The sequence below is a fragment of the Salvelinus namaycush genome, chromosome 34 (assembly GCF_016432855.1).
Source record: "Salvelinus namaycush isolate Seneca chromosome 34, SaNama_1.0, whole genome shotgun sequence".
NCBI classification, from domain to species: domain Eukaryota; kingdom Metazoa; phylum Chordata; class Actinopteri; order Salmoniformes; family Salmonidae; genus Salvelinus; species Salvelinus namaycush.
Genome location: NC_052340.1, coordinates 31,625,937 through 31,755,910, shown reverse-complemented (window position 1 = coordinate 31,755,910; position 129,974 = coordinate 31,625,937). Strand labels below are relative to the sequence as shown.

The window sequence follows — 129,974 nt, the reverse complement described above, 5'->3', positions numbered from 1 at the left end:
TCTTATAGGGGAAAGAGAATCAGTCATTAGTACCGTCAGCTGTGCTTAATTGTCTCTGGTTACCTTGTCTCACATGCCTTGTTGAGCTACTATCCGTGAGCCCAGCCTGCCCTCTGGTGGTCCTTCCACATAACCTTATCTTTGAATAATCCAAATAAATCTTTATAAATGCTGTTTCTCAGGGAGGTGTAGTCACAGGGGGTGTACTGGACAGCAGTCGCCACCAGGGGTTCAAGGGGGATATCAATAAGGACAGCACCTCCCCACTATTCTCCCCCCATCCCTACCTCCATGTGGAGGCTGCCCGCCTCGCTACCACGGCAACCCTTACTCTGCTCGGAGACCTCCGAGACAGTGTGCCTTACACTACCTTCCTCGGGTGGGTTTATGTAGCGTTCATTATGATGTTAAATGCACTTTTTTTAAATACAATTTGATATGATTACATTTGAATTTGATCTATAGACAATCCAATATACATTTGTGCTGATATACTGAACATGGTACAAATACAGTACTTATCACATAATGTGTTGAATCCACTCGTGTCACAATGTTTCCTTCTGTTGGCTGTACTATCCTGAGGGCAGACTGTTTCCTTCCGTTGGCTGTACTATCCTGAGGGCAGACTGTTTCCTTCCGTTGGCTGTACTCTCCTGAGGGCAGACTGTTTCCTTCCGTTGGCTGTACTCTCCTGAGGGCAGACTGTTTCCTTCTGTTGGCTGTACTCTCCTGAGGGCAGACTGTTTCCTTCTGTTGGCTGTACTATCCTGAGGGCAGACTGTTTCCTTCTGTTGGCTGTGCTCTCCTGAGGGCAGACTGTTTCCTTCTGTTGGCTGTACTCTCCTGAGGGCAGACTGTTTCCTTCTGTTGGCTGTACTCTCCTGAGGGCAGACTGTTTCCTTCTGTTGGCTGTACTCTCCTGAGGGCAGACTGTTCAGTGTGAAGCAGCCTCCAGCGCTGGTGTTTGTTATGGACTCCACAGGCAGCATGTTTGAGGAGATCACCACTGCCCGCCTCCGTGCCCACTTCATCATCCAGACCCGCGCCAACACCCCCGAGCAGTCTGGCACCTTCCTGCTGGTGCCCTTCTATGACCCAGGTGAGGGGAGAGGGAGAGGGCATGACCGGGTTAGGGGTCAGGGTTAGGGGTCAGGGCCAAGCCCCTGTGCCGAAAGTGTGTTACAGGCTAAACTCCTTTCTTCAGTTTATTTAATGTACACATACTAATCACCTTGCCCATCCCTCTATATGTCATCATTTCCTGTGTAGTATCCCTGATATCACATCCTGTCCCCTTCTCCCCCAGGATCCTGACATGTCTCCCCCATCTTGTTCCACCATGCGAGTAGAGCACACCTGCCCAGGCCAGATGGACTGTCTCTCTGGCTGTCTCTCGAGCCTGGCTTCCCTCCAGCTCTCCGGGGTCAGGGCATTCTCACCCTGCTCCGCAGCCCCACAGACCCCCCCAGGGGACAGCCTAGAGGAGAACCAGCCCACCCCCAACCACAACCAGAGAGACAGGGAGCAGACAAGCCTAGCACAGGGGGAGAATGGCCATGCTGAACTGAGACCCAGGCTGGTACAAGGTAACCCTCCTCTGAATGTGGCCCAATGGACAGGTGGATTGCCCTGTGGGTGAGGTACACCTCCCCCTGCTGCGAGACAGGGCTGGCAATGTGAGGCGCTGCCATCTGACATCCAGCCAGCAGAGGGGTATGTGGGAGAGGAGTGGAGTGTTAAACAGGGCTGTAGAGAAGCCACTGCAAAGTTACTTCCTGTTTCCATTGTTGTTGAGTTTGATTTGGACTGTAGGTTGATGTGGGAATATTTCTCTATGTCAAATAAGCTTAAAGATAATCTGTAACCAAAAGGCTTCTGTTTTTATGGGCCACTTGAAGAATACTTTAGACTTCAATTCCTCACTTGAAAACACACTGTAACTGGAAACCCGACACTGGAAAGCAGACAATGATTAATTAAGTTGTATTTTTTTTTACTTGTATTTAAATAAATGCTGTGTTTTTTTAACTAGAATTTTCCATGAATGTAGTTCCTCCAGTACGAACCATGTAAAAATCAAATCACAATGTATTTAAAGTGCATTTAACAGTCCCAACACACTTCACAGAAAGAAAAGACAGTTGAAATTGAACTCCTCCTCCATGGAGTTTCTTCCTGATGTTAACCACTCCTTCAATGATATACTCAAACGTTTATTTGTTGTTTAGATTACATCTTGCAACTCGTAAAATAACAACAGGACAAAGATATTTTTTTGGTAACAACATCAACCACAACAAAAGCAGCAATTTTAACATTTTGTAAATTACTTTAAGGTTGTATAGAGAGCATCAACAACAAAAGCAGCAAGTCTAACATTTTGTAAATTACTTTAGGGTTGTATAGAGCATCAAATGCATACAGACTTTTCTCATTCATCGTTGGTCATCCTCTTACTCTGGGTTTTGTGCTGAATCAACAGGAAAGGGAAACATCTTTAAAATGTGTCTGAGGGGTCATTAAGCTCTTGTTTACTTTACTCTGATTAGAAATAACACCTAGTGCAGCAAGAGTTAAGATGTACTCTTACCTACTGCTCTCCTCCATAGTAAATATGTGAATAGGACAGTGAGTATCAAGACTACAGATACAATGATGACTGTAGCCATGAGCACATTGGGCAGGTTCTTCTTTGGAGCTGGAAAAAGAATATCATACATATGAACATATTACATGCTGTAGTACATCTCCAGCTGATTCAATTGTAAATTATATTGGGAAATGTACCGGTACCTTACCCCAGGTTACTGTGATGTTCTCAGCCTTACTGCTGTGGAGCACCAGGCAGCTGTAGCTCTGGGTGTCCTGGGCTTCCTGTGGGACAGTCAGGCTCTTCCTCAGCTGGTACGAACCGTCTCCGTTGGGCAGCACCTCCCCACTGCTCACCCCGTCTACCATGGGAAGCCCCTCTGCCCCCAGCCATTCCACCTGCACCGCCCGAGGGTAGAACCCTGTCACATGACATGTGACCTCCACCTCGGAGTTGCCATGAGGCGATCTCTCAAACAGACTCACCGCAGGGACTTAAGAGGAACATTTTTGATGAACACATTTGGTCTTCCTTTCCAATGCAAGGGACATCTTGACATTACAGACATGTGCTGTTTGTTTACTAGACTAGAGGAATTCTGTCTGCAAAATGTCACATCTCGAAGAACATATACAGTGCCTTCGGAAAGTTTTCAGACCCCTTGACTTTTTGCACATTTTGTTATGTTACAACCTTATTCTAAAATGTATTCAAAAATGTTTTCCCCTCATCAAACCTACGCACAATACCCCATAATGACAAAGCAAAAGCAGGTTTTTAGAATTTTTTGCTAATTAAAAAAACAACAAAAAAACTGATATAACATTTACATAAGTATTCCGACCCTTTACTCAGTAATTTGTTGAAGCACCTTTGGCAGCAATTACAGCCTCGAGTCTTCTTGGGTATGACGCTACAAGCTTGGTATGACGCTACAAGCTTGGCACACCTGTATTTGGGGAGTTTCTACCATACCTTCTCTGCAGATCTTCTCAAGCTCTGTCAGGTTGGATGGGGACTGTTGCTGCACAGCTATTTTCAGGTCTCTCCAGAGATCTGGGTTCTGGCTGGGTCACTCAAGAACATTGAAAGACTTCAATGAAGCCACTCCTGCATTGTCTTGGCTGTGTGCTTAGGGTTGTTGTCCTGTTGGAAGATGAACCTTTGCCCCAGTCTGAGAACCTGCTACAGAGCGCTCAATTTTGAGTCTCATAGCAAAGGGTCTGAATACTTATATAAATAAGTTATTTCTGTTTTATTTTTTAAAATAAAAAAGCAATTTCTTAAAACCTGTTTTCGCATTGTCATTGTGGGGTATTGTGTGTAGATTGCTGAGGATTTATTTTTTATTCATCCATTTTAGTATAAGGCTGTAACGTAAACAAAGTGTGGAAAAAGTCAAGGGGTCTGAATACTTTCCGAAGGCACTGTATAGCTTGTGTTCTGGGTCAATGATTTTGTTTCATCGAAAGGAGAACATAGGTATGGTAAGTGCAGCACCTTGTTGAGGTTTTACAAAATGTACCGGTTAATAAAGTATCTGGTGTGTTGTTACCTTTGGGTTCTCGAAATGTAACGCTAAACTGTAACAGTTTCTTCAGCCAACGGATGCATCCAGATTCGTAATGAATGACCAGCCTAACAAGATCTTCTAAATCTGTTTCCCTTTTTCTTTTGTAAAATACAGCATGGGAAACTGCAGCTGTCCATGTTCTGGTCGATACATCGAAGCTGACAAAGTCCTTGCCGTCATATGCATGGCTCATAAAGGCCTCAGTGGTTCCGTCTGACTTCCATCCACAGCGTCCATGAGCTTGGTAAAAGTGATCTGTATGACACATAAAAGGACCATAATAAATCCGCACCATTTACTTCAAATATAGACTACTGGTTAAAAGTATCAGCTCACAAAGGTAGGCTAATGGCTGCAACTAAGAAAATATGTTTTTGTGGTTATTGAACCTCTGTATAGCCATGCAATTCTCCTTTAGGCCTTCAGCTCTGTTGCACAGTCTCGGCACACATATTTTGTCTTACCATGTGAATGATTGTAATGTTCACTTGTTACTCTCACAGCCGTATCCATTACATATCGATTAAATTTCAGATTTCGATGAACCTCCTGCCAGAATTCAATTCCCTCAGGGTGGTTCAACCATTCTGGCACTACGGCCTCTTGTTCAGCACTGCTGTTGTAGTAATAGACAATGACATCATCTATCATTACCAACTGGATATTTTTCGGATACAAGGTCCCTTGGGTTGCGATGCAATGGCGATGAAGAGAATGAGGGGCTGGAAGACAACACTTCAAGTTATCGTTTCTGTAGCCTATTTCAATAGACAACGTGAAGACAATATTGTGTAGCGGTTGTGTTTGCTGGGTTTAGCCTATTGAAGCCTTTAAAAAATGTATACAAAGGAAAACTGCATTCAGTTTGTTATACTATGATACAACTTGGTGAGACAAGCCAAAAACACAACTCAAATAATGAACTCACCTACGATGGAAAACTGCATGAATGAAATTAAAATTGTTGTTATCATATTTGCAATAACATGTTCTCGTTGGTGTATTCATGAACACGGAAGTGAAAGTGAAATAACGTGTTCTTCTTCTTCTGTGGATTTTATTTGGCGGTTGGCAACCAACTTTAAGGTGTATTACCGCCACCAACTGGACTGGAGTGTGGACCAGAGACAGGGGAAGGTCTAAATCCTACCCAATAATCTCTTCTCCCTAAGGAAACGATATACATAATTAAATATTACATCTCCTGAAAATTTCCCCAAAAGTTCACTTAATCCTGGCTCTTCAACCCCATTACTCCTCAAATCTAACAACAATTGCTCCCTTTCTCTCACATATTTCTGGCACTGAAATACAACATGTTCCACTGTCTCCATCTGCTCCTGACAATGATCACACCTCCCAGTCGGATGTTTCCCCACCACTTTCAATGTACTATTAAGCCTTGTGTGTCCCAGTCTCAGTCTTGTGACTACACTTTCCTCCCTTCTCTCTCGGCCTGAGGACCTCCCTGCCCCCACCTTTTCTTGGATCTTATGCAGGTGTCTTCCCTTACTCTCCCTGTTCCACAACTCTTGCCACTTATTTTTACCCACTGCTCTTATTAACCCCTTGGCTTCTGCTCCTGCCTGGAAATAATATCCACTTCCTCGTTCCCCTCTACTCCCACATGAGCTGGTACCCAGAGGAACATCACAAATACCCCCATATCTTTCACCCTATACAAACACTGCTAAACCTCATACAATACATCCTGTCTGCTCTGAGACACACATGAATTTAAGCTCATCAGTGCTGTACAGGAGTCAGAGCAGATGACTACCCTGTCTGGCCTTACCACCTCCACCTACTCTGCAGCCAATAGTATGGCCAACAACTCCATTGTGTAAACAGATAAATGATCCATTGCTCTTTTTGTCACTGCCACCTTAAACTCAGGAACACTAAAAGCTGCTCCTCTCCTCCCTGGTTTAGGGTCCTTAGATCCATCTGTTGATATAGTCAAGAAAGCATAGTATTGTGTTTTTAAACGTTCACTTACAACTGAATCTACTCCTTCCTCAACAGCTCTTACCCTCTCAAGCAACCATAGATCTATCCCTGGCTGAGGGAGAAACCAAGATGGGATGGCAGGAAGAACCACAGAGGGGCTAAACTCCCTCCCAAACAACCCCATCTCTCTCGCCATGCAATTGCCTATCCACCCAAAGCTTGTATTCAGATTTTGTTCATGTTCCCAGCACTCAAGGAGTACCTTTTTTGTAGGATGTGTAATCTTATGTGCTTGTAGATTTACCCAATATGTCATGGCTAGCTGTTGTCTTCTTAACTTCTTAACGGCATCTCTCCCAACTCTACCTGCATTGCTGCCACCGGAGAGGTCCTAAGTGTACCACAACATATTCTTAGGGCTTGGGCCTGGATAACATCCAGCTTTTTTAAAGATGTCTGAGCGGCTGATCCATATGCTATACTTCCATAATCCATTGCTGACCTTAACAGCGCAATATATAGCATTTTCACCGCCATTCTATCTGCCCCCTCCCCCCCCCACTCCATTCCTGACAGGCAACGCATCACATTCAATATTTTCTTTCTGTTGACAACTACTCTCTTAATATGCTTCACCCATGTCATTTGAGTGTCAAACCAGAACCCCAGGAATCTAAACACTCCCACACTCTCCAGATTCCTTCCATACAACTTCAAGTGTATTTCCTTCCCAACCTTCCTTCTAGAAAAAAACAGTCTGTGTTTCCTCAACTGAAAACTTGAAGCTCCACCTGAGGGACCACCGCTCTACTTCACGAATCACTTCTTGAACTCTTCTGGCTGTCTGGGTAATATTTCTCCCTCTCTTCCACAGAGCCCCATCATCCGCAAAACAATGACCTCCCAATATCAGCTGTCACTTGAGAGAATACATTGTCAATCATAATGGAGAACAACAAAGGACCAATGACACTTCCCTGGGGGGTACCATTATCCACATCATAGCTTTCTGATATAGAGTTCCCCACCCTCACTTGTATTGATTGCTCAAAAAGAAAATCCTTTATCCAGTTAAACACCCTTCCTCCAACTCTCATGTTAGCCAGCTTTATAAGTAGGCCTTCCTTCCACATCATATCATAAGCCTTCTCTACATCAAAGAAAAACGGCTACCACCACCTCCTTATTTGCCTGTGTCTTCCGTATGACTGACTCAAGGCACAGTGCAGGATCCATCGTTCCTCTGCCTTTCCTGAACCCACTTTGATCTGGTGACATTAGTCCTCTACTCTCCAGGAAGTAAGTCAGCCTTTCCGTTATCATCCTTTCCATAAGTTTACATACATGAGATGTTAACGCTATCGGCCTATAGCTTGAAGGACTGGTAGGGTCTTTCCCTGGTTACCATATTGGCACCACTGCCGCCTGCTTCCAACTTCCAGGTAGTTTCTCTTCCTGCCACACCTTATTATAAAGGCCCAATACTTTCCAAATTGCAGTGTCACTGAGAGGAGCCATCATGATGTATGTGTTGACAAGTTTGTGTCAGTGGCTATGGGAGGGGAGCGGAGTGTCAAAAAAGGCTGGAGCATAGAATTAGTTAGAGGACTCATCTTGGTATCATCTTTGTGTTTGAAAAATAGATAAAGCTAATATTGATGATTTACTGCCACTTGCAGGGATGGAGTCCTGAACCAAATCTTGTGTAATTTGTTTATTGTGGCCACAAGATGGAGGTGATATAGCAGAAGCATCCATGCAAATCAAATCAAATGTTATTGGTCACATACACATGGTTAGCAGATGTTAATGTGAGTGTAGCGAAATGCTTGTGCTTATAGTTCCGACTATGCAGTAAAATCTAACAAGTAATCTAACAAATTCACAACAACTACCTTATACAGACAAAGATAAAGGGAAATAATACATAACAAAAACAAATAACTGCATAGTTTTCTAAGGACCTGAAGCGAGGCAACCATCTCTGTTGGCGCCATCATGGAGGACACAGCATCTGCCCCGAGAGGTATGGGGAGATGAACACACACAGCTAAATTAATATAGCTGCAAGCAGCAATGCCGGGGTTCAGCTTTTGGCCCACTGTGCCACTATCAGGACTAATTAGACACATTGCCCCATGCAATGAGAAACTACACAAATTAAAACATTACATTTTATTTGTCACATGCTTTGTAAACAACAGGTGTAGACTTACAGTGAAATGCTTACTTACTGTACTGTTTACCACACTGCCAAATATCAGAAGTCAAAATCAAACTGGTAGAAGCCCTCAATGGCAATGCAAAAAACTGGTTATATCCATAATGAGCCCTCTAACTAACTCTATGGGCTGGAGAGACTAGGCTGCCAAGCTACATCCGGTTTTTGTTATTGCAGAGTTTGATTTGAACTGTTCCACTGTAGGTCAGTGTGAGGGGTGTACGGACACAACTTAAGTTCGGGGGTCTGAACCTCGCTCTGTGCAACAGGGTCCTGGACTTCCTGACGGCCGCTCCCAGGTGGCGAAGGTAGGAAACAACACCTCCACTTCGCTGATCTTCAACACAGGGGCCACACAAAGGTGCATGCTCAGCCACCTCCTGTACTCCCTGTTCACCCATGACCGCGTGGCCACGCATGCCTCCAACTCAATTATCAAGTTTGCAAACTATACAACAGTAGTAGGCCTGATTACCAACAATGACGAGAAAGCCTACAGGGAGGAGGGGAGGGCCCTGGCGGAGTGGTGCCAGGAAAATAACCTCTCCCTCAACGTCAACAAAATGAAGGAGCTGATCGTGGACTTCAGGAAACAGTAGAGGGAGCACGCCCCTATCCACATCGACAGGACCAGTGGAGAAGGTGAAAAACTTTAAGTTCCTCTGCGTACACATCACTGGCAATCTGAAATGGTCCACCCACACAGACATTGTGGTGAAGAAGGCGCAACAGCGCCTCTTCAACCCCAGGAGGCAGAAGAAATTTGGCTAAGACCCTCACAAACTTTTACAGATGCACAATTGAGAGCATCCTGTTGGGCTGTATCACTGCCTGGCATGGCAACTGCACCGCCTGCAACCGCAAGGCTCTCCAGAGGGTGGTGAGGTCTGCCCAATGCATCACCGGGGGCAAACTGCCTGCCCTCCAGGACACCTACAGCACCCGATGTCACAGGAAGGCCAAAAAGATCATCAAAGACATCAACCACCCAAGCCACAGCCTGTTCACCCAGCTACCATCCAGAAGGTGAGGTCAGTACAGGTGTATCAAAGCTGGGACAGAGAGACTGAAAAACATCTATCTCAAGGCCATCAGACTGTTAAATAGCCATCACTACCCGGCTACCACCTGGTTACTTAACCCTGCACCTTAGAGGCTGCAGCACTGTATACATAGACATGGAATCACTGGTCACTTTAATAATGGAACACTAGTCACTTGAATAATGTTTACATACGGCTTTACTCATTTCATATGTATATACTGTATTCTATTCTACTGTATTTTAGTCAATGCCACTCTGACATTGCTCGTCCTAATATTTATATATTTCTTAGTTCCATTCTTTTAGATTTGTGTGTATTGTTGTGAATTGTTAGACATTACTGCACTGTTGGAGCTAGGAACACAAGCATTTTGCTACACTCGCAATAACATCTGCTAAATATGTGTATGTGGCCAATAACATTTGATTTGGTACCAGTAAAAGACATCAAACTCAAGCAACCACTGGAAATGGAACCACTGGAAACCACTCAACCTAGCACTGGACATGCCTTTTACAAGACACACAAGACAGACGATTGTGGCCACGTGCAGGTTAAAAGAGATGGGAAACTCCATTGGAATCGTATTAATGCCCATTGTGTACGACGCCCATGATAAATCAATGGGCCGCGCGGTGCATTTTGGGCGATTCTGGGATAAGGAGAGTTCTCCTTCAAGGGGTGAATGGGATTTAATTAGACTCAAGCTCAAAAACCCAACATTAGCATGAATTTCATCAACAAGAAGTACAACATTACAAATCTTTTCTGATATGTGAAATAATTATGTAAAGTTTGGGAATCGTTACATTAAGTACTTTAGAGGATTCTCGCCTCATACAATGACGTTGAGCAGGGATTGCGTGAAGATTAGCTTAGCAACTGCTTGACGCAGCATGACAACGTGAGCGTGATTAGTCGACAGTCTGCTGGGTTGGGCATTATACGGTCCTCTATTCATTGCCCAATGGGATTCCTAAATAAAACTTAAAAAACTCCTTTCTCTATCTCTGGAGCAGCCCAAGCTGAGCCATTGCTATGGATACACAGACTCAAAGCCATCATGAACAGAGTGTGAGCAGAGTGTATGCAGAGCTAGCTGAGGGACAGACAGAGAGTAGCAGCTAATAGATTTACTTATGGAGGAAGTTATTTCTGATTTCGGGTAGGCCCTGAACGTGCCTGCATGGGTAGGGCTCGGGCTTAAAATTCATGCCCATGCAGGGCATTAGGCCTGGCTCGCAGTCGGCATTCCAATTCATCCCAAAGGTGTTCGATGGGGTTGAGGTCAGGGCCCTGCAGTTCTTCCACACCGATGTCGACAAACCATTTCTGTATAGACCTCGCTTTGTGCTGAAGCAGGAAAGGGCCTTCCCCAAACTGTTGCGACAAATTTGGAAACACAGAATTGTATAGAATGTCAGTCTATTCTGTAGCATTCCAGTGAAGATAAATCTTAAACTTATCCTCTGCTGGAGAGGATAAGTTAAGACTCATCTTCACTGCAACTAAGGGGCCAGCCCCACACCATTATTCCTTCTCCACCAAACTGTACAGTTGGCACTATGCATTGGGGCAGGTAAAGTTCTACTGCCATCCGCCAAACCCAGATTCATCCTTCATACTGCCACATGGTGAAGCGTGATTCATCACTCCAGAGAACACGTTTCCACTGCTCCAGAGTCCAATGGCCTGCAAAACACCAGTCTCAACGTCAACAGTGAAGAGGCGATTCTGGGATGCTGGCCTTCTAGGCAGAGTTGCAAAGAAAAAGCCGTATCTCAGACTGGCCAATAAAAAAAAAAGATTAAGATGGGCAAAAGAACACAGAGGAACTCTGCCTAAAAGGTCTGCATCCTGGAGTCGCCTCTCCACTGTTGAAGCTGGCGTTTGCGGGTACTATTTAATGAAACTGCCAGTTCAGGACTTGTGAGGCATCTGTTTCTCAAACTAGACACTCAAATGTACTTGACATCTTGCTCAGATGTGCACCGGGGCCTCCCACTCCTCTTTCTATTCTAGTTAGAGCCTGTTTGTGCTGTTCTGTGAAGGGAGTAGTACACAGCATTGTACGAGATCTTCCGTTTCTTGGCACTTTCTCATATGGAATAGCCTTAATTTCTCAGAACAAAAATAGACTGACGAGTTTCAGAAGGAAGTTATTTGTTTCTGGCCATTTTGAGCCTGTAATCAAACCCACAAATGCTGATGCTCTAGATCACAGGTGTCAAACTCATTCCACGGGGGCCGAGTGTCTGCGGGTTTTCGCTCCTCCCTTGTACTTGATTGATGAATTAACATCACTAATTAGTTAGGAACTCCCCACACCTGGTTGTCTAGGGCTTTATTGAAAGGAAAAACCAAAAACCTGCAGACACTAGGCCCTCCGTGGAATGAGTTTGACACCCCTGCTCTAGATACTCAACTAGTCTTAAGGCCAGTTGTATTGCTTCTTAAAATCAGCACAACAGTTTTCAGCTGTGCTAACATAATTGCAAAAGGGTTTTCCAATGATCAATTAGCCTTTTAAAATTATAAACTTGGATTAGCTAACTGTGGCAGACCAGGGGGTTTGGTCAAGACGTTTACCCAGATCAGACACGGACAGAGAAGGATTAGCTCAGTTTCAAGGGTGTTTATTTAAATTGTTGAAAAAATAAAGGTCTCCCCCATGAGAGCCTCTCCGGGATACCTTCTTCTGGGCTCCGGGTCTTGCTGTATCCTGTTTGGCACACAAACTCAAATTCCCTCGTTTCCGCACAGGCACCGTCTCCAACTACATGGAAGTCACCTTACTTCCCCCCAGTCCCCCCCCTGTGTGCTGCCCTTCTGGCAGCTTCATGGGCCTTGCACAGCTGGTGAGCAAGCGGCCCTTGATTACTCACCAGCTCCCAATCAGCCCCAATTAGTCATGGCTGGGTTGCCCGTCGAGACCTGGCACGTCCAGCAGATAGAGCCATCGCCTCGTGATGAACACTCCATCTGCTACCAGGCCTCGACGAGTCTCCCCCTGGTGGCTGACCTGCTGTACGCCACATAACACAATGTGCCATTGGAACACAGGAGTGATGGTTGCTGATAATGGGCCTCTGTGTGCCTTTGTACTGTAGATATTCCATTAAAAATCAGCCATTTCCAGCAACAATATTAATTGACAACATTAACAATGTCTACACTGTATTTCTGATCAATTTGATGTTATGGACAAAAAATGTGCTTTGACCCCAAACTTTTGAACGGTAGTGTAAACTCAACAAAAAAAAGACTTCCCTTTTTCAGGACCATGTCTTTCAAAGGTAATTCATAAAAATCCAAATAACTTCACAGATCTTCATTGTAAAGGGTTTAAACACTGCTTCCCATGCTTGTTCAATGAATCATAAACAATTCATGAACATGCACCTGTGGAACGGTCGTTAAGACACTAACAGCTTACAGATGGTAGGCAATTAAGGTCACAGTTATGAAAACTTAGGACACTAAAGAGGCCTTTCTACCGACTCTGAAAAACACTAAAAGAAAGATGCCCAGGGTCCCTGCTCATCTGCATGAACGTGCCTTAGGCATGCTGCAAAGAGGGATGAGGACTGCAGGCTTGTAGGCCTGTAGGCAGGTCCTCACCAGACATCACCGGCAACAACGTCGCCTATGGGCACAAACCCACTGTCGCTGGACCAGACAGGACTGGCAAAAAGTGCTCTTCACTGACAAGTCGAGGTTTTGTCTCATCAGGAGTGATTGTCTTATTCACGTTTATCGTCAAAGGAATGAGTGTTACACCGAGGCCTGTACTCTGGAGCTGGATCGATTTGGAGGTGGAGGGTCCGTCATGGTCTGGGGCGGTGTGTCACAGCGTCCTTGGACTGAGTTTGTTGTCATTGCAGGCAATTTCAACGCTGTGCATTACAGGGAAGACATCCTCCTCCCTCCTGTGGTACCCTTCCTGCAGGTTCATCCTGACATGACCCTCCAGCATGACAATGCCAACAGCCATACTGCTCGTTCTGTGCATGATTTCCTGCAAGACAGGAATGACATGGTCAGCGAGGAGCCCGGATCTCAATCCCATTGAGCATGTCTGGGATCTGTTGGATCGGAGGGTGAGGGCTAGGGCCATTCCTCCCCCCCAGAAATGTCCGGGAAATTGCAGGTGCCTTGGTGGAAGAGTGAGGTAACATCTCACAGCAAGAACTGGCAAATCTGGTGCAGTCCATAAGGAGGAGATGCACTGCAGTACTTAATGCAGCTGTGGCCACACCAGATACTGACTGTTACTTTTCCACCCCCTTTGTTCTTGTTCAGGGACACATTATTCCATTTCTGTGGAACTTGTTGAGTTTATGTCTCAGTTGTTGAATCTTGTTATGTTCATACAAATATTTACACATGTTAAGTTTGCTGAAAATAAACACAGTTGACAGTGAGAGGATGTTAATTTTTTGCTGAGTTTATACACATAAATATAAATTAATTTATATATATACAGTGGCAAGAAAAATTATGTGAACCCTTTGTAGTTACCTGCTTTTCTGCATAAATTGGTCATACAATTTGATCTGATCTTCATCTAAGTCACAACAATAGACAAACAGTCTGCTTAAACTAATAACACACAAACAATTATACATTTTCATGTCTTTATTGAACACACCTTGTAAACATTCACAGTGTAGGGTAGTAAAAATATGCAAACCCTGGCATTTAATAACTGGTTGACCCTCCTTTGGCAGCACTAAACTCAACCAAATGTTGTCTGTAGTTGCGGATCAGACCTTCACAACGGCCAGGAGGTATTTTAGACCATTCATCTTTACAAAACTGTTTCAGTTCAACAATATTCTTAGGATGTCTGGTGTGAACCGCTCTCTAGGTCATGCCGCAGCATTTTAAATCGGGTTGAGGTCAGGACTCTGACTGGGCCACTCCAGAAGGTGTATTTTCTTCTGTTGTTGATTTACTTCTGTGTTTTGTATCGTTGTCCTGTTGCATCACCCAACTTCTGTTGAGCTTCAATTGGCAGACAGATAGCCTTACATTCTCCTGCAAAATGTCTTGATAAACACGGGAATACATTTTTCCGTCATTGATCGCAAGCTGTCCAGGCCCTGAGGCAGCAAAGCAGCCCCAAACCATGATGCTCCCTCCACCATACTTTACAGTTGGGATGAGGTTTTGATGTTGGTGTGCTGTGCTGTGCCTTTTGTTCTCCACACATAGTGTTGTGTGTTCCTTCCTTCCAAACAACTCAACTTTAGTTTCATCTGTCCACAGAATATTTTGACAGAAGCACTTTGGAACATCCAGGTGCTCTTTTGCGAACCTCAGACATGCAGCAATCTTTTTTTTGTACAGCAGTGGCTTCTTCCATGGTGTCCTCCCATGAACACCATTCTTGTTTAGTATTTTACGTATCGTAGACTCGTCAACAAAGATGTTAGCATGTTCCAGAGATTTCTGTCTTTAGCTGACACTCTATGATTCTTCTTAAGAACAAGTTTATCTTCAATTCTATGTAAAACATGTATTTTTCATCAAAGTTTATGATGAGTATTTCTGTTATTTGATGTGGCTCTGCAATTTCTCCGGATATTTTGGAGGCATTTCTGAACATGGTGCCAATGTAAACTGAGGTTTATGGATATAAATATGAACTTTATCGAACAAAACATATATGTATTGTGTAACATGAAGTCCTATGAGTGTCATCTGATGAAGATCATCAAAGGTTAGTGATTAATTTTATCTCTATTTCTGCTTTTTGTGACTCCTGTCTTTGGCTGGAAAAATGGCTGTGTTTTTCTGTGATTTGGTGGTGACCTAACATAGTCGTTTGTGGTGCTTTTGCTGTAAAGCATTTTTGAAATCGGACACTGTGGTGGGATTAACAAGAAGTATATCTTTAAAATGGTGTGAAATACTTGTATGCTTGAGGAATTTTAATTATGAGATATCTGTTGTTTTGAACTTGGCGCCCTGCACTTTCACTGGCTGTTGTCATATCGATCCCGTTAACGGGATTGCAGCCCTAAGAAGTTTTAATGCAACCGCTGTGTCAGATTTCAAAAAAGCTTTACGACAAAAGCACAATATTCAATAATCTGAGAACAGCGTTCAGCCACAAAAGCAAGCCATACAGTTACCCGCCAAATTGTGGAGTCAACAAAAGTCATAAATAGCATTATAAATCTTCACTTACCTTTGCTGATCTTCGTCGGAATGCACTCCCAGGACTCCCACTTCCACAAGACATGTTCGTTTTGTTCGGTAATGTCCATCATTTATGTCCTAGTAGCTACTTTTGTTAGCGCGTTTGGTAAACAAATCCAAAGTCACGAAGCGCGTTCACTAAAAGTAGACGAAATGTCAAAAAGTTCCGTAACAGTCAGTAGAAACATGTCAAACGATTTATTGAATCAATCTTTAGGATGTTTTTAACATAAATCTTCAATAATGTTCCAACCGGAGAATTCCTTTGTCTTCAGAAGTGCGATGGAACAGAGCTCGCTCTCACATGAACGCGCATGGTCAGGTCATGATAGACCTTACTCAATCCCCTCTCATTCGGCCCCACTTCACAGTAGAAGCATCAGACAAGGTTCTAAAGACTGTTGACATCTAGTGGAAGCCGTAGGAAGTGCAAAATGACTCATATCCCACTGTGTATTCGATAGGCGATGAGTTGAAAACCTACAAACCTCAGATTGCCCACTTCCTGGTTGGATTTTTTTCTCAGGTTTTTGCCTGCCATATGAGTTCTGTTATACTCACAGACATCATTCAAACAGTTTTAGAAACTTTAGAGTGGTTTCCATCCAATACTACTAATACTATGCATATATTAGCAACTGAGACTGAGGAGCAGGCAGTTTACTCTGAGCACCTTTCATCCAAGCTACTCAATACTGCCCCTGCAGCCATAAGAAGTTAACAAGAATTTAAGCTTTTAACCGATATAAGACAATTGTATGTACATAAACGTTTAATATCCATAATTTCTATTATTATTTATTTGAATTGCGCCCCCTCCAGTTTCACTGGAAATTGTTCTGCTAGCTGGACGCCTAGCCCTTTAATCTAACTGCACTGTCCGATTTACAGTAGGCTTTACAGCGAAAGCATGCCATGCGATTGTTTGAGGACGGCGTCCCAAATCAAAATATGTTTCTACCGGCACAGGTTTGATAAATTCACAAATAGCGATTAAATATTCACTACTTTTTGAAAATCTTCCTCTGATTTGTCATCCAAAGGGTCCCAGCTACAACATGTAGTGTCATTTTGTAAGATACAATCCTTCTTTATATCCCCAAAAGTCTGTTTAGTTGGCACCATCGATTTGAGTAATCCACTCGTTCAACAGCAGAGAAAGGAATCCAAAAAGCTACCGCTAAACTTTGTTAAAACAAGTCAAAATACATTTCTGTTTAATCCTCAGATACCCTGATATGTAATGAAACAATAATATTTCATACGAAATAAGTATGTTCAATAGGGAAACGTGAGAGTGGTAAAACGTATTATTCTTCCTCGTTTTGGAAGAAACAGGCCTGAAAACTTGAACAAAGAGTACTGACACAGAGTGGAAGCCAGAGGAATTGCATACTGGGAGCTAGATTAAATTTTTTCACTATATGTTCCATTGGAAGAGCATGGGCTCTCAAATGAAATTAATTCTGGTTGGTTTTTCTTTGGATTTTCTCCTACCATATCTATTGTTATAGTCTCCTCCATTATTCTAACATTTCTACAAACTTCAGAGTGTTTTCTATCCAATTTCCTTTCCAATGGTACCAATTATATGCATATTCTGGCTTCAAGGCCTGAGCAACAGGCAGTTTACCTTGGGCACGTCAGTCAGGCGGAAATTGAGAAAAAAGGACCCTAGATCAAACAAGTCAACCTCATTGAGCATTCTGCTCTGTACTCTTGCAGTCATCTTTGCAGGACCCCCACTCATAGGGAGAGTAGCAACAGTGCTGAACTTTCTCCATTTATAGGCAATTTGTCTTACTGCGGACTGATGAACATCAAGGCTTTTAGAGGTACTTTTTAACCCTTTCAAGCTTTTTGCAAGTCAAGCTTTTTTGCAAGTTAGGTCTTCTGAGATCTCTTTTGTTCGAGACATGGTTCACATCAGGCAATGCTTCTTATGATTGGAAAACAAAAATTTTGTGAATGTTTTTTATAGGGTAGTGCAGCTCGAACCAACATCTCCCATCTTGTCTCATTGATTGGACTCCAGGTTAGCTGACCCCTGACTCCAATTAGCTTTTGGAAAAGTCCTTAGCCTAGGGGTTCAAATACTTTTTCCAACCTACACTGAATGTTTAAAATATGTATTCAATATAGACAAGAAGAATACAATAATTTGTGTGTTATTCAAATTAAATCAAATCAAATATTATTAGTCACATGCGCCGAATACAACAGTGAAATGCTTAATTATGAGCCCCTAACCAACAATGCAGTTTCAAAAAAATACAAATAAGAATAAGAGATAAAAGTAACAAGTAATTAAAGAGCAGCAGTGAAATAACAACAGCGAGCCTATATACAGGGGGTACCGGTACAGAGTCAATGTGCAGGGGCACCGGTTATTTGAGGTAGTAGGTACATTTTGGTAGAGGTATTAGATTAACTATGCATAGATGACAACCAAGAGTAGCAGTGGTGCAAAGAAGGGGTGAGAGGGGGCACTGCAAATTGCCTGGGTAGCCATTTGACTAGATATTCAGAAGTCTTATGGCTTGGGGGTAGAAGCTGTTTAGAAGCCTCTTGGACCTAGACTTGGCACTACGGTACCGCTTGCCATGCGGTAGCAGAGAGAACAGTCTATGACTAAGGTGGCTGGAGTCTTTGACAATTTTCAGGGCCTTCCTCTGACACCGCCTGATATAGAGGTCCTGGATGGCTGGAAGCTTGGCCCCAGTGATGTACTGGGCCGTTCGCATGACCCTCTGTAGTGCCTTGCGGTCGGAGGCCGAGCAGTTGCCATAGTGATGCAACCAGTCAGGATGCTCTCGATGGTGCAGCTGTAGAACCTTTTGAGGATCTGAGGACCCATGACAAATCTTTTCAGTCTCCTGAGGGGGAATAGGTTTTGTTGTGCCCTCTTCACGACTATCTTGGTGTGCTTGGACTATATTAGTTTGTTGGTGATGTGGACACCAAGGAACTTGAAGCTCTCAACCTGCTCCACTGCAGCCCCGTCGATGAGAATGGGGGCGTGCTCGGTACTCTTTTTCCTGTAGTCCACAATCATCTCCTTTGTCTTGATCACGTTGAGGGAGAGGTTGTTGTCCTGGCACCACATGGCCAGGTCTCTGACCTCTTCCCTATAGGCTGTCTTGTTGTTGTCGGTGATCAGGCCTACCACTGTTGTCATCGGTAAACTTGATGGTGTTGGAGTCGTGTCTGGCCATGCAGTTATGAGTGAACTGGGAGTACAGGAGGGAACTGAGCACGCACCCCTGAGGGGCCCCTGTGTTGAGGATCAGCGTGGCGGATGTGTTGTTACATACCCTTACCACCTGGGGGCGGCCCGTCAGGAAGTCCAGGATCCAGTTGCACAGGGAAGTGTTTAGTCCCAGGAACCTTAGCTTATTGATGAGCTTTGAGGGCACTATGGTGTTGAACGCTGAGTTGTAGTCAATGAATAGCATTCTCACATAGGTGTTCCTTTTGTCCAGGTGGGAAAGGGCAGTGTGGAGTGCAATAGAGAGCCCAGACGTGAGTGCTACGGGTCAGTAGTCATTTAGGCAGGTTACCTTAGTGTTTTTGGGCACAGGGACTATGGTGGTCTGCTTAACACATGTTGGTATTACAGACTCGGACAGGGAGAGGTTGAACATGTCAGTGAAGACATTGATGAAGCCAATGACTGATGTGGTGTACTCCTCAATGCCATCGGAGGAATCCCGGAACATATTCCAGTCTGTGCTAGCAAAACAGTTCTGTAGCGTAGCGTCTGCTTCCTTTGACCACTTTTTTATTGATCTAGTCACTGGTGCTTCCTGCTTTATTAGTTATTAGTTTAAGCACACTGTGTTAGTCTATTGTTGTGACTAAGATGAAGATCAGATCAAATTTTATGACAAATTTGTGCAGAAATCTAGGTAATTCCAAAGGGTTCACATACTTTTTCCTGCCACTGTATATATATATATATAGATAGATAGATAGATAGATAGATAGATAGATAGATAGATAGATAGATAGATAGATAGATTTACAAACAAATATATTGGGGATGGAAATTATGCATTGATACATTGATGGAAGCTACAATCTATCTGCAATACTAAAGCTGATCTACCCCCTAAAAATGTTTCAATAATATACTTTTTTAAACCCAGTTGCTTCCAGAAGCAGTTTGGAACTCGGTAGTGAGTGTTGCAACCGAGGACAGACGATTTAGCACTCAGCAGTCCTGTTCTGTGAGCTTGTGTGGCCTATCAAATCAAATCAAATGTATTTATAAAGCCCTTCTTACATCAGCTGATATCTCAAAGTGTTGTACAGAAACCCAGCCTAAAACCCCAAACAGCAAGCAATGCAGGTGTAGAAGCACGATACCACTTGGTGGCTCAGCTGTTGATTGCATGGTGATGGGCTTGATATACACTTGTCAGCAACGGGTGTGGCTGAAATAGCCAAATCCACTCATTTGAAGGGGTGTCCATATAGTGTATCTTAAGATGAATGCACTTACTGGATAAGAGCATCTGCTAAATGACTAAAATGTAAAAGTTTTACATACAGATCTTGTATTATGGTATTGAATTATTTATTAATTATAATAATATTGATGTCACAATTATAGAATTGTGCAATTCTTTATTAAACATTTAATTATTTATTACATTTGACTGTGTAAAACCTACTAGTGATACTTATTTCTCTGAGAGTGAGGTGGATGTATAGCATTTTGCACAAAAAAACATGATTATTTGTCTCTGAAATGAAACCATCAAATTATAGATTTGAAACAAATACTTTTCTGTCATAGAGGCCCACAGTGGAGGTGTCTTAATACCCATAAAACTTAGAGGTCAAACAGGGAAATGGTTCCAATCGTTTTTACCACCATTCATTTTTAGAAACACTTCAAATAAGGGGTGTGTTTCGTGTAGACTTACCCTGGCGTGACATTGCCATGTAAATCTCTCTCGGACAAGGTGACTTTAATCAATATATTCGGCTCTATTTACTCTTAGATTCGAAAATGCTAATTAGCATCGAAGTAGATATCATGCAAGACTACAAATCCTTCCAAGCTCCTGCACGTCATCTCTAGCTGCCACCTTTGCTAACAGGTATTGTGTCAATTTAAAAGGTGTACAAGACAGTACACAGAATTGTCCATTTAAAGAAATGTTGCCAATTTATTAATTGCTACATTTAGCTAACATTAGATACATTTTCCTCGATTCGGCAGTCTCGTCATCATGGCATTTGTAGTTCTTTACAATAGCCACATTAACAGCTAGTTAGCATTTTTTTAGGGGTGGGGGGGGTAAATAGAAGGTGAATATATTGATAAAAGTCACTTTGTCTTAGAGAGATTTACATGGTTATCAAAACATCACGCCAGGGTAAGTCTACACAAAACACTGCCCTTATTTTAAGGGTTTCTAAAAATCCCCCATGGGAAAAATGAATGGTAGAAAAACGATTGGAACTATTTCCCTGTTTAATCGCTAAGTTTTATGGGTATTATGACTCATACTGTGGTACTTTATTGAACAACCCCATGCCATGATTAGATACTGAAAAAACATCTGAATCTCTTTCATAATTTCTTTACCAACATTTCTGAAAATGGATATATAGCATTTTGGAATTAAAATCTTTAACTTATTCTTTGCATGTGTAACGCTAATGTTTAAAATGATCTTCTCCTCATGAACCATATGTCAGATTCACTCCAGATTTTGTACATAACGGAAGATAGTTACTATATGATAGAGCGCTTGCTTTGTTATCCAACTGATGTTGTGTCCTTTCTGTCATCCTGTGAACCCCGTTCATTTAGATCCTGCTTTGTTTTCAGCTATTTATTTAATTGGTTCTGTGGTGTGTGTGTGTGTGTGTGTGTGTGTGTGTGTGTGTGTGTGTGTGTGTGTGTGTGTGTGTGTGTGTGTGTTCACACACACCACAGCCTGAATTGCTCCTGTGTGTGTTGGCCATGCTCAGTGTCTCCAGAGTGATGTTGAGGACCCCCTGCTTGGTGATAAACTGGTGTGTGTAGGAGTCCAAGGACAGGGTTAACACACGGGTCCAGATGTTGGGGAGGAAATCTCTGCAGCCTGGTAGAGCCAGTACCACACACAGCAGAACATACAACCCCCTCATCTGAACCCCTGACCCACTGTGACCCCTACTCGGTGACGTCATCACTTCCGGGGGGAAAGGGTGGGGAGAAAAAGCCATTACACCTGAAACATACAATTATTTCCAGTAGACTTTGGTCTTAGGTACCGGTAGACTTGCAAGGTTTGTAATCGTTTAATCTTTACATGAAAGGCAAACCAGTGTGTTACGTGTGTTACGTGTGTTACGTGCCCTTGTGTGTTGTGTTAGTTGTGAGAACAGGAGGATGTGTTTTTTGAACCTTGTGGCCACATAAACGTTTGTTTGTGGTGACAAAGATTTTCCATGTAGAGTAAAATAGGCCATGACCTTTTTGTATTTTGCCACCATGTTTATGGAGCATTGATCATTGAAGTCCCTTAAATTCCACACACCAAAGGTCAAACCTCTCACTGAACAGTGTTCCGGAATCTCTGAAGCCTTCTAGCACATTCTCTGTTGAGCATACTCACCACAGTTTGACTATCAGTTTCATGTCTCTAACCTCAACCACATATGCTGCTTGTCCTATCACAAGCTTTGTTTCCAAAAACATTATTTTTTCTCTCTCTCTCCGCTAATCTAGCTAGTGTATGCTGGATGAATTTGTTGAAATGTTTAGTACAGTGGAGCCTAACTGAACTTTGAAGAAAATGACATGGTGAAGAGTCACATTTGTACACAGTACTGAAATAAGGATGCTTACCTGACATAGGCATGTCTTGATGACTAGATTAACTGGATTGTGGGTGCTACCCATCATAGGAACTTTATTTCACCTTTATTTAACCAGGTAGGCCAGGTGAAAACAAGTTCCCATTTACAACTGCGACCTGGCCAAGATAAAGCAAAGCAGTGCGACACAAACAACAACACAGAGTTACACATGGAATAAACAAATGCACAGTCAATAACACAATAGAAAAAAAAATGATATACAGTGTGTGCAAATCAAGTAAGATTAGGGAGGTAAGGCAATAAATAGGCTGTAGTGGTGAAGTAATTACAATTTAGCAATTAAACACTGGAGTGATAGATGTGCAGAAGATGAATGTGCAAGTACAAATACTGGGGTGCAAAGGAGCAATTAAAAAAAAATATATATATAAATAACAACATGGGGATGAGGTAGTTGGATGGGCTGTTTACAGATGGGCTATGTACAGATGCAGTGATCTGTGAGCTGCTCTGACAGCTGATGCTTAAAGTTAGTGAGGGAGATATGAGTCTCCAGCTTCAGTGATTTTTGCAATTCGTTCCAGTCATTGGCAGCAGAGAACTGGAAGGAAATGCGGCCAAAGGAGGAATAGGCTTTGGGGGTGACCAGTGAAATATACCTGCTGGAGCGCGTGCTACGGGTGGGTGCTGCTATGGTGACCAGTGAGATGAGATAAGGCGGGGCTTATAGATGACCTGGAGCCAGTGGGTTTGGCGACGAATATGAAGCGAGGGCCAGCCAACGAGAGCATACAGGTCGCAGTGGTGGGTAGTATATGGGGCTTTGGTGACAAAACGGATGGCACTGTGATAGACTGCATCCAATTTCCTGAGTAGTGTTGGAGGCTATTTTGTAAATGACATCGCCGAAGTCAAGGATTGGTAGGATAGTCAGTTTTACGAGGGTATGTTTGGCAGCATGAGTGAAGGATGCTTTGTTGCGAAATAGGAAGCCGATTCTAGATTTAATTTTGGATTGGAGATGCTTAATGTGAGTCTGGAAGGAGAGTTTACAGTCTATCCAGACACCTAGTTATTTGTAATTGTCAGAGGTGGGACCAAGTCATTGTTTTACAAGTAAGTCTCAAGTCTTAGCACTCAAGTCCCAAGTCAAGTCCCAAGTCAAGACAGGCAAGTCCGAGTCAAGTCTCAAGTCAAGACCGTCAAGTATCAAGTCAAGTCTCAAGTCCTAAACTTTGAGTTTCGAGTCCTAAACAAGTCATAACGTGCTCTTCACCAAATGTAATACCATTTCATATTTTTAACAAGAGCAATAGTTAGTATATTACATTTACGCAAATCATGAATGCTTTTAAAAATATATATTTATTACTTTCCAAATAAACGTTATATTTCCATGGAAATACATGGGTAACCATGAGAAAGACCCCCCCCCCCTCTCTCTGTGACAGCGGGAGAGGCTTGGTAGGCTGGGTCGGGTCGTGTGGGGTGGTTGCTCTCCTGTAGATGAATTAAGCAGCAGAGTATCTGCTGGCCTTCCAACATGGCAATTCACATAGAAATACATCACCTACAACAGCCTTTGCCGTGTAGAATAGAGAATCGAGTACAGATCTATATATTGCATTTCTATCTCGAAAACTGTATCTGAATGCGGTGCCTCAGATGAAATAAGCCGCCATTCTTCATTCATTATCAATGGAGAAAGCAGAGAGGGGGATGGTGGGATTTGAGTGAAGCATAAACACAATCAGGGGTCCAAGCACTCGCAGTAATCAGCAGGATAGGAAGAGTACACAACCATTCTAGGAGGCACTCTGCCACAAATGTGCTCATTTGATCTTTTCCAGCTCCAAACAGCGTGATGGCGAGTCAATCTGCAAATCTGATCTAGGGAAGTAGTGAGGAGCGCACATAACAATACAGGCTACAGACATCACACGCCAAGGAAAAAAGAAACCCATGAAACAAACAAGTTACACACACTCATAAAGACACAACCTCATGTGATGGATAGCTGTCGGCTATATTAGCCACGACTTACCGTTCTTTGTGCAGCTTCAAACGTCGAACAAAGTTGGAAATTGTTGCGCCTCCATCTGTAATTTTCTTCCCGCATGTTTTGCAAGTTGCAATCCGTTTTTTGTTGATACAGCGTCGTCTTTATATCCGAAAATAATAATTTTGGGAATCATCTTTCCAAGGGCTCCAACTGAATTCACCTGCCGACGTTCCTCTACACTGCCATGCACAATTGTAATTTAACTGTAATCCGTTAAATGAAGAGTTGATGCGCTGCACACTTTTTTAATAGCATCATATTTAATATCTGGGCTTGGGGTGGGTATCAAGTCAGGTCGAGTCATAAGGCTCAAGTCCAAGTCAAGTCACGAGTTATTGGTGTTAAAGTCAAAGTCGAGTTGCAAGTCATCATATTTGTGACTTGAGTCTGACTCGAGTCCAAGTCATGTGACTCGAGTCCACACCTCTGGTAATTGTCCACATTTTCTAAGTCAGAACCATCCAGAGTAGTGATGCTGGACGGGCAGGCAGGTGCGGGCAGCGATCGGTTGAAGAGCATGCATTTAGTTTTACTTGCATTTAAGAGCAGTTGGAGGCCACGGAAGGAGAGTTGTATGGCATTGAAGCTCGTCTGGAGGTTAGTTAACACAGTGTCAAAAGAAGGGCCAGAAGTATACAGAATGGTGTAGTCTGCGTAGAGGTGGATCAGAGAATCACCAGCAGCAAGAGCGACATCATTGATGTATACAGAGAAAAGAGTCGGTCCGAGAATTGAACCCTGTGTCACCCCATAGAGACTGCCAGAGGCCCGGACCACAGGCCCTCCGATTTGACACACTGAACTCTATCAGAGAAGTAGTTGGTGAACCAGGCGAGGCAGTCATTTGAGAAACCAAGGCTTTTGAGTCTGCTGATAAGAATGTGGTGATTGACAGAGTCGAAAGCCTTGGCCAGGTTGTTGAATATGGCTGCACAGTATTGTCTTTTATCGATGGCAGTTATGATATCGTTTAGGACCTTGAGCGTGGCTGAGGTGCACCCATGACCAGCTCGGAAACCAGATTGCATAGATGTAGAACCCTAATTAAAGTTAACTAATAATGTGTATAATCATCGCCATAGTAATAAAGTTATCAAAGTTGTATATACAGTATATGTATTTCAGTAATATTATAACTTGTGAGGTGCTTCCTTATTTAAATTGTGTTAGATAAACAATTTTAGTGCCATGTGTTGGATTGCAACCATGGATTTCAGGAATTGATATATGCACCTACAATGTTTTATATGAATACCATTAAATACCATTAAATGTCATAAACAGTTGTTACTTATAATTTCTATAGTTACTATAATGTCTTAGTGTATATCAGATGAGGAAAGCCCTCATCTTCAACTTGATTATATAAGTTTTCCAAATAAATGTACTTTGAACGTATTGCTGTACGTAGGTATGTGTCGACAGTTATTTTTTCACCTTAGTTCATGACCTGTCTTGGTTCCTGTTCCTTCTACTTCCTGCTTGATAAGTCAGACACTATTGTCGTATGTGTCAGACATGCTGTGTGCTAGGTGTCTGTAGAGGAAATCTACATGCGAGTTCTGCTGAGCCTTCAACCACAGTCTGTAAACAGAGAAAAGTTGTTGAGGATATCACACCATTATTGAGTCTACATAAATATGTCATGGATGGGATGTGCACCGCAGTTGCAGCTTGCATGAGAGCTTGGTTGAAACAGAGTCTTTCTTAAGGGGTAAACGGAAGGCTGAAGGCATCCTCCTGTCCCCTTCCATTAATACACGGTGCATTGACTCTCCACAATAAGGCTGCATATACTACCAGCCATGGTGTTCAACTGAAGGCCTCCTCCCTCTTCTCTCAATCCCTAACTCCCTCTCTTTTCTCCTAGGAAGAAAAATGGTGGGGCGGCCTCTGATGAAAAACAACCTCTTCACACCCTCTCCCACCTAGCAGATCCTTTCTTATGAGGTGTGGGGGTCAGATGCTAACCAACGATAGACTCAGCATTGCACTTTAGCTCAGCAATGCACTTCAGGGTCTGACCCCCAGAGGAAGCTGAGCTAGACTCTATAACTTAAACCCGTATGTTTCCACAGGAGAAGGGAATTGGGACTTTGACTGAGAAGTGTGTGAGCTTGAGAGGGGGATGTCAGAGAAAAAACGGGAAATTATTTACTATTGTTTATTTGCATGCATCAATATAAATATGAAAATGAGAGACATGGGAGTAGATGAGGTTAGAGAATTAGAGAGTTTGGGTGAATGACTTAACAGACGATTAATAATGATTCAGAAAAATGGAACCGGAGGAGATGGCTGCAGTTTTACGGTCTCCTAACCAATTGTGCTATTGTGTGTATTTTTTCGTGTTATTTGTAACTTATTTTGTACCTAATGTTTCTCCCACTGTCTCTTATGACCCGAAAAGAGCTCATAGATATCAGGACAGCAATTGCTCACCTCGTACTGGATGACAGTAGATGCAACATCTGCACTTAGCTAAAGGGTAGAGCTGCCGCTTTCAAGGAGCGGGACTCTAACCCAGAAGCTTATAAGAAATCCCGCTATGTCCTCTGACGAACCATCAAACAGGCAAAGTGTCAATACAGGACTAAGATTGAATCGTACTACACCGGCTCCGATGCTCGTCAGATGTGGAAGGGCTTGCAAACTATTACAGACGACAAAGGGAAGCACAGCCGAGAGCTGCCCAATGACACGAGCCTACCAGATGACTTAAATAACTTTTATTTATATTTATTATGAATCCCCATTAGCTGCTGACAGGGCAGCAGCTACTCTTCCTGGGGTCCAGCAAAATTAAGAGATACAATTTTAAAAACATTACAATACATTCACAGACTGTGTGCCCTCAGGCCTCTACTCCACCACTACCACATATATACAGTACAGTACAAAATCCATGCGTACATGTGTGTGTGTGTGTGTGTGTGTGTGTGTGTGTGTGTGTGTGTGTGTGTGTGTGTGTGTGTGTGTGTGTGTGTGTGTGTGTGTGTGTGTGTGTGTGTGTGTGTGTGTGTGTGTGTGTGTGTGTGTGTGTATGCATGTAACGACTGTTGTCGGGAGAAGGAGAGGAGGACCAAAGTGCAGCGTGGTACGTATTCATAATACGTTATTTTAATAAATATGAACACTCTAACAAAACAACAAAACGACCAACGAACAGTTCTGACAGGTGCAACAAACACTAACCAGAAAATAATCACCCACAACTCAAAGTGGGAAAACAGGGTACCTAAATATGGTTCTCAATCAGAGACAACGATAGACAGCTGCCTCTGATTGAGAACCACACACGGCCAAACACAAAGAAATAGACAACATAGAACACCAGACATAGAATGCCCACCCAAACTCACGTCCTGACCAACCAAAATAGAGACATAAAAAGGATCTCTACGGTCAGGGCGTGACAATGCATGTGTCTGTGCCTATGTTTGTCATGCTTCACAGTCTCCGCTGTTCCATTAAGTGTTTTTTTATCTGTTTTTTAAATCAAATTTTACTGCTTGCATGAGTTACTTGATGTGGAATAGAGTTCCATGACCTGCCTTGTTGACAGTGCTGTCAAGAAGGATGAGCAGTGCCTTATCATGGACAGACCTCTCTCCAGCTTCGCTGCTGTTGTATCAATATGTTTTGACCATGACAGTTTACAATCCAGGGTAACTCCGAGCAGTTTAGTAACCTCAACTTGCTCAATTTCCACATTTATTTATTACAATATTTAGTTGAGGTTTAGGGTTTGGTGAGTAATTTGTCCCAAATACAATGCTTTTAGCTTTAGAAATATTTAGGACTACCTTATTCCTTGCCACCCTCTTTGAAACTAACTGCAACTCTTTGTTAAGTGTTGCAGTCATTTCAGTCGCTGTAGTAGCTGACATGTATAGTGTTGAGTCGTCCGCATACATAGACACTCTGGCTTTCCTCAAAGCCAGTGGCAATTCATTAGTAAAGATTGAAATAAGTAATGGGCCTAGACAGCGACCTTGGGAAATTTTGGATTCTACCTGGATTATGTTGGAGAGGCTTCCAATAAAGAACACCCTCTGTGTTCTATTAGATAGGTAACTCTTTATCCACAATATAGCAGGGGGTGCTCGCTTCGAGGCAAGTAACACTGAAACACGCATGAGAGCATCAGCTGTTGCGGACGACTGTGTGATCACACTCTCCGCAGCCGATGTGTGTAAGATCTTTAAACAGGTATGGTGGAGAAATTACAAGATTATGTTATAATACTGTCATTGCATCAAATGGCTGTTTTATGCAACAGAATAGAGGGTTCTTATAACTCTATTGTGTCTGTGTGACCTGAAATATTAAAGTTGACTTGTTTTGAAGAAATGTAAGTCTCTCCTTTTGGTTACAATAATTCCACGACACAGGTCAACATTCACAAGGCCGCAGGGCCAGACGGATTACAAGGACGTGTACTCCGAGCATGCGCTGACCAACTGGCAAGTTTCTTCACTGACATTTTCAACCTCTCCCTGTCTGAGTCTGTAAAACCAACATGTTTCATGCAGATCACCATAGTCCCTGTGCCCAAGAACACTAAGGAAACCTGCCTAAATGACTACCGACCCGTACCACTCACGTCTGTAGCCATGAAATGCCTTGAAAGGCTGGTCATGGCTCACATCAACACCATTATCACAGAAAACCTAGACCAAGTCCAATTTGCGTACCGCCGCAACAGATCCACAGATGATGCAATTTCTATTGCACTCCACACTGCCCTTTCACACCTGGAGAAAAGGAGTACCTATGTGAGAATGCTGTTCATTGACTGCAGCTCAGCGTTCAACACCATAGTGCCCTCAAAGCTCATCACTAAGCTAAGGACCCTGGGACTAAACACCTCCCTCTGCATCTGGATCCTGGACTTCCTGACGGGCCACCCCCAGGTGGTAAGGGTATGTAACAACACATCCGCCACGCTGATCCTCAACACAGGGGCCCCTCAGGGGTGCGTGCTCAGTCCCCTCCTGTACACTCATGACTGCACAACCCGGCACGACTCCAACACAATCATTAAGTTTGCAGATGACACAACAGTGGTAGGCCTGATCACCGACAACAACGAGACAGCCTATGGGGAGGAGGTCATAGACCTGACCATGTGGTGCCAGGGACAACAACCTGTCCCTCAACATGATCAAGACAAAGGTGATGATTGTGTTCTACAGAAAAGGAGTACATAGCACGCTCCCATTCTCATCGACGGGGCTATAGTTCCTTGGCGTCTACATCACCAACAAACTAACATGGTCCAAACACACCAAGACAGTCGTGAAGAGGGAACGACAAAGCCTATTCCCCCTCAGGAGACTGAAATGATTTGGCATGGGTCCTCAGATCCTCAAAAGGATCTACAGCTGCACCATCGAGAGCATTCTGACTGGTTTCATCACTGCCTGGTTTGGCAACTGCTCGGCCACCGACCGCAAGGCACTACAGAGGGTAGTGCGTACGGCCCAGTACATTGCTGGGGCCAATCTTCCTGCCACCCAGAACACCAGGCGATGTCAAAGGAAGGCCCAAAAAATTGTCAAAGACTCCAGTCACCCAAGTCATAGACTGTTCTCTCTCTCTTTTTATTATCTATGCATAGTCATTTTAACAGCTTAATTATTTCTTAAGACTTATTTTTTTAAGCAACAGTGAGCGTGAATTAATGAGAGAGAGAGAGAGAGAGAGAGAGAGAGAGAGAGAGAGAGAGAGAGAGAGAGAGAGAGAGAGAGAGAGAGAGAGAGAGAGAGAGAGAGAGAGAGAGAGAGAGAGAGAGAGAGAGAGAGAGAGAGAGAGAGAGAGAGAGAGAGAGAGAGAGAGAGAGAGAGAGAGAGAGAGACAGAGAGACAGAGAGAGAGAGAATATTGTGAAACTCATAACCATGCACAGTCCACCCTAGCTGCACCATATCCAGTGTGCCTTTATAAACCAGGAAGAAGTAGTGTAGTCTGATGCATATTCATTCTAAACTAAAGTAAACACTTGGTATTGTTTTTATCATCTGGACCAGAAAAGCAGTTTTTGAAAACCATCACAGATTTTAAGGTATGTTACACACATGTCTTGTTTGGGATGATTACTTTGTTAACGCATCCAGGTTTTCTACATTTTGAATTACATTTACTATGTTTATTATTGTTGGCCCAAAATGGTTATAAATAGACTTTGAACCATCCAAATCGATAGGATCCACATATCACAACATCCTGTTTTATGGCGGTTTGCTTTAGCTTGCTAGAATAGATGCACAACAAGCAACCTGTGACAACTTCTCAGGGTCTGTTCAAGAGTGCGCAACGTTACAAAACGTTCAGCATGTATCATGTTTATTGAACAGACATTAATTACAGAGGTGTAACAATGAATGCTTGTTACAAATGGGCAGGTTTCCACTAAATTCACCAACTTAGTGTTTCACTTCTTCTCAGCTGCATACAGTAACAACTGTCACAAAGGTTGTGATCTCTCATGGAAGCGTTGGGTGTCTGAGAGATTATAGCCAATGGTCAATAGGCTCTAATTATTTAGCTTTGAATGTGAACTGTTAAAACTATATCTCTACTCAGTGTTGTTGCTAGCACTTGCCCCCAAAATAAAGTGTACCATCTGGGTTAACTTGTTTGAGCTGGTAAAAACAGATCAGTAACTCAACCTCACTGACTGGGATCTAATATGGGTGGCATCCCAGATGTGGAAAAATACATTATTTCAAAGCATAGTACATGTCATGTTTCCCTAAGTAGATTATAATGTACTTACTAGATGTTACACAGGATTTAGCTGTCACGCCCTGACCGTAGAGAGCTTTTTATGTCTCTATTTTGGTTTGGTCAGGGTGTGATTTGGGTGGGCATTCTATGTTCATTTTTCTATGATTTGTATTTCTGTGTGTTTGGCCGGGTGTGGTTCTCAATCAGAGGCAGCTGTCTATCGTTGTCTCTGATTGAGAACCATACTTAGGTTGCCTTTTCCCACCTGTATTGGTGGGTAGTTGTCTATGTGTAGTTGCCTGTCAGCACTCATTTTTGTATAGCGTCACGGTTCGTTTGTTATTTTGTTAGTTTGTTTAGTGTTCGTTCTTTGTAATAAAGAAGAATGTACGCATCCCACGCTGCTCCTTGGTCTCCTCCCTTTGACGGCCATGACATTAGCCCATTAAAAATAAGTGTATGTTGAGGCATACTTACTTAATTGAGTGATAATGCCCTCGAAGCCGGTGTTTGGAGGATATATTGACACGGTTGTGCCAGATATGAAGTCGAGGGCCGGCAAACCGTGTCAATATATCCTCCAAACACCAGCTTTGAGGGCATTGTCACTTTTATACAACGGGTTACCAACATATTCAAATAATGATTTACATATTTTAATTAAAAATATTATTTTGATGAATTTATTCATACTATTTCTATTCCACAAGATATAGTCGGACACAAATCCAGGGCTGCTACCCAAGCTGGCTGGTAATTCTTTCTATCGGTTGGGTTGGTAGAGATGCGACCCAGTCATTAAGTATTTTTGTTCTGTATCTATGGACGCGACCCAGTCGTTTATTCTAAATGTTCCTTTGCCATACTGGCTGGCAACGTTCTTATCTCTTGCTTGCTAGCTAGCCATACTATTGCAAACTTACAGTCACGTCAAAAAGTGCAGCCAGAATAACAGCAAACTAGGCACATTTGCATTTGTTTAAGTAGTTTCTAGTGACATTTATTTGGATACATCTATAACAATGAGCTAATGAGGAGCGATTTCACCTGGCATTCAAAATGTGCACACTCATCAGGACACTGTTGTTCAGAGGAGCTAGCCAACAACACAGCTAGCTTACACAATCACTTCAAACTGAAGCTGGAAAGACTGCAAACTACCTGACATTTCTTTGTACATATCCATAAAAATTATGCCAGCTGTTTCATGATTTCAACTGGCTGAGAAATGCTGCCTCCCTGCCTGTCTGTCTCATCCCAACACATGTATTACTATGGGACAGCTGGAGACCGAATTTGAATATTGAAATAATGTTGAAAATGTCAGAGAGACAGACAGCAAGGTTTATACAAATCTCCACCTTTGCAAACTAAACGTTAGTATTTAAGAAATGTGAGATAATGTCTAGATGCTTTTTATAGTGGAGATCAAGTTTATAAATTGCTTGGCTGGGCTGATGAGACAGTGGATTGCGCAGTCAGATGGAACAGAGTAAATATTCATGTTAATGTCATAGATTTCGCCGGTGGTAACTTGTGGAATGGACACAAGGCTGGAATGTGGTTTTAACCAATCAGCATTCAAGATTAGACCCACCTGTTGTATAATTATAATTAATGTGTACTTATACAGTAAATTACCCATCCTGACAACCTGGCCCTCATTTTAAAGGTGCAATATGCAGAAATCGTCCGCCATTTCCTGGTTGCTAAAATTCTAATAGTTCGCCTGATTTCAGTTTATGTGACAAAACAGGCCATGTATAAAGTAGAGAATAATCGTACCATCTAAACTGCTGTGAAATATCTTTATTTTCTGTTTGAATCTTGTGTACAAAACCGAAAGTAAAAGACTAAAAAATAAAACTTAAGAACGGGAAGTATAGAAATAGGGAACATAGAAGATATCTTCTGCTTCTTAGACTTGCTTTCAATGAGAATGACAGATTAATAACTCACATTAACTCAAACGTGAATTTGGTAGGGTTGCCCAAAAAGTTACATATTGTAGCTTTAAAGCTTCTGGAAGTTTCACTTTATTTCACAATAAGGTACAGAAATTAAGTAAAACTTACAGAAGCTTTAAAATGAGGGGCCAGGTTGTCAGGATGGGTAATGTACTGTATAAGTACACATTCATTACAAGTAAGTACCCCTCAAGATACACATGATTCTAACTAGCTAAATCCTGTGTAACACCTAGTAATTACATTGTACTTATGCAGATATTAAATGTACTCTGTGGTGTTTATCCTCTCACGTGGATTGCGTATCCAGAACCTTTAAAATGAGGGCCAGGTTGTCAGGATGGGTTGTGTACTGTATAAGTACACATTAATTATAACTAAGTACCCCTCAGGAAACACTTTATTTTAACTAGCTAAATCCTGTGTAACAACTAGTAATTACATTGTACTTAAACAAATATTTAATGTACTATTGTCACGCTCTGACCTTAGTTATCTATGTTTTCGTTATTATTTTGGTTAGGTCAGGGTGTGACGAGGGTGGGTATGCTTGTTTTGTATTGTCTAGGTTTTTTTGTATGTCTAGAGGTGTTGGTAAGTCTAGGTATATGTATGTCTATGGTGGCCTGAATTGGTTCCCAATCAGAGGCAGCTGTTTATCGTTGTCATTTTCCCTTTTGGTTTTGTGGGTTCTTATTCTATGTTTAGTTGCCTGTCTGCACTAGCCATATTAGCTTCACGGTTCGTTTTGTTATTTTGTTCGTTTTGTTGAGTGTTCATTCTTTAAATAAAGAAGTATGTACGCTTATCACGCTGAGCCTTGGTCTCCTCCCTACGACGGCCGTGACAACTATGCTTTGAAGTAGTGTGTTTTTTCCGAATCTGGAATGACCAAATTAACCCAGATGGTACACTTTATTTTGGTTGCAAGTGCTAACAATAACGTTGAGTGGAGATATATTTTAAACAGTGCACATTCATGGGTAAGTAATCGCGCATAATCGTGCAGATACCCAGTGCAATCACGAGGGGTCTCAGACTTTTTGACTGTTGTTACTAAATCGAATGCAGCTGAGAAGAAACAAAACACTAAGTTGGTGAATTTAGTGGAAACCTGCCCATTTGTAACAAGCGTGGTAACAAGCATTCATTGTTACACCTTTGTAATTACAGACGGCAATGACTACCAGTTACATCTTGTTATTACAGTGTAACTATTGGTTGCTACAGGGAACTGCAATACTTGTTACAGTGTAATTACACATGTAATTAGATTTTAATAAGGACCCCTTAAAATGAAGTGTTACCTTATTTAAAAAAAATCTGCTGTGGTTATTGATTATTCTACCACAGGCCAGGCTGTGTCGCAACTGGCCCTGACCGGGAGACCCATGAGGTGGCACACAATTGGCCCAGCGTCGTCCGGGTTAGGGGAGGGTTTGATCGGGATGTTCTTGTCCCATCGTGCTCTAGCGACTCCTTGTGGCGGGACGGGAGCATGCACGCTGACTCATGTCGCCAGTTGTACGGTTTTTCCTCTCACACATAGTTTTTTCCTCTGACACATTGGTGCTGCTGGCTTCCGGGTTAAGCGGGCAGGTGTTAAGGAGCGCGGTTTGGCGGGTCATGTTTCAGAGGACGCATGACTCAACCTTCGCCTCTCCCGAGCCCGTTGGGGAGTTGCAGAGATGAGACAAGATCATAAGTGGTTTGCAATTGTATAACATGAAATTGGGGAGAAAAAGGGGGTAAAAAAATTAATATTTTGAATATTCTACAGCTGGTATGATGGGATAAAGTAACCTAAATCCATGTGTGTGTTTGTCCTGAGACGCTTTTTGCTAAACGTTATTCTAACCCAGATTGTCAGACAAGTGTGAAATGTTTACTTGCCTCTATATATCAATTTGTGCCATCCTAAAACTCTGAAATGATGAAATACCTGACCAACACCATCAAGGTGGCAGGTAAGCTTACCTCCTGACTTAAAATCATCCACTATTGACTATTGCATTTCATTCTTTTGCAGTAGTCCGAAAGGATTAGGAATTAGAATCATTGAATAGGATCTCTATGACTAGTTCAACCAGAGGTTACACAGGATGGACACTGGACAGAGATTGACATTATTGCGTCAAGCTGCTGTGATCATTTCATTGTTTATTGTTCACAAGAACTCCAAGCTCTGTAATTTCCCTTTTTGCTCAAAGGCCCTTTCGTTTCTCTATTTTCTTTCTCTCTGTATTGTTTGCAAAGGGCCCATATGTAAGCATTTCACTGATAGTCTACACCTGTTGTTTCAACGTGGTCTCAGAACATTTCGTATTATTCTGTAAGTAAATCTTAGGCATTCCATTTAGTGTGATGTTACTTTTCTTTTGTTAATTTGTGGATGTCCATCATACATTTCTTAGAATATGTTACGAATTACAATTTGTATGTTATGCTACAAATTGCAATTCTATATGTTACGAATTAGTAATTAGCACAATATGTTATGAATTTTTTAAATGTATGATATGTTACGAATTTTAAATTGTTGTGGCTAACGTCAGCTGGGTGGCTAGGTGGCTAACACTAGCTAGGCTAGGGGTTAGGGGTTAAGGTTATAGTTAGGAGGTAGGTTAAATGGTTAAGGTTAGGGTTATGTGGAAGGGTTAGCTAACACGCTAAGCAATCGTAAAGTAGCTAAAAAGTAGTAAGTAGTTGAAAAGCTGCTAATTAGCTAAAATCCTAAAGTTGTCTGTGATGAGATTCGAACATTCAACCTTTGGATTGCTTGATGTTCATGTTACACGCCTTCACATCCACTCCGACCAACAACCCTACTTTAATTTTTACCTTAACCTATCTTATGCAACCATACCAAACATAACTTATCATACTAATTTGAGTGTCTCGGATTTACATGTAGTATGTTACGTCTAGTCTATGAGACCACTGGTTGTTTATTTATCATGTGACGAATTCATTTGATTTGATTTGATTTGTATGAGGAAATACAGTACTGTATGTTCCCTCTCCTAAGAAGACCAGTGTTGTATGATTGCCAGGGTTTTATCAATATTGATACAGTACAAATCAATATTCCAACAGTGCCTGTTTTCCAGTAAGAGGACAATAATATGACACCTAACTTCCCCATTCAGGTGCCAAAATGGTGAACTGCTGTGGATTGATAACTGTCAAGAATAAACCAGGTACTGTTTGAAAACAGAAATTATTGTTTACTTCCCATGTCTGTGTGTATTTTCCTTCTCCCAGACATGAGCTCTCATCAGTATCTTGTTTATCCTCTCTCCATCCATCCCTCCCTCTCTCAGTGCCTCTGAAGAGTATTGCTGTGGAAGTGAGTGTCCAGGGGCATGTGGCCACTGTGAGCTCCACTCTGCAGTATGAGAACCTGGAGGAGAGCCCTCTGGAGGCCATCTTTGTTTTCCCTCTACCAGGAGAGGCTGCTGTCTGCAGGTTCAGCGCCAAGATAGGACAGACTGAGGTGGTGGCTGAGGTTCAGGAGAAACAGAAGGTGAGGGGAAATGACAAGTCAACAATGAGACAAAAGCAACAATTTTTTTCAGGATTCATTTCATGTTTATAACAATCAATAACATGTTAGTACAAATGTTGTTACTAGTGTAGTTACATAGTTACTACACTAGTTACATAGTTACTAGTTACTAGCTACACTAGTTACTAGTTACATAGTTACTACACAGGTTTAAGAACAACTTGGTGTAAAGTCTTACTGGGCAACTATATCCAATTGGTTAACCAAGCAGTCTATGACTTGCGGAGCTTCAAGAATCAGTATTATCCTTTTGACCGCTCTCATATCACTATTGTCTCAGGCTGATGATGCATCCTTGTGTTCCTCTGTCCCCCTCTCAGGCGCGGGAGCAGTATGATGATTCATTGAGCTCGGGCCAGCAGGCCTTCCTATTGGAGGAGAGTGATGAGAGCCCGGATGTGTTCAAGCTGAGTGTAGGTAGTCTGCCTCCAGGGGAGAAGGCCTCTGTCAGCCTGGACTATGTGACAGAGCTGGCTGTACAGGCTGACGATGGCCTGAGGCTCTGCCTGCCCGCCGTGCTCAACCCCCGCTATCAACCCCAGGGTAAGAACATGTGCCCCTGCATGGAGAGACACAAACCACTAATACATCATAGTGCAGTGTAAAACCTTGTGGGCAGCAGTGTGACTAGGAATCAGCAACTGGTCACATAGGGTGGTGGACTTCAGTCCTGCTCTTGGAGACCCACAGGAAGTGGTGCAGGCTTTAGGTCCAGTCCAATCACCCACAAATTAGCATGTTTCTGTTCATCTCTTTCCTCTCTGGCCTTCTGTCTTCTCTCTGTCTCTCTACCTCCTCCTCCCTCCCTGACCCCATCTCTCTCTAAGGGTCAGACAGTGGTAGTGGTGGCAGTGCCCTGGTGTCCTCGGTGCCTGCTGCTTCTGTGCCCTACAGTCTGTCCCTCAGTGCCCGTGTGTCGTCCCCTCATCCCATCTGTAGAGTAGAGTCCAACTGTCCCCTGGACCCACTCAACTACCTCAACACAGAGAAAACCCAAGCCACGGTACCTTGTGTGTGTCTGTGTGTGTGAGTGTGTGTGTGTGTTCATATGCATGTTTAAGTGTGTTTATTTTATACACAGTCAAATCAAATTGTATTGGTCACATACACATGGTTAGCAGCTGTTAATGTGAGTGTACCGAAATGCTTGTGCTTCTAGTTCCGGCAGTGCAGTAATTATATAACAAGTAATCTAACAATTCCCCAACAACTACCTAATACACACAAATCTAAAGGGGTGAATGAGAATATGTACAGTTGAAGTCGGAAGTTTACATACACCTTAGCCAAATACATTTAAACTCAGTTTTTCACCTGACATTTAATCCTAGTAAAAATGCCCTGTCTTAGGTCAGTTAGGATCACCACTTTATTTTAAGAATGTGAAATATCAGAATAATAGTAGAGTGATTTATTTCAGCTTTTATTTCTTTCATCACTTTCCCAGTGGGTCAGAAGTTTACATACACTCAATTAGTATTTGGTAGCATTGCCTTTAAATTGTTTAACTTGGGTCAAACATTTCGGGTAGCCTTCCACAAGCTTCCCACAATAAGTTGGGTGAATTTTGGCCCATTCCTCCTGACAGAGCTGGTGTAACTTGAGTCAGGTTTGTAGGCCTCCTTGCTCGCACATGCTTTTTCAGTTCTGCCCACACATTTTCTATAGGATTGAGGTCAGGGCTTTGTGATGGCCACTCCAATACCTTGACTTTGTTGTCCTTAAGCCATTTTGCCACAAGTTTGGAAGTATGCTTGGGGTCATTGTCCATTTGGAAGACCCATTTGCGACCAAGCTTTAACTTCCTGACTGATGTCTTGACATGTTGCTTCAATATATCCACATAATTTTCCTCCCTCATGATGCCATCTATTTTGTGAAGTGCACCAGTCCCTCTTGCAGCAACGCACCCTCACAACATGATGCTGCCACCCCCGTGCTTCACGGTTGGGATGGTGTTCTTTGGCTTGCAAGCATCCCCCTTTTTCCTCCAAACATAACTATGGTCATTATGGCTAAACAGTTCTATTTTTGTTTCATCAGACCAGAGGACATTTCTCCAAAAAGTACAATCTTTGTCCCCATGTGCAGTTGCAAACCGTAGTCTGGCTTTTTTATGTCGGCTTTGGAGCAGTGGCTTCTTCCTTGCTGAGCGGCCTTTCAGGTTATGTCGATATAGGACTCGTTTTACTGTGGATATAGATACTTTTGTACCTGTTTCCTCCAGCATCTTCACAAGGTCCTTTGCTTTTGTTCTGGGATTGATTTGCACTTTTCACACCAAAGCACGTTCATCTCTATGAGACAGAACGTGTCTCCTTCCTGAGCGGTATGACGGCTGCGTGGTCCCATGGTGTTTATACTTGCGTATAAACGCAATGTATGTAAACTTCTGACCCACTGGAATTGTGATAAAGTTAATTATAAGTGAAATAATCTGTCTGCAAACAATTTTGGGAAAAATTACTTGTCACGCACAAAGTAGATGTCCTAACCGACTTACCAAAACTATAGTTTGTTAACAATAAATATGTGGAGTGTGTGACGCTCATCGTCTTCGTCGGATGAGGAAAAGGAAGGATCGGACCAAAACGCAGCATGGTAAGTGTCCATGTTAATTTTAATAAATAAATCAACTGAACACTGAATGACAAAAACAACAAAGAGAGTGAACGACACGAAACAGTCCTGTAAGGTGAAAAAACACATAACACAAAACAACTACCCACAAACACAGGTGGGGACAGGCTACCTAAGTATGGTTCTCAATCAGAGACAACGATTGACAGCTGCCTCTGATTGGGAACCATACCAGGCCAAACACATAGAAAAGGACAACATAGAACAAAACATAGAATGCCCACCCCAACTCACGCCCTGACCAACCAAAATAGAGACATAAAAATTATCTCTAAGGTCAGGGCGTGACAGAAAACGAGTTTTAATGACGTCAACCTAAGTGTATGTACTTCAACTGTGCATATAAGTATATGGATGAGTGATGGCCAAGCGGCATAGGCAAGGTGCAGTAGATGGTATGGAATCATGTAGTAACCAAAAAAAAAGTTTACCAAATCAAAATATATTTGAGATTCTTCAAAGTAGCCACCCTTTGCCTTGATGACAGCTTTGCACACTCTTGGCATTCTCTCAACCAGCTTCATGAGGTAGTCACCTGGAATGCATTTCAATTATCAAATGTTCCTTGTTAAAAGTTCATTTGAGCCTCCCGGGTGGCGCAGTGGTCTAGGGCACTGCATCGCAGTGCTAACTGCGCCACCAGAGTCTCTGGGTTCGCGCCCAGGCTCTGTCGCAGCCGGCCGCGACCGGGAGGTCCGTGGGGCGACGCACAATTGGCATAGCGTCGTCCGGGTTAGGGAGGGTTTGGCCGGTAGGGATATCCTTGTCTCATCGCGCTCCAGCGACTCCTGTGGCGGGCCGGGCGCAGTGCGCGCTAACCAAGGGGGCCAGGTACACGGTGTTTCCTCTGACACATTGGTGCGGCTGGCTTCCGGGTTGGAGGCGCGCTGTGTTAAGAAGCAGTGCGGCGTGGTTGGGTTGTGCTTCGGAGGACGCATGGCTTTCGACCTTCGTCTCTCCCGAGCCCGTACGGGAGTTGTAGCGATGAGACAAGATAGTAATTACTAGCGATTGGATACCACGAAAATTGGGGAGAAAATGGGATAAAAAAATAAAAAAAATAATAATAATATATATATATCATTTGTGGAATTTCTTTTCTGCGTTTTAGACAATCAGTTGTGTTGTGACAAGGTAGGGGTGGTATACAGAAGAAATCCATATTTGGTAAAATATCAAGTCCATATTATGTCAAGAACAGCTCAAATAAGCAAAGAGAAACAATAGTCCATTACTTTAAGTCAATCTGGAACTTTGAAAGTTTCTTCAAGTGCAGTTGCAAAAGCGCTATGATGAAACTGGCTCTCATGAGGACCGCCACAGGAAAGGAAGACCCAGAGTTACCTCTGCTGCAGAGGATAAGTTCATTAGATAACCCAGCCTCAGAAATTGCAGCCCAAATAAATGCTTCAGAGTTCAAGTAACAGACACATCTCAACATCAACTGTTGAGAGGAGACTGCGTGAATCAGGCCTTCATGGTCGAATTGCTGCAAAGAAACCACTACTAAGGACACCAACAAGAAGAGACTTGCTTGGGCCAAGAAACACGAGCAATGGACATTAGACAGGTGGAAGTCTGTCCTTTGGTCTGATGAGTCCAAAATCTAGATTTTTGGTTCCAACCGCTGTGTCTTTATGAGACGCAAAATAGGATGATCTCCGCATGCATGTGTGGTTCCCACTGTGAAGCATGGAGGAGGTGTGATGGTGTGGGGGTGCTTTGCTGCGATATCCCATCTGGTTTGCACTTAGTGGAACTATTATTTGTTTATCAAAAGGACAACACCTCCAGGCTGTGTAAGGGCAATTTGACCAAGAAGGAGAGTGATTGAGTGCTGCATCAGATGACCTGGCCTCCACAATCACCCGACCTTAACCCATTTTAGATGGTTTGGAATGAGTTGGACCGCAGAGTGAAGGAAAAGCAGCCAACAAGTGCTCAGCATCTGTGGGATCTCCTTCAAGACTGTTGGAAAAGCATTCCAGGTGAAGATGGTTGAGAGAATTCCAAGAGTGTTAAAAGCTGTCATTAAGGCAAAGGGTGGCAACTTTGAAGAATGTATAATATAAAATATATTTTGATTTGTTTAACACTTTTAATACATGATTCCATATGTGTTATTTCATACTTTTGATGTCTTCACTATTATTCTACAATGTAAAAATTAAGAAAAACCCCTTGAATGAGTAGGTGTGTCCAAACTTTTGACTGGTACTGTACGTACGTATGAATGTCTGGGTGTACAGTATGTCTGTGTGCGTGCACTCTCACTAGCACCATGAACCATCCGAATCCTTCATAGTTGTTAAATTCCCTCTCAGACTGCTCTGTCTTCATGTGAATGTTGTTCTAACTGCAGGTCAGTCTGGCTGCAGGTCATCAGTTTGACCGGGACGTTGAGCTGTTGTTGTATTACCAAGACACCCATCAGCCTACTGCTATAGTAGAGGCAGCACAGGCTTCTGCCAAGCCAGGTGAGGTTTACTCTGTTGTAGATGTGTGGAGATGAGATCAATGAGTAGTCTAGTCTACTACCTTAATCCATGTTTACATAGAGGAACATGGTGAGACAGAAGATACAGTAGATGTAGTGTAGAGATGGAGAAAGAGGACAAAGGCTGTTGAACACTTCTGTCTCTCTCTCTCTTTATCGCTCCCAGGCTCTCTGATGGGCGACCCAGTGGTCATGCTGAGCCTGTACCCAGAGTTCCCCAACGATGTGATGTCATCGATGACCTCACTCGGGGAATTCCTTTTTGTTGTGGATCGCTCTGGCAGCATGTCATTCTCCATGCACAATGGGTCTGGGGCTCAGGACCGCATTGGCAGTGCCAGGGTATACACACACACACACACACACACACACACACACACACACACACACACACACACACACACACACACACACACACACACAACCCTGCGCTAGTAAATTAACATCTCAATCTGCACAGGATTCACCAAGAGATAGTTTAGAGTGAAATCCAGTACACAGTGGTTACTCTGTAGTCTTCCATTCTTTAAGCATGTCCTATATGGTTTATTGAATAGTAAGAACACTTGAATTTCTCTCTTGCAGGATACTCTGCTGCTCTTGCTGAAAAGCCTACCAATGGGCTGCTACTTCAACATCATCGGCTTTGGGTCCGGTTATGAGTCCTTCTTTCCGTGAGTGTTCTCTGCTTTCAACCCTCGTCTCAATCAGTTCAAGTCAGTGTCTGAGGACTTACGTTTTTTACAAACACATTTAGCTGTGTCATTCTAGGGTTTTATCATGTATGTTGTACCAGGTAGTCCAAATCCAAAGATAATCAGTGACAATGTTTGACAGTTAATGTTTACATCTTTTTTTTAAATTTGACCTTTATTTAACTAGGCAAGTCAGTTAAGAACAAATTCTTATTTTTAATGACTGCCTAGGAACAGTGGGTTAACTGCCTTGTTAAGGGGCAGAACGATGAGCTAATCATTTGCAGCAGGTAGGGGTAGAGCCCTCACGGTGACTGTATTACCGCCACACCACCTGTCACGAGTCATGAAGGCAGTCAAATTTCACATGACCGTTTAGTCACGGTAATTAGGCTTCTCCAAGCTCTGATGCTGCTGATGGTCATTAGTAGCCCACCAAACTTTCTAACTGCCTGGTACTCAGCACTCTATTGTCCCTCTAATCATTCTGACATCAATGCAAATGTCATCAAACACTTCATGAGAGCCCATGAGTTTTGATGGCCTCTATAGGCTAGGCCTACTATATTTATTCATCTTTATTCATCAACTTTCCTAATATTAAGCACATTGATTTGTTTTACAACGGGGGTATAGCCTACCTGGCTGTCATGAATATGAACCATGGCAAAAGTGTCCTCCATTTGCTATTGAAGTGCTATTTTCTCATGCCCCTGTTCTGAGACAGGTGCATGATAATGGTCCATTCTAAGTCAAAATAAATATCACTCATTTATTAAATGTAAAGACAACATTCAATTAAGAATAGTCTGATGGGTGACAACGTTAGAATATCACTTATGATTCTTTTTAAAATCTATTTTAATTTCACCTTTATTTAACCAGGTAGGCCAGTTGGAACAAGTTTTCATTTACAACTGCGACCTGGCCAAGATAAAGCAAAGCAGTGCGACAAATTACAACGCAGTTCCACATGGAATAAACAAACGTACAGTCAATAACACAATAGAAAAAAATGTGTGTGCAAATGAAGTAAGGAGGTAAGGCAATAAAAAGGCCATAGTGGCGAAGTAATTACAATGTAGCATTAACACTGGAGTGATAGATGTGCAGATGATGATGTGCAAGTAGATTGATGTTTTATCAGTGGCGATTTTAGCATGTAAATCTTGGTGGGTCAAACAACAACAACAAATGTTGATGCATGCCAGCAAAGCCACTACAGAACATTAAACAATACATTCATTGCACTATAACGGTGACAAATGGTGCCCACAAACTGTTAGGGCCTACATAAAGCTGTCCCAAAAGCAGAGCTTTCTTTTCAGCACCATGGAGTGAATCCTTACCACCGCTACACCTGGTTATCAGCGAGCCTTGTCTGGCAGGGAAACAGTTCATTCAGCCTCATTACTGCCTTTAAAAAAAAACAAAGCTGATATGGCTGACTTGCTTAAACAAATGTGGTTTATACTAACAATTGAGATGTACAAACTATGGCATAAGGGAACGACGAGCGGATAAGAGGCAATCCAAGATAGGTCAGACGTAGTCAATATAACTATTTGTTCAGCGCTTTTGAAATGTACAGCAGCAGAATTCAGAACATGGGCCGTTCTTACAGTATTCTCCCTGTACACCAAGTCAGAACCGTAGGTTAAATAAAGGGGGCTTATAAGCAGACAATGAAAGCTCTTACAATATTCAATGATTACATTTCTTGAAAACAGGCTATAGGCTACATGAGGGGGGAAAGTGACCAAATTATTAGAGTGAGGCACATGGTCTACTAACTGCTTACTACACAACATACACTTAGTATTACTTTCTTGGCTACAGTATATATATCTCCCTGGCATATTACATCATTTATGTAGCAGCATACAAGACATTTTTGGACTCCCCTTATTGTGCTGTGCTCACTTGAACATGAAGGTGGCGCAGCAGTCCTTCTTGTGGGCTCTAGAAAGAGGCCCGAGTTCCCGACTTGGAATAACCGTTCAGTTATTTTCCCAGTCGCAGATAGTTTTTTCCCCCAGAGTTCCCAGTTGTCGTGAACGCGGCAGAAGTCAGGCTGGATTGACCGCATGGCCAATGTATAACATTTTTACCAATTGGATATCACACAAAATTGGTGAGAAAAGGGGGTATTTAATTTAAGGATAAACATTCACACGCAATGCCATGGGCCAGAAGTTACGATCTTGTCTCATTGCTGCAACTCCCCTATGGACTCGGCGAAGGTCGAGAGCCTCACTGCTTCTTGACACACTGCTCGCTTAACCCGGAAGCCAGCTGCACCAATGTGTCAGGGGAAACACTGTTGAACTGACGACTGCAGTCAGCTTGCAGGCGCCCGGCACAAGGAGTCGCTAGAGCACAATGAGACAAGGAAATCCCGGCCAGCCAAACCCTTCCCTAATCCGGACAACACTGGGCCAATTATTCGACCCGTCCCATGGGTCTCCCGGTCACGGCCGGCTGTGACACAGCCTGGGGTCGAACCTGAGGCTGTAGTTGCGCCTCAGCCCTCATTGTTGAATTTGCAATTTCCAACTTGGTGTGTAATGTGTGTCCGATGAGCACCGATATGTTTTATCTATAATTTCTCATATGACAAGTGTCGTGATGTAGCTATAAGTAATATGATGACATGCTATTTATTGAATAATTAACTGTGTAATTATTACGTGATTTAAATTAATCATGTAACAATTACCTCATTAGTAACCTGGGGCACCACAGGAAAAGTTTGTTTAACGAGTTACCGTTTCCCAAATTAACTCAAGAAAATCAGAATCTCCATATCATAGCATTTCCTCATATCAGTCTCATTCTGAACATTCCATAATCCGTTAAATCTGCAGGAACGCTAGTCTACATGGTGACTCAGCAATACATAAATTGGCTTAATTATTTATTTACTGACTAAATAATCACACAGAATTACATAAACACACACACACAGGATAGATTATACATTGATTACCAACTAAATGTAATAAAAAGTCCCTCGTGGACTAACCCGATATGACGGCTTGTTACACAATGAAAAAGGGTGGGGAAAGAAAGAGCGGGAGAAGGGGAGACAAAGGAATTCAACTATCGTACATGCAGTTGAATAATACGCTCATGTAAATATGGACGTTTAGCACCCTAACAACCACTCATTCGGATTTAGAAATGCAATGTACATATTTACGCTTGTATGTCTTTGTCGTCTCTCTCTGTTGAAATTGCCCGATCAGCCTGTGGAGAGTAGTTCATCAGAAAGTCTCTGGATGTGTAAGTCTCTTGTTGTCCACCAGAGGTCACCATGTCCGCAGTAGCAATCTTCTTCTTTGTTCTGGAAGTGTCCGTTCAAATGGATACATCAGAGTACCACACGGTGGTGGGAGGGAAATGTTCCTCCCTTCTCATCCCTGTTAGACTGGATCCTTCAAAAGGTACACACGTAGTGGCCCTCGGCCGAGTTTACTAGACTAAAGTACTTAAACAGCTGCAGACTGAATGTTCCGATGTAGTCTTTATCTTCTTAACTCAAAGTGAGTCTTACCATTTTCTGGTCTGGTAGAGTCTAACCATTCCTGATGTCCGGCTCAACACCGTCCGTATACTGGTCTCAATGTTTGATTATTCAGAGTACAGTTAGAACCATTTTTACACGCCAGTAGCAACCTGGCAATGTACTGGTCTCTTGAGATGTTGTTCTTCTCTGTTGAACGTTTCAGAGTTTCTAACCATCTCGTGTCGATCATGCTAGTCTAGTAATTCTTTAGGGGAAAAAGGGGCATTCCCTCCTTTGGCATAATGTTTGTGCTCACGTGGGCGTGGTTACTGACTTGGCAAAAGTCTCTATGAAAAAATGTTACCTCAGTTAGAAGGCTAAAATCACATTTAATCTTCTCACAAATAGTTTCAAATTTAATCATATACGTTTTACAATATTTAGATGTAAACTTGACCCCTTGAATGTGTACACTTTCAGAGATAAAGGTATTTAGTTATACCGTCCTTAACGATATCACATAACAACAACTGATTTTATATGATTATTGTTTAAGTCCCACCAACTATTTCAAACATGATTTACATTAGAAATATAGTTTCAATATCCAAACTTTTGATGTTACAGTACTGCAAAATCAATCTCTCTTTTGTAACAAAGGGATTTTTAACTTCCATTTCTGCATAGTGGAAGAGAGAGTTGAACTGGCCAGAGGGGGGGGGGGGGGGGGGGGGGTCTTGTCTTGAAACCTTTGGTTAGCCGGCACCTTTGATCTCCATCCAGGAGGGCAAGTCATAACACAAGGATTGAAAAGGATTTGCCAGTAGATTGGCGACTTGATTCATGATGATCAATGACTGCTTGTCTAGCTTTCTACCTAAGATTTTTTTAAGTATCAAAGTCCAATCAAAGCTATGTAATTTGACATAATTTTGTCTGTGGCCAATGACCTAATGTAAGTCTATGGCATCACCCAAGGGGCTTGAATTTTCGAGCTTTACCCGTAGATTTTGCGGTGACGTAGTGTCCGCATGAGTGAACACTGAGCCAATCACAGAACAACTAGAGAACATTACCAACCCCTACACTCCGTATTTTCCACTGGCTGCCCCACCACCACAGAAAGCACTGAGCTAGGCTGAAACACCTGTATTTTGGAGCTGCCTTACTCTTTAAGCTTAACAGGTGGGGCTCAAAACCCTGCCCTAAATGACTCGTCGCCGCTGTGTACTATCACTAATGCCCAGCTTGTGCATTAAGGCCAGAAACCTCGCATACCTTTTTTTTTTCTTTTTTTCGCAACTTTCAAATCATAGTCGCACACCTCATGTATCCTAGCCCATAGGCCTATATGTTTTGATAAGGTTTGTATTAGAGGTCGACCAATTATGATTTTTCAACGCCGATACCGATTATTGGAGGACCAAAAAAGCCGATACCGATTAACCGGCCTGTTTATTTTTAAATGTTTTATTTATCTTACATATATCCTAATGTTTGTATCACAACTAAAGTTGCATAAATTTCTCGAAATTAAGCATATAGGAGGACCAGTTTCTTTGTTAACCGCTCAACACAGAACAGCTGCATGTGCGCACTTCTTTTGAAATCGTTTGGAGAAAATATCCTTTCTATTTTATTAAGATTTGTTCAATTGTATTCTTCATACTATAAAACATAATGCCATGGAATTTCAAACACATCTTGTCTGCTAAATTATCTAGTGTAGCCCACAGCCATATGGCATAGCCTCAGAGAGCTATTCTGTTCTTCTGAAATAGACTACATTTTCTTCATATCGTGTTTCTTTAGACCTGTCAAAAATAAGTAATGGATATATTGTGATGGTGGCTTGTTTAGGCTATGCTTGGAAGCCAGGAGATGCTACACATGCTTATACTAATAGCGGTCAATTACCATGAGACCAGCAGTTATTTGGTGACAATTACTTGGCTGACAAAATTTCATGACTGCCACAGCCCTAGGTAGGGGAAATATTAAAATGTCCATGTCCTATAATATGTTGTGGTGATGACCCTTTGACCTTCTGTGTTTGTGTCTATCTGGACATCAGTAAGAGTGTGGAGTACAGCCAGAAGACCATGGATGAGGCTCTGCAGAAGGTGAAGGCAATGAGGGCTGATCTCGGAGGTACAGAGATCCTCCAGCCTTTAAAACATATCTACAGCCAGCACTGCCTCCCTGACCAGCCCAGACAGGTAACTTACACACCTTACATAAACAAACACCCCATTAGATAAATGTGTCTGCACTTTCTGAAACGATCGTTCCATTGAGAAGCTCAGGCATTACTTTACTGTGGGTTATACAGTGATATTAGGGATGATCTTTACTGTGGGTTATACACTGACATTAGGGATGATCTTTACAGTGGGTTATACAGTGACATTAGGGATGATCTTTACTGTGGGTTATACAGTGACCGTAGGGATGATCTTTACAGTGGGTTATACAGTGACATTAGGGATGATCTTTACTGTGGGTTATACAGTGACCGTAGGGAGGATCTTTACTGTGGGTAATAGTGACAGTAGGGATGATCTTTACTGTGGGTTATACAGTGACAGTAGGGATGATCTTTACTGTGTGTTATACAGTGACAGTAGGGATGATCTTTACTGTGGGTTATACAGTGACCGTAGGGATGATCTTTACTGTGGGTTATACAGTGACATTAGGGATGATCTTTACTGTTGGTTATACAGTGACAGTAGGGATGATCTTTACTGTGGGTTATACAGTGACATTAGGGATGATCCTTTTTCATCAGCTGTCCAGCTACAGTGAAAATAATTTCTACTGAACACAAATATAAATGCAACATATAACAATTTCTAAGGTTTACAGTTCACAGTGGTGTAAAGTACTTAAGTAGTTTTTTTGGGTAACTTTACTTTACTATTTATATTTTTGACTACTTTTTCTTCACTATATTCCTAACACACACATTGTAATTTTTACTCCATACATTTTCCCTGACAACCCAAAGTACTCATTACATGTTGAATGCTTAGCAGGACAGGAAAATTGTGAAATTCACGCACTTATCAACACGCATGCATCTTTTGTAAATAATTTTGGCGTGTGCCCCTGGATATCCATACATTTTAAAAACAAGAAACTGGTGCTTTGCATAATAAGTGGCTTCTACTTTTGATACTTAAGTATATTTTAGCAATTACATTTACATTTCATAATTAAGTATATTTAAAACCAAATACTTTTACTCAAGTAATATTTTACAGGATAACATTCACTTTTACTTTAATAGAAAGTTACTCAAGTCTCTATACTTTTACTCATGTATGACAATTGGGTACCTTTCCCACCACTGACAGTTCATAAAAGGAAATCAGTCAATTGAAATACATTGATAAGGCCCTAATCTTAGGTTTCACATGACTGGGTAGGGGTGCAGCCATAGGTCCACCCATTTTGGAGCCAAGCCCACCCACTGGGGATCCAAGCCCAGCCAATCAGATTGAGTTTCTCCCCACAAAAGGGCATTATTACTGACAGAAATACCCCTCAGTTTCATCAGCTGTCCAGGTGGCTGGTCTCAGATGATCCTGACGGTGAAGAAGGCGGATGTGGAGGTCCTGGGCTGGCGTGGTTACACGTGGTCTGCGGTTGTGAGGCCGGTTGGACATACTGCCAAATTCTCTAAAAGAACATTGAAGGTGGTTTATGGTAGAGATATTAAATTCTCTGGAAACAGCTCTGGTGGACATTCCTTCAGTCAGCACGCCAATTGCGCGCTCCCTCAAAGACATCTATGGAATTGTGGTGTTTGACAAAACTGCACATTTTAATGTGGCCTTTTGTTGACCCCAGCACTTGTGTAATGATCATGCTGTTTAATCAGCTTCTTGGTATGCCACACCTGTCAGGTGGATGGATTATCTTGGCAAAGGAGAAATGCTCACTAACAGGGGAAGTAAAGAAATTTGGCCACAATTTGAGACCAATAAGCTTTTTGTGCAAATGGAACATTTCTGGGATCTATTATTTCAGCTCATGAAACATGGGACCAACACTTTACATGTTATATTTTTGTTCAGTATAAATGCCTCTGCCAAAGCCTGCCACCTTATCCTCCAACGGAGTCATTTCTTTATAAATGCCTGCATGTCCTTTCTATTGACTGTATTTAGTTTGGTTTATGCATACATGACGTAATGTATATTATAAACTAGGTGGTTCGAGACCTGAATGATTGGCTGACAGCCGTGGTATCAGACTGTATATCACGGGTATGATAACATGTATTTGTAATAGCAATAAGGCACCTTTGTGATATATGGCCAATATACCACTCCGCGTGCGTCATTAGTTGTGGTATATTTGCCATATACCACACCACCTCGGGCCTTATTGTTTAAATAACTGTTACCAATAATGTAGTTGATGTAATGTATTATAGATGACGCCAAAGGAACCATTGTACCACGTTTGACTAAGTTTGTTTCCTAGTATCTAAACTTTGAGTGGTCCACAATGTAGTTTTTAAAAATATGTCAATTATTGTATCATTGTGGAGACTTAAAAAAAAAAAATCCAATCACCTCACTCTTTGGTCTTTTAAATGCCTTACACACAATGTGATTCATACAGTTTCCTCCTGAAACACCTTTAACTCCTCCCACCTTTCCATATGTAACACCTGGCATATGAACCCGGGTCTCCCACGAGAGCAACCAATGTCTTCGACCATGAAGAAATTCCCTCTTCCCTCGTGACCATGACCTAATGTCTGCTACATTCACCCCCTCCCCCACAAGAGACCGTACCACGTGAGGTAGCTGCCTCCCAATATGGTGACCAGAGTATGGGCGAGTGGGTGTGTCTAAAGGAAAGTAGTGGGCGTGTGGAAAGGAACGGGTGTGTCAAACTCTACTAGAGGTTGGACGGTTTTTATTGAGCTGTGTTTTGTCTTTTGTTTCTTAACATACAAATATTGTACATTGAGCTACAATACCATGAGAGTTTGGACTTCTGTTTTGAAGCCAGAGGATGAGTCTGAGTCCTATTTCCATGTTAGTTTTACACAAATAACTGTACATTTCCAGTTATAAAACTGAGGGTAGGTATATACTATACTTGAGTATAGCTGCGGGGCTTACGCAAGTCCGAATTTCTTATAGCCTAATTTTCTAGACCTCAATGTACAGCAACATTTTTAGACAACACTGCAGAACACCTCCCATATGCACACATACTCCGCCGTGGGGCTTACCAGACACACATTTTACATCATTTTCAAGACAATGTAGCAGAACAAATATCACAATAAAATAAATCAATGTAGGCTTCCAAAGTGGTGCAGCGGTCTAAGGCATTGCAGACACCCTGGTTCGAATCCAGGCTGTATTACAACCGGCCGTGATTGGGAGTCCCATAGGGCGGCGCACAATTGGCCCAGCGTCATCCGGGTTTGTCCGGTGTAGGCCGTCATTGTAAATAAGAATTTGTTCTTAACTGACTTGCCTAGTTAAATAAATAAAAATACTGCAGAACACACACATGGGAATATATAGGCCTCCTGCCTGTGGTAATATGAAGCACATATTCACATTACAAACTTGTTCTATGCTGTGAAGGTGAAGGGAAAAAAAATGTCCTACCTTGAGTTTTCAAGACCTCTCACAATGACTCTACCCATGTCAAGTCCATTTAACTCCTGAGAGTCAACTTCTTGCTCGAAGCCATGAGCGGGCATGTGGCTGTGATACTTAACCTTCTAAGGCTGTTCTGAAGACTCTGGCTGTAGTGTCTATTTAATTTTTTTACATTTTGAGTGTTAACCTAGGTGTCCTCTTTAGCCTTGTCTACAAGGCTTGCTGCCACCAAATGCGCCTTGGTTCTGGCATGTTCAAAAACCTTCTTTCTGAGGGCTCTTGTTTTTTTTACGTCTGTAGCAGTTAATTTACTGTACATGCCACACACTCTTTTTCTAGTTTAATCCCTCCAGTCATTTCTAGACCGAGGCTCCTTACCTTTTTGCATGTTGTACAGGCCAACTTTGAATTCTGCATGACAAGCTGGGGTTATCCGTTTGCTTGTTGTTGAATTGCACCTGTGCCGAGCACTTCTTCAGTTGATGCACTGCCCCCCTCCCCCCCAGCTCCCCGTCTCCCTCTCCCGCTGAGTCTGACTTTCTAGTAGGCCTACTGGCCAGTGGAGGTGCCGGTGGTGATGCTGAACTGTTAGCATCATCATCCGGAACAGTTTGGCCCTCAATCCTCTCCTCCGGCACTGACAGTTCTCTGGCCCGTTCTGGGTTCAATTCACCATCTTTCTCTGTTTTTTTGGACTTAAGAAAAGGCAATCGAATTTGACATTTTTCATATTTTTTAAATTTGGTTTTCCCACGATTCAAATTTATTAGGGAGACGACTAGGCTACGTGATGTGATTTACATAGGGACCCCTTCACTAGCTGACCACCACTACCAAGACCTGTGTCAAGATCAGTTACTTACCCCACTGGTCCTCCCCATAACCTCTATGTACAATGAAAGAGAGCAGGTCTGGAATCAGTGTGGCAGGATAGGATGATTACATAGAAAGATCACCGTGCTTTTCCATGATGGTCTTTCTGGGGGGCGGGAGAAATAACGAGGAGACAACTTGATTTAATGCTGATCGCTTTTATTAGAATGTCTACAGTGTGAACAGTGAAATAATGAATAAATAATGCGTGAGAGGTACCGGAGTTGGGCAAATAGGTGCCGGAACCAACAAAGTAAAATCTTCAGAGTAGCCACCCTTTGCCTTGATGACTGCTTTGCACACTCTTGGCATTTTCTCAAACAGCATCATGAGGTAGTCACATGGAATGCATTTCAATTAACAGGTATGCCTTGTTAATTTGTGGAATTTCTTTCCTTCTTAATGTGTTTGAAACAATCAGTTGTTGTGACAAGGTAGGGGTGGTATACAGAAGAAAGCCCTATTTGGTAAAAGACCAAGTCCATATTATGGCAAGAACAGCTCAAATAAACAAAGAGAAACGGCAGTCCATCATTACTTTAAGACATGAAGGTCAGTCAATCCAGAAAATCTCAAGAACTTTGAAAGTTTCTTCAAGTACAGTCGCAAAACCCATCAAGCGCTATGATGAAACTGGCTCTCATGAGGACCACCACAGGAAAGGAAGACCCAGAGTTACCTCTGCTGCAGAGGATAAATTCATTAGAGTTAACTGCTCCTCAGATTGCAGCCCAAATAAATGCTTCACAGAGTTCAAGTAACAGAAACATCTCAACATCACCTGTTCAGAGGAGACTGCGTGAATCAGGCCTTCATGGTCAAATTTCTGCAAAGAAACCACTACTAATGGACACCAATAAGAAATACTTTCTTGGGCCAAGAAACACGAGCAATGGACATTAGACCAGTGGAAATCAAATAATTGTATTAGTCACATGCGCAGAATACATCTGGTGAAATACTTAATTACAAGCCCCTAACCAACAATGCAGTTAAAAAAATACGAATAAGAAATAAAAGAAACAAGTAATTAAAGAGCAGCAGTAAAATAACAATAGCAAGACTATATACAGGGGGCCCCGATACAGAGTCAATGTGCGGGGGCACCGGTTAGTCGAGATAATTGAGGTAACATGTACATGTAGCTAGAGTTATTAAAGTGACTCTGCATAGATAATAAGAGAGTAGGAGCAGCGTAAAAGAGGGGGTGGGCAATGCAAATAGTCTGGGTAGCCATTTGATTAGATGTTCAGGTGTCTTAAGGCTTGGGGGTAGAAGCTGTTTAGAACCCTCTTGGACCTAGACTTGGCGCCCCGGTACCGCTTGCCATGCAGGTCCCGTGTGGCTCAGTTGGTAGAGCATGGCGCTTGCAACGCCAGGGTTGTGGGTTCAATTCCCACAGGGGGACCAGGGTTCAATTCCCACGGGGGGACCAGGATGAATATGTATGAACTTTCCAATTTGTAAGTCGCTCTGGATAAGAGCGTCTGCTAAATGACTTAAATGTAAATGTAAATGCAGTAGCAGAGAGAACAGTCTATGACTAGGGTGGCTGGAGTCTTTGACAATTTTTAGTGCCTTCCTCTGACACCGCCTGGTATAGAGATCCTGGATGGCAGGAAGCTTGGCCCCAGTGATGTACAGGGCCATACACACTACCCTCTGTAGTGCCTTGCGGTCGCAGGCAGTGATGCAACCAGTCAGGATGCTCTCGATGGTGCAGCTGTAGAACCTTTTGAGGATCTGAGAACCCATGCCAAATCTTTTCAGTCTCCTTGGGAATAGGTTCTGTCATGCCCTCTTCACGACTATCTTGGTGTGCTTGGACCATGTTAGTTTGTTGATGTGGACACCAAGGAACTTGAAGCTCTCAACCTGCTCCACTGCAGCCCCATCGATGAGAATGAGGGCGTGTTCGGTCCTCCTTTTCCTGTAGTCCACAATCATCTCCTTTGACTTGATCACATTGAGGGAGAGGTTGTGGTCCTGGCACCACACGGCCAGGTCTCTGATCTCCCTATAGGCTGTCTCGTCATTGTCAGTGATCAGGCCTACCACTGTTGTGTTGGAGTCGTGCCTGGCCGTGCAGTCATGAGTGAACAGGGAGTACAGGAGGGGACTGAGTACACACCCCTGAGGGACCCCTGTGTTGAGGATCAGCGTGGCGGATGTGTTATTACCTACCCTTACCACCTGTGGGCGGCCTGTCAGGAAGTTCAGGATCCAGTTGCAGAGGGAGTTGTTTAGTCCCAGGGTCTTTAGCTTATTGATGAGCTTTGAGTGTTGAACGCTGAGCTGTAGTCAATGAATAGCATTCTCACATAGGTGTTCCTTTTGACTATGTGGGAAAGGGAAGTGTGGAGTGCAATAGAGATTGCATCATCTGTGGATCTGATAGGGCAGTATCCAAATTGGAGTGGGTCTAGGGTTTCTGGGATAATGGTGTTTATGTGAGCCATGACCAGCTTTCAAAACGCTTCATGGCTACAGAGGTGAGTGCTACGGGTCGGTAGTCATTTAGGCATGTTACCTTAGTGTTCTTGGGCACAGGGACTATGGTGGCCTGGACAGGGAGAGGTTGAAAATGTCAGTGAAGACGTATGCATGCATGTCTGCATGTGTGTATGGTCACTGTGGGGGGGGGGGGGCATCATCGATGCACTTATTGATGAAGCCATTGACTGATGTGGTATACTCCTCAATGCCATCGGAAGAATCCTGGAACATATTCCAGTCTGTGCTAGCAAAACAGTCCTGTAGCTTTGCATCTGCTTCATCTGACCACTTTTTTATTGACTGAGTCACTGGTGCTTCCTGCTTAAATTTGAGCTTTTAAGCAGGAATCAGGAGGATAGAATGATGGTCAGATTTGCCAAATGGAGGGCGAGGGAGAGCTTTGTTACGCTTCTCTGTGTGTGGAGGAAAGGTGGTCTGGAGTTTTTTTCCCCCTCTGGTTGCACATTTAACATGCTGATAGAAATTTGGTAAAATGGATTTAAGTTTCCCTGCAATAAAGTCCTAGGCCACTAGGAATGCCGCCTCTGGATTAGCGGTTTCCTTTTTGCTTATGGCGGAATACAGCTCATTGAGTGCAGTCTTAGTGCCAGCATCGGTCTGTGGTGGTATGTAGACAGCTACGAAAAATACAGATAACCCTCTAGGTAGATAGTGTGGTCTACAGCTTATCATTAGATACTCCACCTCATGTGAGCAAAACCTGTCCTTTAGTCTGAGTCCAAATTTGAGATTTTGGGTTCCAACTGCCGTGTCTTTGTGAGATGCAGAGTAGATGAACGGATGATCTCTGCATGTGTGGTTCCCACCGTGAAGCATGCAGGTGTGGGGGTGCTTTGCTGGTGACACTGTCAGTGATTTTATTTAGAGTTCAAGGCACACTTAACCAGGACAATGACCCAACACACCTCCAGGCTGTGTAAGGGATATTTGATCAAGAAGGAGAGTGATGGAGTGCTGCATCAGATGACCTGGCCTCCACAATCACCCGACCTCAACCCAATTGAGATGGTTTGGGATGAGTCAGCCTGCAGAGTGAAGGAAAAGCAGCCAACAAGTGCTCAGCATATGTGGGAACCCCTTCAAGACTGTTGGAAAAACATTCCAGGTGAAGCTGGTTGAGAGAATGCCAAGAGTGTGCAAAGCTGTCAATAAGGCAAAGGGTGGCTACTTTGAAGAATCTAAAATATAAAACATTACAGGATTCCATGTGTTTTTTTCATAGTTTTGATGTCTTCACTATTATTCTACAATGTAGAAAATAGTAAAAACTAAGAAAAACCCTTGAATGAGTAAGTGTTCTAAAACTTTTGACCGGAAGTGTAAATGGTTATCAATATTAGTTATTTATTGTGTAGGCTGCTTTTCTTACTTTAAATAAAATAATGTAAGCAAAACAAAATGGCCACGTAGCTACTGCCAGCCACACAATCGTGATACACAACAGGAATCACTTCAAGTCGGCAGGCACAACACAGGAGCACTAATCGCAGGCTTACTATCGACTCGTAGCCCAATCAGCCACGCAAAACTATCTCAAGTGGAAGCAAATATGTCCAATTAACTGATTCGGTTTCCATAAACCCTCTCTCGAAACACCCACTCGCCCATACTCTGGTTGTCATATTGGGCTGCAGCTACCCATACTTGCCTCACGTTGGGCACCAATGTAACACGTGTCTCCCACGGGGGCAACCAAGGTCTTAAACCAAGAGTGAGCACACACAGGTTTTATTTTTAAAGTTTGCAGGCGGGGCTACCTCATCACATGACAATGACTGACTCATGTCCGCTACACTCCACTACAATGACATGTTTAGTTACATCCAACCAAACAGTATCTTTTGAGTGTGTGGTATTTACAGTACCATGCATTTCTTACTGGGACAGCAAATAGACTTGTGTTTTTGGTTACTGAGGAAACATTCTCTGTATACTTCAAGGCTGCATGTACATTATTTAACATTAACACATGATGAACATACCCTCTCTGTCGTCCTCAGCTCTTCTTGTTCACTGACGGTGAGGTGGGGAACACCAAGGAAGTCCTGGATCTGGTGAAGGCAAATGCTGGCTCTCACAGGTGGGCCCACAAGCACTGTTTCCCCTATCATTACCTAGCTATGGGAGCCCTGCTTTAACTAACTTTGTTACCTCCCACCTGAAAGGTAAGGGACAGTTCTAAAATTACTGTTATGGGGGAGTTGTCCACAATAGGGGAGGGTTGTGGTGTTTTTATTTATGGGGGAGTTGTCCACAATAGGGGAGGGTTGTGGTGTTTTTATTGGGCGCAGGGGAGGGTAGTGGTGTTTTTATTGGGCGCAGGGGAGGGTTGTGGTGTTTTTATTGGGCGCGGTGGAGGGTAGTGGTGTTTTTATTGGGCGCAGGGGAGTGTTGTGTTGTTTTTATTGGGTGCAGGGGAGGGTAGTGGTGTTTTTATTGGGCGCAGGGGAGGGTAGTGGTGTTTTTATTGGGCGCAGGGGAGGGTAGTGGTGTTTTTATTGGGCGCAGGGGAGGGTAGTGGTGTTTTTATTGGGCGCAGGGGAGGGTAGTGGTGTTTTTATTGGGCGCAGGGGAGGGTAGTGGTGTTTTTATTGGGCACAGGGGAGGGTAGTGGTGTTTTTATTGGGCGCAGGGGAGGGTAGTGGTGTTTTTATTGGGCGCACGGGAGGGTTGTGAGCAATGTCCCTTCCAAGCTGCGAGTGATAATCAGATTTCCCCTTGCTGATCATTGTCTGCTCCCAGCTCTGGAGAGGGAGCGCAGCTCACCTTTCTGGCCCGTAGCCCTGCGTGGCATCCACTGTGCCACAAAACATGCTGCAGTAGTAAAGATGATATCCACCTTTAGAAACACAGGGTCGCTACTGGTATTTGTGGTGGAAATCATTCTTTTTGCATTAATATTGAAAATGTGTACATGTGGAAAAATATAAAAGGGGATGGTCATATGCAAATATTTTCAAAATTTGGGAACTGTCCCTAACTGGTTTCAATAGACTTTGTTACAGAGGCCATTGCACCTGTCTGGAAAGTAAAGCCAGTGGAATCTTTGTTTACAAGGTTCTAACCACTGGTCTTTTTGACTCAAAAGATTCACTGTTAAACTTAATCTAATGTAAACCTATCCAACCTGGTTGTGGGCAGCAGTGGGGGAGATTATGTAGGTTAGGGGTTTTTCACCCCTGTGAGAAAACAAAAGCTTCTGTATTGATGATTCTTCCTGTACAGTTATGTTTTAATTCAGTCAGCCCACAAGCACAAGAAAACGATACCAGTGATTTGTTTGATAGCCTTATTTTGGTATTTGACAACAACAATAATACTGTTTCCTGGGTGTGTCCCTGCCAGGTGCTTCTCCTTTGGGATTGGAGAGGGGGCCAGCTCTGCTCTCATCTCTGGGGTGGCCAAGCAGGGCGGAGGGCAGGCACAGTTTATCACAGGACAGGACAGGATGCAGCCCAAAGTAAGAGAGTGAGAGGGTGAGAGGGTAAGAGGGTGGGAAAGTGTGTGTGTGCATACGTAAAGAGGGCTGTATTGGTTAGAAATGTTTTCATCACCTGCCTTATTCTCTCTACCGCTTCTTCTCTCTCCCTCTTCCCCTCCCTCCCTCCCTCAGGCGATGCAGTCCCTCCGGTTTGCCCTGCAGCCGGCTGTGGTGGACATCTCAGTCAAGTGGAATGTCCCAAAGGGGGTGTCTGTCACCCCTCTGTCTCCACCAATCAGAGTGCTCTTCCAGGGTCAAAGGGCACTGCTGTATGCCCAGCTCACTGGGAAGGTGAGGGCTCTGCCTTCTCCTGTTATGAGTGTTAATATTGTTTAACATACAGTATGTCAATGTTCAAAGGGCACTGGAAAGGTCATAACTATTTGTTTGGTCACGGTCCACGTGTTTCACTCAACCCCATATTTCCTTGTTTTCTCTCTATATCGTTCTGTCTCTCTGTCTTTCTCTATCTCCTTATCTCAGAGCTCAGGGGACACAGAGGGCTCAGTGACAGTGAAGTACAGCCTGGCTGAGCACCCTGCTGAGAACCAGCTGAGCTTCAGTCTCAAGCCTGCAGAGGACACTGGGTAAAAACAACACTGTTTTTACTGTTTACAGTGTGCAGGCCTTGGTCAAATACATTAAGGGAATGTGCCACCACTTACAGACAAGACTGCCATGACCCTCCATTAACAGAAACAGTGCCAGCACTACTAATGCATTTCAGCTATGTAGTATGATTTGATACCCCCATCCCATCATCAATCCTCCTCTCTTAAGCTCTCTATCCCTCCTCTCCCCCACTCCAACATCTTAATCTCTCTATCCCTCCTCTCCCCCACTCCAACATCTTAATCTCTCCATCCCTCCTCTCCCTCACCCCACCATCTATACCTCTCTATCCCTCCTCTCCCCCACTCCAACATCTTAATCTCTCTATCCCTCCTCTCCCCCACTCCAACATCTTCATCTCTCTATCCCTCCTCTCCCCCACTCCAACATCTTAATCTCTCTATCCCTCCTCTCCCCCACTCCAACATCTTAATCTCTCCATCCCTCCTCTCCCTCACCCCACCATCTATACCTCTCTATCCCTCCTCTCCCCCACTCCAACATCTTAAGCTCTCTATCCCTCCTCTCCTTCACCCCACCATCTATACCTCTCTATCCCTCCTCTCCCCCACTCCAACATCTTAATCTCTCTATCCCTCCTCTCCCCCACTCCAACATCTTAATCTCTCTATCCCTCCTCTCCTTCACCCCACCATCTATACCTCTCTATCCCTCCTCTCCCCCACTCCAACATCTTAATCTCTCCATCCCTCCTCTCCCTCACCCCACCATCTATACCTCTCTATCCCTCCTCTTCCCCACTCCAACATCTTAATCTCTCTATCCCTCCTCTCCCCCACTCCAACATCTTAATCTCTCTATCCCTCCTCTCCTTCACCCCACCATCTATACCTCTCTATCCCTCCTCTCCCCCACTCCAACATCTTAATCTCTCTATCCCTCCTCTCCTTCACCCCACCATCTATACCTCTCTATCCCTCCTCTCCCCCACTCCAACATCTTAATCTCTCTATCCCTCCTCTCCCCCACTCCATCTTAATCTCTCTATCCCTCCTCTCCTTCACCCCACCATCTATACCTCTCTATCCCTCCTCTCCCCCACTCCAACATCTTAATCTCTCTATCCCTCCTCTCCCTCACCCCACCATCTATACCTCTCTATCCCCCCACTCCACCATCTTAATCTTTCTATCCCTCCTCTCCAGACTGACCGTCCACAGGCTGGGGGCTCGAACCCTGATCCGCTCCCTGGAGATGGAAGAGAGACAGGGGGATGGGGAGAAGAAGGGAGTGAAAGAGAAGGTGGTAGAGCTCAGTGTCCAATCAGGAGTGAGCAGTGCCTTTACTGCCTTCATCGCTGTCCACAAAGTAGATGGAGAGGCTGTGCAAGGACCGATGCTACGCAGACAAGTCCCCACGCCAAGTGAGTGAGTGAGTGAGTGTGTGTGTGTGTGTGTGACAGAGGCTGTGCAAAGAAATGATTTAATTCAGATTTGATGTATAGAGTGTGGAATGTGTTATAGGTGCGAGCTAATTCATAAATGTGTTCTGTGTGTGTTCCTATACGTTTGTAACCCAGTGACTTGTGTGTTGTTTTTTTTCCATCTTTCTCAGTGTTGTGTCAGAGCTCCATGCTCACGACCTTGCTGGGTAGCTCGGCTATGCCCAGGAGGATGCAGGGTAGCTCGGCTATGCCCAGGAGGATGCAGGGTAGTATGGCTATGCACCAGAGGATGGACAGGGGTCTAAAGGGAACTTTACTGGGAAAAGGTCTGTGGTACTTTACAGCAGAAGGACTTTACCACTGTTTTTACAGTTAGGGTGACCCAGTTAACCACTGGTGCTATAACGGAACAGTTAAGGTACTAGGTATGTGACCGTTTCGGTCATTTGTAACTATTCTGACCATTTGTTGTCCCATCAGACTCTGGTGATGATGTATCAGACTCTGACATAAAATACAGAGGTAATTTTAAAGGTTCATGTCTGTGTTAACCTCATTTCAAGTACCTGTTATTCACATGGGAATTGTAACACAGTTTGATACTCCCCAAAGCGTATCTATTTATTGTGATTGTATTACTTAAGCCCAGTATAAGGACTTTAGCACTGTTTTTAGGGTATATGGGTTTTGGTCGTCGGAGGAAGATGAATGGGACCAAAGTGCAGCGTGGTAAGTGTTCATTACTTTTTATTTAAACTGAACACTAAACAAAAACAACAAAGTGAATAACCGAAACCGTCCTGTCAGGTGCAAAACACTAAACAGAAAACAACTACCCACAAAAACCATGTGGGAAAAAGCTACCTAAGTTTGGTTCTCAATCAGAGACAACGATAGACAGCTGCCTCTGATTGACTGGCTAAACACAACGAAATACAAAACATAGAAAATGAACATAGAATGCCCACCCAAATCACACCCTGACCAAACCAAAATAGAGACATAAAAAGCTCTCTACAGTCAGGGCGTCACATAGGGTTAGGGTGACCCAGTTAGCCACTGGTGCTATAATGAAACAGTTAAGGTATTAGGTATGTAACCGTTTCGATCAGTTGTAACCGTTCTGACCATTGGTTGACCCATCAGACTTTGACTATCCAGCCCCAGCCTCTGATCCTGCAATGGACCCTCTCCTCCAGCTGATCTCCCTCCAGAAGGCCTCTGGTTCATGGGTCCTGGAGGCAGCGTTGGCTGAGGTGCTGGGGAAGACTGAGGAGGAGGTGGCCAAGCCAAAGCCTGCACCGGTAGGTCCACAGAAATAAACTGAGACTCAGCAATATGAGCGTGCTGCAAGACTCTGCACTCACACAGAGTATCTGCACGTATGCTCTGTAGAAAGACCATCAGCTCTGGACAAAGGCATGATGACCATTGAACTGAATCTCATCATGATTCCCATGATTCAGTATCCTTATCTTCTGCCTCTTTCCTCTCTTTCTCATCTCTCTCTCTGTCTCTGTCTCTCTTTCTCTGTCTCTCTGTCCTTCTGTCTCTCTCTCTCTCTCTCACTCAGGTGGACCAGGAGGTGTGGGCCACGGTTCTAGCCCTGGTATGGCTCTATGGGTTCAAGATGGAGGCTCAGGAGGAGTGGCAGTTTCTGGCCATGAAGGCAGTATCATGGATCCAGGCTCAGAAAGGTAGCTATAGCTCACTCTCATAGACCTGGCATCTAAACTCTTGGCCTTCGTCTCACCTGATTGGAAATAAATTGTTTAGGTGAAAGCAATTTCCTGGTTGGGATCCACTGTATTACTTAAATGACAAATATTTGTATTTTGAGTATAATCATTCACAATACAATGTTTGTGGTATTTTGTCTTCTAACAAGTGTTTGAAGATACATTTTGCCCACCCTTGTCCCCATAATGCCACAGTATAATGATCCCTGTCCTGGTGATGTGTGTTTCAGCGGCCAGTGTGTCCGAGTGTGTCCAGGCTGGAAACACCCTTCTGGGTTGCCAGGTGCAGAAAGAAACCCTGGGATTCTGAGACGTTCACCCTGGCTGTCCCCCACACTCCTGCTACTCTGCTTGGGGTCAGATATACATGCAAACCCACCTGCTCCTGGTCCCCTCCTCAAAGCAACATGGTGAAACTAGCTACTGTACTGGTCTGAACAAGCCTAATTATCAACCTCTTACCTATTGTCAAGTTGTCTAGGTGTTATAATTATTTCAGCTCTGCCCAAACTTGAAAACGGCTTGCTCAACCCGTGAAGGATGCAAAGGGACAACTCAATTCCTTTCCAGTGTTTTATTATGGTTTTGATGCCATTTGTTGAATATGTTGAAACAGTTGATTTGTTGAATAGAGTAGTTGAATGACAGAGGAATAGGGAATAGGAATAGGTTGATAACCTTAAACAGAGAATAAACATGCATTATTTTACACTAAACAATGCATGACACAGCAACAAAGCATGGCTTTGAATAAAGTAACCGTTTAAACAATTTAATCTAGCACTTCTAGCAATTACTTCTGCAGTCAGAAAATATCCACAACAAAAGAAGTCACCACTCCTACCAGAGTTAAACATGTAAATTGTGCTAAGCACTGGATGCAACGTAATAAATAATTCCAAACATTACATACCAGTTGCATCTTTAGGGTTGAACAATGAGCTGTGTGTATGTTGAGGACCAAACATTTCATACCCATGCTTATCTGCCAGGTGCGCATGTAAAAGTAGTCCCTCCAGAAATCCTGGCTCAATTTTTTAGTTCCACCTGTGTTTTTGGGTTATCTGCCCTCTTGAGGCCTGGAGTTCTTTAAAGGAAGAGCTCCCATGGTGCTCATGTTTTGAGTGTTCTGTTTTTTGACGCAACACCTATATTAGCCTACTGCCATTTAATGTAGGGGCACTTATGTATCTCAATGTATTGGTTGTTATTAACATATCAACATGAATCTATGTATTACATATACAGCTGTACTTGTTAGACTTTACTTTGGTTATCAATTCCATAAAGCCTACTGGAAACAATGTGTTAACAGTACTTGTCATCACTAACCAAAATGCTTGGTAAAATGGAAAGCTAGATGAGTGCCTTTCCTAGTGCCTTTACTGTGTGATCATGTAACACTGTCTATATTCATGTATTTCCTCATATTTGATATAAAATCAATGATATTCTACATGTTGATTGGGCATTTCATCTATTTTATTAATGACTCCACTCTGTTCCTTCTGCATGGAACTCAATGATATTCTATATCTTTATTGGTAATTTTATCTATTTTATTAATGACACCAACCTCTGTTCCTTCTTCATGGAACCTAGATCAGGAGTGGCCAACCCCTCCTGGAGAGCCACTGGGTGTGCAGGCTTTTGTTTCAGCCCTGCTCTAAGGTGTTTAATCTGGGCTGGAACAGAAACCTGCACCTCCAGTAGCTGTCCAGTAGTGTTCGGTAACTCCTGATGAAGAAGAGTAGGGAGGCTAGAAGACCACGTTGAATATAGGTCAGTGTGTTATGATACTTGAAGGCAGAATTATTCACAGACATATACTATGTTTACTACCCAGTTCCTTTACCGTATCCTGAGAAGCTCACCAACCATTCCTACTTGTTGCTTAGTAACGCTGGACCTTTTACCCCATCTACAGGCACAAGACAGGAGAACATCTCTGTACTACAGTGGTTATGTCATTCCAGCCATTCCCTCGCTACATGTCTCTCTAGTAACTTAGCCCAGTCAGTTAATCATATGATCTTGTTCAAGCAGCCAGGCGCCAGCGGACAGACTGGATATCCTCAGACCACCCGTCTATGGGTCCGTCTGAGTCATGCTCTCGTTCCCAACTCACCAAATATTTAATTGATCACACACAGCATCTTCTTGTGTAGTTTATTTACTGCTACTTCAGGACTTTACTTCAGGACTTTAATTGGCTCTGTGTTGTAGACTCTAAATATAGCCTGCTGACAGTCTTTCCTGCAGTGGTTAGTCAGTCTGCACCTGCCACCCAGGCAACAGCTCCTGTCAACACACACACACACACACACACACACACACACACACACACACACACACACACACACACACACAGGATGTTTATGTTTTCAGGAACACACACTCTGGATGTTGTTTTATTTAGGCCCCTGAACCCCCCTGGAGATGCTGGGAAACTTCCCCGATGTTAATATTGTTCACCCTGTCAGGTCACCAATAGCAAGGAAGATAGTAGGCGTGACAATGAACTCTGGCCAATGGATTGAATGCACAACGATTACTATTGACGTTTGCCTTTATAAACCAGGAAGAAGTAGCCTATTCGTATATTAATTCTAAATGAAAGTAGAAACGGAGGGATATTATCACGAGGAACAGTGAAACGCAATCATTGAAAACCAGCCTATCACACATTTTAAGGTAATATGTTACAGAGTAGCTTCGTTTGGGGATGACTAGTATATTATGTGAAAGCGTTGAGTTGTAAAAAAATGAAATGGCACTTAGCCTCCTTTGCTTATTATTGTTGGTGGCCAATATACGTTATAAATAGCCATTCAATTCGATCTCATCAACATACAGTATCACACTATCCTTATTTTATGGAGGTTTAGTTTAGCTTGCTAGAATAGGCGCAGTCAGGGTGTGACAAGACCTTGATCATGAAGCTCCGTTCCATTACATTACACGTAAGTCATTGGAAGGCGGCGTCTTCTGGATGTGGTGTTTTGTTATTAAAGAGGCCCGACGATCATTCTGATCATTATCACACATCGCTTGTGGTACGGTTATAGAAGCATAGGGAACTTATTTTTCAGATCAGCGTGAAATATATATATATATATATTTTATAAAACTTTTAATTGATACACATCTTTTTATAGGTTAGTGTTCCTACACGGCCATAATCATCTCCATGTTACAGCGCGTGTTTACAGAAGACAAAGGTTGTCTATAGACTTGACAGTGAATGCCAAAGATTTGTATAACTAACCCAAGATAGAGCCTGTCGTTTTCAATAGGAACAAATTAATCATAGTGGGCAGAACAAGCAAGGTGGGCAGAGCCAAGCACGAACTAGTGGGATTACCACATTCTAGCATTTTATATAAAAAAAATAAAATGTAACCTTTATTTAACTAGGCAAGTCAGTTAAGAACAAATTCTTATTTACAATGACGGCCTACCCCGGGCCAAACCTTAACGATCCTGGGCCAATTGTGCACAGCCCTATGGGACTCCCAAACACAGCCTGTTGTGATTCAGCCTGGAGTCGAACTAGTGTCTGTAGTGACATCTCTAGCACTGAGATGCAGTGCCTTAGACTGCTGCGCCACTCTGGAGCACCTTGCATTTCCGTAGCCGGATTGTGTCAAGACTGAGGAGACATCCGCACACAATGCGTCCCTGACCACCTGAAGAGGTCAGACAGATCTGAACACAATACAGCCACAATGTGACTTTTCAATGCGATCTTCCTATTCTGATAGCAGAAGTCACATGTTAGTGTCAAGTGTAGACACAGAGAGAGGGACCACGTGCTAATTAGCCATCTAGCATGCTCTGAACACCTGTGTGTAATGGAAGAAGGCCACCAGAAATGTGTTGTCACTGAAAAATACTGTCGGCTGCAACTGTGATAAAGCAGGTTAAAACTGTGTATAGCACAAGAGGCTGCTGAGGGGAGGATAATAATAATGGCTGGAACAGAGAATGGAATGGCATCAAACACATGGAAACCATGATGTATTTGATACCATTCCACTGATTCCGCTCCAGGCATTACCACGAGCCCGTCCTCCCCAATTAAGGTGCCACCAGCTTCCTGTGGTGTACAGTAAGTGTGTATTTTGCTTTAAAAAAAATGTTTTCATGTAATATGAAAATAAAGGACTTTGTGTTTCTAGAACCGTATCGCAATTGAGAAACGATTCATTTTTAGACGTATTTGTCTGTTTTGGCTGCCAGAGCCAGTCTAACAGTGAAAATAACATGTAAGGTCCTTGGACCTTTAGGAGTAACGTTAAGGTTGTTTTAGAGTACGTATTGGCTGGGCTCGATATGACTGTGCCAGAGCAACAAGCAAAGTGACTGCAGCTCAGGGTCTGTTCAAGAGTGTGCATCGTTACAGAACGTTCAGAAATGCATAATGTTGGGGAGACCGGAGACAATAGTGAATTTTGTTTAGTCTTCTATTCTACTGTTCAGAGACCACTTGAACTAGACCAGTAATTTTATGATATAGGACACTGACATCTGTCTACTAATTATTCATGCTATTTAGGTCTGTATATAAGACTCTCACAACCAGAAGTTGCATAAATAACTCTACATTTAGCATACAGCAGGACCTGTTAACAATATTCATTTTAATCCGAATAGTCAGAACGTTACACGTGATTGAAATAGTAGCTGGGGTCAAATATAACACCTAAAAAATAAAACATGTAAACTCCTGAATCATGAATGTTTATGAATTAGCATATTATCTAGCCTAGGTAGTGCAGATATAGCACCCACTATAGGCTACATATTAAATAGGTTATGATAATGGTTTTGCGAGAAATATACAGTACCAGTCAAAAGTTTGGACACCTACTCATTCAAGGGTTTTTCTTTGTTTTTACTATTTTCTACATAGAATAATAGTGAAGACATCAAAACTATGAAATAATACTCATGTAACTCATGTAAAAAATCTGTTAAACAAATCAAAATATATTTTATATTCTTCAGTTGCCACACTTTGCCTTGAACACACTTGGCATTCTCTCAACCAGCTTCACCTGGAATGCTTGAAGGAGTTCCCACATATGCTGAGCACTTGTTGGCTGCTTTTCCTTCACTCTGCGGTCCAACTCATCCCAAACCATCTCAATTGGGTTGAGGTCAGGTGATTGTGGAGGGCAGGTCATCTGATGCAGCACTCAATCACTCCTTCTTGGTCAAATAGACCTTAAACAGCCTGGAGGTGTGTTAGATCATTGTCCTTTTTTTAAGTGTGTTTTTATTTAAACTTTATTTAACTAGGCAAGTCAGTTTGTGCCGCCTTATGAGACTCCCAATCACAGCCAGATGTGATGCAGCCTGGATACAAACCAGGTACTGCAGTGATTCCTCTTGCACTGGGATGTAGTGTCTTAGACCACTGCGCCACTCGGGAGAACACTCGGGAGTTGTGTTGAAAAACAAATGATAGTTCCACTAAGAGCAAACCAGATGGGATGGCGTATCGCTGCAGAATGCTTTGGTAGCCATTCTGGTTAAGTGTGCCTTGAATTCTAAATAAATCACAGTGTCACCAGCAAAGCACCATCACACCTCTTCCTCCATCTTCACGGTGGGAACCACACATGCGGAGATCATCCGTTCACCTACTCTGTGTCTCACAAAGGTGGTTGGAACCTCAAATTTAGACTCATCAGACCAAAGGACAGATTTCCACTGGTCTTATGTCCATTGCTTGTGTTTCTTGGCCCAAGCAAGACTCTTCTTATTATTGGTGTCCTTTAGTAGCAATTCAACTATGAAGGCCTGATTCACGCAGTCTTTGAACAGTTGATGTTGAGATGTGTCTGTTACTTGAACTCTGTGAAGCATTTATTTGGGCTGCAATTTCTGAGGCTGGTAACTGTAATGACCCTCTGCAGTAGAGGTAACTGGGTCTTCCTTTCCTGTGGCGGTCCTCGTGAGAGCCAGTTTCATCGTAGCGCTTGATGGTTTTTGCGACTGCACTTGAAGAAACTCTCAAAGTTCTTAATTTTGACTGACCTTCATGTCTTAAAGTGATGGACTGTCATTTATCTTTGCTTATTTGAGCTGTTCCTGCCATAATGTGGACATGGTCTTTTACCAAATAGGGCTATACAAAATTCAAACGTGTTTATTATCTCGATATGTGGATTGAGAAATCAAATGGAACCCTGTTTACAACTCTGTATAGAAAAGAAACGGACAGAAATACTCTATTACAGGGGGACAGCTTCCATCCTGAGCCATTAAAAAGAGGACTTCCAAGAAGCCAATTTTTTAGACTGCGCCGTATATGCCACTTCACAGAGGATTATCTAGAAAAAGCAGCGGAGATGAGCATGAGGTTTCTAAGAAGAGGCTATTCGTCACAATGTGTGGATGAAGCTCATAATTTGGCATTGCTACAAAAAAGACCCGCTAAAGAACACTCCGTAATGTTCACAACCACATATACTTTGAATTCGTGAAAAGTGGGAGATGTGGTCAAGAAACACTGACATATTTTATCATCGGACCCAGCTTTGCCGGCTGAATTGAAATATCCACCACGTATTGTGTATAGGAGAGGTCGCAATTTACGCGATAAATTGGTTCATGCCAACTGCCAGCCACAAAAGAAAATTAGCCAAGCTCTTTTACGCCCTCTACCAAATGGTAGCTATAAATGCAGAGGATGCGCACAGTGCAACAATATGATGAAGTGTGAATATTTCTGCCACCCACACACAGGAAAACGGTTCCAAATAAATGACATTATTACGTGTTCCACCACCCATGTTATTTACATTATTAAATGTCCATGTGGGCTCTGTTATGTCGGTAAAACCACCCGCTCTCTCAAACAGAGAATTAGTGAACATAAATTCAATCAGCAGAAACGAGAGGGATTATCCAGTCGCTGTACATTTCAATGACCTGAAGCATTACATTTCCACCTTTTAGATTTTGTGGCATAGAGAAAGTTAAGATATCAGACAGGGGAGGAGATATTAATAATACTCTGAGTAAAAGAGAATATTTTTGGATTTTCACCCTCCAGACATTATTTCCTAAAGGACTTAATGATGAAATGCCTATGTATGTTATGTTGTGAATTTGAACATGAAATATGTGTCTATTGTAGATTATTCTGACGTTTTTCGTACGATGTACACAATGACTAATGAAAACTTGCTATGTCCTCATTGACATTTTACAGACGTGTTCAATACGCCTTATTTATACACTTTTGTAATATTTATGAAATGCATATTGTTATATTTGGTAGCACTTATTTGTTTTTCCTTTGCCTCCAACCCCCTTCGATGTGTAGAACGGATGTGGGTGGGGCCAGGTCTACATAAGGGTGCAAATTTTAAAAAATCACAAAAGCTCTGACGAAGGCCGTGTGGCCGATACTTAAGCTTATTAAATATCGGTGATACTATCAAGAGCAGTGTGCGGTTTCCTTTTTCCTTCACCAAATAGGGCTGTCTTCTGTACACCACCCCTACCTTGTCATGTCTCAAACGCATTAAGAAGAAAATAAATTCGACTTATGAACTTTTATCAAGGCACTCATGTTAATTGAAAAGCATTCCATGTGACTACCTCATGAAGCTGGTTGAGAGAATCCCAAGAGTGTGCAAAACTGTCATTAAGGCAAAGGGTGGCTACTATGAAGAATCTAAAATATATTTTGATTTGTTTAACACTTTTTTTGGTTACTACTTGATTCCATATGTGTTATTTCATAGTTTTGATGTCTTCACTATTATTCTACAATGTAGAAAATAGTAAAAATATAGAAACCCTTGAATGAGTAGGTGTGTCCAAACTTTTGACTGGTACTGTATATTAGAACAAGAATATTAACACAACTTTTTTATAAATTTTACTGAGTTACAATTCATCAATGGAAATTAAAAATATTCAATAGGCCCTAATTTGTGGGCTGGGGTGCAGCCACGGGTTAATACTTTCTTTTCCCCACAAGGGCTTTATTACAGACAGAAATACCCCACGCTTCTTGATATGCTACACCTGTCATGTGAATGAATTATATTGGCGGAGATAGGAGATATGCTCACTAACAGGGATGTAAAGAAATTTGTGCGTAACATTTAAGAGAAATCAGCTTTTGGTGCGTATGGAACATTTCTGGGATCTTTTATTTCAGCTCAGTATCACTAAACATTTTGCATTTATATTGTAGTTATTTATTTATTTTTCTTTTGTATTTATTAAATTATTATTTTAAATTACTTTTACCCCTTTTCTCCCCAATTTTTTTAGATCTTGGCTCATCGCTGCAACTCCCCAACGGGCTTGGGAGAGGAAGGTGAAGTCATGCGTCCTCCAAAACATGACCCCCCTAACTGTGCTCCTTAACACCCACCAGCTTAACCCAGAAGCCAGCTGCACCAATGTTTCGGAGGAAACACTGTTCAACTGGCATCCAGGGTCAGCGTGCAGGCACCCGGCCCACCACAAGGAGTCAGTAGAGCGCGATGAGTCAAGTAAAGCCCCACCGGCCAAACCCTCCCCTAACCCAGACAACGCTGGGCCAATTGTGCGCTGTTCAATCACAGCCAGGTTTATGAACCTGCGACTGTAGTAACGCCTCTAGCACTACTGCATGCAATGTAGTGCCTTAGACAGCTGTGCCACTCGGGAGCCCGTGTTTATATTTTTGTTCAGTAAAGAGATAGTTATGTACGTAACCAATATTTACAGTTACACCCCTGTTTCTGCATGGCTGTTTTGTTCCTCTCAAAACATTTTTATTTTTTTTATTTTCAATTTTACCCCCTTTTCGTGGTATCCAATTGTTAGTAGTTACTATCTTGTCTCATCGCTACAACTCCCGTACGGGCTCAGGAGAGACGAAGGTTGAAAGCCATGCGTCCTCCGAAACACAACCCAACCAAGCCGCACTGCTTCTTAACACAGCGCGCATCCAACCCGGAAGCCAGCCGCACCAATGTGTCGGAGGAAACACCGTGCACCTGGCGACCTTGGTTAGCGTGCACTGCGCCCGGCCCGCCACAGGAGTCGCTGGTGTGCGATGAGACAAGGATATCCCTACCGGCCAAACCCTCCCTAACCCAGACGACGCTAGGCCAATTGTGCGTCGCCCCACGGACCTCCCGGTCGCGGCCGACCCAGAGTCTCTGGTGGCACAGCTAGCCCTGCGATGCAGTGCCCTAGACCACTGCACCACCCGGGAGGCCCTTAAAACATTTAGAGTTATCTGATGCTTCCCAGATTATATCTGTTTGCAATTTATTTGGCAGTCTACAGTAGTGTTTCCCAACCTGGGGTACTAGGACCCCTGAGGGTATTTGACCTATCCACAGGGGGTACTTGAGAAGAGTCATGAGACTATAGGCTAACTGGTTACATGCACATGAGCGGGTACTTCAGGGATACTCTAGACAGAGCAAAATGTACTTGGTGGTACAGTAACCTACTCCACAGGACCCCAAGGCTATTTAAAGTTATTATTTGTATAATTCATACCATCTTAAAGTTTAAGTCACTTGTTGTTTTCATAATTTGGCTGCTTGGCTCAGGATCATTTTAATACTGTGCTACAGTTGCCCCCAACTCTAGCAGCCATGACTAAACCTAATGTGCCTACAGCAAGAGACAACAATTGTGACATGTCTATCATGTCAATGTTTTGCCAACCGACAGTGATCAAAATGATGCTAGTTTAAGTTCTTAGACATTAATGCTCTGGGAAAAACAAGAAAAATACAGCCGGTAGATGAACTACATTCACCCCTTGCCCATAAACGTGTAATTAGTATGAAACTTTTGAAACAGGGAGAGAACCTAAATGGAACAATTGAATAGGATCTCTATGACTAGTTCAACCAGAGGTTACACAGGATGGACACTGGACAGAGATTGACATTATTGCGTCAAGCTGCTGTGATCATTTCATTGTTTATTGTTCACAAGAAATTCAGGCTTGGTTATGTCCTTTTTACACAAAGCAACTGTTGTATGAGGAAATGTGTTCTGGGAAGACCAATACTGTATTACCTTACAAAGCAATATTCTTTATCAGCAACCAGCAGTTATGGTGCATGACCATCATGGTTAGATAAACCTCTCCAATGGCCCTTATCTTACTGTCAGTAGTGGCATTCTGTGGCTGCCTTTTATAAAACAATTTATCATAAACGCTTGGCATATTACGATTTATTGTTGCATGCCAATTAACTTAATTGAAGTGATGTGAACAGTGCCTAATTCAAGTTAAGAGGACAATAATATCACACCTGACTTCCCCATTCAGGTGCCGAAATGGTGAACTGCTGTGGATTGATAACTGTCAAGAATGAACCAGGTACTGTTTGAAAGCAGAAATTATTGTTTACTTCCATGTCTGTGTGGATTTTCATTCTCCCAGACATGAGCTCTCATCAGTATCTTGTTTATCCTCTCTCCATCCATCCCTCCCTCTCTCAGTGCCTCTGAAGAGTATTGCTGTGGAAGTGAGTGTCCAGGGGCATGTGGCCACTGTGAGCTCCACTCTGCAGTATGAGAACCAGGAGGAGAGCCCTCTGGAGGCCATCTTTGTTTTCCCTCTGCCAGGAGAGGCTGCTGTCTGCAGGTTCAGCGCCAAGATAGGACAGACTGAGGTGGTGGCTGAGGTTCAGGAGAAACAAAAGGTGAGGGGAAATGACAAGTCAACAATGAGACAAAAGCAACAATGCAGATCTACAAAAGTATACTTTTTTTCAGGATTCATTTCATGTTTATAACAATCAATAACATGTTTGTACAAATGTTGTTACTAGTGTAGTTACATAGTTACTACACAGGTTTAAGAACAACTTGGTGTAACGTCTTACTGGGCAACTATACCCAATTGGTTAACAAAGCAGTCTATGACTTGCGGAGCTTCAAGAATCAGTATTATCCTTTTGACCACTCTCATATCACTATTGTCTCAGGCTGATGATGCATCCTTGTGTTCCTCTGTCCCCCTCTCAGGCGCGGGAGCAGTATGATGATTCGTTGAGCTCGGGCCAGCAGGCCTTCCTATTGGAGGAGAGTGATGAGAGCCCGGATGTGTTCAAGCTGAGTGTAGGTAGTCTGCCTCCAGGGGAGAAGGCCTCTGTCAGCCTGGACTATGTGACAGAGCTGGCTGTACAGGCTGACGATGGCCTGAGGCTCTGCCTGCCCGTTGTGCTCAACCCCCGCTATCAACCCCAGGGTAAGAACATGTGCCCCTGTATGGAGAGACACAAACCACTAATACATCATAGTGCAGTGTAAAACCTTGTGGGCAGCAGTGTGACTAGGAACCAGCAACTGGTCACATAGGGTGGTGGACTTCAGTCCTGCTCTTGGAGACCCACAGGGAGTGGTGCAGGCTTTAGGTCCAGTCCAATCACCCACAAATTAGCATGTTTCTGTTCATCTCTTTCCTCTCTGGCCTTCTGTCTTCTCTCTGTCTCTCTACCTCCTCCTCCCTCCCTGACCCCATCTCTCTCTAAGGGTCAGACAGTGGTAGTGGTGGCAGTGCCCTGGTGTCCTCGGTGCCTGCTGCTTCTGTGCCCTACAGTCTGTCCCTCAGTGCCCGTGTGTCGTCCCCTCATCCCATCTGTAGAGTAGAGTCCAACTGTCCCCTGGACCCACTCAACTACCTCAACACAGAGAAAACCCAAGCCACGGTACCTTGTCTGTGTCTGTGTGTGTGAGTGTGTGTGTGTGTGTGTGTTCATATGCATGTTTAAGTGTGTTTATTTTATACACAGTCAAATCAAATTGTATTGGTCACATACACATGGTTAGCAGCTGTTAATGTGAGTGTAGCGAAATGCTTGTGCTTCTAGTTCCGGCAGTGCAGTAATTATATAACAAGTAATCTAACAATTCCCCAACAACTACCTAATACACACATCTAAAGGGGTGAATGAGAATATGTACAGTTGAAGTCGGAAGTTTACATACACCTTAGCCAAATGCATTTAAACTCAGTTTTTCACAATTCCTGACATTTAATCCTAGTAAAAATTCCCTGTCTTAGGTCAGTTAGGATCACCACTTTATTTTAAGAATGTGAAATATCAGAATAATAGTAGAGTGATTTATTTCAGCTTTTATTTCTTTCATCACTTTCCCAGTGGGTCAGAAGTTTACATACACTCATTAGTATTTGGTAGCATTGCCTTTAAATTATTTAACTTGGGTCAAACGTTTCGGGTAGCCTTCCACCAGCTGCCCACAATAAGTTGGGTGAATTTTGGCCCATTCCTCCTGACAGAGCTGGTGTAACTGAGTCAGGTTTGTAGACCTCCTTGCTCGCACCCGCTTTTCAGTTCTGCCCACAAATTTTCTTTAGGATTGAGGTCAGGGCTTTGTGATGGCCACTCCAATACCTTGACTTTGTTGTCCTTAAGCCATTTTGCCACAAATTTGGAAGTATGCTTGGGGTCATTGTCCATTTGGAAGACCCGTTTGCGACCAAGCTTTAACTTCTTGACTGATGTCTTGATGTTGCTTCAATATATCCACATAATTTTCCTCCCTCATGATGCCATCTATTTTGTGAAGTGCACCAGCCCATCCACACAACATGATGCTCCCACCCCTGTGCTTCATGGTTGGGATGGTGTTCTTTTTCTTGCAAGCCTCCCCCTTTTTCCTCCAAACATAACAATGTTCATTATGGCTAAACAGTTCTATTTTTGTTTCATAAGACTAGGGGACATTTCTCCAAAAAGTACATGTGCATTTGCAAACCGTAGTCAGGCTTTTTTATGTCGGTTTTGGAGCAGTGGCTTCCTTGCTGAGCGGCCTTTCAGATTATGTTGATATAGGACTCGTTTTACTGTGGTGTCGTGTCTTTTGCTATGCCGGATTAAGTGATATGACATGCTATTCTATAAAATCCTTTCTCTGTAATTAATATTACCTGATTGAGCTAATCATGTAAATGTAATTAACTAGAAAGTCGGGGCACCACGAAAGAGTATTTATGGAGCTGTTATCTTCCGAATAAACTCTTAAAAACCTAGTAATATTTTACATCAATAGCAATCAATATTTATCGTCACCTTATTTCAGTCTCCTCTGAAAGTTGTAAATTCTTGGTTATCTTCACGAACCCTGGCTAACAAGTTGAATCAGCAATACAAAATTGTGTTTAATTACTTATTTACTAAATACCTAACTGATCACACAGAATTACATATACACAGAATGCAAATTATGTCATACAGAAAACGTCCCTGGTGGACGGAGCCGACATGACAGCTGGTTACACAAAGGAAAGGGGGTTGGGTTTGAGTGAAAGAGCGGGAAGACTGAGGAACAAAGGGAGAAGCTATGCTATCGTAAATACAGTATCTTATGCATTCTAAATTACCGCCCATTTGGAAAAGGGAAATGCAATAAATATTTACTCTGAGCTGCGCTTTTGTAGGTTGTTCGTAGATGCCTACCGTGTTGCCCAACAGAGATCTTGCTGTCCTCGGAAGAATGTCTCTGGTGGTAAATGGGATACGTTGTAGTATCGTTGTTGTGTGTTAGATTGGATACGTCGTCCGTCCTTTCCTAGCCCACGTTTACAGCGGCCGCTGCTAACTCAACGGCTCGGAGGTATCACTTCTGTAGTGAATAAGAGTGCAAAGTTCATACCATTCGCCACCAAAGCTCACGCTGAGGTTGGCTTAGTTCTGTAGTTATTATCTGAATCCTTCTGACATCGGACCGTCGCCCTAATGTACCCGGGACAGGAGGTTACATTTTCGTCAAGGGCTTACTGTAAATAGTGGAGGTAGAGAGGAGTGTGTTTCATAGTTTATAACCAATGTCTCTTCACAGGGGCGGGCCACTGATTGAGCAGAGCTCTAACCTTATGAAAACCCAATTCTCTCATTTGGAAACTTACATTAAAATTACATTAAATCTTTTCACAAATAGTTTCATATTTAAACATTTAAATTGCACAACAATTCCATGTGAATCTGATAACTAGAATGTGTAGACTTTCCCAGATACAGTTAATGTCATCCTGTCATCACTCATAATGTCTCAGATGACAACCGAACTGACATCATATTCATTAAGTACCAACACATATTTTCAACTGGTTCTATTACCGAAATATGGTTCCTCTCCCTCCACTTGTTTGATGTTCCCAGACTCTCTATGTTTAACAAAGACTATTCAAGAGTCCTTCAGTAGAGTCAGTGAGAGAGGGAAGGGAGAAAGGTATTCATGGGGGGGTCATAAACCTTACCCACAGGCCAGCGTCATGACAGTGGATATAGATACTTTTGTACCTGTTTCCTCCAGCATCTTCACAAGGTCCTTTGCTGCTGTTCTGGGATTGATTTGCACTTTTCTCACCAAAGTACGTTAATCTCAAGGAGACAGAACGCGTCTCCTTCCTGAGCAGTATGACGGCTGCGTGGTCCCATGGTGTTTATACTTGCGTACTATTGTTTGTACAGATGAACGTGATACCTTCAGGCATTTTGGAAATTGCTCCCAAGGATGAACTAGACTTGTGGAGGTCTACAATTTTTCTTGGCTGATTTCTTCTGATATTCCCATGATGTCAAGCAAAGAGACACTGAGTTTGAAGGTAGGCCTTGAAATGCATCCACAGGTACACCTCCAATTGACTCAAATGATGTCAATTAGCCTATCAGAAGCTTCTAAAGCCATGACATCATTTTCTGGAATTTTCCAAGCTGTTTAAAGGCACAGTCAACTTAGTGTATGTAAACTTCTGACCCACTGGAATTGTGATACAGTGAATTATAAGTGAAATAATCTGTCTGTAAACAATTGTTGGAAAAATTACTTGTGTCATGTGTAACGGATGTGAAATGGCTAGCTAGTTAGAGCGGTGGTGCGCGCCAGTTGCCTTTCAATCGGTGACGTCACTTGCTCTGAGACCTTGAAGTAGTGGTTCCTCTTGCTCTGCAAGGGTCGCGGCTTTTGTGGAGCGATGGGTAACGATGCTTCGTGGGTGACTGTTGTTGATGTGTGCAGAGGGTCCCTGGTTCGCGCCCGAGGTCGGGGCGAGGGGACGGACTAAAGTAAAACTGTTACATTGATGCTGTTGACCCGGATCACTGGTTGCTGCGGAAAAGGAGGAGGTCGAAAGGGGGGTGAGTGTAACGGATGTGAAATGGCTAGCTAGTTAGCGGTGGTGCGCGCCAGTTGCCTTTCAATCGGTGACGTCACTTGCTCTGAGACCTTGAAGTAGTGGTTCCCCTTGCTCTGCAAGGGCCGCGGCTTTTGTGGAGCGATGGGTAACGATGCTTCGTGGGTGACTGTTGTTGATGTGTGCAGAGGGTCCCTGGTTCGCGCCCGAGGTCGAGGCGAGGGGACGGACTAAAGTTAAACTGTTACACATGCACAGAGTAGATGTTCTAACCGACTTGCCAAAACTATAGTTCGTTAATAAGACATTTGTGGAGTTGTTGAAAAACAAGTTTTAATGACTCCAACCTAAGTGTATGTAAACTTCCGACTTCAACTGTACAAATAAGTACATGGATGAGCGATGGCCGAGCGGCATAGGCAAGGTGCAGTAGATGGTATAAAATACAGGATATACATGTGATATAAGTAATGCAAGATATGTACCAGTCCCAATCTACTTGAGACACACCTACTCATTCCAGCGTTTTTCTTTATTTTAACTTTTTTCTACTTTGTAGAACAATAGTGAAGACATCAAAACTATGAAATAACACATGGAATCATGTAGTATCCCAATTTTTTTTTTAACAAATCAAAATATATTAGATTCTTCAAAGTAGCCACCCTTTGCCTTGATGACAGCTTTGCACACTCTTGGCATTCTCTCAACCAGCTTAATGAGGTAGTCACCTGGAATGCATTTCAATTATCAAATGTGCCTTGTTAAAAGTTCGTTTGTGGAATTTCTTTACTGCGTTTTAGCCAATCAGTTGTGTTGTGACAAGGTAGGGGTGGTATACAGAAGAAATCCATATTTGGTAAAAGACCAAAACCATATTATGTCAAGAACAGCTCAAATAAGCAAAGAGAAACAATAGTCCATTACTTTAAGTCAATCTGGAACTTTGAAAGTTTCTTCAAGTGCAGTTGCAAAAGCGCTATGATGAAACTGGCTCTCATGAGGACCGCCACAGGAAAGGAAGACCCAGAGTTACGTCTGCTGCAGAAGATGAGTTCATTAGAGTTACCAGCCTCAGAAATTGCAGCCCAAATAAATTCTTCAGAGTTTAAGTAACAGACACATCTCAACATCAACTGTTGAGAGGAGACTGCGTGAATCAGGCCTTCATGGTCGAATTGCAAATGAACCACTACTAAGGACACCAACAAGAAGAAGAGACTTGCTTGGGCCAAAAAACACGAGCAATGGACATTAGACCGGTGGAAATCTGTCCTTTGGTCTGATGAGTCCAAATTTGAGAGAAAATAGGTGAACGGATGATCTCTGCATGTGTGGTTCCCACTGTGAAGCATGGAGGAGGTGTGATGGTGTGGGGGTGCTTTGATGGTAACACTGTCGGGGATTTATTTAGAATTTAAGGCACAATTAACCAGCAGGTCTACCACAGCATTCTGCAGCGATACCCCATCCCATCTGGTTTGCACTTAGTGGAACTATTATTTGTTTATCAAAAGGAGAACACCTCCAGGCTGTGTAAGTGCAATTTGACCAAGAAAGATAGTGATTGAGTGCTGCATCAGATGACCTGGCCTCCACAATCACCCGACCTTAACCCATTTTAGATGGTTTGGAATGAGTTGGACCGCAGAGTGAAGGAAAAGCAGCCAACATGTGCTCAGCATCTGTGGGATCTCCTTCAAGACTGTTGGAAAAGCATTCCAGGTGAAGCTGGTTGAGAGAATGCCAAGAGTGTGCGAAGCTGTCATTACGGCCAAGGGTGGCAACTTTGAAGAATGTATAATATAAAATATATTTTGATTTGTTTAACACTTTTTTGGGGTTAATACATGATTCCATATGTTATTTCATAGTTTTGATGTCTTCACTATTATTCTACAATGTAAAAATTAAGAAAACCCCCTTGAATGAGTAGGTGTGTCCAAACTTTTGACTGGTACTGTACGTACGTATGAATGTCTGAGTGTACAGTATGTCTGTGTGCGTACACTCTCACTAGCACCATGAACCATCCGAATCCTTCATAGTTGTTAAATTCCCTCTCAGACTGCTCTGTCTTCATGTGAATGTTGTTCTAACTGCAGGTCAGTCTGGCTGCAGGTCATCAATTTGACCGGGACGTTGAGCTGTTGTTGTATTACCAAGACACCCATCAGCCTACTGCTATAGTAGAGGCAGCACAGACTTCTGCCAAGCCAGGTGAGGGGGGGTGGGTTTACTCTGTTGTAGATGTGTGGAGATGAGATCAATGAGTAGTCTAGTCTACTACCTTAATCCATGTTTACATAGAGGAACATGGTGAGACAGAAGATACAGTAGATGTAGTGTAGAGATGGAGAAAGAGGACAAAGGCTGTTGAACACTTCTGTCACTCTGTCTTGCTCTCTCTTTATCGCTCCCAGGCTCTCTGATGGGCGACCCAGTGGTCATGCTGAGCCTGTACCCAGAGTTCCCCAACGATGTGATGTCATCGATGACCTCACTCGGGGAATTCCTTTTTGTTGTGGATCGCTCTGGCAGCATGTCAATCTCCATGCACAATGGGTCTGGGGCTCAGGACCGCATTGGCAGTGCCAGAGTATACACACACACACACACACACACACACACACACACACACACACACACAACCCTGCGCTAGTAAATTAACATCTCAATCTGCACAGGATTCACCAAGAGATAGTTTAGAGTGAAATCCAGTACACAGTGGTTACTCTGTAGTCTTCCATTCTTTAAGCATGTCCTATATGGTTTATTGAATGGTAAAAACACTTGAATTTCTCTCTTGCAGGATACTCTGCTGCTCTTGCTGAAAAGCCTGCCAATGGGCTGCTACTTCAACATCATCGGCTTTGGGTCCAGTTATGAGTCCTTCTTTCCGTGAGTGTTCTCTACTTTCAACCCTCGTCTCAATCAGTTCAAGTCAGTGTCTGAGGACTTACGTTTTTTACAAACACATTTAGCTGTGTCATTCTAGGGTTTTATCATGTATGTTGTACCAGGTAGTCCAAATCCAAAGATAATCGGTGACAGTGTTTGACAGTTAATGTTTACATCTTTTTTTAAATTTGACCTTTATTTAACTAGGCAAGTCAGTTAAGAACAAATTCTTATTTTCAATGACTGCCTAGGAACAGTGGGTTAACTACCTTGTTCAGGGGCAGAATGATGAGCTAATCATTTGCAGCAGGTAGGGGTAGAGCCCTCACGGTGACGGTATTACCGCCACACCAACTGTCACGAGTCATGAAGGCAGTCAAATTCCACATGACCATTTAGTCACGGTAATTAGGCTTCTCCAAGCTCTGATGCTGCTGATGGTCATTAGTAGCCTACCAAACTTGCTAACTGCCTGGTACTCAGCACTCTATTGTCCCTCTAATCACTCTGACATATATGCAAATGTCATCAAACACTTCATGAGAGCCCATGAGCTCATGTTGTGCAACATTTCTGTAGGCTATGCAATTGCGTGAGAAAACAGAGTTTTGATGGCCTCTATAGGCTAGGCCTACTGTATTTATTAATCTTTATTCATCAACTTTCCTAATATTAAGCACATTGATTTGCTTTACAACAGGAGTATAGCCTACCTGGCTGTCATGAATATGAACCATGGCAAAAGTGTCCTCCATTCGCTATTTATGTGCATAGTCCTCCATTTGCTATTGAAGTGCTATTTTCTCATGCCCCTGTTCTGAGACAGGTGCATGATAATGGTCCATTCTAAGTCAAAATAAATATCACTCATTTATTAAATGTAAAGACAACATTCAATTAAGAATAGTCTGATGGGTGACAACGTTAGAATATCTCTTATGATTTAAAAAAAATTCTATTTTAATTTCACCTTTATTTAACCAGGTAGGCCAGTTGGGAACAAGTTCTCATTTACAACTGCGACCTGGCCAAGATAAAGCAAAGCAGTGCGACAAATTACAACGCAGTTACACATGGAATAAACAAACGTACAGTCAATAACACAATGGAAAAAAATCTGTATACAGTGTGTGCAAATGAAGTAAGGAGGTAAGGCAATAAAAAGGCCATCGTGGCGAAGTAATTACAATGTAGCATTAACACTGGAGTGATAGATGTGCAGATGATGATGTGCAAGTAGATTGATGTTTTATCAGTGGCGATTTTAGCATGTAAATCTTGGTGGGTCAAACAACAATAACAAATGTTGATGCATGCCAGCAAAGCCACAACACAACACTAAACATACATTCAATGCACTATAACGGTGACAAATGGTGCCCACAAACTGTTAGGGCCTACATAAAGCTGTCCCAAAAGCAGAGCGCCCTTTTCAGCACCATGGAGTGAATCCTTACCACCGCTACACCTGGTTATCAGCGAGCCTTGTCTGGCAGCGAAACAGTTCATTCAGCCTCAAAAAAAACAAAGACTTGCTTAAACAAATGTGGTTTATACTAACAATTGAGATGTACAAACTATGGCATAAGGGAACGACGAGCGGATAAGAGGCAATCCAAGCTAGGTCGGACGTAGTCAATATAACTATTTGTTCAGCGCTTTTGAAATGTACAGCAGCAGAATTCAGAACATGGGCCGTTCTTACAGTATTCTCCCTGTACACCAAGTCAGAACCGTAGGTTAAATAAAGGGGGCTTATAAGCAGACAATGAAAGCTCTTACAATATTCAATGATTACATTTCTTGAAAACAGGCTATTGGCTAAATGGGAGGAAAGGGACCAAATTATTAGGGTGAGGCACATGGGCTACTAACTGCTTACTACACAACATACACTTAGTATTACTTTCTTGGCTACAGTATACATATCTCCCTGGCATATTACATCATTTATGTAGCAGCATACAAGACATTTTTGGACTCACCTTATTGTGCTGTGCTCACTTGAACAGGAAGGTGGCGCGGCGGTCCTTCTTGTGGGCTCTAGAAAGAGGCCCGAGTTCCCGACTTGGAATAACCGTTCAGTTATTTTCCCAGTCGGAGATAATTTTTCCCCCAGAGTTCCCAGTTGTCTTGAACGCGGCAGAAGTCATGCTGGATTGACCGCATGGCCAATGTATAAAAATTTTACCAATTGGATATCACACAAAATTGGTGAGAAAAGGGGGTATTTAATTTAAGGATAAACATTCACACGCAATGCCATGGGCCAGAAGTTACGATCTTGTCTCATTGCTGCAACTCCCCTATGGACTCGGCGAAGGTCGAAAGCCTCACTGCTTCTTGACACACTGCTCGCTTAACCCGGAAGCCAGCTGCACCAATGTGTCATGGGAAACACTGTTGAACTGACGACTGCAGTCAGCTTGCAGGCGCCCGGCACAAGGAGTCGCTAGAGCACAATGAGACAAGGAAATCCCGGCCGGCCAAGCCCTCCCCTAATCCGGACGACACTGGGCCAATGAGGGCTGAGGCTGCAGTCGCGCCTCAGCCCTCATTGTTGAATTTGCAATTTCCAACTTGTTGTGTAATGTGTGTCCGATGAGCACCGATATGTTTTATCTAATAATTTCTCATATGACAAGTGTCGTGATGTAGCTATTAGTAATATGATGACATGCTATTTATCGAATAATTAATTGTGTAGTTATTATGTGATTTAAATTAATCATGTAACAATTACCTCATTAGTAACCTGGGGCACCACAGGAAAAGTTTGTTTAACGAGTTACCGTTTCCCAAATTAACTCAAGAAAATCTGAATCTCGATATCATAGCATTTCCTCATATCAGTCTCATTCTGAACATTCCATAATCCGTTAAATCTGCAGGAACGCTAGTCTACATGATGACTCAGGAATACATAAATTGGCTTAATTATTTATTTACTTACTAAATAATCACACAGAATTACATAAACACACACACAGGATAGATTATACATTGATTACCAACTAAATGTAATAAAAAGTCCCTCGTGGACTAACCCGATATGACGGCTTGTTACACAATGAAAAAGGGTGGGGAAAGAAAGAGCGGGAGAAGGGGAGACAAAGGAATTCAACTATCGTACATGCAGTTGAATAATACGCTCATGTAAATATGGACATTTAGCACCCTAACAACCACTCATTCGGATTTAGAAATGCAATGTACATATTTACGCTTGTATGTCTTTGTCGTCTCTCTCTGTTGAAATTGCCCGATCAGCCTGTGGAGAGTAGTTCATCAGAAAGTCTCTGGATGTGTAAGTCTCTTGTTGTCCACCAGAGGTCCCCATGTCCGCAGTAGCAATCTTCTTCTTTGTTCTGGAAGTGTCCGTTCAAATGGATACATCAGAGTACCACACGGTGGTGGGAGGGAAATGTTCTTCCCTTCTCATCCCTGTTAGACTGGATCCTTCAAAAGGTACACACGTAGTGGCCCTCGGCCGAGTTTACTAGACTAAAGTACTTAAACAGCTGCAGACTGAATGTTCCGATGTAGTCTTTATCTTCTTAACTCAAAGTGAGTCTTACCATTTTCTGGTCTGGTAGAGTCTAACCATTCCTGATGTCCGGCTCAACACCGTCCGTATACTGGTCTCAATGTTTGATTATTCAGGGTACAGTTAGAACCTATTTACACGCCAGTAGCAACCTGGCAATGTACTGGTCTCTTGAGATGTTGTTCTTCTCTGTTGAACGTTTCAGAGTTTCTAACCATCTCGTGTCGATCATGCTGGTCTAGTAATTCTTTAGGGGAAAAAGGGGCATTCCCTCCTTTGGCATAATGTTTGTGCTCACGTGGGCGTGGTTACTGACTTGGCAAAAGTCTCTATGAAAAAATGTTACCTCAGTTAGAAGGTTAAAATCACATTTAATCTTCTCACAAATAGTTTCAAATTTAATCATATACATTTTACAATATTTAGATGTAAACCTGACCCCTTGAATGTGTACACTTTCAGAGATAAAGCTATTTAGTTATACCGTCCTTAACAATATCACATAAACAATAATCATATAAAATCAGTTGTTGTTAAGTCCCACCAACTATTTCAAACATTATTTACATTAGAAATATTGTTTCAATGTCCAAACTTTTGATGTTACAGTACTGCAAAATCAATCTCTTTTGTAACAAAGGGATTTTTAACTTCCATTTCTGCATAGTGGAAGAGAGAGTTCCTGCAAGGAACCGTCATAAAACTGGCCAACTCCCCCAGGAGGGGGGGGGGGGGTCTTCTCTTGAAACCTTTGGTTAGCCGGCACCTTTGATCTCCATCCAGGAGGGCAAGTCATAACACAAGGATTGAAAAGGATTTGCCAGTAGATTGCCAACTTGATTCATGATGATCAATGACTGCTTGTCTAGCTTTCTACCTAAGATTTTTTAAAGTATCAAAGTCCAATCAAAGCTATGTAATTTGACATAATTTTGTCTGTGGCCAATGACCTAATGTAAGTCTATGGCAGCACCCAAGGGGCTTGAATTTTCGAGCTTTACCAGTAGAGCTACCAGTTTTGCGTTGAAGTAGTGTCCGCATGAGTGAACACTGAGCCAATCACAGAACAACCAGAGAACATTACCAACCCCTACACTCCGTATTTTCCGCTGGCTGCCCCACCACTACAGAAAGCACTGAGCTAGGCTGAAACACCTGTATTTTGGAGCTGCCTTACTCTTTAAGCTAAACAGGTGGGGCTCAAAACCCTGCCCTAAATGACTCGTCGCCGCTGTGTACTATCACTAATGCCCAGCTTGTGCATTAAGGCCAGAAACCTCGCATACCTTTTTTTTTCTTTTTTCGCGACTTTCAAATCATAGTCGCACACCTCATGTATCCTAGCCCATAGGCCTATATGTTTTGATAAGGTTTGTATTAGAGGTCGATCGATTATGATTTTTCAACGCCGATACCGATTATTGGAGGACCAAAAAAGCCGATACCGATTAACCGGCCTGTTTATTTTTAAATGTTTTATTTATCTTACATATATCCTAATGTTTGTATCACAACTAAAGTCGCATAAATATCTCGAAATGAAGTATATAGGAGGACCAGTTTCTTTGTTAACCGCTCAACACAGAATAGCTGCATGTGCGCACTTCTTTTGAAATCGTTTGGAGAAAATATCCTTTCTATTTTATTAAGATTTGTTCAATTGTATTCTTCATACTATAAAACATAATGCCATGGAATTCCAAGCACATCTTGTCTGCTAAATTAACTAGTGTAGCCCACAGCCATATGGCATAGCCTCAGAGTGCTATTCTGTTCTTCTGAAATAGACTACATTTTCTTCATATCGTGTTTCTTTAGACCTGTCAAAAATAAGTAATGGATATATTGTGATGGTGGCTTGTTTAGGCTAGGCTTGTTTAGGCTATGCTTGTTTAGGCTATGCTTGGAAGCCAGGAGATGCTACACATGCTTATACTAATAGCGGTCAATTACCATGAGACCAGCAGTTATTTGCTGACAATTACTTGGCTGACAAAATTTCATGACTGCCACAGCCCTAGGTAGGGGAAATATTAAAATGTCCATGTCCTATAATATGTTGTGGTGATGATCCTTTGACCTTCTGTGTTTGTGTCTATCTGGACATCAGTAAGAGTGTGGAGTACAGCCAGAAGACCATGGATGAGGCTCTGCAGAAGGTGAAGGCAATGAGGGCTGACCTGGGAGGTACAGAGATCCTCCAGCCTTTAAAACATATCTACAGCCAGCCCTGCCTCCCTGACCAGCCCAGACAGGTAACTTACACACCTTACATAAACAAACACCCTGTTTCTGTAAGATAAGTTGGATTAAGGAATAAAGACAGACACCAATGTTAAGTTCAATAGCCTTGTTAAGCATTGTACAAATCCCTACGCCTGGAGTCTGGGGAACAGTCCAACTAGTCGATTACCTATCAACTAGACTCCGTAACATCATCCTTTTCAATAGAAAGTGCAAACATAACGGCATAACATTGAGTTCTTAACAGTCAAGTCATAACAATTGAAAAGCATGACATTTTCTTTTTACTTCAGCTGTCATCTTCCTTTTTTAAATTTTTTAAATTTTTGAAATATTTTTTTAAATTAACAGACAACAAGTTAAGTCTCTTGCTTACAGAGTAAGCCTGTCCGGTGGCTTGCACAGCCGACCCACCCGTGAGTAAGTATTGGCTCTGACAGGGGTAGGATTAGGGCCACGAGCTGGAGAGTTTGGTGGGGTAGAAGCTTCACCTTCAGTTGGCTCATGTCTCAATTCTGCACCCCTTACCCTTAGGCCTGGACTGTGATCCAGCTCATCTAGGTGAGTGTATGGCATGTTCTGGTTTGTCTGCTCTGCTACGCGCAGATCCACCCGATTGCGACGATAGAGGGAGCCACCAACATCCACCAGGTAAGAACGTGGTGTAACTCTCTGTAGGCATGTGCCCAGCCTCCAAAGTCCTGTGTGGTCTCCCGGCAGCGGTTTCATCCTTATAGTTTCACCCACCTCCAGCTCTGGTAGGTCTCGAGCAGTCCGGTCGTAGAAGCACTTAGCGAGCTGCTTTCTGTGACGCAGTTTGTCCGTGACGCCAACCATGACGCAGGGCTCAAGTAGCTTGTTAGCTACGGGGATAGTAGTCTTCAGACGTCTGGACAGAAGGCGTTGTGCTGGGCTGCTGTCCATGTTTTCGGTGGGTGTGTTCCTCCACTGTAAGATCGCTTTCCATGGGTCGTTGCTGTCGCGCAAGGCCCTGCTTAACAGGTTTTTTGCAATCTTGACAGCTGATTCTGCCTTGCCATTTGCTTTTGGGTGTCTTGGAGAGGAGGTCACGTGGTCAAACTCCCATTCTGAGGCGAAACGCTTGAACTGTGCAGTGAATTGTGGGCCATTGTCCGTGATTACCTTGTCAGGCTGACCTTGCCTTGCAAACTGCGCCTTGCAGCGCTTTATGACCGTCTCTGCAGACAAGTCAGGGAGCAGTTCAATTTCCCAAAAGTCAGAGTAATGATCAACGAGGAGAAGATAGTCCTTTTGTCTGTGGCTGAATAAGTCCATGCTGATGATTTGCCAGGCCCTTGTGGGCAGTTCGTGTGACATCATGGTTTCCTTTTGCTGTTCATGAGCGTACTCGTTGCATGTGGTACAGTTGCTGACAAAGTCTTTAATTTCTGCTTGCATGTTTGGCCAGTATAATGTTTCACGAGCCTGACGGTAGCATGCGTCACCTCCAACGTGACTGGAGTGTATGCGGGTAAGCATCTCTGGACGTAGTGATTTGGGAATAATGACCTTCTGACCTCTGAACAAGACGCCATTTTGCACACTGATCTCATCTCGAAAGGTCCAGTATTCTCTCACTGTGAAAGGTGTCTCCTCTTTCAGATATGGCCAACCTGCGAGAGCCATGGACTTCAGTGACTGTAGGTGTTCGTCCTTGTCAGTATGTTGCCTGATCTGGGCTAGGCGGTGATCTGTCACGTTTAAGTAGTCTGCCTGATTGATCTGTTGAACATCTTGTTGTTCCTGCTGTAGCGAACAGATGGCCTGCCGCTGATAGGCAGTGCCTCTACCTGTACATTGTGCTGTTGCCCTGCTCAGTGTCTCACGGATGTACATCTCTGGTCCTGGCTTGTAAATGACCTTCAGGCTGTAGTTTTGCAGAGTCAGGAGCATGCTTTGAAGCCTCTTGGGCGCGTTGAGGAGAGGTTTACTGAATATGGCAATGAGTGGTTTGTGGTCAGTTTCAGCGGTGACCAGCTCTCGACCATATAAGTAGTGATGGAATCGCTGGCAGGAGAAGACGATGCTGAGGCACTCTTTCTCAATTTGTGCATAGTTTTGTTCGGTGGGGGTGAGCGCTCTCGAGGCAAACGCAACGGGCTGGCCTTCCTGCATAAGGCAGCATCCAAGTCCCCTTTGGCTAGAGTCGCTCTGGATTGTGACAGGCTTCGTGACGTCGTAGTAGCGCAACACTGGCATGGATGAAGCCAGAGATTTCATCTCCTGCACTGCGGCCTCGTGCTTGGGTAGCCAGTGCCATGGTGTGTCTTTGTCCAGCAACCGGCGCAGAGGCTCACAGACTGCTGATAGGTGTGGCATGAAGAAACATGGTATCAGAAGTGGCTCGGAAAACACACGTTTGTTATTTTTGTAGCTAAGTACAGTATAGGCGCAGTTACGTTCCATATGCGAACACAAGCCGTTTCCTACTCACAACACTGATCAACTCGTTGTTAGCTGGCTAGCTAGCATCACTACCTACCTCCATGACTGAAGGCAAAGAAATCTCCTATTCCATTGCTATGGCAGCGAACATTCCGCCACCAAATCACATGGTTCTCACAGGGGACTGGAATACTAATTGGGACAACTTCAGGGATGAATTCGAGGACTATGCGCTGGCGACCGGTCTACATGAGAAACCCAACGAGGTACAAGCGGCAACTCTGAGGAGTTTAATGGGCAGCGAATGCAGGCATATCTACCGGCACAATCTCACCCTCACGGCACGACAACAGTGTGATGCAAAGGCTATATTGGATGCATTGGAGAATTACTTCAAACCCGCCAGAAACGTAATTTACGAGCGGTTCGTTTTCGGAAGCTGCAAACAGGAAGAGGGTGAGTCAGTACACAACTTTGTAACCCGTTTGAGAGAGAAATCCGCCACTTGTGAATACGGGGGATTGAAAGATGAACTGATTCGTGACAAAATAGTACTGGGAATTGCAAATGAGAATACGCGCCGGCGTCTACTGAGAGAGAGAGGCTTAACATTAGTAACTGCCATCGAAATGTGCCGCACTGCTGAAGTCACTGACATGAGAATGAGAGCAATGGAAACGGAAACCCCACGCTCCGACGTTGATACTGTTCACGCTGTTGCTAGGCAGACATTCAGACAAAACCAATCGAGGCAGAGTAATTCACCACGAACGGTGAACACAGAGAGCCCCGTAGCATGTAAATACTGTGGGAATACACACACACGTGGCAAAGAGCACTGCCCGGCCTACGGAAAACCATGCAGAGCTTGTGGAACTAATAATCACTTTGCAAAAGTGTGTCTCAAAAGCAAAAGAAGGGTGAGTGAGGGCAAGATTCACTGTGTTGATGATGTTACTCAATGTTCAGAGCTGAACAGTGAAAGTGACATTTACATGCATGAATCCATTGGGGCTGTACACTCAAGAGGGAAGAAATGGTTTGTGACACTACGATTACACAACAAGCAACAACAATGTCAACTGGATTCGGGTGCTACATGCAACGTAATGAGCTACAAAGACAAAATCAATCTGGCACCTGACACACATCTATTTCCCAGCGATACTAGACTAAAGCTGTACTCAGGAGAACTAATGAGCTCTATGGGCACCTTTGAGACCGAATGTGTTATTCGGGGACGCAAACACAAGCTGGAGTTTGAGATTGTGAAAACCAGTCAAAATCCTCTCCTCTCAGGCTCTACATGCGAACGCCTGGGACTGATGCAGTTCACTGTACCAAATGACCTGCACATTGTGGATCATGTCCAGCATGGACCCCTGTCCAAAGAACAACTACTCAGCAGATATGACGATGTATTCAACATGCCCGTTGAATCAGTGCCTGGGGAGGTACACTTTGAAGTGGATGAGAGCATTACTCCAGTCCAGTGTGCTCCTCGCAATGTGCCCATTGCAATGAAAGTGGCTGTGAAGGCCCAGCTGGACAAGTATGAGGCCGATGGCCACATGACATCTGTGACTGAACCAACTGACTGGATCAGCAATATGGTCATAGTGAAAAAAACAGAGAAGCTGAGGGTCTGCATCGACCCAAAGCATCTGAACCAAGCACTGAAACGATCCCACTTCTGACACCATGTTTCTGTAAGATAAGTTGGATTAAGGAATAAAGACAGACACCAATGTTAAGTTCAATAGCCTTGTTAAGCATTGTACAAATCCCTACGCCTGGAGTCTGGGGAACAGTCCAACTAGTCGATTACCTATCAACTAGACTCTGTAACACACCCCATAGACAAATGTGTCTGCACTTTCTGAAACGATGGTTCCATTGAGAAGCTCAGGCATGACTTTACTGTGGGTTATACAGTGATATTAGGGATGCTCTTTACTGTGGGGTTATACAGTGACCGTAGGGATGATCTTTACTGTGGGTTATACACTGACATTAGGGATGATCTTTACTGTGGGTTATACGGTGACATTAGGGATGATCTTTACTGTGGGTTATACAGTGACCGTAGGGATGATCTTTACTGTGGGTTATACACTGACAGTAGGGATGATCTTTACTGTGGGTTATACAGTGACCGTAGGGATGATCTTTACTGTTGGTTATACACTGACAGTAGGGATGATCTTTACTATGTGTTATACAGTGACAGTAGGGATGATCTTTACTGTGGGTTATACACTGACAGTAGGGATGATCTTTACTGTGGGTTATACAGTGACAGTGGGAATGATCTTTACAGTGGGTTATACAGTGACCGTAGGGATGATCTTTACTGTGGGTTATACACTGACAGTAGGGATGATCTTTACTGTGGGTTATACACTGACAGTAGGGATGATCTTTACTGTGGGTTATACAGTGACATTAGGGATGATCTTTACTGTGGGTTATACACTGACAATAGTGATGATCTTTACTGTGGGTTATACAGTGACAGTAGGGATGATTTTTACTGTTGGTTATACAGTGACCGTAGGGATGATCTTTACTGTGGGTTATACAGTGACCATAGGGATGATCTTTACTGTGGGTTATACAGTGACATTAGGGATGATCTTTACACTGACAGTAGGGATGATCTTTACTGTGGGTTATACAGTGACCGTAGGGGTGATCTTTACTGTGGGTTATACAGTGACAGTAGGGATGATCTTTACTGTGGGTTATACAGTGACAGTGGGGATGATCTTTACTGTGGGTTATACAGTGACAGTGGGGATGATCTTTACTGTGGGTTATACAGTGACAGTGGGGATGATCTTTACTGTGGGTTATACAGTGACAGTGGGGATGAGCTTTACTGTGGGTTATACAGTGACAGTGGGGATGAGCTTTACTGTGGGTTATACAGTGACAGTAGGGATGATCTTTACTGTGGGTTATACAGTGACCGTAGGGATGATCTTTATTGTTGGTTATACAGTGACCGTAGGGATGATCTTTACTGTGTGTTATACACTGACAGTAGGGATGATCTTTACTGTGGGTTATACAGTGACAGTAGGGATGATCTTTACTGTGGGTTATACAGTGACAGTTGGGATGATCTTTACTGTGGGTTATACACTGACAGTTGGGATGATCTTTACTGTGGGTTATACAGTGACATTAGGGATGATCTTTACTGTGTATTATACAGTGATGGTAGGGATGATCTTTACTGTGGGTTATACACTGACAGTAGTGCTGATCTTTACTGTGGGTTATACACTGACAGTAGGGATGATCTTTACTGTGGGTTATACAGTGACAGTAGGGATGATCTTTACTGTGGGTTATACAGTGACAGTTGGGATGATCTTTACTGTGGGTTATACACTGACAGTTGGGATGATCTTTACTGTGGGTTATACAGTGACATTAGGGATGATCTTTACTGTGTATTATACAGTGATGGTAGGGATGATCTTTACTGTGGGTTATACACTGACAGTAGTGCTGATCTTTACTGTTGGTTATACAGTGACAGTAGGGATGATCTTTACTGTTGGTTATACAGTGACAGTAGGGATGATCTTTACTGTGGGTTATACAGTGACAGTGGGGATGATCTTTACTGTGGGTTATACAGTGACAGTGGGGATGATCTTTACTGTGGGTTATACAGTGACAGTGGGGATGATCTTTACTGTGGGTTATACAGTGACAGTAGGGATGATCTTTACTGTGGGTTATACAGTGACAGTAGGGATGATCTTTACTGTGGGTTATACAGTGACAGTGGGGATGATCTTTACTGTGGGTTATACAGTGACAGTAGGGATGATCTTTACTGTGGGTTATACAGTGATGGTAGGGATGATCTTTACTGTGGGTTATACACTGACAGTAGTGATGATCTTTACTGTTGGTTAAACAGTGACATTAGGGATGATCCTTTTTCATCAGCTGTCCAGCTACAGTGAAAATAATTTCTACTGAACACAAATATAAATGCAACATATAACAATTTCTAAGGTTTACAGTTCACAGTGGTGTAAAGTCCTTATGTAGTTTTTTGGGGTAACTTTACTTTACTATTTATATTTTTGACTACTTTTTCTTCACTATATTCCTAACACACACATTGTCATTTTTACTCCATACATTTTCCCTGACAACCCAAAGTACTCATTACATGTTGAATGCTTAGCAGGACAGGAAAATTGTGAAATTCACGCACTTATCAACACACATGCATCTTTTGTAAATAATTTTGGAGTGTGCCCCTGGATATCCATACATTTTAAAAACAAGAAACTGGTGCTTTGCATAATAAGTGACTTCTACTTTTGATACTTAAGTATATTTTAGCATTTACATTTACTTTTCATACCTTTCTGGACTACCCATCCCGGATCCGGGATCATTCTCATCAGAAACGCTGACTAGCATAGCCTAGCCTAGCGCCACAGGGAATATAATATAATTTCATGAAATCACAAGTCCAATACAGCAAATGAAAGATAAACATCTTTTGAATCCAGCCAACATGTCCGATTTTTAAAATGTTTTACAGCGAAAACACAACATATATTTATGTTAGCTCACCACAATAGCCCAACACACAACGCCATTTTTTCACCGCAAAGATAGCTTTCACAAAACCCACAAATAGAGATAAAATTAATCACTAACCTTTGAACAACTTCATCAGATGACAGTCTTATGACATCATGTTATACAATACATTTATGTTTTGTTCGAAAATGTGCATATTTATAGCTACAAATCGTGGTTTGGCAACATGGTCACAAATGGCTCCAAAATGTCCGGAGAAATTTTAGAGAGTCACGTAATCTAACAGAAAAACTCATCATAAACTTTGCTGAAAAATACATGTTGTACATATAATTAAAGATTCACTGGTTCTTAATGCAACCGCTGTGTTAGATTTCAAAATATAACTTTAGTAAAAAGCACAGCATGCAATAATCTGAGACAGCGCTCAGCCATTCTCCGCCATGTTGGAGTCAACAGAGTCAACAAAAATACGAAATAACATCATAAATATTCCCTTACCTTTGATGAACTTTCATCAGAATGCAGTGCCAGGAATCCTAGTTCCACAATAAATCGTTGTTTTGTTTTAGAATGTCCATTTCTTCTGTCGAATTAGCAACTTTGGCTAGCATGTGTAGCTCACGTGTCCATGAAGATTTGACGCATGAACGAAAAATTCAAAAAGTGATAATGAAAGTCGAATAAACTGGTCAAACTCAGTTGAGAATCCATCTTTAGGATGTTTTTCTCATATATATCCAATAACGTCCCAGACGGAGCATTTCTTCGTGTCTACCTAACGCATTGCAGACAAAGATATGACACACCCAAGTGCGTAGCCAAATACTGCCAATATGGCTGACCTCTCACTCCAAAGACTCTCATCTGGTCCCACATAAGGCTAGACACTTCATTCCACGTTCTACTGCCTGTTGACATCTAGTGGAAGGCGTATGAAGTGCATACAGATCCATAAATACAAGGCAATTGAATAGGCGATGCCTTTCACAGAGACCCATTTCAGAATTTTCACTTCCTGTTTGGAAGTTTGCCTGCCAAATGAGTTCTGTTTTACTCACAGATATAATTCAAACAGTTTTAGAAACTTCAGAGTCTTTTCTATCCAATAGTAATAATAATATGCATATCATATGATCTAGGACAGAGTACGAGGCCGTTTAAATTGGGCACATTTTTATCCAAAAGTGAAAAGGGCGCCCCCTATTTCCAAGAGGTTTTAAGTATATTTAAAACCGAATACTTTTACTCAAGTAGTATTTTACAGGGTGACATTCACTTTTACTTTAATAGAAAGTTACTCAAGTATCTATATTTTTACTCATGTATGACAATTGGGTACCTTTTCCACCACTGACGGTTCATAAAAGGAAATCAGTCAATTGAAATACATTGATAAGGCCCTAATCTTAGGTTTCACATGACTGGGTAGGGGTGCAGCCATAGGCCCACCCATTTTCGAGCCAAGCACACCCACTGGGGATCCAAGCCCAGCCAATCAGATTGAGTTTCTCCCCACAAAAGGGCATTATTACTGACAGAAATACCCCTCAGTTTCATCAGCTGTCCAGGTGGCTGGTCTCAGATGATCCTGACGGTGAAGAAGGCGGATGTGGAGGTCCTGGGCTGGCGTGGTTACACGTGGTCTGCGGTTGTGAGGCCGGTTGGACGTACTGCCAAATTCTCTAAAACAACATTGGAGGTGGTTTATGGTAGAGCTATTCAATTCTCTGGCAACAGCTCTGGTGGACATTCCTGCAGTCAGCACGCCAATTGCACGCTCCCTCAAAGACATCTATGGAATTGTGGTGTTTGACAAAACTGCACATTTTAATGTGGCCTTTTGTTGACCCCAGCACTTGTGTAATGATCATGCTGTTTAATCAGCTTCTTGGTATGCCACACCTGTCAGGTGGATGGATTATCTTGGCAAAGGAGAAATGCTCACTAACAGGGGAAGTAAAGAAATTTGGCCACAATTTGAGACCAATAAGCTTTTTGTGCAAATGGAACATTCCTGGGATCTATTATTTCAGCTCATGAACCATGGGACCAACACTTTACATGTTATATTTTTGTTCAGTATAAATGCCTCTGCCAAAGCCTGCCACCTTATCCTCCAACGGAGACATTTCTTTATAAATGCCTGCATGTCCTTTTTATTGACTGTATTTAGTTTGGTTTATGCATACATGACGTAATGTATATTATAAACTAGGTGGTTCGAGACCTGAATGATTGGCTGACAGCCGTGGTATCAGACTGTATATCACGGGTATGATAACATGTATTTGTAATAGCAATAAGGCACCTTTGTGATATATGGCCAATATACCATGGCTAAGGACTGTGTCCACGCACTCCGCGTGCGTCGTTACACACCACCTCGGGCCTTATTGTTTAAATAACTGTTACCAATAATGTAGTTGATGTAATGTATTATAGTTGACGCCAAAGGAACCATTGTACCACGTTTGACTAAGTTTGTTTCCTAATATCTAAACTCTGAGTGGTCCACAATGTAGTTTTTTAAAATATGTCAATTACTGTATCATTGTGGAGATTTTTTTTAAATCTTTTTTTCCAATCACCTCACTCTTCGGTCTTTTAAATGCCTTACACACAATGTGAGTCATACAGTTTCCTCCGGAAACACCTTTAACTCCTCCCACCTTTCCATATGTAACACCTGGCATATGAACCCGGGTCTCCCACGAGAGCAACCAATGTCTTCGATCATGAAGAAATTCCCTCTTGGGCCGAGGGTTTTGAAGTTCGCAGGTGGGGGTACATCATCACGTGACCATGACCTAATGTCTGCTACATTCACCCCCTCCCCCACAAGAGACCGTACCACGTGAGGTAGCTGCATCCCAATATGGTGACCAGAGTATGGGCGAGTGGGTGTGTCTAAAGGAAAGTAGTGGGCGTGTGGAAAGGAACGGGTGTGTCAAACTCTACTAGAGGTTGGGTGGTTTTTATTGAGCTGTGTTTGGTCTTTTGTTTCTTAACATACAAATATTGTACATTGAGCTACAATACCATGAGAGTTTGGACTTCTGTTTTGAAGCCAGAGGATGAGTCTGAGTCCTATTTCCATGTTAGTTTTACACAAATAACTGTACATTTCCAGTTATAAAACTGAGGGTAGGTATATACTATACTTGAGTATAGCTGCGGAGCTTACGCAAGTCCGAATTTCTTATAGCCTAATTTTCTAGACCTCAATGTACAGCAACATTTTTAGACAACACTGCAGAACACCTCCCATATGCACACATACTCCGCTGTGGGGCTTACCAGACACACATTTTACATCATTTTCAAGACAATGTAGCAGAACAAATATCACAATAAAATAAATCAATGTAGGCTTCCAAAGTGGTGCAGCGGTCTAAGGCACTGCAGACACCCTGGTTCGAATCCAGGCTGTATTACAACCGGCCGTGATTGGGAGTCCCATAGGGCGGCGCACAATTGGCCCAGCGTCATCTGGGTTTGGCCGGTGTAGGCCGTCATTGTAAATAAGAATTTGTTCTTAACTGACTTGCCTAGTTAAATAAATAAAAATACTGCAGAACACACACATGAGAATATATAGGCCTCCTGCCTGTGGTAATATGAAGCACATATTCTTGTTCTATGCTGTGAAGGTGAAGGGAAAAAAATGTCCTACCTTGAGTTTAAGACCTCTCACAATGACTCTCCCCATGTCAAGTCCATTTAACTCCTGAGAGTCAACTTCTTGCTCGAAGCCATGAGCGGGCATGTGGCTGTGATATTTAACCTTCTAAGGCTGTTCTGAAGACTCTGGCTGTAGTGTCTATTTTTTATTTTTATTTTGAGTGTTAACCTAGGTGTCCTCTTTAGCCTTGTCTACAAGGCTTGCTGCCACCAAATGCGCCTTGGTTCAGGCATGTTCAAAAACCTTCTTTCTGAGGGCTCTTGTTTTTTTTACGTCTGTAGCAGTTAATTTACTGTACATGCCACACACTCTTTTTCTAGTTTAATCCCTCCAGTCATTTCTAGACCGAGGCTCCTTACCTTTTTGCATGTTGTACAGGCCAACTTTGAATTCTGCATGACAAGCTGGGGTTATACGTTTGCTTGTTGTTGAATTGCACCTGCTCCGAGCACTTCGTCAGTTGATGCACTGCCCCCCTCCCCCCCAGGGGTGGTATACATGAGGACCACCACAGGAAAGGAAGACCCAGAGTTACCTCTGCTGCAGAGGATAAGTTCATTAGAGTTAACTACTCCTCAGATTGCAACCCAAATAAATGCTTCACAGAGTTCAAGTAACAGACACATTTCAACATCAACTGTTTTCCGAATCAGGCCTTCATGATCAAATTGCTGCAAAGAAACCACTACTAATGGACACCAATAAGAAATACTTTCTTGGGCCAAGAAACACGAGCAATGGACATTAGACCAGTGGAAATCAAATAATTGTATTAGTCACATGCGCAGAATACATCTGGTGAAATACTTAATTACAAGCCCCTAACCAACAATGCAGTTAAAAAAATACGAATAAGAAATAAAACAAACAAGTAATTAAAGAGCAGCAGTAAAATAACAATAGCAAGACTATATACAGGTTAGTCGAGATAATTGAGGTAACATATACATGTAGCTAGAGTTATTAAAGTGACTATGCATAGATAATAAGAGAGTAGGAGCGGTGTAAAAGAGGGGGGGCAATGCAAATAGTCTGGGTAGCCATTTGATTAGATGTTCATGTGTCTTAAGGCTTGGGGGTAGAAGCTGTTTAGAAGCCTCTTGGACCGAGACTTGGCGCCCCGGTACCGCTTGCCATGTAGTAGCAGAGAGAACAGTCCATGACTAGGGTAGCTGGAGTCTTTGTCAATGCCTGGTATAGAGATCCTGGATGGCAGGAAGCTTGGCCCCAGTGATGTACAGGGCCATACGCACTACCCTCTGTAGTGCCTTGCGGTCGCAGGCAGTGATGCAACCAGTCAGGATGCTCTCGATGGTGCAGCTGTAGAACCTTTTTGAGGATCTGAGAACCCATGCCAAATCTTTTCAGTCTCCTGGGGAATAGGTTCTGTCATGCCCTCTTCACGACTATCTTGGTGTGCTTGGACCATGTTAGTTTGTTGATGTGGACACCAAGGAACTTGAAGCTCTCAACCTGCTCCACTGCAGCCCCATCGATGAGAATGAGGGCGTGTTCGGTCCTCCTTTTCCTGTAGTCCAAAATCATCTCCTTAGTCTTGATCACATTGAGGGAGAGGTTGTGGTCCTGGCACCACACGGACAGGTCTCTGATCTCCCTATAGGCTGTTTCGTCATTGTCTGTGATCAGGCCTACCACTGTTGTGTTGGAGTCGTGCCTGGCCGTGCAGTCATGAGTGAACAGGGAGTACAGGAGGGGACTGAGTACGCACCCCTGAGGGACCCCTGTGTTGAGGATCAGCGTGGCGGATGTCTTGTTACCTACCCTTACCACCTGTGGGCGGCCTGTCAGGAAGTCCAGGATCCAGTTGCAGAGGGAGTTGTTTAGTCCCAGGGTCTTTAGCTTATTGATGAGCTTTGAGTGTTGAACGCTGAGCTGTAGTCAATGAATAGCATTCTCACATAGGTGTTCCTTTTGACTAGGCATCATCGATGCACTTATTGATGAAGCCATTGACTGATGTGGTATACTCCTCAATGCCATCGGAAGAATCCTGGAACATATTCCAGTCTGTGCTAGCAAAACAGTCCTGTAGCTTTGCATCTGCTTCATCTGACCACTTTTTTATTGACTGAGTCACTGGTGCTTCCTGCTTAAATTTGAGCTTTTAAGCAGGAATCAGGAGGATAGAATGATGGTCAGATTTGCCAAATGGAGGGCGAGGGAGAGCTTTGTTACGCTTCTCTGTGTGTGGAGGAAAGGTGGTCTAGAGTTTTTCTCCCCCTCTGGTTGCACATTTAACATGCTGATAGAAATTTGGTAAAATGGATTTAAGTTTCTGTTAGTGGAATTAAATAATTCCTACAATATACTCATTAATTATTCAATCTGTCTATTTATAAGAATTTGTAAGATACTTATTACCATAAAATAGACAGGATACAGTCATATTAAAATTAGATAATAGTGTTTATTCTCGGAGCACGCTCCCATTTGATCATAAACACAGGTTTATATACAATATATGACGTCATAGATTACAGAATGAGTCTCATTGTCCTGACAAATAGAAAACAGGTTCAAAAGTTCATTCTAACCTCACAGGGCACTCACATGAAACACCATATAATCATTTATCCTGAAGGCTCACTATAATTGATTACCACTTTAGCAGACAACTCAAGATAATGGAATACCTAAAAAGTTTATCTAAACACCTCAGGCTAAGTTGGGTCAGTTCACCCATAGTTTAACGACCCTTTCTGCTTATTTTATGACCCACAACACAAATCTCTTTTCCCCAGGCATGCAGAGTTCAATTAGTTATAGTTTTATCTAAAGCTAGAATTTGTTTTAACTATTTATTAACAAAATTCCTAACAGTTTCCCTGCAATAAAGTCCTCGGCCACTAGGAGTGCCGCCTCTGGATTTGCGTTTTCCTTTTTGCTTATGGCGGAATACAGCTCATTGAGTGCAGTCTTAGTGCCAGCATCGGTCTGTGGTGGTATGTAGACAGCTACGAAAAATACAGATAACCCTCTAGGTAGATAGTGTGGTCTACAGCTTATCATTTAGATACTCCACCTCATGCGAGCAAAACCTGTCCTTTAGTCTGAGTCCAAATTTGAGATTTTGGGTTCCAACTGCCGTGTCTTTGTGAGATGCAGAGTAGGTGAACGGATGATCTCTGCATGTGTGGTTCCCACCGTGAAGCATGCAGGAGGTGTGGGGGTGCTTTGCTGGTGACACTGTCAGTGATTTTATTTAGAGTTCAAGGCACACTTAACCAGGACAATGACCGAACACACCTCCAAGCTGTGTAAGGGCTATTTGACCAAGAAGGAGAGTGATGGAGTGCTGAATCAGATGACCTGGCCTCCACAATCACCCGACCTCAACCCAATTGAGATGGTTTGGGATGAGTCAGCCTGCAGAGTGAAGGAAAAGCAGCCAACAAGTGCTCAGCATATGTGGGAACCCCTTCAAGACGGTTGGAAAAGCATTCCAGGTGAAGCTGGTTGAGAGAATGCCAAGAGTGTGCAAAGCTGTCAATAAGGCAAAGGGTGGCTACTTTGAAGAATCTAAAATATAAAACACTACAGGATTCCATGTGTTTTTTTCATAGTTTTGATGTCTTCACTATTATTCTACAATGTAGAAAATAGTAAAAACAAAGAAAAACCCTTGAATGAGTAAGTGTTGTAAATCTTTTGACCGGAAGTGTAAATGGTTATCAATATTAGTTATTTAATGTGTAGGCTGCTTTTTTTACTTGAAATAAAATAATGTAAGCAAAACAAAATGGCCACGTAGCTACTGCCAGCCACACAATCGTGATACACAACAGGAATCACTTCAAGTCGGCAGGCACAACACAGGAGCACTAATCGCAGGCTTACTATCGACTCGTAGCCCAATCAACCACGCAAAACTATCTCAATTGGAAGCAAATCTGCCCAATTAGCTGATTCGGTTTCCATACACCCTCTCTCGAAACACCCACTCGCCCATACTCTGGTTGTCATATTGGGCTGCAGCTACCCATACTTGCCCCATGTTGGGCACCAATGTAACACGTGTCTCCCACGGGGGCAACCAAGGTCTTAGTCCAAGAGTGAGCGCACACACAGGTTATTTTTTTAAAGTTTGCAGGCGGGGCTACCTCATCACATGACAATGACTGACTCATGTCCGCTACACTCCACTACAATGGCATGTTTAGTTACATCCAACCAAACAGTATCTTTTGAGTGTGTGGTATTTACAGTACCATGCATTTCTTACTGGGACAGCAAATAGACTTGTGTTTTTGGTTACTGAGGAAACATTCTCTGTATACTTCAAGGCTGCATGTACATTATTTAACATTAACACATGATGAACATATCCTCTTTGTCGTCCTCAGCTCTTCTTGTTCACTGACGGTGAGGTGGGGAACACCAAGGAAGTCCTGGATCTGGTGAAGGCAAATGCCGGCTCTCACAGGTGGGCCCACAAGCACTGTTTCCCCTATCATTACCTAGCTATGGGAGCCCTGCTTTAACTAACTCTGTTACCTCCCACCTGAAAGGTAAGGGACAGTTCTAAAATTACTGTTATGGGGGAGTTGTCCACAATAGGGGAGGGTTGTGGTGTTTTTATTGGGCGCAGGGGAGGGTAGTGGTGTTTTTATTGGGCGCAGGGGAGGGTTGTGGTGTTTTTATTGGGCGCAGGGGAGTGTTGTGGTGTTTTTATTGGGCGCAGGGGAGTGTTGTGGTGTTTTTATTGGGCGCAGGGGAGGGTAGTGGTGTTTTTATTGGGCGCAGGGGAGGGTAATGGTGTTTTTATTGGGCGCAGGGGAGTGTTGTGGTGTTTTTATTGGGCGCAGGGGAGGGTAGTGGTGTTTTTATTGGGCGCAGGGGAGGGTAGTGGTGTTTTTATTGGGCGCAGGGGAGTGTTGTGGTGTTTTTATTGGGCGCAGGGGAGGGTAGTGGTGTTTTTATTGGGCGCAGGGGAGTGTTGTGGTGTTTTTATTGGGCGCAGGGGAGTGTTGTGGTGTTTTTATTGGGCACACGGGAGGGTAGTGGTGTTTTTATTGGGCGCACGGGAGGGTAGTGGTGTTTTTATTGGGCGCAGGGGAGGGTAGTGGTGTTTTTATTGGGCGCACGGGAGGGTTGTGAGCAATGTCCCTTCCAAGCTGCGCGCAATAATCAGATTTCCCCTTGCTGATCATTGTCTGCACCCGGGTCTGATCGTAGTGTAATGAGACGGGCAGGGAGAGGGAGCGCAGCTCACCTTTCTGGCCCGTAGCCCTGCGTGGCATCCACTGTGCCACAAAACATGCTGCAGTAGTAAAGATGATATCCACCTTTAGAAACACAGGGTCGCTACTGGTATTTGTGGTGGAAATCATTCTTTTTGCATTAATACTGAAAATGTGTACATGTGGAAAAATATAAAAGGGGATGGTCATGTGAAAATATTTTCAAACATTGGGAACTGTCCCTAACTGGTTTCAATAGACTTTGTTATAGAGGCCATTGCACCTGTCTGGAAAGTAAAGCCAGTGGAATCTTTGTTTACAAAGTTCTAACCACTGGTCTTTTTGACTCAAAAGATTCATTGTTAAACTTAATCTAATGTAAACCTATCCAACCTGGTTGTGGGCAGCAGTGTGGGAGATTATGTAGGTTAGGGGTTTTTCACCCCTGTGAGAATACAAAAGCTTCTGTATTGATGATTCTTCCTGTACAGTTATGTTTTAATTCAGTCAGCCCACAAGCACAAGAAAACGATACCAGTGATTTGTTTGATAGCCTTATTTTGGTATTTGACAACAACAATAATACTGTTTCCTGGGTGTGCCCCTGCTAGGTGCTTCTCCTTTGGGATTGGAGAGGGGGCCAGCTCTGCTCTCATCTCTGGGGTGGCCAAGCAGGGCGGAGGGCAGGCACAGTTTATCACAGGACAGGACAGGATGCAGCCCAAAGTAAGAGAGTGAGAGGGTGAGAGGGTAAGAGGGTGGGAAAGTGTGTGTGTGCATACGTAAAGAGGGCTGTGTTGGTTAGAAATGTTTTCATCACCTGCCTTATTCTCTCTACCGCTTCTTCTCTCTCCCTCTTCCCCTCCCTCCCTCCCTCCCTCAGGTGATGCAGTCCCTCCGGTTTGCCCTGCAGCCGGCTGTGGTGGACATCTCAGTCAAGTGGAATGTCCCAAAGGGGGTGTCTGTCACCCCTCTGTCTCCACCAATCAGAGTGCTCTTCCAGGGTCAAAGGGCACTGCTGTATGCCCAGCTCACTGGGAAGGTGAGGGCTCTGCCTTCTCCTGTTATGAGTGTTAATATTGTTTAACATACAGTATGTCAATGTTCAAAGGGCACTGGAAAGGTCATAACTATTTGTTTGGTCACGGTCCACGTGTTTCACTCAACCCCATATTTCCTTGTTTTCTCTCTATATCGTTCTGCCTCTCTGTCTTTCTATATCTCCTTATCTCAGAGCTCAGGGGACACAGAGGGCTCAGTGACAGTGAAGTACAGCCTAGCTGAGCAGCCTGTTGAGAACCAGCTGAGCTTCAGTCTCAAGCCTACAGAGGACACTGGGTAAAAACAACACTGTTTATACTATTTACAGTGTGCAGGCCTTGGTCAGATACATTAAGGGAATGTGCCACCACTTACAGACAAGACTGCCATGACCCTCCATTAACAGAAACAGTGCCAGCACTACTAATGCATTTCAGCTATGTAGTATGATTTGATACCCCCATCCCATCATCAATCCTCCTCTCTTAAGCTCTCTATCCCTCCTCTCCCCCACTCCAACATCTTAATCTCTCTATCCCTCCTCTCCCCCACTCCAACATCTTAATCTCTCTATCCCTCCTCTCCTTCACCCCACCATCTATACCTCTCTATCCCTCCTCTCCCCCACTCCAACATCTTAATCTCTCTATCCCTCCTCTCCCCCACTCCAACATCTTAATCTCTCCATCCCTCCTCTCCCTCACCCCACCATCTATACCTCTCTATCCCTCCTCTCCCTCACCCCACCATCTTAATCTCTCTATCCCTCCTCTCCCCCACTCCAACATCTTAATCTCTCCATCCCTCCTCTCCCTCACCCCACCATCTATACCTCTCTAAACCTCCTCTCCCCCACTCCAACATCTTAATCTCTCTATCTCTCCTCTCCCTCACCCCACCATCTATAACTCTCTATCCCCCCACTCCACCATCTTAATCTCTCTATCCCTCCTCTCCAGACTGACCGTCCACAGGCTGGGGGCTCGAACCCTGATCCGCTCCCTGGAGATGGAAGAGAGACAGGGGGATGGGGAGAAGAAGGGAGTGAAAGAGAAGGTGGTAGAGCTCAGTGTCCAATCAGGAGTGAGCAGTGCCTTTACTGCCTTCATCGCTGTCCACAAAGTAGATGGAGAGGCTGTGCAAGGACCGATGCTACGCAGACAAGTCCCCACGCCAAGTGAGTGAGTGAGTGAGTGTGTGTGTGTGTGTGACAGAGGCTGTGCAAAGAAATGATTTAATTCAGATTTGATGTATAGAGTGTGGAATGTGTTATAGGTGTGAGCTAATTCATAAATGTGTTCTGTGTGTGTTCCTATACGTTTGTACCCAGTGACTTGTGTGTTTTTTTTTTTCCATCTTTCTCAGTGTTGTGTCAGAGCTCCATGCTCACGACCATGCTGGGTAGCTCGGCTATGCCCAGGAGGATGCAGGGTAGTATGGCTATGCACCAGAGGATGTGCAGGGGTCTAAAGGGAGCTTTACTGGGAAAAGGTCTGTGGTACTTTACAGCACAAGGACTTTACCACTGTTTTTACAGTTAGGGTGACCCAGTTAACCACTGGTGCTATAACGGAACAGTTAAGGTACTAGGTATGTGACCGTTTCGGTCATTTGTAACTATTCTGACCATTTGTTGTCCCATCACACTCTGGTGATGATGTATCAGACTCTGACATAAAATACAGAGGTAATTTTAAAGGTTCATGTCTGTGTTAACCTCATTTCAAGTACCTGTTATTCACATGGGAATTGTAACACAGTTTGATACTCCCCAAAGCGTATCTATTTATTGTGATTGTATTACTTAAGCCCAGTATAAGGACTTTAGCACTGTTTTTAGGGTATATGGGTTTTCGTCGTCCGAGGAAGAGGAATGGGACCAAAGTGCAGCGTGGTAAGTGTTCATTACTTTTTATTTAAACTGAACACTAAACAAAAACAACAAAGTGAATAACCGAAACTGAAACAGTCCTGTCAGGTGCAAAACACTAAACAGAAGATCAACTACCCACAAAAACCATGTGGGAAAAAGCTACCTAAGTATGGTTCTCAATCAGAGACAACGATAGACAGCTGCCTCTGATTGAGAACCACACCCGGCCAAACACAACGAAATACAAAACATAGAAAATTAACATAGAATGCCCACCCAAATCACACCCTGACCAAACCAAAATAGAGACATAAAAAGCTCTCTACGGTCAGGGCGTGACATAGGGTTAGGGTGACCCAGTTAGCCACTGGTGCTATAATAGAACAGTTAAGGTATTAGGTATGTAACCGTTTCGATCAGTTGTAACCATTCTGACCATTGGTTGACCCATCAGACTTTGACTGTCCAGCCCCAGCCTCTGATCCTGCAATGGACCCTCTCCTCCAGCTGATCTCCCTCCAGAAGGCCTCTGGTTCCTGGGTCCTGGAGGCAGCGTTGGCTGAGGTGCTGGGGAAGACTGAGGAGGAGGTGGCCAAGCCAAAGCCTGCACCGGTAGGTCCACAGAAATAAACTGAGACTCAGCAATATGAGCGTGCTGCAAGACTCTGCACTCACACAGAGTATCTGCATGTATGCTCTGTAGAAAGGCCATCAGCTCTGGACACAGGCATGATGACCATTGAACTGAATCTCACCATGATTACCATGATTCCCATGATTCAGTATCCTTATCTTCTGCCTCCTTCCTCGCTTTCTCATCATCTCTCTTTCCCTTACTCTCTCACTCCATCTGTCTTTGTGTGTGGTTCTGTCTCTCTCGCGGTCTCTCTCTCTCTCACTCACTCACTCAGGTGGACCAGGAGGTGTGGGCCACGGTTCTAGCCCTGGTATGGCTCTATGGGTTCAAGATGGAGGCTCAGGAGGAGTGGCAGTTTCTGGCCATGAAGGCAGTATCATGGATCCAGGCTCAGAAAGGTAGCTATAGCTCACTCTCATAGACCTGGCATCTAAACTCTTGGCCTTCGTCTCACCTGATTGGAAATAAATTGTTTAGGTGAAAGCAATTTCCTGGTTGGGATCCACTGTATTACTTAAATGACAAATATTTGTATTTTGAGTATAATCATTCACAATACAATGTTTGTGGTATTTTGTCTTCTAACAAGTGTTTGAAGATACATTTTGCCCACCCTTGTCCCCATAATGCCACAATATAATGATCCCTGTCCTGGTAATGTGTGTTTCAGCAGCCAGTGTGTCCGAGTGTGTCCAGGCTGGAAACACCCTTCTGGGTTGCCAGGTGCAGAAAGAAACCCTGGGATTCTGAGACGTTCACCCTGGCTGTCCCCCACATTCCTGCTACTCTACTTGGGGTCAGATATACATGCAAACCCACCTGCTCCTGGTCCCCTCCTCAAAGCAACATGGTGGAACTAGCTACTGTACTGGTCTGAACAAGCCCAATTATCAACCTCTTACCTATATTAGCCTACTGTCATTTAATGTAGGGGCACTTATGTATCTCAATGTATTGGTTGTTATTAACATATCAACATGAATCTATGTATTACATATACAGCTATACTTGTTAGACTTTGCTTTGGTTATCAATTCCATAAAGCCTACTGGAAACAATGTGTTAACAGTACTTGTCATCACTAACCAAAATGCTTGGTAAAATGGAAAGCTAGATGAGTGCCTTTCCTAGTGCCTTTACTGTGTGATCATGTAACACTGTCTATATTCATGTATTTCCTCATATTTTACCACTGTACTTTAAAATCATATGATAAAATCAATGATATTCTACATGTTGATTGGTCATTTCATCTATTTTATTAATGACTCCACTCTGTTCCTTCTGCATGGAACTCAATGATATTCTATATCTTTATTGGTAATTTTATCTATTTTATTAATGATACCAACCTCTGTTCCTTCTTCATGGAACCTAGATCAGGAGTGGCCAACCCCTCCTGGAGAGCCACTGGGTGTGCAGGCTTTTGTTTCCGCCCTGCTCTAAGGGGTTTAATCTGGGCTGGAACAGAAACCTGCACCTCCAGTAGCTCTCCAGTAGTGTTCGGTAACTCCTGATGAAGAAGAGTAGGGAGGCTAGAAGACCACGTTGAATATAGGTCAGTGTGTTATGATACTTGAAGGCAGAATTATTCACAGACATATACTATGTTTACTACCCAGTTCCTTTACCGTATCCTGAGAAGCTCACCAACCATTCCTACTTGTTGCTTAGTAACGCTGGACCTTTTACCCCATCTACAGGCACAAGACAGGAGAACATCTCTGTACTACAGTGAATGTGTCGCTCCAGCCATTCCCTCGCTGCATGTCTCTCAAATCACATTTTATTGTATATTTATACATATTTAGCAGATGTTACTGTGGGTGTAGCGAAATGCTTGTGTTCCTAGTTCCAACAGTGCAGTAATATCTAACAATTCACAATACACACGTCTAAAAGTAAAGTAATGGAATTAAGAAATATATAAATATTAGGATGTGCAATGTCGGAGTGGCATTGACTAAAATACAGTAGAATGAATAGAATACAATATATTTCATATGAAATGAGTGAAGCCGTATGTAAACATGAATAAAGTGACTAGTGTTCCATTATTAAAGTGACCAGTGATTCCATGTCCATGTATACAGTGCAGCAGCCTCTAAGGTGCAGGGTTAAGATAGATGTTTTTCAGTCTCTGTCCCAGCTTTGATGCACCTGTACTGACCTCGCCTTCTGGATGATAACGGGGTGAACAGGCCGTGATTCGGGTGGTTGATGTCCTTGATGATCTTTTTGGCCTTCCTGTGACATCTGGTGCCGTAGGTGTCCTGAAAGGCAGGCAGTGTGCGTTGGGCAGACCGCACTACCCTCTGGAGAGCCCTGCGGTTGCGGGCGATGCAGATGCCATACCAGGCGGTGATACAGCCCGACAGGATGCTCTGTTGTGCATCTGTAAAGGTTTGTGGGGGTCTTGAGGGCCAAGCTGAATTTCTTCAGCCTCCTGAAGTTGAAGAGGCGTTGTTGCGTTTTCTTCACCACACTGTGTGCACCATTTCAGATTGTCAGTGATGTATATACTGAGGAACTCAACGCTTTTCACCTTCTCCTCTGCGGTCCTGTCGATCGGGGCATGCTCCCTCTGCTTTTGCCTGAAGTACACGATCAGCTCCTTGGTTTTGTTGACGTTGAGGTTATTTTCTTGGCACCACTCCACCAGGGCCATCACCTCCCTGTAGGCTGTCTCATCATTGTTGGTTATCAGGCCTGCTACTGTTGTGTAGTCTGCAAACTTGATGATTGAGTTGGAGGCATGCGGGGCCACGCAGTCATGGGTGAACAGGGAGTACAGGAGAGGGCTAAGCACACACCCTTGTGGGGCCCCAGTGTTGAGGGTCAGCGAAGTGGAGAGGTTGTTTCCTACCTTCACCACCTGGGGGCAGCCCTTCAGAAAGCCCAGGACCCAGTTGCACAGGGAGGGGTTGAGACCCAGGACCTCCAGCTTGATGATGAGCTTGGAGGGTACTATGGTGTTGAATGCTGAGCTGTAGTCAATGAACAGCATTCTTACATAGGTATAATTTTTGTCCAGATGGGATAGGGCAGTGTGCAGTGTGATGGCGATTGCGTCATCTGTGGACCGGTTGGGGCGGTATACAAACTGAAGTGGATCTAGGGTGGCCGGTAAAGTGGCGGTGATATGATCCTTGATTAGCCTCTCAAAGCACTTCATGATGACAGAAGTGAGTGCTTGGGGCGGTAGTCATTTAGCTCAGTTATCTTTGCCTTCTTGGGTACAGGAACAATGGTAGCCATCTTGAAGCATGTGGAGGCAACAGACTGGGATAGGGAGTGATTAAATATGTCTGTAAACACACCAGCCAGCTGGTCTGCGCATGCTCTGAGGAAGCGACTAAGGATGCCGTCTGGGCTTGCAGCTTTGCGTGGGCTAACATGTTTAAATGTTTTACTCATGTCAGCCACTGAGAAGGAGAGGGGGGGCCGCAGTCTTTGTTAGCGTTCCGCGACGGTGGCACTGTATTATCCTCAAAGCGGACAAAGAAGGTGTTTAGTTTGTCTGGAAGCGTGACGTCGGTGTCCGTGACGTGGCTGTGTTTGTTTTCGTAGTCTGTGATTACCTGTAGACCCTGCCACATACGTCTCATGTCTGAGCCGTTGAATTACAACTCCACCTTGTCCCTGTACCGGCATTTTGCTTGTTTGATTACCTTGCAGAGCGAATAACTACACTGTTTATATTCAGCCATATCTCCAGACCTCTCTTTTGCAGTGGATCTCAGTTTCAGTTTTACGTGAATGCCACCATCCATCCACGGTTTCTGGTTAGGGTAGGTTTTAATGGTCACAGTGGGTACAACGTCTCCAATACACTTATTTATAAAACGCACTCACCAAGTCAGTGTATAGGTCAATATTGTCCTCTGAGGCTGATCGGAACATATTCCAGTCCGCGTGATCAAAACAATCTTGGAGAGTGGCTTCCGATTGGTCAGGCCAGCGTCGAATGGTTCTCGTCACTGGTACATCCTGTTTGAGTTTCTGCCTATAAGCCGGGACGAGCAAGATGGCGTCGTGGTCGGATTTTCCAAAGGGAGGGCTTTGTATGCATTGCGGAAGTTAGAGTAGTAGGGGTCGAGAGTATTAGCCCTACGTGTCATACTGAAAGATTAGTGGAATCTGTGTGGGTAGCTGGACAGGTAGGATGACTGACAGTGAAGGTGAACAGGTGGTCACGTGTCAGGTGACAGAGGAATGGATGAGACTGAGGCAGGAATTCCTTTAACCATAAAGTGGTATATTTACTGAGAAGCCTGTGCTGCATAACAAAGGAAACAAAATACCATGTATCCAATCAAATTCATAATCACAAAGATCAAATCATAACAAGCATTCATGATTAACATAATTATGGAATTCAACAATCCAGTTCATTAAGAAGTCAATAGTAATCATCCGTGAGTCATTTAGGCTCGTAACTATTTATCATAAATCATGAAAGAATACAAACCGTGAATGGTGATTCAATCTATAATCCCAATTAGTTTGATATCAAAGTCGATCAGTTGGCAAACAATGACGTTTCTCATTTCACCCTTTCAATTGTCTTCATGTGTACATGTAATTAATTTCATTACATGTTAACCATATCGATTGCATAATTGGCCTATGAGGATCCGTAGGGCCGTGATCATTGACAATTCACATTACACAATATGTTTGAAGCATGCCCTCCAAGCTGCGCGGTAATAACTATAAACAATAACTGATGGCCCACACTCCCGATCGCAACAGATAGTTCAGATGAAAGGTAACAGAGTCGGTGGACTTACGTGGATTCATGGACGCACAGAACTTCTGGAGCAGACGGAGTTAAGCAGCGAGATCAGGCGATGGCGTTTTCCTCCTTTTATGGGGATGAGATCTGTCGGTCATTGCCACCTGACCTAATTAAAGCGCTCTGGCCCAGCTGAGCAAGTGGCCATGAATTAAAGGATTATTCCACCAACTCCATGGGCCTTTTCTACACATACAATCAATTAGCTGATAAAATGTAGGTAGCATTGTTCTCAAATTTGCTTTGTTAAATTCCCCAGCTACAATAAATGCAGCCTCCAGATATATCGTTTCCAGTTTACATAGAGTCGAGTGAAGTTCCTTGAGGGCCATCTTGGTGATCGCTTGAGGGAGGGGAGGGTGGGGGTGTACACAGCTGTGACTAATAACTGAGGAGAATTCTCTTGGTAGGTAGAATGGCCGACATTTGATTGTAAGGAATTCTAGGTCGGGTGAGCAGAAGGACTTGAGTTCCTGTATGTTGTTATGATTACACCAAGAGTTGTTAATCATAAAGCATACACCCCTTCCTCTTCCTCTTCCCAGAGAGGTGTTTATCTCTGTCGGCGCGATGCATGGAGAAGCCCGGTGGCTGAACCGATTCCGACAACATATCCCGAGAGAGCCATGTTTCCGTGAAACAAACAATGTTACAATCTCAGATGTCAAGAGACTGGACATTGGCGAGTAGTATACTTGGGAGTGTAGAGCGATGTGCCCGTTTTCGAAGCCTGACCAGAAGACCGCTCAGTCTGCCTCTTCTGCGTCGCTGTTGTTTTCGGTCAGCTGCTGGGATTAGATCCATTGTCCTGGGTGGTGGTCCGAAGAGAGGATCTGCTTGGGGAAAGTCATATTCCTGGTCGCAATGTTGGTAAATTGACGTTGCTCTTATATCCAGTAGTTCTTCCCGGCTGTATGTAATAAGACTTAAGATTTCATGGGGTAACAATGTAAGAAATAATACTGTAATGAAACAGGCAGGGAGCAGGTCTCGAACCCTCGACCTTCTAGCCCGAAGTCCGGCGCGCTATCGACTGTGCCGCAAAAGCATGCTCGTGCTGCAGGGTCGATTTCCGTGATTATAAACCCAGGGTTGTTGCAATACATAAAAAAAAAATACTGCATAGTTTCCTAAGAACGCGAAGTGTTCGCGCCATTTTATTAATCTAACTTTTGCTTAGTAACACTGGACATTTAACCCCATCTAGAGGTGCGAAACAGGAAAACATATATGTACTACAGTTTCTATGTCGCTCCTGCCCTATAGGGCGCACTGGTGAGTCTATTTAGCCTCATCCTCTGTCTGAGCTCTATTGCAGTTTGCCACGTAATCGCCCGAGTTCAGAGCACATGCCGCGTTCACTTGCTAGTCAGAACTAGGAAACTTCAGACTTGCTAACTGGTTGTAGTTGCTGTATACACGTGTCGCGTTTAAGCAGTTATAGCAAGTCGGAAATGTCCGAGTTTCCCAGTCCCGACCAGTAAAGAACGCGGCAATAGACATAGGTACAAGGGGCAGTCTGCGGAGTGAGTAGCAGAGCAACAGAAGCCTGGTGAAACTGGACGAGATCACACGGGCAAAACCGAAGTGCATAACGTTACAAATTCAAGGTGGATGTTATTTTCCTTTCTTTTGTGAAAACAAAACATTGAAACGTGGATATTGTTAATTGAGTAGGTAAGTAAAAGTATCTTGAAGTAACGCTACTTGGCTAGCAATCTCGTTATATTTTCGACTGGGAGAGGTGGAGCAAGTATGAGCCAACGTCAATAACGTTATGGCTGGCTACAGGATTCCAGCTAGCTAACATTAGGGGATAAGCTAGTTAGCTACCGTTAGGCTACACGAAAATCGAAACCATGTTTTCGGCGTTGAAGTTCTTAACGTAGTTAGTTGCTATCAGGCTAATGATTTGTGAAATATACGCTGACGATGAATTATTACATTATCGCCTATATTAGTCGGTCACATGTAGAGGAGTTGTTGAACTACGAGGAAGGTAAGGGGGAAAACTATCAACTAATTACGTGACATTACACTTTTTTATGGTGGCATTCCTGTCGACTACTTGTGGATCTTTCTCGTCGAGAACCAAAGACAAGGCGAACTAGCTAAATACTTACGGTCTACATGAACATAAGTGGTAACTAAGTGGCTTCATATTAACAACATGCTGTGCACATATTATCTACCCGTGTGGACAACCGCTGTAAATTAAGCTTTATATCTTGCTGAACACCAGGTGGTTTGGTATCTACCTGTTACACATACACTACATGACCAAAAGTATGTGGACACCTGCTCGTCGAACATCTCACTCCAAAATCATGGGCATTCATATGGAGTTGCCCCCCTCTTGCTACCCCTCTTGCTACTCCTCTCTTCTGGGAAATGCAGTTCACTAGATGTTGGGACATTGTTCCGGCGACTTGCTTCCATTCAGCCACAGGAGCATTAGTGAGGTCGGGCACTGATGTTGGATGATTAGGCCTGGCTCGCAGTCTGCGTTCCAATTCATCCCAAAGGAGTCCGATGGAGGTTGTCTGCAGCAACCTCCTAGAATGTTTCAGGCACTACAACACTGCAGAATATTGAGAATGGGCCTTGGCCTTCACCAGTCTCCCAGAATCCACAGTATATTATCTAAAGGAGAATATGACATGAAGGCCTTGCCTATACAATGAGGAAATTTACACTGCATCACTTTATGTAGCTTGGACTGCAGCATCCAAGATGTCTGAAGTGACCCTTTTCTTTTTTGTACGTTAAGTAACAACAACAACAATGTGCAGCAGTTCTGCTGCCCTGTGTGTGGTTGCCATAGCGACGGGTGTCATTTCTCTTCTGAGATATTGCGTGAAAGCGTTGCCATTACGCTTCGATCACATTGCATTTTGGTACGCCAGAATTACATTAATTTCCAATGAAATGCTGCGTTTGACTTGCAGCATTGCATTGCGGAGGCAGTTGCAGTGCCTTCAGTGTGGCGCATATGTTCGATTTATCGAACGTATGCATCAAACTGTATGTGTAGATGGCTTGACAGAAATGGTAGCAGAAGGTGAATGTTGAACTTTTTGTTGCACACATATCCAGATGATGCTGCGTACATATCCAGATGTTGCTGCGTACTATTTTGTGCAATGACTGTCGGTGTGACCGACGTGTTAGACGTGCTGGGCGGGGCACAGAAGGATGAACTGTATAATGGTCAATTAGTAGCATTTTTAGGAGTGGTCATTTTGACCACTTTTGTGGATTTGGCTAACTGTGTAATATAGATATGTAGTTCTCTTGTCTCACTTAAGTCCAAGTCAGACTTAACCCAAGATGGCAATAAATGAATCTTAATACATAGTCCTAGCCTGATTTAGTTAAGTATAGTAACCAACCCCATTATTAGTTCATAGTGTGATTGACAGACTGTCTGATAGAAAACAACATGTTCATTAATGCATGTTCTCCTCCTGCTCACAGGTGCGTGCCAGTGGTGTTGGCAAGCAAGTGGACTGCCACCGACTGCACCTCCAGAACTGTGGAGGCAGTCACTGCACCTGCAGGTGTTGTCTGATAGATTTGGCAGAGCCTAGCTGAGTGCTGCAGTGTGTCCACCCAGGGAGGGAACCACCATGAGGCAGCTGAAGGGGAAGCCCAAGAAGGAGACGTCCAGGGACAAGAAGGAGCGTAAGGCGGCCATGCAGGAGGCCCGGTCGCAGGTGGCCACAGTGGTTCTACCCACGCTGGCTGTGGTGGTGCTGCTCATCGTAGTCTTTGTCTACGTGGCCACCATGCCCAGAGCCATAGAGTAGTGACCAGTTCCACACCCCTCACCTTGGCCCTAACCCCTCACCTTGGCCCTAACCCCTCAATGTTAGTATGTCTGTAGGTTCTTAATAGGTATAAGCAGTGTGAGGGTCCTCGAACGCTGTTCCTGGAGAGCTACCGTCCTGTAGGTCTTCATTCCACCTGTTCCTGGAGAACTTAAACCTACAGGATGGTAGCTCTCCAGGAACAGCATTGGAGAGCCCTGAGCAGTGTAGTAGTAATTCCACCATAGGAGCAATATCTAATAGATCTGGGCCAAGGGGAAGGGTAGGGACCGGCTCTAAGATGGCTGGGCCCCAATTGGGATGCATGCCCCTGCCCTGCCACCATGGACTGGGTCCCAATTTACCCAGAGACTTGCTGCACCCAAAGGATGACCCCAACCACCCCTCCCCCTGACTGCCAGCTTAACACGCATATAGACATTTTCTGGTCACTCATCCCATCCTCACCCCATTCCACCTTTTCGCTCTCGTCCCTCTTTCTCTCATATCAATCTGTCTATGTGGTCCTCAGGGACCTGCCATTTGTCTTAATTGATGCTTCCTCCCAAGTGCTGTTTTGCCACGAGATAATTGAGCTGCAAAACATTCAGATTTAATGAAGTATTACGGTAGTGGCTTCATAGGTGCCTTTTGATGGCTGAAGATGTGTGGCAACTAAGGCAGCCATGTTGGCTCAAGGGTGGAACTTATATCCATTACATCAGTGTTCGCCAACCCTGGTCTTCGAGTACCCCCAACAGTACACATTTTTATTGTAACCCTGGACAAACACACCTGATGCAACTGATCATCAAGCCTCAATGAGCTGAATGAGGTGGGTTTGACCAGGGCAACAACAAAAGTGTGCTGTTGGGGGTACTGGAGGACCAGGGTTGGGAAACACTGCATTACATGTCTATTAATTGCTCTGTAACGACGGTAGGATTCATTTTGGCTCTGGTGCTGTCTTAAAGAGTTTCAATTTCCTGTTTACAAAAGGACTTTTAGGGCATAGCTTGCAAAGTTTGACCTGGGGATGTTTTAATCAGGCGAAAGGTTGAGGAAGTGTGACTTAATTAATCTACTGGCATTGTTGAGCAATGTGTTTTAAGATTAAAGTCATATGACAAAGGCCAGCAGTCCAAGCTATGTCTGTAGAATGTATACATCCACAAATGTGTGATTTGAAGAAAAAGAAACGTATTTTAACATGCCAGCAATTGGTCTTGTCTGTTCGAATAGTTGAATGCAACTCAGGATTTTGTCCTGATTGAATGTGGTGTTTGTACTGGACAGATTGTGAATATGTCACAGGAGAACATAATGACACTGTATTCCATGTACAATCCCAGCGCTACACACTTTGTACCTTTTTAAGCTACTGACAACTTTTACTTTTGAGTTGCTCAGTATGACATCTGTGCAGATGAGGAAAATATGTGCCTTATAATGTTTGACAATGAGCCTTTTCAGTTAATAAAGAAAACTGAAAGACTTGTTTGTTGTTCTAGTCCCCTCAAACTATTCTATACCTCGAAGCCAGTTCCACTGCTTTTTTCCACACTGTTCCCCTCTACTCAGGGACTGCTTTAGGCCTGGGACACCAGGTGGGTGCAACTAATTCGGGTAAAACAGAAAACCAGCAGGCTCTGGACCTTGTAGGGTAAGAGTTGAATACCCTTGCTCTAGTCTATTTGCTGGCATTGTGTACCTTTTATACATGTGCAGTAATGCAGATGGAGCAGTAGTCACCTGGCATCCTCTAGGAACACTGAACAGCACATGTCCCCTAAGTGTACTGTATGTCCCTGTTGCCCAAGGTCTGACTTGCTTTGGATGAGGAGTGGTTTTAGGAAACTCATTTGTGTGCTGTCTCCTTGGTCATTGTCTCTGTGGTGCTATGCAGATATTTACATTGAGCGACTGGTGCTATTGATGTGTCCTTCAGTGAGGTACAAGAGATTGTACATTTGAGTCTGAAAGAAAAGTGTGAAGTTATCCTTAACATGTTGGGATTGAATTTGATAGTATCTGACTTAACATGGAATAGACCTAGCCTATTTTATATATAACAGAGGAGTTATATCTATGAGTTTGTTATCCAGCAGTAATTGACTGCATAGGGCTCATGTGAAACAGCCTCAGGAAAATCCTTTGAAAATATCACCCATTCCTTATCATGAGACATGCTAAATTGGCCTCCTGTCACAATCTATCAATTGGTTTTTACTCTGCCCTGTAATAATCCGAGTGTAGGCAAGGAGGATAAGGGAAAGAACATGATCTAAGAATATCTGCTTCTTAAAAAGCTTAGAAGCTGCGTAAGACGGAGCACATTAAAGCTGAGACTGGTAAATCCTCTGTGTAGATTGGTGTTTTTTTAATGAGCAGCTATCTCCATAAATGTAAGAGCATCGAAAGGGTTATTAGACCTGAGACCCCAACAAAAAATTGCTTTTAATTTATCTGCCTTTCATTTATCTGAATGTCCAGCCCTTTATATTTGGCCTCAATGGTTTACCATTCTATTGTCACGGAAACAAGTAGAACAAAACAATTTGACATAAACAGTTGCATTCATTTGTTTTTTTGTTACTAATGTCAGTGAAAGCAAAAACCTGTTTTAAAAATGATTTTCTATGAATGTTGTACGTACAGAAATTGCTCAGTGGTAAATTAATATCCAACTAGTCAGTGACCACTGGAGTTTATTACAGCAACTATGATCCTATTACACTATTATAGACATATGTCCTTGGATTTCCTATGATCTACTATGTAGTTGAACCCCTTCTAACGACACTTGAGCGTCAAAGACATGTTCGTGAGAGTCAGCTTTTCATAGATAGCTTTTAGATAACTACGGACGTTTTTTGTAAAAAAAAGACAGGGGGGATGGTGCATCGGGATCCGCCTTTGTCTCACAAACACCGCTCTAGCCCGGCCCCCGTTAATCACACTGACAAAGCTTGTGCAGAAGAAATGGATCAATCCAATGGTACAACCCAGAAGTATGTAGCTCAAACACACAATGTTTAAAAGGGGTTAGAAGTACAAATCACGCCGGCGTTGTAGTGGGAAATATAGAAGGTTAAGCAGAGATACTCCAGCACCTCACACCATGCCCCTTTTATCTATCCACTATGTGGCAAAAATACACAGACCATTACCTTGGAGAAGAGCTGTAGTCTAACAAGATGTCTGTTTGAATTAATCCAGCCTCTTCCCTATGCTGAAGTCTCGTTTCTCTTCCTGGTGTCTCATTAAAAGTTGGAGGGAGACAGATGGTGCGACGCCAGTCAAGCATGGCTGACTTCATATGTCGACTAATATCTCTCTATCCCAATACCTGCTGGGGTTAGAGGAGTGGTGGTTTGGGATTAAAAACTTGACCTCAGAGACACAAACATGTTGAGAATGGAGGTCATTCAGAACACTGAAATGTTCAAACCATTACATGGAAATGCGCATTATTTTCCGTATCTTCTAGGTCAACTGATCCCCTTGAACAGGATATGGTCTAGACTCCATCTCTGTAATGGACTCAGACGAACAGCAGTTTATTAGTAAACATTCAACATCACCCTCCTTTACTCCTCATCCTAGACCTAGCACAGGGACACTGATGAATAGTCATTGACTGAAAATGCTGGATAGAGGGGTTCAGTGAAGGTGGAGTGGAATGTGTGCAGGTGGGTCAGTGTGTCAGAGGAGACTAGGTAGAAGGATAGAGTGCCTTGTGAGGAGTTCAGATACACCCCAACTCTGTCAGCGCAGGAAGAGGGTGCAGGTATGACCTTGTTCGTATTATTGTGCCAGTTTGATTTTTTATTTATTTATTTCACCTTTATTTAACCAGGCAGGTAAGTTGAGAAGTTCTCATTTACAATTGCGACCTGGCCAAGATAAAGCAAAGCAGTTCGACACATACAACAACACAGAGTTACACATGGAGTAAAACAAACATACAGTCAATAATACAGTAGAAAAATAAGTCTATATACAATGTGAGCAAATGAGGTGAGATAAGGGAGGTAAAGGCAAAAAAAAGGCCATAGTGGTGAAGTAAATACAATATAGCAAGTAAAACACTGGAATGGTAGATTTGCAGTGGAAGAATGTGCAAAGTAGAGATAGAAATAATGGGGTGCAAAGGAGCAAAATAAATAAATACAGTAGGGGGAGAGGTAGTTGTGTGGGCTAAATTATAGATGGGCTATGTACAGGTGCAGTAATCTGTGAGCTGCTCTGACAGCTGGTGCTTAAAGCTAGTGAGGGAGATAAGTGTTTCCAGTTTCAGAGATTTTTGTAGTTCATTCCAGTCATTGGCAGCAAAGAACTGGAAGGAGAGGCGGCCAAAGGAAGAATTGGTTTTGGGGGTGACCAGAGAGATATACCTGCTGTAGCGCGTGCTACAGGTGGGTGCTGCTATGGTGACCAGCGAGCTGAGATAAGGGGGGACTTTCCCTAGCAGGGTCTTGTAGATGACCTGGAGCCAGTGGGATTGGCGACGAGTATGAAGCGAGGGCCAGCCAACGAGAGCGTACAGGTCGCAGTGGTGGGTAGTATATGGGGCTTTGGTGACAAAACGGATGGCACTGTGATAGACTGCATCCAATTTATTGAGTAGGGTATTAGAGGCTATTTTGTAAATGACATCGCCGAAGTCGAGGATCGGTAGGATGGTCTGTTTTACAAGGGTATGTTTGGCAGCATGAGTGAAGGATGCTTTGTTGCGAAATAGGAAGCCAATTCTAGATTTAACTTTGGATTGGAGATGTTTGATGTGAGTCTGGAAGGAGAGTTTACAGTCTAACCAGACACCTAGGTATTTGTAGTTGTCCACATATTTTAAGTCAGAACCGTCCAGAGTAGTGATGTTGGACGGGCGGGTAGGTGCAGGCAGCGATCGGTTGAAGAGCATGCATTGAGTTTTACTTGTATTTAAGAGCAATTGGAGGCCACGGAAGGAGAGTTGTATGGCATTGAAGCTCGTCTGGAGGGTTGTTAACACAGTGTCCAAAGAATGGCCAGAAGTATACAGAATAGTGTCGTCTGCGTAGAGGTGGATCAGAGAATCACCAGCAGCAAGAGCGACATCATTGATGTATACAGAGAAGAGAGTCCAAGAATTGAACCCTGTGGCACCCCCATAGAGACTGCCAGAGGCCCGGACAACAGGCCCTCCGATTTGACACACTGAACTCTATCAGAGAAGTAGTTGGTGAACCAGGCGAGGCAATCATTTGAGAAACCAAGGCTATCGAGTCTGCCGATGAGGATGTGGTGATTGACAGAGTCGAAAGCCTTGGCCAGGTCAATGAATACGGCTGCACAGTATTGTTTCTTATCGATGGCGGTTAGGATATCGTTTAGGACCTTGAGCGTGGCTGAGGTGCACCCATGACCAGCTCTGAAACCAGATTGCATAGCGGAGAAGGTATGGTGGGATTCGAAATGGTCGGTAATCTGTTTGTTGACTTGGCTTTCGAAGACCTTAGAAAGGCAGGGTAGGATAGATATAGGTCTGTAGCAGTTTGGGTCAAGAGTGTCCCCCCCTTTGAAGAGGGGGATGACCGCAGCTGCTTTCCAATCTTTGGGAATCTCAGACGACACGAAAGAGAGGTTGAACAGGCTAGTAATAGGGGTTGCAACAATTTCGGCAGATAATTTTAGAAAGAAAGGGTCCAGATTGTCTAGCCCGGCTGATTTGTAGGGGTCCAGATTTTGCAGCTCTTTCAGAACATCAGCTGACTGGATTTGGGAGAAGGAGAAATGGGTGAGTCTCAGGCGCCAGAATTTATTATCGTAAGCAAGCAAACAGTTACGGCCTTTACCAACCCTGCTCATGTTTTTATATGCCACACTTACATGAAACTCTTTCCCACTACGCTCAGCTTCCCAGGAACAGCGCCCAGTCAGACCATCTCTACGCAGCACCTGTGGACACTCATCAAATCTCTTTGTGATATAGATTCTGATGTTGCACAGATTTTCTGTCTTCAAAGATGGAAGGCAGGCTGGAGGATGTGAGATCATGTGGCTTTTGACTAGATGGGCTACATCTTTTGTCAGATTTGAATTTTGGAGCAGGTTAGAGAACTAACGTAGCAGGTTAGGAGAATTAGGTACATTTAGGAAAAGGGTTAGGGTTAGCTGAAATGCAACAACAAATGCTGTATCCCTTTTAGCCATGACCGATTAGGTGGGGCCATTCTTCTACTTCTATGGTATTATGGCGCTACATAAACATACTGTAATGACCTGGCTAGAGCATAAATGAACAACTGTCCAGACAGAGGATTGTGTATATGAATTCCCGGTTTATTAACCAAACTCAACACAGGCTACTGTTTGGCCGTAACCCACGCCAAATAAGCCAAGGAAAACAGTATCAAACAACGGTAACCCATCTCTTGTTGAGACCAGATGTAAAAAGGGAGAACAATGGGTAAATGTGGTCTTAAACGTGCGGTGCTTAATTCTATCAAATATGTCTCAAGTTGCAAATTGACACTCACCAGACAGCGAGAACGAGGGGGATACAGTCGTGAAAAACTAAAAGGAAACAAAATAAGTAAAGTTGTGATGGAAACTAAGAAATCGCTAGATTCGTTTAGTCGGAGTGAGGGTTTTGAGCAAGTCACGAGGAGTGTCATAGATGCGTTGGGTGAGGTGGGGTCGGTGAGAGTCACAAGCTGGTCTTATTCAGAATTGTTGTGTCCGCGGAACAGAAGTGTGCATTATGCCTCCAAAAAGATTTTTGAATGGAATGCTTTGTGCATGGATTTCCTGAAGCATGGCGCCTATCAAGGGGTTTATCTGTGGGGTTTCGCATGAAATGGATGCAGATGATATACCTGAGGAAGTAGGTGAAGTGATTGGTGCACATTGCCTGACCCACTTCGTCCATATTATAGTTTTTTTTTGCTAAATCTCTCCCTTTTCAAGTAAAGCTAGTCTTTTTGCACAAGCCCCTCCAGTGTTAATACATGCAAAAGATTTGGGCATGTATCAAGTGTACACAGACGGGAAGAATATCGTATGCCAGCTGACGTCATATGCTGCAACTGTGGTGGCGAACATGCGCCGAGTCCCTGGATTGCCATGTTAGGGTGAAGGAGACAGAGGTTGCGATAATAAGGACTGTGCAGTTTGTTTCCTATCTGGAAGTGTTGAGAAGAGTGGAGACTGCACCAGTGAAGAGGAGACTGCACCAGTGAAGGTTTTTCGGCAATCAATGGATCCTGATATATAACATGTGAAAAAGGTGGACTTTGTATAATTAATTACTATGGTCATGAACTGCACTTCACAAACTAAGAAGAAATCAGAGAAAATTTGCGAGAAATCTTTTCAAAGGATGTTTCTGTCCTCACGGGCCCCTGCTTCTGCACAGGGATGGGACTTGTTTTGGAATATGATTGAAGGAGTGGGGTGCTTTTTTGTGTGTCTATTTTAGTATTTTGTATTATGTTTTTCCCCCTTTCCTAGAATGGATATTTTTTTCTATAGTTTACCACTGTGCAGTAGGTGGCGGCATGCACCTCTAATGCTTGTTTGCAGTCTGCTATTATACAGAAGAAGAAAACAACGATTCTCATTGACATCCATACAAAAATGATTTACTTTGTGGTCTTATTTTCGTGAGCTAGGTGCATTTTTTTGACCGAGGTCGGAGCCGAGGCTATGGGCAATGTCCATGAGGACGGCATTATGAGTATGGTCGACACACAGAAGAAGATGGCGACCATAAAGCGTAAAAAAAGCGCTAAGTAAGGCATGGTCCTATTGTGCAGATGGTGAAGTTGATGAGAGTGAGGGGGAATTACCTAAGTGGCAAGTGTGCTGAAAATCCCAGAGTCTTGTCCCGATGGTTATGATAAAGATTATTTTGGCCCAGTGGGAGTAAGATTCTTGGAGAAAGTGGATCCTTGCCTATTGGCTGATTCATATGTGGTATCACGTTGGGTGGGAAAGAAGTTGGGTACTGTTAAATCGGTAACCCAAAGTAGACTTGTGATGTTTTTTTTTGTATTTCTTCTGCCAAGAGAGAGCTGGTGCTCTATGCCACACAGCTCAGGTCAACATCTGTTTCTTGCGTTGCTCTTAGAAACAGGGCACCATTGAAAGGAGTGGTTTCTTGGGGAGTGTTAAGTGTGGATCAGTTGACGTTCAAGATTCCCAGTGTTTGTGACGCCCATCGTTTGGAGCGACGCAGAGCCGGTGGCGAGTGGGTGAAACAAAGGAGACACTGTCTGTACTTTTGAGTTTTTAATCAGTCTTTACCTGACAAAGTCATGTTAGGATATACAGTATCAGTTATCCTGTTAGAGTTTTTGTGCTGAACCCACTGCTGTGTTTCAGGTGGGACATTTATGATCATGTTGCAGCAGTGTGTAGGAGGGAGATTCCAAGATGTGAGAAGTGTGCAGGACGGAATGGGACAGAGGAATGTGTCGTTTCGGTGGAACAAGTTGCGTGTGTCAACTGTAGGGGTGCCCATGTTGCTGGGAATCGGAATTATTCGGAGGCAGGTCGAGGTGACAAGGGTCAGAGTTGTGTTAGAGGCGTAGCTACGGATCTGGGTTCGATCCTGGGCTGGGTGACTGCTCAAGCCGAGGAGTCGGAAATGGCGGTGAGAAGCCGCCATCGATAAAAGACAGTACTGTGCAGCCGTCTTTATCGACCTGGCCAAGGCTTTCGTCTCTGTCAATCACCGCATTTTTATCGGCAGACTCAATAGCCTTGGCTTCTCAAATGACTGCCTTGCCTGGTTCACCAACGATTTCTCAGATAGAGTTCAGTGTGTCAGATTGGATAGCCTGTTGTCCGGACCTCTGGCAGTCTCTATGGGGGTGCCACAGGGTTCAATTCTTGGGCCGACTCTTTTCTCTGTATATATCAATGATGTCGCTCTTGCTGCTGGTGATTTCCTGATCCACCTCTACGCAGACGACACTATTCTGTATACATCTGGCCCTTCTTTGGACACTGTGCTAAACGAGCTGCAACGCCATACAACACTATTTCCGTGGCCTCCAACTGCTTTTAAATGCTAGTAAAACTAAGTGCATGCTCTTCAACCGATTGCTGCCCGTACCCTCCCGCCCGACTAGCATCACTTCTCTGGACGGTTCTGACCTAGAATATGTGGACAACTACAAATACCTAGGTGTCTGGTTAGACTGTAAACTCTCCTTCCAGACTCACATTAAGCATCTCCAATCCAAAATGAAATCTAGAATCGGCTTCCTATTTCGCAACAAAGCCTCCTTCACTCATGCTGCCAAACAGTCAGTTTTACAATGGTATATCTATCACAGTGCCATCTGTTTTGTCACCAAAGCCCCATATATTACCCACCACTGTGACCTGTATGCTCTCGTTGGCTGGCCCTCACTACATGTCCGTCGCCAAACGGACGGCAGGTAGCCTAGTGGTTAGAGCGTTGGACTTGTAACCGAAAGGTTGCAAGATCGAATTCTGAGCTGACAAGGTAAAATTCTGTCGTTCTGCCCCTGAACAAGGCAGTTAACCCACTGTTTCTAGGCCGTCATTGAAAATAAGAATTTGTTCTTAACTGACTTGCCTAGTTAAATAAAGGTTAAATTAAAATAAAAACCAACTGGCTCCAGGTCATCTAGAAGTCTTTGCTAGGTAAAGCCCCGCCTTATCTCAGCTCACTGGTCACCATAGCAACACTCATAGCATGCGCTCCAGCAGGTATATTTCACTGGTCATCCCCAAAGCCAACACTTACTTTGGCCACCTTTCCTTACAGTTCTCTGCTGCCAATGACGGGAACTAATTGCAAAAATCACTGAAGCTGGAGTCTTATATCTCCCTCTCTAACTTTAAGCATCAGCTGTCAGAGCAGCTTACCGATCGCTGGACCTGTACACAGCCAATCTGTAAATAGCACACCTGACTACCTCATCCGAAATATTATTACTTACCCTCTTGCTCTTTTGCACCCCAGTATTTCTACTTGCACATCGTCATCTACACATCTATCACTCCAGTATTAATGCTAAATTGTAATTATTTCGCCTCTATGGCCTATGTATTGCCTACCTCCCTACTCTTCTATATTTGCACAGGGTACATAGATTTTTCAATTTGTCTTTTCTATTGTGTTATTGACTGTACGTTTGTTTATATGTAACTGTGTTGTTGTTTGTGTCACACTGCTTTGCTTTATCTTGGCCAGGTCGCAGTTGTAAATGGGAACTTGTTCTCAACTGGCCTACCTGGTTAAATAAAGGTGAAATAAAAAAATAAAAAGTGTGGACGAAATGGAGAAGTTGGTGTAGCAACAGCTGTGCTGAAACAATATGTCAAATCGAATGTTATTTGTCACATGCACCCAATACAACAGGTGTAGACCTTACCATGAAATGCTTACTTACAAGCCCTTAAACAACAACGCAGTTCAAGGACTAGAGTTAAGAAAATATTTACAAAATATACTACAGACATTTTTTTAAATAACAAGTAACACAATAAAATAACTATAACGAGGCCATATAAGCGGGGTACCTGTACTGAGTCAATGTGCGGGGGTACAGGTTAGTTGTGGTAATTTGTACATGTAGGTAGGGGTAAAGTGACTATGCATAGATAATAAACAGCGAGTAGCAGCAGTCTAAAAACAAATGGTGGGGTGGGATGTCAATGTAAATAGTCTGGGTGACCATTTGATTAATTGTTCAGCAGTCTTATGGCTTGGGGGTAGAAGCTTGTTAAGGAGCCTTTTGGACCTAGACTTAGCGTTCTGGTACCGTTTGCCATGCGGTAGCAGAAAGAACAGTCTATGACTTGGGTGACTGGTTTAGAAATTTTTTGGGGCCTTCCTCTGACACTACCTACTATATACAGTAGGCCCCAGTGATGTACTGGGCCGTACACACTACCCTCTGTAGCGTCTTACGGTCAGATGCCAAGCACTTGCCATACCGGGCGGTGATGCAACCGGTCAGGATGCTCTCGATGGTGCAGCTGTAGAACTTTTTGAGGATCTGGGGACCCATGCCAAATCTTTTCAGTCTCCTGAGGGGGAAAAGGTGTTGTCGTGCCCTCTTCACGACTGTCTTGGTATGTTTGGACCATGATAGTTTGTTGGTGATGTGGACACCAAGGAACTTGAAACTCTCGAACCGCTCCACTACAGCCCCGGGCCTGTTCAGACCTTTTCCTGTCCCACGATCAGCTCCTTTTTCTTGCTCACATTGAGGAAGAGTTTGTTGTCCTGGCACCACACTGCCAGGTCTCTGACCTCCTCCCTATAAGCTCTCTCATCGTTGTCGGTGATCAGGCCTACCACTGTTGTGTCGTCAGCAAACTTAAGGATGGTGTTGGAGGCGTGCTTGGTCACGCAGTCATGTGTGAACACGGAGTACAGGAAGGGACTAGTTCAAAGAAGTGAAAGCCTATCAGTGCTTCTGAAGTTCGAGAAGGTTATGCCTGGGAAAGTACAGATAAGATTCCTTAGTTTCAATGTCAGAGAATGTGTCCCATCCCCATTGCGGTGTTTTAAATGCCAAAGAATGGGACATGTAGCTGTTCATTGTAAAGGAAGGAAGAGATGTGGAGGGGAACATGCTTACGGTGAATATGGGAGCAATGTGAAGGTTAAGTATTGTAATTGTGGGGGGGACATGGTGCAGCATTTGGTGTATTCCAGGTGCAGAGAGAGGTTCAGAGATATATAATTAATCATGATCTATCGTATGCAGAGGCTGTAAGACAGATTGGTGAAACTACAGTGTGGAATGATGGAGCTTCCATGGCTACTCCTGTAGTAAGTGGACCTAATGTTGGGGCTTGTGTTTCTGCTGGTCCTGGCATGGTTTGGAGGTCTGATTCAGAAATCGTGTCCTCATGAATGTGCAGTGTCAAAGGACACTTTGATAATGAGTAAAGTTGACTGAATAGATTTTATTGGTAAGGCTATCAATACGACTCGGTTTGTGGAAAGCAGAAATGCCAGGTTGAAGGTTATTGTGGAGACTGCAAAAGAGAGATTGGGGTAACAGATGTTACTGTTGAAATGGTTGTTGGCATGCTGAACAATCCTAATGGAGGAGTGTTTCAGCATGATAATGTTTCATGGCATTGGGGAGGGGGACGGTGTAGTATAGCTTAGTAGGGATTTATTTGTTTTTATTTTATTTTCATGTTAGTACAGAATTGGGCAGATCATGATTGATCGTGCATTCCAGCACAGTAGGTGGCGGCATTTACTTAAACGATTGTTTGTGGACCGCCATTATATCATAGAAGAAGAAGTCTTTCGTTGACAGATTTTGGGGGCCCGGGAAGATGGTGGAAATTGAGGTTTTGTTTGAAGCTGCTAGTGAGTCAAGTGAAGCTAATGGTACAGAAAGTGAGAATGAATGGGTTACAGTGGCGAAGAAAAAGGGAAACTAGTAGTAAAGCTATGTTGGAAAATAGGGAACTGCTAGACCTGTTTTTAGTTGGAGTCAGGGTTTTGAATCAATGCTACTTGGAAATCCGTTTAACATCTCCAGGAAAATCTGGAATGTGTTGGAAGAAAGTGTGGAGTCGGTGAAAGTCACAAGAAGTGGTCTCATTTCGATTTTTTGTGTGTCTGCGGAGTGGAATGTTTCCTGCATGGATTTTGGTAGCAGGGTGCCTATCAATGGGGTTATTTCTGGGGTGGTGTAAGAAATAAAGGCAGAGGATATTGTTGATAATGGGATATGGAGAAGGGTGAGCCGGTCAAGGATCGATTCAGACAAGGTGGTAAATTGTATGACAAGCGACAGTTTAATTTAAGAGTAAAGATATCTGGTACAAGCGTATACGGACTCGTTCCTTTAGCTCATAGAGAACCTCCAGAAAAAGCCCAGATAACAAAGTGCATAGACATTTTATACAGCACAGAAAGTAGGTTGAGTCTGGAAGTTCTGGTCCTCTGGTTGGTTCTGGACAGGTTGTTGTCTTCTTAGATTGGTCCTGATGAGCTGGGCGTCATCCTTCTGAGTCTTGTAGCAAAAGTTCTTTGTTACCAAATGTTCAGCTAAGCAGGAGATTTTGTGTGTGCGTAGTCAGCCCTCTGTCCTAGGGTATGTGTGTGTGTGTCTTATTATCTCGTGAAATGCGGACCCAAGCACCCTTTTCTTATCAGTGTTTATGAAAGGTTTACGTCAGCCCTCTGTCCTTGGGTGTGTGTGTGTGTGTCTCTGTATCTGTCTTATGAGTTTGTGAGAAACCCTGTTTTGAAAGAAGTTAGTTATAACAATGTAATAGCAATATGCTTGTGTTATTTTAAATGGTATTTATTACAATATAACTGAAGACATCGATGGAGTGGTTGGTGCACGTCAATTGACCTGCATGGTGGACGTAGAAAAGAAGTTCACTTCATCCATGCTACTGTTCTTTGATGAACACATGAAGTTAGGATTCATGAGATACCCTGTAAGAACTTTTGTGTACAAGCCCCTTCAGTGTCATTAATGTAAAAGATTTGGTCTTGTGTCAAGTGTGTGCAGAAGGGAAGAATATATGCCAGATGAAGGGAAATGCTGCAACTGTGGAGGTGAACATGCGCCTGAATTTTTGGTGTGCCTTGTTAGGGAGAATGAGGTTGCAAGGGTGTCTCCTATCTGGAGGCAGTGAGAAAATTGGAAGGAACGAGTGGCGGAAAAGAAGTAATGATAGTAGAGCCACCACGACCTGTGAATGTTTCTCATCAACCGAGGGATAGTGAAATGCTACATGTTAAAAAGGTGGACTTTGTATTATTTATTGCTATGGTCAAACTGTACAGCACAATTGGAGAAGAAGTCTAAGAAAATTGGATTCATTGTGAATGCCGCTGAATGTTTTTTGGGTCTTCATGATTTCACAGCCAAGGCGGTGCAATAAATTCTGTTGGTGAATGTAGCCTGTGTAGGGATGTAATTTTGAAGTGGACTGTGATTGAAGAAGTATGATGTTTTATATTTGTAGTTGATGTGTTTTATTTTGTATGATGTCGTTTTCCATCTTTCCCGGAATGTTTTATAAAAAGTTGCTTATTCAATACCCCGTCCAGCTGGTGGCGGTAATGCACCATTAACATTGGATGCCAACCGCCGTTAAACCCTATCGAAGAAGAAGTAATCCCTCTCGCTTCGACTCTTCTCAAACATCTTATTCATATTTGCCATATTGGATCACTCTTCTGGGTAACTGCTGAAAAAATATATTTTACGATACTGTTATTTTTCTGGAAAAGATAGGTACGTGTTTGTTAACTATTAATTGTTCACCTCTTTTGGCGGATGGTTTATTCGAATTCTGAAAGGTGTCCAGCAAGCTAACAGGCCTTGTCTTTAACTAGCTAACGTTAGCCCTGCTAACTAGCTATTTGCGTAGCCAAGCTTATGAATCTTGATACTAGGTTATGTTTTTTTAATGTTGGTATTTCTAACGCTAAAACGATTATTTGGTTGGATGTGAAAGTTCCAAATTGTGACAATCCAGTCTTTTAGCTAGCTAACATTGGCTGTTGGAAGGGGGCGGGACGGTGCTAAGTCAAGAAAAACACCGCAAAGCAACATTTTATATACAGTACTTTGGCTTGACTAAGTTGACTAGGTACTGTAGCTAGCTTGCCCCCGATATAAACGTACCTTTAACTTGTATCCAGGTATTTGTTATTGCAGACCACGGTTGTTCGCATTGAAATGAATGTTTAAGCATTTCTGATGCATTTACAACATCTTTAGCTACCATCTGAAAGATACAAACTGTTAAGATTGCCAGAAGATACCAACCGTTCCGTTACGCTTGTTTACACTGAGCTGCAGCGTTAACAAGCATAACGGTATATTCTTGCGAACTGTTGAGTACTTTCGGGGGGATAGCTAGATGGGAGTAACTATTGCAACAGGACAGCATTTGCAAATATGCATGTTAGAAATGGGGGCGTTTGTGTTCTCTACAAGTTACTAGTGTCATGATCTGTAAAAAGCAGTTGAAACAATATGATTGTGTTTTAGATTAGAATGTCAAATATTATGTTCTAATGAGCAACATTTTAACTGAAATTCTGTTTTTTATCTTATCTCTATTCCCCTTTCTCCCAGGAGAATGGCTGCTGCCGAGGTGAACGATAGTTCTGCCCCAATGAAGGAGGAAAATGAGCCTATGGAAGTCGCGGCCGAAGGCGAGCACACAGAGAACTACCAGACACTCATCGATGCTGGACTGCGGCAGAACGTGGCTGAGAGTCTCGACAACATATTCTCAACCGGTGGGGCATCTGTCATACAATGGCTGAGTCTAATCTATTTTCTAAAGATACGTGATGTTGCTCGAGGATCCATGAAAGGCCAGTTTCTAGTAGTAGTAATCTGTCTTGTACCCACAGGGTTGCTGGCGTACGCTGACCTAGAAGAGGGGGTCATCGATGCTCTGCGGGCATTCAATGAAGAGGGAGCGCTGTCTGTACTCTCACAGTTCAAAGAAAGTGACCTATCTCATGTGCAGGTGAGTTACAGGGGGAGCTGAATGAACGAGAATGAATGGAAGTCAGTTTAAATGATGATGCATTAGAGTCTAAGAAGTTGACATTGAGGTCTATCATTTTTCCTCTGCTCATAACACCAATACATAAATCAATTCTGCTGTGGTTTAATTTCCAGAACAAAAGTGCTTTTCTTTGTACAGCTATGAAGACGTACAGACAGAGGGAAAAGCAAGGAAGTAAAGTACAAGAATCCACTAAGGTTCCTGCTGAGTC

At 43.3% G+C, this 129,974-nt stretch overlaps 4 protein-coding genes across 6 annotated transcripts in view; 3 read left to right on the top strand and 1 right to left on the bottom strand.

Moving 5' to 3' along the window:
* Positions 1 to 2,195: 2,195 nt before the first annotated feature.
* On the bottom strand, positions 2,196 to 5,211 carry LOC120028582 (major histocompatibility complex class I-related gene protein-like). Its single transcript, XM_038973781.1, has 6 exons — positions 5,095 to 5,211; positions 4,631 to 4,888; positions 4,149 to 4,421; positions 2,802 to 3,086; positions 2,594 to 2,701; positions 2,196 to 2,473 (listed from the first exon to the last, which is right to left on the bottom strand). Exons 1-6 carry the CDS (start codon positions 5,138 to 5,140, stop codon positions 2,457 to 2,459), a joined length of 987 nt encoding a protein of 328 aa, XP_038829709.1. The 5' UTR covers positions 5,141 to 5,211; the 3' UTR covers positions 2,196 to 2,456.
* Positions 5,212 to 36,322: 31,111 nt separating this feature from the next.
* LOC120028693 (von Willebrand factor A domain-containing protein 5A-like) lies at positions 36,323 to 62,895 on the top strand. The gene is made up of 18 exons (XM_038973920.1): positions 36,323 to 36,372; positions 36,496 to 36,698; positions 37,061 to 37,283; positions 37,568 to 37,743; positions 41,743 to 41,857; positions 42,044 to 42,219; positions 42,463 to 42,551; positions 48,155 to 48,299; positions 57,110 to 57,189; positions 58,455 to 58,569; positions 58,723 to 58,881; positions 59,074 to 59,177; positions 60,369 to 60,586; positions 60,778 to 60,933; positions 61,283 to 61,336; positions 61,754 to 61,911; positions 62,181 to 62,304; positions 62,577 to 62,895. Exons 1-18 carry the CDS (start codon positions 36,330 to 36,332, stop codon positions 62,654 to 62,656), a joined length of 2,418 nt encoding a protein of 805 aa, XP_038829848.1. The 5' UTR covers positions 36,323 to 36,329; the 3' UTR covers positions 62,657 to 62,895.
* Positions 62,896 to 64,902: 2,007 nt separating this feature from the next.
* LOC120028306 (von Willebrand factor A domain-containing protein 5A-like) lies at positions 64,903 to 106,842 on the top strand. Of its 3 annotated transcripts, XM_038973511.1 has the most exons (20): positions 64,903 to 65,040; positions 70,648 to 70,693; positions 72,662 to 72,712; positions 72,835 to 73,037; positions 73,363 to 73,585; positions 73,870 to 74,045; positions 79,600 to 79,714; positions 79,918 to 80,093; positions 80,307 to 80,395; positions 86,053 to 86,197; positions 101,223 to 101,302; positions 102,671 to 102,785; positions 102,943 to 103,101; positions 103,294 to 103,397; positions 104,060 to 104,277; positions 104,466 to 104,591; positions 104,941 to 104,994; positions 105,428 to 105,585; positions 105,885 to 106,008; positions 106,281 to 106,842. In XM_038973511.1, the coding sequence occupies exons 3-20, from the start codon at positions 72,670 to 72,672 to the stop codon at positions 106,358 to 106,360; spliced, it is 2,388 nt and encodes a 795-aa protein (XP_038829439.1). In that variant the 5' UTR covers positions 64,903 to 65,040; positions 70,648 to 70,693; positions 72,662 to 72,669; the 3' UTR covers positions 106,361 to 106,842. The 3 variants fall into 3 exon arrangements, with proteins under 3 accessions (XP_038829439.1, XP_038829440.1, XP_038829438.1); XM_038973512.1 differs by lacking the exon at positions 70,648 to 70,693 and having other exon boundaries at positions 106,284 to 106,842; XM_038973510.1 differs by lacking the exon at positions 70,648 to 70,693.
* Positions 106,843 to 128,313: 21,471 nt separating this feature from the next.
* The window catches only part of LOC120028691 (heterogeneous nuclear ribonucleoprotein R-like), a 4,869-nt gene continuing 3,208 nt past the window's right edge, over positions 128,314 to 129,974 (top strand). Inside the window, exons 1-4 of the mRNA XM_038973919.1 lie at positions 128,314 to 128,469; positions 129,319 to 129,485; positions 129,603 to 129,721; positions 129,877 to 129,974. The exon at positions 129,877 to 129,974 is cut by the window's right edge and continues 10 nt beyond it. Of these exons, the coding sequence (XP_038829847.1) occupies positions 129,323 to 129,485; positions 129,603 to 129,721; positions 129,877 to 129,974 (380 nt within the window). The 5' untranslated portion in view covers positions 128,314 to 128,469; positions 129,319 to 129,322. The remainder of the gene's footprint in view (positions 128,470 to 129,318; positions 129,486 to 129,602; positions 129,722 to 129,876) is intronic.

What these genes read in the sequence shown, in the direction of transcription:
- LOC120028582 (XM_038973781.1), bottom strand. Translation starts at nt 5,140, where the DNA reads ATGATAACAACAATTTTAATTTCATTCATGCAGTTTTCCATCGTAG. An exon ending in ACATTACAATCATTCACATG is followed by an intron (nt 4,422 to 4,630) that starts GTAAGACAAAAT and finishes TGTGTCATACAG; the next exon opens with ATCACTTTTACCAAGCTCAT. An exon ending in TACATTTCGAGAACCCAAAG is followed by an intron (nt 3,087 to 4,148) that starts GTAACAACACAC and finishes GTTCCTCTTAAG; the next exon opens with TCCCTGCGGTGAGTCTGTTT.
- LOC120028693 (XM_038973920.1), top strand. Translation starts at nt 36,330, where the DNA reads ATGGTGAACTGCTGTGGATTGATAACTGTCAAGAATAAACCAG. An exon ending in AGGACAGGATGCAGCCCAAA is followed by an intron (nt 58,570 to 58,722) that starts GTAAGAGAGTGA and finishes TCCCTCCCTCAG; the next exon opens with GCGATGCAGTCCCTCCGGTT. An exon ending in CCAAGCCAAAGCCTGCACCG is followed by an intron (nt 61,912 to 62,180) that starts GTAGGTCCACAG and finishes TCTCTCACTCAG; the next exon opens with GTGGACCAGGAGGTGTGGGC.
- LOC120028306 (XM_038973510.1), top strand. Translation starts at nt 72,670, where the DNA reads ATGGTGAACTGCTGTGGATTGATAACTGTCAAGAATGAACCAG. An exon ending in ATGCCCAGCTCACTGGGAAG is followed by an intron (nt 103,102 to 103,293) that starts GTGAGGGCTCTG and finishes TCCTTATCTCAG; the next exon opens with AGCTCAGGGGACACAGAGGG. An exon ending in AAGCCTACAGAGGACACTGG is followed by an intron (nt 103,398 to 104,059) that starts GTAAAAACAACA and finishes CCTCCTCTCCAG; the next exon opens with ACTGACCGTCCACAGGCTGG.